Source organism: Emydura macquarii, unplaced genomic scaffold (assembly GCF_026122565.2).
Source record: "Emydura macquarii macquarii isolate MOO-44397 ecotype Brisbane River unplaced genomic scaffold, CSIRO-AGI_Emac_v2 contig_1230, whole genome shotgun sequence".
Taxonomy (NCBI): Eukaryota; Metazoa; Chordata; order Testudines; family Chelidae; genus Emydura; species Emydura macquarii.
Window position 1 is genome coordinate 20,058,733 of NW_027131367.1, and position 142,271 is coordinate 20,201,003.

At 51.5% G+C, this 142,271-nt stretch overlaps 2 protein-coding genes across 16 annotated transcripts in view; one reads left to right on the forward strand and one right to left on the reverse strand.

Annotated features, from left to right (window-relative positions):
- MAP2K4 (mitogen-activated protein kinase kinase 4) overlaps nucleotides 1-31,911 on the forward strand; it is a 133,820-nt gene extending 101,909 nt beyond the window's left edge. For all 9 annotated transcript variants that reach the window (XM_067547727.1, XM_067547729.1, XM_067547725.1 and 6 more), the window contains 4 exons: nucleotides 19,367-19,444; nucleotides 20,334-20,482; nucleotides 27,059-27,104; nucleotides 28,790-31,911. In XM_067547727.1, the coding sequence (XP_067403828.1) occupies nucleotides 19,367-19,444; nucleotides 20,334-20,482; nucleotides 27,059-27,104; nucleotides 28,790-28,903 (387 nt within the window). In that variant the 3' untranslated portion in view covers nucleotides 28,904-31,911. The remainder of the gene's footprint in view (nucleotides 1-19,366; nucleotides 19,445-20,333; nucleotides 20,483-27,058; nucleotides 27,105-28,789) is intronic.
- Nucleotides 31,912-42,519: 10,608 nt separating this feature from the next.
- On the reverse strand, nucleotides 42,520-116,346 carry MYOCD (myocardin). 7 transcript variants are annotated; one of them, XM_067547744.1, is made up of 14 exons: nucleotides 115,400-116,346; nucleotides 90,381-90,446; nucleotides 86,193-86,236; nucleotides 83,978-84,033; nucleotides 75,818-75,893; nucleotides 73,337-73,498; nucleotides 66,137-66,312; nucleotides 63,069-63,194; nucleotides 60,244-60,485; nucleotides 59,547-59,700; nucleotides 57,426-58,379; nucleotides 50,766-50,879; nucleotides 48,729-48,786; nucleotides 42,520-45,231 (listed from the first exon to the last, which is right to left on the reverse strand). In XM_067547744.1, the coding sequence occupies exons 5-14, from the start codon at nucleotides 75,831-75,833 to the stop codon at nucleotides 44,663-44,665; spliced, it is 2,571 nt and encodes an 856-aa protein (XP_067403845.1). In that variant the 5' UTR covers nucleotides 75,834-75,893; nucleotides 83,978-84,033; nucleotides 86,193-86,236; nucleotides 90,381-90,446; nucleotides 115,400-116,346; the 3' UTR covers nucleotides 42,520-44,662. The 7 variants fall into 7 exon arrangements, with proteins under 7 accessions (XP_067403845.1, XP_067403844.1, XP_067403840.1 ...); XM_067547743.1 differs by having other exon boundaries at nucleotides 116,081-116,114; XM_067547739.1 differs by lacking the exon at nucleotides 86,193-86,236 and having other exon boundaries at nucleotides 48,729-48,783; nucleotides 116,081-116,346.
- Between the last annotated feature and the right edge of the window lie 25,925 nt (nucleotides 116,347-142,271).

Below are 142,271 nucleotides of genomic sequence, written 5' to 3' on the forward strand. Positions count from 1 at the left end.
GATGAGTTACTTCATTCCACCATTGTGATTTTGAAAGCAGTCAGTGGGATTTAGGGGCATTCGCCATTCCCTGGACTGCTTTGAAAATCTCAGTCCATATTTTCACCTGAGCTAAGGGCTTGGGGGCTGGTTATGTGCATAGCTGTCGCTCTGCTGAGATCAGTGTAACACAGCCCAAGAAACCCACACAAAACTTTGCCTGCTTGTCTTTAAGCATTTTGAAAAGCTCTTTCTGTAAATCTCTTCTTCTGAGCAAGTCAGAAGGCAAGGATTTACATACCATAGTGATTGAGGAGTGCACTGAAAGGAGATTGTCTCAGCCTATCAGATACAAGGCTGCTGGGCTGTTCCTGATCAAAGTCTGACTATTTATTTACCACCCAACTATTGGTTTCCTAGCTATTTATAAATCTCCTGAATAACACCATTGCTAGTACTGATCCCTGGGGCACTCTCCATCATTAAATCCTGGCCACAGTGACCTTGGTCATCACTGCTACTTTTGATTCCATACCGCATCCCTTAATCAGATTGAATCCTAGTGAGGGTCACACGGCGCTTTCTTGCATCCTTAGCAGTCAGTCTTTGTCTAAATTAATTGTGTCCACTCGTTCATCCTCTTCCACCATTTAACCTATCTCCTGGCTTTCTGCCAGATGCAGTGGTAGCAGGGAGCTGCTTTGTCCCTCTCATTTGAGTAATTTTGAGCTGTTCTATACCTTGTTCCATCATTTTCTTATCTGTTTTTGGTTATGTTGAAGTGAGGCTCGGTGGGCAATAATTTATCATTATAATTATAGTCCCATTTCTTTACTCTTAAAGGTGGGTACAATGTTAGCGTAATCCAGGCCTCCGGTTCGGTCACTCTTTCTAAAGAAATAGCGCATGTCTGTTAGTCTGTCTGCTGCTTCAGTTCCTTCATAACTCATGGATGGATACATGCATGCCGTTCTCCTTCTCTCTCATCGCTGTGTACATTGTAAAGGATTGACATGTACCTCTGTGTTCTCTGTCCACCTCTCTAGTATCAGGTCAGGACTGCGGCTGTCCATTTGTGGACTTTTAAAAGAGGAAGAAATGACTGGCTATAGTTTGCATTGTTAAGAGCTTTCACCTAGTTTGTAATCTGGGGGAGAAGCCAGCATGCTGGCATCCGGTGTGTCATGCTGGCACCTTTCCTTGCATTCACGTGATGCAATGCCGCTTTGCTGTAGGGGGGCATGTAATGGAAACTTGAGGAATTTGGGCTGCGTAGTCAACGTTCTGCATGATGGTCAAGGCGGGTTTTACAGCCATGCTTCCTAGCGTGGGTAGGGTTCAGGGTCTGTGAGTGTTTCTGGGATCAAGCCTGCACTTCAGGGACTTGTACCTGGGAGCAGGTGAGCCAGCTCAAATTTCATTCCTTTTTCCTTTTGGAAGGTGATTTAAGGTAAGAGCAACTGCAAGGCATTAGGCTGGCATCTCTGGGACTGACCCCGATAGCTCTCTACTAAGTAAGTACAACAAGGGCAACAGCAATGTAAGCTTTCCCCAGAGGGGCCCTTTCTAAAGGTGGGAAGATGCTAGTCTCCATGGCCCACTCAGGCCCTGGTTTCCCTGTTGCAGTTTTTGTGTTGTGGGCAGCTGATACCGGGGGCCAGGAGGTACTGACACCATCATACACATTGAGCCAGTGGGCAGGAATAGTGAACGAGTGCTGACGCTGACTGCCTGTGAGCCAGTGCTGTAAAGCGCAAGGCTCCCTCTCCCAGTCTTAACCAAAGGCAGTTGTTTTTTAGATGAAATTAGAAGGTGTAGGCTCTGAGGGCTAGATCCTCCTGTGGTGTCAGCCAGCCTACTAGGTCCCATGAAGTTAGCAGAGAGGTGTTGTTTTACACAGCAGAGGATCTGGGTGTGAGTTTCCAGTGCTGAAAAGGACCCTTGCCTCTGTCTCTTTGGCTTTCCACATGGCCAGTGTATTGAAATGGAAAATACGCTCCTGCCACGAGCGGAAACTTCTGTTTTGTTTGTACTTCAGAAGTAAACCACATAGGAAATGCAAAGCAAAGGAGCAGCGGGCATCCAAATAGAGGCCCCTGAGGTTGCAGAGATGAGACTTCATCTAGCGGGGTTCACTTTGCAGCACGTTCCCATGAGTAGCGTGTTGAGCTAAGAGCCCCACATCATTGCCAAGCCTCTCAGCTTGATTCTGCCTTTAGCCCTCAGGCTTCCCAACGTTGGGTCTCCCTTTCCTCTCCCTCGCTCTCGGTAACACTCCCCTCACACCCTGCCATCAGGGGAGACCGCAGGGGTGTGTCTCCTCAGGTATCTCAAGGGTTCTCGCTGAAGTTGCTATAGGGCTGCGCTCTCTTGGGCACGTTGATTCTCCCCTCGTGGGGCGTTCACTGTCTTTCCCCTTGGAGTAGTAAAATGAACCCTGTTCCCTTGTCAGTCACACCAGAGAGTGTGGTGCCTAGGCCCTTTGACCTTGGATAAAAAGGTCAGGGGGCTACAGTCAATGCTTGGGGAAGATGATCTGTCTGGTTCTGTCCCTTTGTGCCCCTCCGGCACAAGTTCCCTGCTGGGGATTGCCCTGGGGTGGAGAGTCCCCACTGGATGCAGGGCCAGCCAATGCACCAGCTTCCCCATAGGCCCTGACTGCTGGGTCAGATTGGGGAGTCTCTGGAGTACTTTGTATGTGGTCCCTAAGTGATCACTGCCAGATGCTGCAAATCAGAGTAGCACCCAGGCTGCTGCAGTCTATGCCTGGGCTGGGACGGGAGCTGCTTGGCTTTCTGTTGCTCCACTTTTTCCTGCCCTTTCAGGAGCTGTCTGGGCAGCTGTGGGGAAGGGGAGTTCTCCTTTGCCCTAGTGGCTTCCCTAGGCTCAGGAATTGCTAGTGGCGCTGCTGTCCCTGGAATTCCCAGGCTACAGGGAGGTAGGCACTGGAGCGACCAAACGACTCTCCTCCCAGCCGGGCGGTGCAGCAGGCATCAGGAAAGAACAGCAGCTGCTCCGAGTGCTCCTGGCTCACTCTGAGCCTTCTCCTGGGGCTTCAGAGAGAGGCAGCTGGAGATGCAGGACCCCTTGCTGATTTTCCTGTTGATTTGTCCCCTGTGAGGGCTGCAGTTTAGAGTCTTGAGAGCCACAGGTTCTTTGTTCTTAAAGGAAGCAAAAGACATGGCTTCCTTAATTCCAGTGAAACAATCCTATAGCAATCGTACATCGAGCGTGATTTCTGGACAGACTGATCCAGTCATCGCACGTGTGTTGAGAGGGAGGGTTTTGGCACCTGAATTAAGGTGGTGGTCCTTTCTTGTTGCATAGCCAGGGGATGTGCCAGGGGATGTACCAGGGGATAGCTGTACAGCTGGCAGATTTTGCAGCAAGGGGCAGTTGTAGCAATGTGAGAGGGAGTGACCTGGCTGGGGGCTTGGATACAAAGCTGACTCTCTGCAGTTGGATGTTGTATCTATGACTTATCACATGCCCTTTGCTTTTGGCAACTAGTCTACACTTGGGGAGTGAAGACACCCAGCCACTGCAGTGCGAGATGCATCAGAAATACTTCTGAGGGGTAAATTAGACTAAGATTCACTATCTCTGTCGGCAGCAGCTCATTTCTGCCCCAACAAGGAAAATCTTCCTGACCATGTGGAAGCCCTGTGGCTGCATTCAAATAGCTAACACTCTGGGTATGACAGAGTTCAGCACAAGCACTGAAAGGGGGAATTCCTAAGACTAGTAACAATGCAGCCTCTGTACTGTGTTTCACGTGAATCTCCATGTGCATGTGTGTGGGAGAGACTGCACGGGCTCTGAGTTCTGCAATACATTCGTTCGGACAGAGCAGCAGCGTTGTCTGCAGCGAGACTCTCCGTTTGATCTGCTGCAGCTTCTCACTCCTGGTCCAATGACCAGGCTCAGGCATTCACTGAACAGAGCAGTCAGGCTGTTTCTTGAGGATACGTCATACAGTTAAAATCCCCTTAAAGGCTTTTGAATTAGATGGTGGTGATTTCTCTGAAGTTTGGCAGGCAGCAATAGCTTTATGATTCAGTACAAGAGTTTTAGTAGTAACCAGGACACATGTGCAAATAGCCTCAGGAAGAGACATCCCAGTCCCAGTATCATGGCATGGTTCCATGCGTCTAACACAAGCAGCACAGAGAATAACTCGGGAGATTCCTGAGCTCTGAGCAAGCCCTTTCTATCAATGGCACGCTGGTGATGTCACTCGCATTCTTCAGTGGTTGAGGCTGAGAACATACCTCTGCTTACTCATTCATAAGCTCAAAATGTTGATGAGGTTAGCCCAGTGTGGGACCTTTCCTGTCTAAACTTAGCTCATTACATCCCTTGGTGCACAGCCCACGTTGAACGGCTTCCACTGCAGACAGTTAGGTCATGTCTGCACTTTGGTTGCCCCGCTTTCTTTCTGGGGAAGAAATCAGGAGCATTGTTTCCATCCTGTGCATTTAGACACTTGTCTGTGGAGAGAATTTATATGAAACCAGCAAGACCTGTCATCAGTCCCGTGCGTGAGCTGGCCATTCAGCCAGAAGTGCCTTAGCGCTGGGGCAGGGTGTGATCTTTGCAGAGAAGACATTTCTCTGACTCCAGAGTCCAGTCTGGCACGGGGTGTCAGGTGCAGAGTGTTTAAAAATTAGCTCCTAGGGACAGCTACTCAAGTCAATAAACAGAGCCTATATGACGTGAGTAGGAGCAGAGAGCTCTGATGTGATTCACATTCCTTTTATGTGAATTAAGGCTGGGAACAAGCCAGCAGCATCCACCAGACATAGGTCTGTTCGGCATCAGGCACATGGTTCATGCTGGAACAGTGAAGTGCAGCTCCAGCTCCCAGACTGGCCGGGAAAATGAGCCCAGATGATACATTTATGCTTGGAGGCAGGCAGGAGGAGCTTACATCTAAATACTGACAGCGTGGAGCATGCTTTAGTGGGAATATTCACTACTTTGAAAGGACTGGAGAAGGTTCCTGAAGGGGAATAATGCCAGATTCAAAACCACAAACAGTGGGACATAAGGATTAATCCCCCAGAAACAACGGCATTACAAGGGGGCAGGATAAAGGGTACCTGGGCATGACCTTGGTTACTGCGGCTGGCTGCGGCTGGCTAGTGTTGGTTGGTTGGCAGAATGAGGGAGTGGGTCTGAGGGGGTGTGCACGCGAGAGGGGGATGGATGTAGGTACATGCCTTGATGCTCTAGTTCTTGGGTCTGTGGGTTGAGTTTTGCATTGCTGTCCCTCAACCACCAGAACTGGTTTCACAAAGTGACTTTTATCATTGGATTCCCCTGAATGTTTTGGGGTTTTTTCAGTATGTTGAAAACAGAGGAAGGCAGAGAGTCAGGGTCAGGGAGACGTGACCGGGAACCCTGCAAGGAGGCTCCCTCTCCTGTACAAGTAGAGCTTGCCCTGTGCAGGATCGCTGTGCACCTGCTGTGTGTACAAAGTGGGGTGAAGCTGGGCTGGTGCCAAGGAGCTGCACGACTCCAGCAGGTGAATTGCATGAACACAACTGGCGCCCGCGATAGGCACAGAACTGTCTCTTCCAGCTCTGGGTCACCTCAGCATTCCTCTGACATAGGAGGTGTCCTGGGGCAGAAGGAGGAGGCATGGCCGAGGCAGCTTGCAGCCCAGTCAGGCTTTCCAGATCTCAAATCATTCTTGTGGCTCTGTTCTGAATCCTTTCCAATTTTCCAACTTTGTTTTGCAGCATGGCCATTGGTATTGGGCAGAGACCTTTGTAAAGCCACTGTCCTCACCATAGTTTTTCCAGCTGGGGTTAGTTCGAGGGTCATGGGCCTCTGTGATGTCCTCACCTCACATGGAAGCCTGCTTGCTGGGTGTCATCAAGAGACGCAAGGCTCTAGGAAGTCACCACCAGCACAGCCCCAGGGACTAGGCTAACATGACGGCTCCCAGCCCCCTGCAGTCGCTGGCTCCTGGATCCTAGCTAGGGCTGTGTTAAGCTCCATGAAATAATTGGCGCATTACACTTCTGTTCGTTGGGCTAATGTGACAGTGGCCATGGCTGTGACGGTGTCACTGCCGCGCCACGGTCTTGCTGGGCAGCTTGTTAAGGCATTCAGGGCTCTGTGAAGGATCCTAGTTCGGGTGATGTGAAGGTGCACCGCTCTCTTAAACGTACTCTTACTTCTTAAACTTCTCTTTGATAAGCTGAAAAGATTGAGCTCTGTAAGTCTCTCACTTAGGCAGGTTTTCCAGACCTAGAATCATCCTGGTGGCTCTTTTCTGAGCCCTTTACAATTTTTAAACATCTTTTTTAAAACATGCACACTAGAATTAGACACACTATCTAGCAGTGGTCTCACCAGTGCCTTATATAGAGGTGATACTATCTCCCTACTCCAACTAAATATTCCCTTGTTTATACACCCAAGGACCGTGTTAGCTCTCGTAGCCACAGCGTTGCACTGGGAGCTCATGTTCAGTTATTCACCATGACTCTTAAGTCCCTTTCAGAGTCCTGGCTCTCCACAGTACAGTCCCCTATCCTGATCTACATGCTTTTGTGTTCTGGAGGTAGGGTGACCAGATAGCAGGTGTGAAAAATCAGGATGGGGGGAGGGGTAACAAGCCCTAATACCAGGATAATGTCAGGACATCTGGGCACCCTATCTGGAGGTATGCTGAACAGATTTGGTGAAATTAAAATGCATGTTGGTTGTTTGTGCCCAGCATATCAAGTGATCTAGATCGCTCTGTAACTGACTTGTCCCCATCATTATTACCATGCCACCAATTTTTGTGTCATTTGCAGACTTTGCTGGCATTGATTTTATATTTTCTTCCTTATGTTTGATAAAGAGATTGAATTGCTTTGGGTCCGGAGCAGTTCCCTGAGAGATCCCATTAGAAACGCCCCCCGTGCTATTGCATGATGATTTCTCACCAACGGTTCACGTTTTTTAAATGTATCAGCCAGTTTTTAGTCTATTTAATATGTGCTACAGTTATTTTTTTAAGATGTCAAAGCAAATAATGTCAACAGTTGCCTTTATCAACCAGACTTGAAATCTCATAAAAAACGATTGTTTAACAAGAAGCCATGAGGACTGGCCACTGAGATCCAGACCTTTTAATTCAAACTCCATTAGAAAATTGATCTGGTCAGAACAGTATTCCCGTGTGAATGGAAACCAGAGTGAACAACTGGAAAATGCTGTTGGAGGAGTTTTTAAATGAAATATTCTCTCAAAGTAAATATATAAAGGAAAATAGGGGGGGGGGAGGCCATTTTCCAGGAACATTATCCCTGCTGGTAATCTCTAGGCACCAACAAGCTTCATTTCTGAGTTACTGTGGGGGGCAGGAAATCAAGGAACATTGTGGGGTTTGGAAGTAATAGCTGAATTACAAATATGAAGGCAATGGACAATCGCTATGTTGTATGCAAGGCCAGAAGGGTGGGTGCTCATGGAGATAAGAGCCTAAATCCAGGGTGCAGGGAAGTGCCTCACTCTGGTAGTGATTCTCAGCTGTGAGGCCTTTCCTTTCCTCAGGAGAGACTGAGATCAGAATAACCCATAGCCCATGGTTAGAGCACTCACCTGCGAGGTGGCAGAGCCCTTCTCTCCATCAGCTGGAGGCGGCCTAGAACTGGGGGTCTCCCTCCTCCCAAATGAGCACGCTACCCACTGGGCTAAAAGCCATGAGGAAGTTCCTTCCCCCTCCCCGACGGTTTTGTGTGAGGGACCCTGTCCCATAGGCATGCTCACCGATCGGATCAGGCCCCGCATGCGACATAGGCAGCAGCCAGGCACCTGTCTTCCCCTCGTTTGTGAATTGCTCTGGTGCGTAGGCAGGGGATAGGTGCCAACAGAGTCTACGTCCCATTGGTTTCCAGTGAGTCCTAGCTCCTAAGTGCCTAAATCACTTCTAAAAATGGCGCTTGGGTTCCTAAGTCACCTAGTTGCTTTTGACCTCTTGTAGCAGTGGATTCCACAGGTGAATTGTATTTCATATGAAATGTATTTCTGCTTATCAATTTGACATTTGATGCTTTTCCATTTCATTTACTATCCCCTTGCTTTTGTGTTTTGAGATCATAAATCAGAGTGCTCGATTGACTTTCTTTATCCCGCACGTCTCCACTTACCCATCTCCTCTCAAAGCAGTCCCAGTCGTTTCAAGCTCTTTCCCTATGGAAGACTTTCCAGGCTGGTAAATCGTTTTCTTCACCTGTCATTGGACCCCCCTCCCTCTGTTTCTTCCGCAGTCTTTCTGAGATGGGGTGGCTAGAACTGTGCGATGCTGTGTGACGCTTGTCACTCCTGGGGGGATTCTGCGCCACTGCACGATGCAGGATTTGCACAGAAATTAATGTTCTGCACAGAATTTCCTTCCTCCTCCCCCCCCAACCCCCCCAAAATGGGCTGCAGAGCTGCTGGCTGCCACTAGGGGCCGCTGGACCCAGCAAACGCCAGCTGGCAAGTAGAAGACACTGGGGGCGGGCAGGGGGCAGGGGGCTGGAGGGATCCAGCTGTTGCAGTTCTCAGCAGGCCCTGAAGGAAGAAGTGCTGTGCAGGGAACTCCACACAGGCCTGGGACCCAGCATCAGGCCGTTTCTCCCTCTGGGTCTGGGTGCACGTGGGTGGCGGGTACAAGGGCACAGACAGGATGCGGCGCCCCTCCCTTTGGAGGTGTGCTGGCCCACTGCCTTTGGAGCGCTGCCACCGAAAGGGTGCTCAGGCCATGGCCCCGCCCACACCTGTCCTCTTCCCCCGTGGCCCCACCCACACTGCTCCTCTTCCCCTCCCAACTCCGCCTCTTCCCCCGAGGACCCCCCCCCCCCACCCGCCAGAACGATGGGCTAGGACCCCATCACTACACCCTTCCACTTTTCTCCTGCCTTAAGGGCAAGCGATGGGGGGGGGGAGGGAGTGGAGAGGAGGGAGCGGCAGGTGGGGGTCTTGGGGGAGAGGGCAAAGAGGTGCAGGCAGAGGCTGTGGGGGAGGGGGCAGAGAGGCATGAGTGGCTAGCGGGGGGACCTCGGGGGAGGGGGTGGATGTGGGTGGGGCCTTAGAGGGAGGAGGCTGAGCGGGTGGGGGGTGCCCAGCTAGGCTCTGGGGGTAGGTGGTGTGGGTGCCTGGGCTGGGGGGGGTACCCCGTGGCTAGACTCGGGGGAGGGGGTAGAGAAACAGGGACTGGGTTGTTGTAGGGGTTTCTTTAACTCTCTACCATTGGAGGCATTTTTTGTGTGTCTGTATTGTTACAGACATAGCTGTTGACAGATGTTTTGAAATAAATTACCAAAAAATTCAAACGGGCATGATTATAGAGTGTTATTTTGACAAATAAGATATGCAGAATTTTGCAGAATTTTTAATTTTTTGGCACAGAATTCACGCTAGGGGTGTGCTTGTGTATTGTTGGCTACGAAACTAACGTGCCGACCAAAATAATGTTGCACTGTCTGCTTATTTTGCCAACTCACTGCTTCCCCCCTTTTCCAGATCATTAATAAACGATAAACTTGGCTTGGGGGCACCTACTTCCTACTCTGTTTAGTCTCCAGTTCTCTTTGTAAAAGAAATTTTTATATGAGAAGAAGGAACAATGCATGGCTCAGCTTTAAATCCGTCCAGTATAAGGATGTGGCATTTGCATGAAGAGTGTCTGCAAGCATTATGCCTAGAGGTTCTTGCTAAACAACATGGTAATTTCCAAAACTAGTTATTTATGGTCCTAAAAACTGTTTCCTTAGACATTGCATAATCCTGCTGTCTGCATGTTCAAAAATATCCCCTCCCTTTCTGCGGCTTCAGTCTGGAATCTGTTCAGAGAGCTGAGTCATTTGGACAGTGACAAATGCATATCTTCAGCAGTTTCCCTGAAATCCCTCGGATGATGCAGTGATACAAGTGGTAAAGCCATGTTAATGAGTTATCTCCAGGAGGCCCAAAATTATTTTGTCACGACAGTTTCTAAACAGATACACATTTATACAGGATCTGCTGTTAAAATAACAGCATAATGGCGTAGCACATAGGCAGATTGAAGGCTGGTAACCCATCTGTGCTAGAGTATTACAGCAATCTTGGAACCAATCAGATTGGTGTTTACACCCGGAGAATCCATACTATGATTTACAAGCCAGATAAGGTGCAGATAATTGTACACTGAGACATACAGCAAGCGCCATAAACAGCTGTGTCCTGCAGAACTTCAGTTCCTGGTTTGATCTGGTCATCCGTCAGAATCAGGGAAATCCCCATCCTTCAGTCTGAGCTGTCTTCAGCCATGTGCTAACTGTCTCTGACAGGGCAGAGGGGAGGGAGTATTCCAGAGCGGCAGACAGATTGCCTCTCACGCCCATCTGCTCTTGTTTTTACAAGGAAAGAAGGGTTAGAATTCTTAAGCCGTTAGGTTACAGATCTGCTCTTGCGTTTAAATGAGTACAGTTTAGATCTTTATGGTGATTTCCCTGGACGTTTATTTTCTGTTACTTTAAAAAAGCTGATGGGTTAAGGAGAGAGGTGAGTTCATTTCTGTGCCATATAAAAAGATTGTTGAATTTACAAGTGTGTGCAGCGTGATGTTCCCTGACTGCGTAACCAGAAGAACTCAGAAGAAATCAGAAGAACTCATGTTTTGAGGACTGCATTTTCCAATAATAGACCTTAATTGTATAGTTATGTGCAACAAAGCAGCACTTTGCAGAGAGGTGTCTGTGACTTCCCAGCGGGGTTACACATCCAGATGCATGTGTTCAGATAGGCACTTGGTCCTGGGAGGAGGTGGGGGTTGGAGAGGGAGTAACAGCTCCGCTAGTTTTGAGGGCAGAATGCTGGTCCGTCTTCTGCTTAAATGGAGACTGTCACATAGCAACAGGCTCTCATTACAGAAGCTATTCCCATGCTTGGTGTATCCAAACCCTGCTTCTTTCCAGTGCCCAGGCATCCATTGGTTGACCTCTGCCTCAGCCTTTCCATTTCTTCTCCCGCACCTGGCACTGGAAGGGTCTCTAGAAGATCACCAGTGTTGTCTTCAGCTCTTTTTCCAAGTCCCTGGAAAGTGACTGCATTGAATCATACTTCATTGGGAGTCCGTATGGGAATTTCCCCGAATTCTTTATCATCTTTATTGAGACACAATTTCTTTTGGCCCTTTGACAGTAGTTTTCCATCCAGTTTCCCCTGAAACTGTGCCACAGATATCTAGGTCCCAGGCACTAGAGTTACCTGTGATCTCTTTCTTTCCAGGAGGCTCCTTTTTGGTGTAAACCTCTTCCATCCACTGTCCTAGAGGACAAAGAGTGTCTGTGACTTCATAATTATTTCTCTTCTGCTCTTCTTTGATGCCACATTCTTCCATCTTCCTTCATTTTCCGGCTGTTGATTGCAGTTTCAATTTGCCTTGTCTTTCCTATGAATCTCTTAGGCTAATATTCCTGATCAGTTGGAAATATCTTCTTGAGAAAGTTTGGCTTCCTTTATATCTTTTGGAGACGTTTACAGCTGATCAGGCCTCTCCATCTTTTCCTCCAGAGCAGAGAGCAACTTGAGTACATGTATATTCTTTACGCCCTTCCTTTATAAGCAGGAGGCTTGTGTATGTTGTCTATCAGTCTACCTTGCGTGCTCCAGTAACCATTCTTTTTCAGAGTTTTTGCTTCTCACGTGGGAATGTCTTCTCACTTGTTGGAGCACTCATCTCTGTGCAGAGAGAGGCCTGCTCATTTGTTATTGAGGTTTTTGGATGATCTCTGTTAATCAATTCCTTCCTCTCCTGATCAGCATGTTGCAATATGCACCTTACTTCCGCTCAGATCTAAGCGCCTTCTTTGTGTTTTCCCTTGGGCTACCACGCACTCTTCATCTCTCAGCTTCATAATTGGGAGGTATAAAAGGGTTCAGTAAAAGAGCTTACTTTCCTCCTGATACTTTCTGAAAGGAGAGGCTGGTATTACGTTTGTTTTTCTCCCTTTTTTGAAAAAGGAATGAAGAATATTAACAGTTGTTGCCCTGCAGAATAATTTCTATCCTCAATAAAATAATGGAACAAATATTAAGAGACCAAGAGCATTAAACACACAGAGAACAATGGAGCCATGAGCAGTAAGCAGCATGGTTTTATAAAGAATCAATAAACGTGGCTGCCTCTTGACTGAATTACGAAATGAATGGGTGAAGGGCTGGTGGTCGATACACCGGAGTTGGATATTAGTAAAGCATTTCATGTGGTGCCTCGTGGAATTTTAACTGAAAAATTTGTTCAGATCAATGATCAGTGATCGAAACAGTGTCATGTGGATTGAAAATTGTCTGGCAAATCATAACTAAAGATAAAAAATAAATAGCAAAGTATTGAGTTTGGGAGTGTTCACTGAGGCATTGTTGTTAGGTCCAGTCTCATTTAATATAGCCATTATTATCTAGAATTGGAAGTAAAAAAACATATTAATGAAATTTGGCAGGAGATAGTGAATTAGGGAATGCTATAAACACTAGTTAGGACAGAAAAATATACAAAGGCCCTAAGAGAGGTTTCCAATATCAGAAATGCAGCTATCACATCTCAGACACAGAGCTGCTAGATATTGGAGTAAGCTCCAGCAATGCAAATTGCCACTTCCCCTCTCTGTGCTCGGGGTTTGAACCAGTTGCAACTGGATTCTGTGCAAATAGCCTGTGTAGACAAGGCTGCAGCAAATCAAGGTGAGGAAGGAATCTGGAAGTGATAATGGTTGAGACACACCCACACATGACAGTGGGCTGCAAATGAGAAGTGAGTTAGTTATGTGCTAAGGCAGCAAAAAATGGTTTTAAGCTAAACAGGATATCCTGGGCCAGGGTGATGGTGACTCTCCTCTCTCCCATATCAGAGGAACTCACACTGTGGTCCGTGGGACACTTGCCAGGGGCCTGTGGAAGGCTGACTGGTCACATGGCGCTGGCTCCTTCCCTTTCATCATTTCAAAGTGGTTAAGGCAAGAAGGAACCATGATATAATCTCTTCTGATCTCCTGTATATCACAAACCATTAAATGTCGCCAAGGTACCCATATATTAAACCCCAAGACTTTAGTTAAACCAGGATATCTCAGTCCCCAGGAGAGTAAACTGTGTGCCACAGGGACAGTGAGCTGGAGAGACCAAGGTGTCTCTGCCCCTGCAATGGCAGGGAATTGGTATGGTAAAATATGCCCATACGATCCCAGCAGGCAAACACCCCCAACGTCCCAGCCAATCTGACTGGGGGGAAATTCCTTCCTGACCCTAGATCTGCTGTTCAGTGTGATCCTGAACATGGAAACAAGACACACCAGCCAGGCATGTCAGTTGGTCCCTATGTGTATTCCACCCATGGGTACGCATGCTCACCGTACGCCAGCGTCCAGAGATTTCTAGCAAATAGTGTCCTTCGGTCAGCACATGCCTGTTTGTTCTCTTCATTCTCTGAACTGAAGGTGTAAAGGGCAGTGTAGACTGACGCCTCTCCAGTTCCTTCTTACCAATGCACAGCCTTCTGTGTCCATAGCTCCTGCCATGGTTTGTCAACTCAATCTGTAAATAGTTCTCTGTATTGATAGTTTGTAGTGTGAAGCATAATTAGGATAGCTGAGTTAGTTCTTCTCCGTTTTGGGTAGCTTTTTCCCCACAGACAAGGATGGTGCCCAGAATCCCAGGGTTTAAGAACTGCCGCTCCTACCCCCACTCCTTTTCATTGAGTGACAAACACCAGCGCTGCCTTACTGCCTTGGTGAGGCTCACTTCGCCGCGAAGTGCAGCGTCTGTGGCGCCTTCCCTCCCCGCGAGGTTGAGAGCTCTGCTACAAGAACGTCTCCTGGAGAAGGACATGAGACCTGAGTCAGAGCTGGGCCAGGGACAGCGCCCCTTTGAACGCGAGCTCTGGAGCCGAGCCTACAACCTATAAGCCTAACGCATCCCTTCTCAGGGCTTCTCTTGAGAGTGAGGGGCACTCTCACAAGCACCAAGACAGATCCTCTTCAAAAGCTGCTCCTGGAAGAAAGGATCCCGCCCTGACTCTGTCCATGTCAGGCGAGTCCTCACACGCAGGTCCTAAGGACTTAGGCCCACGTAAACCTCCTCAACATGAGGTATAGTGCGAAAAACAGAGAGTGGAGACTAATTCTCCACCTACGCCAACTAAATGTCTTCATTCGAAAATCAAAATTCTGCACGGTCACTTCGGTATCACTAATCTCCTCTGGAGGAAGGCACATGGTTAGTGGCTCTCGATATTCGCCTCCCAAATGAAAAAGAATTCCTTTCTACTGCTTCAGATCAGCCCTCCTCCTATTTTGGAAAGACCTCCTGCATTACTGACTTTCCTCTAATCGCACTGATATGAGTTCTGTGAAAGATTCACCACAGCAAAGCTTGAGTCCTTCTCACCAAGCTCAAGGAGCCCAGACCATTTTTATTTTCAGACCTTCTCGACGTCCAGACAGAAGGAACATAATCAGTAGAAGTAGAGGAATCTAGTTAATTACCAGGGATCTAAACACCTAATGATGTTCTTTCTTGGTTTAATAACTATAATTAATAAGTATAATAACCTTTGACATTCTGTCTGCAGAACCAGTTAGAAAGACACCTAGACTATCTGTCCCTTTAGCAGAGTGATCCAAGGACAAGCATTATCTCCTCAGAGACTCTCTAAGTGAGCTCCAGCTGCATCATTCTTTGTTACCAACTGGCGATATTCCACTTCACTGGAACACAAGTGACTCCTGCAGCACGACTTGGAGTTGCACGTCTCCTGGACATATGTAGGGCAGTACCTGGAACTCCAGTCGTCCTTTGATGAAACTTCACACTGTAGTCCAGACCTCCTGTGCAGCTGCAGCTGTGGGGGCAGCAGTATTACAGAGCTGTGCTGTCTGCATCCTTGCACCCCTCCTGTCTAACTACTGCTTACCAATCTCCCATCTGTAGAATACACTTAAGGACAACACATCTTGTTAGAGGTAAGGAACCTCCATTTCTTCTTCAAGTGCTGGTCCCTATCTGTATTCCACTACCCACCCTCTTGACTCCTCCGCCGTAGACCACGCCTGGATTCACAGTAAGAGGAGGCATTGGAGAGGTGTTGGTCCTGGATTACGAGCAGAACAGCTGTGCGTGTGCAGACCAATGGATACTACTTACTATAAATCTCCAGACTCAGGCATGTGGTCACATGTGTACCCACGTGTGAATACACACTGGGGCCTCACATGTTGACAACCTCCAGTTACAAGTAAGTAACCTCCATTTCTCTCCGCCACCGCACAGCAATGGTTCACCCTTTCGAGCATCCTGTCTCCATTTGTGGCCAATCCCTGATGCTTCTGAGAAAGACAAAAAATAATTCCAACGCCGAATACATCTGGCCAGTTGTGCATCAGGGAAAACATGCCTTACTGAACCCTACAGGCAACTGGCGGCAGTCCTGAAGCATGAGTTTTTATGTAGAACAGTTCCAGAGGGGTAGCCATGTTAGTCTGTATACAGCAAAAACAACGAGAGTTCTGTGGCACTTTAAAAACTAACAAATTTAATTTTTGTAGGCATAAGCTTTCGTGAGACTTAGCTCACTTCGTCAGATGCAGAGGTAGAATGACACCAGATTGTGATTAAAAACGTATTATATGGGCACCCATAAAATGGATTAATAGTTAGCTCAGTGACAGATCTCAGCACGTAGCTAAAGGGGAGATACCAAGGAACGGGGGCAGTTTCTAATGTGCCCTCTCCCCAGGAATACTGACCCTGGAATACCTCATTCTACCTCTGCATCTGACGAAGTGAGCTGTGTCTCACGAAAGCTTATGCCTACAAAAATTAAATTTGTTAGTCTTTAAAGTGCCACAGAACTCTCGTTTTTTAATGAGATTTTATGCTAGTCATCTTAATGCAGAGTTGCAAGTGTTCTGAGCATGTTGAAAGTGATGTAGGCAATGCTGGTCTCTCCACAGTCCACGAAGGAAGGGGATAGACAGAAGGACTCTCATCAATATACAGATTCCAAGTCCAGAAGGGACCACCATGACCACACAGGCCATAGTATTTCTCCTAAAAGCTGGGGTAAAGCATATCATTTTTAATTTCAAGGTTGAATTTGTTTAAATTCCAGCAAGTTGATACAGTTGTGCCTTTGTCAACAAGATTGAAAAGCCCTGGCTCTCAGATCTTTTTTCCATGTGTCAGTACCTATGCACAGTGATCGTCACCTTTCAGTCTTCTCTTTGATAAGCTGAATAAGTAGAACTTTTCTTAAGCCTCACATTGTAAGGATTATTTATTTTCTGCTCCTGAATCCTGCTCTTGTGGCCCTCGTTTGAACTCTCAGTAGTATCCACATGCTTCTTGAAGTGCAAACACCAGAACTAAACACAATATTCTTGGAGCAGTCTTACACAGGGAACATCACTTCCCTGTTTGATATTCCAAGGATCGCATAAGCCCTTTTTGACACAGCATTGCACTTGGAGCTAATGTCGAGGCAATTTTCTGATTTCCGAGTCACTGCTTTCCAAGACAGAGTCAACCATCTTGTCGGTATAGCCTGCATTCTTTGTTTTTGCATTTGGTGGTATTAAAATGTATTTTTCTGGCTTGTAACCATTTAACCAAGTGAATCACATCACTCTGTAACAGCATCCCATTCTGCTACCCCACCAATCTTCATGTCATCTGCAAACTTTACCAGCAGAGGTTTCATATCATAATCTAGATCGCTGATAAAAATATTAATATTGGACCAAGAACTGACCCCTGGGAAGAGGGCACATTAGAAACCGCCCCTGTTCATTGGTATCTCCCCTTTAGCTACTTCCTGAGGTCTGTCACTGAGCTAACTATTAATCCATTTTATGGGTGCCCTGGTAGTTCCATATAATACATGTTTTTAATCACAATCTCATGTGGTACTAAGTCAACCCCCTGGGCGAAATCCAAGCATACTGTATCAATGCAGTTGCCTTTATCAGCTAGACCTGTAATTCTTATTGTCTTTAACCTTCTTATTTCGTTGATTCCTTTGGCTGCCCATGTCCGCTGCCTACATTTTTAACTTGTAACTTATATTCATTGCCATTTACTTCCCCTTCTTTCGGCCTATATGTAGTCATTTTGTTATGATTTATCAGTGCGTCCTCGCTTCCTTTTAACCAGGATAGCTCATTGCCCCAGCATAAGCTTTTTTTTCACGTCTGTGGAATCGTGATTTTTTAGGTATCCAGTAGGGAGCACCTAGCACAATGGGATCGTGGTCCATGATGGGGGCTCCTAGGTCCTATGGTAATACAAATAATAAGTCGTCATCATACTGTCCTTGAAAAATAGGATGTTCTGTATTTATTGCTGCTAAGTTGCATTAAAATACAGCTTAACAAGCACTCAGTGATTGCTTAGCATTACTCCTCCCTGTACAGTTTAAATTAAAAATTTAAAAAAATTAAAAGCCATTTTATTGCTTTAGTTGTCACAGCAATGTTATGCAATTGTGGATAGGCCAGGAGATAATCTCTTTATGAAAATGTGGTCCATGCTATGAAAATGTGCACATCCTGGAGTATGCAGCTGAAGTCTGACTGACCCTGGAATATTGGATTAATTGCAGGGCATCTCATTACCAGAAAGACACTGACAAATAGATGAGAATTTAGAGGAGAGCAGCAAAAACAATGAGAGAACTAGAAGGGCTGGCTTGTGAGAAAAGGTAGAAAGAGCTTAACATTGGTCCTTGACTGTTCAGAGGAATTTGGCTTCTGGGATTGGTTAATCCCCTTGGCAGAGGGAGGAGTAATCATGGGCTCAGGCTATTCTCTCCTAGCCTTTTTCTGTCCTTCAAATGTTCACTGTTCCTGTTCATCTGGGACAGAACTGGGTAAAGAATCCAAACTAAACAGTGATCTGCACTCACTTTCTCCAAACCAGTCACCTTCAATGTGGGTCTAATGTCATCTCTTGCACCTTATTTTCAGTACTTGGAATATAACATCCGTGAGCACTGGGATTGATATGGGTAGGTTTGGTAGTTTTTCACATGTACTGGGAAGTGCATTTTCTCTACAGATCAGTCACCCATTATCTGAATCAGTGTGCGCTAGTGCATCAGGCATGATTTCTCTATTTTGTAATACTTGTCCGAGGGATTTTCTTCCAAAGGAAATTTTAAAAATAACAATGAAAAAAACACTTCCAAACTAACCTTCCACTTTGGTGCTCTGCCTGAGCAATCTGATTGTAGTGGGGATCGATGTGTGACAAGCTGGGCATATTTCACACAATCTTCAACCTTCAAACCTGTGAGGGCTTAATCCCCTAAGCACTGTGAAGCCAATGGAAAGTTTCCCACTGACTGCATGGGCTTTGGAACAGGCTCTTGGTGCTGAGATGTGCCTCTAACTACAATGAGAGCTTTATAGGCCCCCTTCCACCACTGTGCACGGAGCTGTACACATCCCCTTGACTAACAGCTTTGTTATATCCGCTTTTTATTTTGTAAATGATCAATAAGCATTTGATTACAATTTTGATCTCTGTAACTCTTCAAATGGGAATGGCTTCTAGCTTTACCCTTGAAATAAAATCTGTCCGAGAGCCTACTTCTTTGGCATTTTAATAGCTCAATAAAAGAAAATTCAGTCAGAGTTTTCTCACCAGGCTGACCTGAAAAGGGGAAAAAATGGGTTTGTGCCTGATTCCCTTTTCTGTGATGTGTTATTCTACTGGTGTTTTATATATTTGGGTCCTGGCTACCCTGTTTTCCTTGAAAGACTTTTGAGATGTCAGCAGGACATGATCTCACAAGCACCTGAAAGTGTGTCCTGGGCAACTGATAGCAAAGGGTTTGTAGTCAGACAGTGTAAAATCCTTTATTTGGTTTGGCTTTTTATTAACACCCATCTAACTCAACGCCCAGCAGACAACTGGGAGGAAACACTTGTGCTCAATGCGTTTTGGCCCCCCAACCAAGGATGTACAAGTGCTCATTACAGCCCCCTCATTCTCCAAGGAGTCCTCCTGCAAAAACAGGCAACGCCAGACCTGACACCCAGAGAATTTCTGAGGTTACAAAACTTCAGATAGGAAAACAATAATAAAACCACTTGAAGGCCACCTTTCTGCAAGCAAAAGGAGACCGAACCCCATTGTATTTCCTTTGCAGAACACCTTGGAGTCTCATCTTCAGTGCAGCCTGTGGTCAGAGCTATGTTCACTGAACTGTTCCTTCTGTGGGACTGCATGCCTGCCATAGAGAATTCTGCTGGGGGCACACTGGGCTTTGCCTAGGGGTACTGAAATATACTTTCTTTGCAGAAGCGCACTCATTCCTTCCGGTGCTACACAGTGCTTGACTGTGGTCCTTCTTCTGTTTCAGCCTGAAAGGATAGATCCCAGTGCATCCAGACAAGGCTATGACGTCCGCTCAGATGTCTGGAGCTTGGGAATTACGTTGGTATGTGAGTGCTTTAAACTTTATTCAGTGGGACAAGCCTTCCTTTAGGGCAGCATTATGGATTTGCTGCAGAGAATAACAACGGGGCCAGTTTTCTAAAGCAATGCACTATGGTGATATCCAGCCCCTCTGCTGCGAGTGGAGTCAGTGGGGCCTTGCCCTTGTGACACTCCCAGCCCTTTCTGTCTTGTGTCCATGGGGCCCTGCCATTGTGACACTTGCAGCCCCTTCTCTGCTGTGAGCGGGGTCCGTGGGTCGCTGCACTTCGCACTCCGAGATGGAGATAGACACCTTCGAAGTTAAACAGGAATAACAGCGTGCAGCATACAGATCAGAGAGCGCTAGAAAGGGCCTGGATCTTGAATGTTGTTTTCCCTTTTCAATAGCTGAGTGTGGGGTGCTGGAAGGCCGTGGCATCGTGTCTGCCTGAATAACCCACGTAGTAGCCCTGGTGCTACGTGGACCTTTATTACTCAGCAAGTTTCAACCACTTCTTGATCCCACCCATTGGCCCTTCTCAGGCTCTGCCTCGATGACCTTGGAGAGCGCTAGTTCATTCCCCAGGAGGGTTGAGCTGGTGGCATGGAGAGTGAATGTAAGAAGCAACCAGAATTTCCTGACCTGTCTGTAGAATGAGACACTACTAACGCTCTCTTCCCCCCTCAGGCGGAAATGCTCCTTCTCCCAGGGTAAAATGTTGATGCAGCCAACTGATTCTAGGACACGAAGAAGCTGGGGTTCACAAAGGGAGGCTGGAGAATTAGCTCTCACCTGTCCTTTGTGTTCCTTGGACATGTGGGGATGACATGTAGGTTTTCCTGCCACGTTTGAACGAACTCTTCGTGTTACTCATACTAACCCAGCCTGCGCTGTTCCTGTCTCTTTCCAGTATGAGCTGGCCACAGGGCGATTCCCCTATCCCAAATGGAACAGTGTGTTTGATCAGTTGACGCAAGTAGTAAAAGGAGACCCACCACAGCTGAGTAACTCAGAGGAAAGGGAATTCTCCCCAAGTTTCATCAATTTTGTCAACTTGTGGTAAGTGTTTCCTGCTGTAAAGGTTTGGAACAGACTAACCATGTCAATGTGTTGCAGCTGGCTGAAATCAAGCTCCCAGCATTTTTTCAATTTGATTTAATGTATATGGAATATTTTAGGTCTGCAAAATTAGAGTGAAGGCTCCTTGCAGTCCATCTCCTTGGAAAAGCCAGGGGAGACCCAGACCAGTCTCTGTGCAGACGGGGATGGAAGACAGACTCATGGTGATATCTGCCCAGAGAAGCTGTGGGGAGAGATCTGTGTAGTTCCTTTAAGAGGACGATGGGATAAGACACACAGTTAGTCTGTGTGGAAGTGGTTGGGACCCAGGGCAGTCAGGCTGCCTGTCTGTCTGTATGGCAGAGATGGGGACTAGTAACAGTCAATCTGTCTGGTTGACTGGTGTCAGGACCCAGGACAGACTGTCTATATAGCAGAGTATGAGACCCAGGGAAGTCTGTCTGTCTCTGTCTGGGTGGAGTTGGGACCTAGGGCAGTCAGTATCTCTGTATAGTGGGAGATGGGACTTAGGGAAGTCAGTCTTTCGGTATGGCAGTGATCGGAACCCATGGCAGTCTGTCTGTCTATCTGGATAGCTGGAGCTGGGACCCAGGGCAGTCAGTCAATCAGTCTGGGTGGATGAATGGAGTCAGGACCCATGGCAGTTGGTCAGACATTATGGCAGCTGTTGGACCCAGTGTAGTCAGTCTTTATAGTGGGGGTGGGACCCAGGAACCTCAGTCCGTCTGTCTGTATGGTGAGGCTTGGGACCTGTGGCTCTTGGTCTCTTTGGATGGCTGCAGTCGGGCCTCATGGAAATCTGTATGTCTGGATGGCTGTGGTCAGGCCCCATGGCATTCGGTTTCGATGGCTGTGGTTGGGGTCCGTGGCCTTCAGTCTGTCTGGATGGCAACAGTCGGGCCCTGTGGAAGTCAGTCTGTCTGGATGGCTGCAGTTAGGCCTCGTGGCAGTTATTCTGGCTGGGTGGCCGTGGTTAGGCCCCATGGCAGTCAGTGTGTCTGGATGGGGAGGGCCGGGCCCTGTGGCATTTGGTTTGTCTGGATTGTGAGGGCTGGGAATTCTGGCAGTTGGTCTGTCTGGGTGGCTACGGTTGGGAAATCGGGCTGTGTGGGTGGCTGCAGTCGGGTCTAGTGACAGTCAGTCTCTCTGGGGAGGGCTCAGCCCGATGGATGTCTGTCTGTCTGGCAGCGATGGTGGGGTCCTGTGGCAGTCAGCCTGTCTGGATAGGGAGGGCTAGACCCTATGGAAGTAAGTCTGTCTAGATAGAGAGGTCCAGGCCCTGTGGCAGTCAGTCTGTCTGTTTGGCAAGAGCCAGGAATTCTGGCAGTTGGTCTGTCTGTTTGGCTAGGGCTGGGCCTCATGGCATTTGATCTGTCTGGATGGGAAGGGCCAGACACTGTGACCGTCAGTCCGTCTGGATGGTGAAGCTGAGCCCCATGGCGGCAGGTCTGTCTGGATGGTGCGTCCAAGCCCGGTGTCCATCTGTCTGTCTGTATAGCAAGGGCCAGGTTATAGAATCGTAGGGTTAGAAGGGACCGCAAGGGTCATCTAGTCTAACCCACTGGCAGGATGCAGGGTCCCATGGCAGTTGGTCTGTCTCGAGGGGGGGCCAGTCCTTGTGGCAGTTAGTCTGTCTGGGGAGGGCCAGGCCCCACGGAAGTTGGTCTGTCTGGATGGTGAAGGCTGGGCCCTGTGGAAGTCAGTCATTCTAGATGGGGAAAGACAGGTGCCATGTCCATTGGTCTGTCTGGACGACCGCTCTTGGGCCCTATGGCAGTTAGTCTGTCTGTATGGCAAAGTCAAGCCCCATTGCAGTCAGTCTGTCTGGAGGGCAGGGGCTGGGCCCTGTGGTATCTGGTCCTCAGTCTTGTGTTCAGTTCTGTTCCCGTTTCGTTACTTTCCTCTCTGTGAGAACTCTTCACTGCAGGGACCAGGGCACCTGAAATGTTTTCTTTTTAAGGGAAATTTCTCTTGAGTGCAAAGATTGTGTGGTGCGATTGATCAGAGAGACTGACAGCAGCTTGCCCTGCACACAGCCCCTGTAATAGGATTCTTTCTCCATGGCTCTGCTGAGAGCTACGTATGTGAATCCAGAATCTGGGAAATTGGGAGCTGGCAAACCCTCGCTAAAAATTCTCTGTGTTACAGTTTGGCCTCATATGGAGACACAGAAGAACTTGCTTAAGAGTTTTGTTAAACAGCAGTTCAGGCCATGTGTGTGATCCAATAGATGTGGTGTGTGTTGATTATGGAGACATGCAGCTCAGGCTGTGTGGCGGCTGCATTCTAACCCCAGGTTTATCTATGTCCACCTTCTGTCCGAAGCGCTGTAGGTGTCTTACTAATATTTTTGTAAATAACAGAGACTAGTGCTTGGAGCTGTACAATAGCCGGTAAACCCCTTCAGAGTTCCAGCCCAGAAGCCAGGCCAGTCCTGCTGGGGGACCCACAGGGAGCAGTCACCTTAGATTGATTTTTGACTTTTTGTAAATATCCTTAATGTTGATCATTTTCAGATGTTTCTATATTTGAGCCTCAGGGAAAACAGGTCTTACAATGGGAAGTGTTAGGCAGACTTAACTGTAGCGTTGCTGCCAGCTCACCCTGCGATGTGCAGTCAGGACAGGTAGTGTTAGCTTTGGTTTGTTTTTCCTCGGTGGTTTGCCTGTGTCACCCGTCATTGCCGTGGCACAACACACACTCCTGCTCCCTTCCTAGAGCCACACAACTCTGTTCCCTTAGCTATTTCCCAGAGACTTTCTCCTCTTGGACCTGTTTGTGAGGCTCATAAGCCCATTGTCGTTCACCTTTCCAGTGCAGGTCAGACTCCACCTCGTAGCTACAAACACTTGCAGCATGCAGCCCACCTGGGCCATAAGCCCCAGTACCTCCCTGCCAACCACCCTGCAGAGTTTGCCAGGGATCCCTCTGTGCCGGATGGAGGCGGGAAAGGTGCATGTGAGTGTTACCACGTGGGGAAAGCGCACGGCGCTGTGATTTACATGGATTTTAATAGACTTGTAATGAGCCTCTCAGACCGAATCCCAGAGCTGTCAAACCAAATCACTAGGTAATGTTGAGTTAAGAACGAAAGACGAGCCTGCGTGATTATCCCCTCCCGGTGCTGGAGGCGCAGGCAGTTGAACACTAGATGCCCTTCAGTCAGGGGCACCCATGTCCTCTCCATCTACGTAAATCCTGCCACACCGCCGTCCCGTCTTCCCTTGGCTGTGGCTCTCAGCATGGCTACACCAGGCTTCCTGAAGTGAAGCACAGCGCAGATAGGCGAGGGCTAGAGAAGCTCAGTGCAGCCCTAGGAGGCGGTGATTGCAGCCCCTGCCAGAGCCTGCTGGTTGTGCTCCAGCTGTCTCTGGGTCCTGAAAGCAGATGTTTGCCCCGCTCTGAGCTGTGCTGGTCACCTGCTCTGCAGGGCCAGGCTCCGCTCCCTGGCTCGCCCTGCCAGCCCCGTTCTGCAGGCTGGTACAGTACTGCAGGCTCCAGCTCTGCTGGGGCTCCGGGTTTCATAGCAAACCTCAAGCAGCCCCTGCTGACTTTGGCTGCGTGGCACAAGGAAACACTGTCTGTGTTGCTGCATTGACCACCCTAGGACAAAGAACAAATGCACGCAGGAAGTTTCCTTTAAAGCGGGTGATGTGCCTCAGGCTCCTCGGCAATCCATTCACTCAGGCCCAGAAGACTAGTGTAGACAGTCCCCCCCGAGGGTCTTGGCGTGGGATCTCCTCCCCTGTCTCCTCACCAGCTCTCTTCAGCCTCCTGGCCTTGCTGAGTTTCCCTCCCAGACGCTGGTGTGGGAATTGCTTTGCTTTGTTGAGGGTTTTGCTGCCACCTGCTGGTCCCTTGTGTGACTGTGTTTGTTGCAATTGGCTGGGGGAGGCTCCGTGTGGGGACAGGACCGCTGTTCTCCCAGTTCTTCTGCCAGCGAGGTGAACTCGGTGCTCCAGGCATGTACTGGGCATTGTGCATGTACAGACCCAGCGTTTGGTTGCAGCCCCTCCTGGCCAGCCGTGGAGCAGGCTGTCCTGGGCAAGGGGCGGTGGATTTGGCAGCTCTTTTTTCACACGCATCTCTGCAGGCCTCATTTGCCCTCACTGTAGCAGGGTGAGTGTTTAGCTGCTGTTGCTCCGTAGTGTCTCTGCAGGCCGTAGAGGCATTTTTCCAGCCCTCGCTGGCCTTCCCAGTATGCCCCCCGAGGAAATGGCTCCTATGCCCAGCTGCTCTGTGTGGTAGCGCTCACCCGCCTTTATTTCAGCTGAGCGTGCTCTGTCGGGGCTCCGGACATGGCGCTGGGGCTCTGCACATTGCATTCTCACCTCACACAGGTGGGCAGACCCTGCCCTTGCGTCCCTGGCCCTGGAGGGTCTCCTGGTAGTGGAGCCGGCACACAGCCCTTGTGCGGCATTGAGCCCGGCCGTGCAATGTCTCCATGGGGGCCAGCAGGCAGGGGCGAATGGGGATGGGGCACGAACAAGCTAGGGTGCCGCTAGAGGATCTTCTCCTGTGCCCCTTGGCTCCCTCCCCCTCCCGCCAGCCTGGGAGCCAGCCTCAGGAGCCGCTTGAATTTCAGGAGGCAGGATGTCCCTCCCCGCAAACCCCGCAGCTTCTTTCTCAGGCACAGGAGTTTGGGGGTAGGAGGCTGTAGGGGAAGGTTTATGGGGTGAATCAATCAGGGTCGGGTGCAGCTGGGGACCTCGAGGAGCACGGTGGGCACCTCTCCCTGCCCTGTGTTGGAGGGAGGACGCTGGGGGCCAGCCATCGTCTGTCTGACCGGGGTGCCGGGACGGTGGGGAGGGGGATGGGAGATGCAAGCTTATGGAGGATCAGTCCGTCAGGGGCCATTATGGGAAGGGACGCAGCCCCGTGCGCTGGGTGTCCCTGCATCTCTGGCTGACAGAAGCTGGGATTGGACAACAGGAGGGATCACTCGATAATTGCCCCGTTCTGGTCATTCCCTCGGAAGCACCTGGCACTGGCCACTGCGGGAAGGCAGGACGCTGGGCTGGAGGGACCTGATCTGAGCCGCTGTGGCCATCCTTGTGTTCTCATGTCCTTCAGCCTTTGGGCAGGGCAGGGCTGCCTCCTCCGCTGTGGTGCATGCACCTGCTGGGCAATGGGACACGGTAGTCAGCTGCCCTAACACACAGCTGCTCCCAAGGGCTCCCCCATGCCCTGGCCTGTGCCCAGCCTGGGCACACAGGCTGGAGGAATGGATGTGGCTCTCCCTGCCCCTGAGAGCTTTCCCTCCTTTCCTTGACGCCTTCGCCCTTCCTCCCTTCACTTCTGTAGGTTATTGTCTTTAGCCAAGGAAAGCAAATGGTCAAATAGAACGGTGAGAGCCGGCAGGGAATGTGACCGTGCTCCCGAGGGGGCAGAGTGCGCTGTACTCTGCTCTCGGACCCGGGCACAGGCGCACGTGCAAAGCCGAGGACCCGCAGCTGGTTTCTTTTTCTGATCTGGCCTGGTTAATCGCTGCCTACGTTCTCCTTGTGCTTTGGCTACGTTCTCGATAAGGAACCTGACAGCCCTTGCCTCTGCTTATCCACACAGCAGATCCAGCCTGCCCAGGGACACCGGGTGCCGCTCCCTGCCATTATGCCCCACCCCGACCCATGGGGAAGGTGATAGCTCCCTGATCAGTCAGTCCTTCCGTGTGCCGGGGTCGGTGAGATGAACACCTGGGAACTGTGCTGAGTTTCCAGTCGCTTCCACGCACTGGCTCAGTCCCCAGATGGCTGTTGGAGAGCCATCGCTTTGGGTCAGATTGGCGCACCTGGCCAAGAAGTTAAAGGGTCTTTACACCATCGTCCGTCTCTGAAGCTGCCCAGTGCCCTAGTCCGGTGTGTGTGTGGAGGGTGTAGCTGCTCTAAAGTGTAACAAGGCTGTGTTCCCTAGCAAGCACAGTGTTCATTGTCCTCTCACTAGCTGCTGAGGGTCTGATTCTAGGCACATATTGAGCCTCTTCGCCCGCGGGATGCATGGCACTGCTGTATGGGGGCGTCTGCAGCAGGTCCCTGGCCTTGCCCTTGTGTGTCTGGGAAATGCCCCTGCGACAGGAGCCGGCGTATCTCCCTGCAGCGAGAACCGTGGTGGTTGTGGCAGAGCTGCCCTGATTTTCCACATCCCGGAGCGACAGTTGCAGCGACCTAACCCCGGGTGTAGACAGTGCGATGCCAACGGGAGGGCTTCTCCCATCAGCACAGCTACCGCCTCTCAGGGAGGTGGATTAACTCCACCGACAGGCAGCATCTTCACCAAGTACCACAGTGGCGCAGCTGCAGCGCAGTGAGTGAGTGTGGAAACGTGTTTCCCTCACCGTGAAAAGGAAGTGAGTTTCGTGTAACGTTTAAGTGTAGGGACACATTCCAAGAGCCAAATTCTTACACTCCAGACAAGTCTGATGGTGAGTGGGGCTACCAGCGTAGCTTGACAGGTCATGGCCCTGGGTCCGTTTCGTGTCCCATACACAGCTGATGTTTAATCTCTTTGGAACATTTTTACAAATCTGCCTTTTCCTAATCCCTTTTCTGATCTTTTTAGCCTTACAAAGGACGAGTCCAAAAGGCCAAAGTATAAAGAGCTTCTGGTGAGTGTGAAGGTGTTCGCGCGTGGGCTGACGGGAGGGAATGTTTGCGGCTGTTCTGTATTGACGATGTCCAATAATGGACTTCACGTTTGGTTTTGAAAGTGCTCTTTTCTCGGGTGATTAGTACCGTGTGGGCTCTGCACCCTCCGGGAGACAGCTCCTTAAATGCCATTCTCCTTCCTTCCACACGGAACATTATGATGCCTGAGATTAGTACAGCAGCTCTGAGAAGCAGCAGAAATGGACTTAGCGCTCCTCCAGCAGCTACAGGGAGTTCCTCCTCTTGCGTTTGGAACACAAGGTAGCTTCCAGGTGGCATGTCCACCCAGGACTTGTCGTCCTTTGGCAAAAAATCCCCTGCCTCACAGGCCCGGCCAGAATGACAGCTTTGTCTTAAAAGAGCATGGATCCGAAGGCCCTGGCTTTATCCAGTTGTAATTGAAGTCAGTGAGAATCCCCCTTCATCCAGCTAGACTCGTGCTCACATACCTTGGTGAATCAGGGCCTAAATTCTTAATAAATAATACATCATATAATCAATACATAAATAAATCCACTGAAGTGCAAAGTGAAGTCACCTAGAGAATGCTTTGTGCTCCCCCTGGTGGCTCTGCAGCAGAAATTCACTCACCAGCCAGTCCTAGGGGGTTCGCTGCCAGCTGATGCACATAATGGAGCAGGAGATGCTGAAATGAACTTGTGTATGTGTCCACTCCCTTTGAAACCCTGGGCAACAATCAGCATCTGCCACGTAGTGTCTCCACAGGTGGAACTACTAACGGGAGTGTTAAAAGCAAACCAGCAGCACTTTCCGGTTGTGGTGTCAAAGCTCTGCAAATTGTCACACTACAGCAGATCAGCTACCTGGACTCGGGTTAGCCTGAGCTAACGCTGAACTGTGCCCCCCAAACGCCACCCTGGCCTGGATTCTCAGATCTCTGAGCTCGGCAGGCTCATCGCATATCAGATCGCTGCAGTGTGCAGGGCTCTGCAACCCTCAGACCATGCCCCAAGAAGCGTGCAGCACCGTGCAGTCACAAGGCTGCACACTGTGGGAGACCCCAAGGAAAGTGTTGTTAGCTAAGGTCTCGTCTGCTTTATGGTTACATTCATGCTGGGGGCCCAGTTAGAACAAGGAACCCGCTAAAACTCAGGGTTCCCTTAACATGGTCGTACCACGATTTGGTGATGTGTTCACAGGCAAACCAAACCCTGGTGTAGGACACAACTGTGCTGCAAGCGGATTCCTCTCCATGAGGTAATTGGGGAGTAGACAATCCAGCCAGCGTGGCCGACTGGATAGAGTACAGGACTGGGACTCAGGAGATCTGCGTCCTGTTCCCAGCTCTGCTGCTGGCCTGTTGGGTAACCTTGGACAAGTCACTTCCCTGCTCTGTGCTTCAGTTTCCCCATCTGTAAAATGGATTTCTGACTCCTGGCAATATCCTATTGTAAGTTACCCTGGAAACATATTTTAATTAATTATATTGAAGGTTTAAGAAATTGAGTTCTCTTCCTTTAAATGCCATCAGAGCAGGCTGTACTCTGGAGTCCTACGCTGTAAGCCCCCACCCCCACAGTATCTGGGGGCAGGCGAATCCCTGTGCTGTATCAGTTTCTACTGGGGCCTCATTTTTATGTCACGAAAGTGGAACTAACTTTATTGTTCTCTTTTTGGCTTCCAGAAACATCCCTTCATTCTGATGTATGAGGAGCGCACTGTGGATGTGGCATGCTACGTCTGCAAAATCCTGGATCAGATGCCGACAACTCCCAGCTCTCCCATGTACGTCGATTGACAGCGCTGCTTCATCCAACTCTAAAGAAAGGGCTGAGAGAAAACAAGCTGTAAAGAATTTTCATCACATATTGCAGTGTTTTTAATGCTCGCCCCGACACCATGTGCAATAATATTGGTGTTATTTCCATCCTGTCTGTATACTATTGTCACATATAAAGTGCATCCCTGTAATACCTGATCACACAGTGTTAGTGTTGGTCAAAGAGAGACCTCGTCTTGCTCTTCTGTGGACATATTCATGAAATGTGGAAATAAGTACATTTATTTGTTGACTGTGATTGGATAGCACCTAAAATTCATTTCTAGACTCAAAACTTGGAGACTTCTCAGTGGCTACTGGAAAGATTTTTCTCTCAAAATCTTCCAATTATTGTTTCAAGTAATAATAATAATAATAAAAAATTAGGCGTTGTTTGTCTGAACATAACGAGACTTTGCCTGGAGGAAGAAGGACTTGCATAACCAACGAGATGCTTTGCCTTCTGGAGTTGGAACGGCAAAGGAGGATTTTATTCTTCACAAAGTGCAATAGATTTACTGCTATGAAATTCTGTTGCTTTACAGTCGCAGTGTATTTTTTGGGGACTGTGTGCCCAGCTGAACTTCCTGTTAAAGAGAGATCATGTTAAATATAGTGAATATGTCTTTACCAAAAATATGTTGCGTTGAAAGAGGCTAACATTAAAATATTCAGAGATGGGACATAATGTATTCTTCTCTCCTTTACCAAGCCAGCCACTCTTCAGTATAACTAGGTGTCCTGTAAATTGTTACCTGCTAAGATAAAACCTTTGACCTGAAGAATTATTAAACTATTCGATTGAATTTAACCCGCTTGTGACCTGATTTATAACTGCACGATGCTCACTAGCTGGCTTTGCTTTTACCCTCAAAAGTGCAGTGTGTAGAGTCTACAACTGTTTTTGATAAGCCACAGTTTAATCATTCTCATGATTATTCAGTAAATATTTATGATTCCTGTCCTGTCCCAAAACCTTATCTGGCACCTTTTCACAGACCACCAGGCACTGCTTCTGAGCAGTCTAGTATCCAGCACAAGACCAAATCTGTCTTTGCTTCCAGCCACCAGTATCCAGGACTGAGTTTCAGAGGCCTTCTCCTCCAACATGGGTGTAGCAATTCATCGTGTATTCGGTTTAGTTTGTCTGATATTTCATTCATTTTTTCCTTTGTAAGTTCAACCTCTTATGTAAATCTGAGTGGCCCTAATTATCGTATTCAGGTCTGAATTGCACCTGATTTGTTCTGTTACATGCTAGAGGTCCGGGTACCCTGGAAATCAGCATGGTCTTTTAGCGTGGCCTAGCAAAGCCATCAAGATGTGCTGTTCTGGCCAACAGTTAAACTCTTGATCTGGTCAGAATTTTTGAAATTTTGTCTCTTTTTCAAAAATGACAATTTTAATGAAAACATTTTGATTTTTTCAAAATGTTCCATTTTTCAGAAACCTTTGGTAGATTGTAAATGACCAACTGGAGCCTGTGGCTGGTCCTGGAAGAGAGTTCCCAGTTTTCATTTTGTAATTTTCAGTTGGTTGGCTTAGCCACTTAGTGGGGCTTTCTCAAAATCAGAATGTTCCATTTGCAAAACCAGTTTCTGGAAAATTTTGGAAAACAAAACCTGGAGAGTTAGGAACATAATGAGAGAAGCTACCGCAGTGCTGGAATTCTTGTGGAAGGTTTTCCCATTTTTCAACCAGCTCCACCAAACACAGAGGCTATAACAATACAAAGGGCACTGGAAAACAGCCCCCAGCCCCATGTCTTCTCAGCTGAGAAAGACAGAACAAAGTCTGTGAGCAAACAGGAGCACTGGCCTATTGCCCTGGACTCTCAGCACCTCTTCATATTCTTCCGTTGTGTCTTTATGTGTAGGCTGGAGACACTGACTATTCTGAACTTGCCCAGGTTAGCTGACCTGAGCAATTGCTTTCTGATACCTCTGAGCATTCACTGCCAGGTGTGTTGGGCCTGCTTCTCTAAGGCACTGACTGTCCTCAACTCCTTCAAAAGTCTATAGGAAATTACGCCCCCCACTGGCTCAGTGCCATTGTGTGTTGTATTCCTGGCACCCCTGTGCATGTGTGGCCAGAATATCATGGGGGCAAAAGCTTTGCCTATTTATGCTGGCAAGGACAAAACCAAATTCTCTCAACCAATGAATCTGTTCCCTACACCTTCAATTAACCAGATAATTCTAACTTGAAAGTATTATCCATGCAAAATAGCAAGAGAGCAAAATATGCTGTCATCTGATCCTGCCCTGGCATCACTATTAACAAACAGTGAGTCTAATGTTGTAATTACCCCCTGGACCCTCACACTAGGAAATTTTTAACTGTTCACTTGGCAAATCACAGTATCCATAGCCTTCCCTTGCAAGCACCTGTCGCCTTGCTATTCCCCATGCAACTGGTCTGAGATCTGTTCTGCTGCTCTCTCCCTACCCCAGCCCCATCCCATCATCTTTAGCAGGATCAGCAAGTTTCCATTTGGCCGATGGGAAATGGGAGATTAGATGCTTTGAATTCCCAGTGTCAAAGCCAGGTTCAAAACGTGCTGTGGCATGGACGGCTGTACAGAAAGGCAAATCTTGTGTATTAATCATAGGTTATTATAAACTATTAAGGGTGCAGCATTTATTACAGTGTATCTTTATTTTTTAAAAAAAAGGTGTATAGTGTTCAGAAGCTGTGAAAATAGTGTAAGAACTGTACATTGTGAGCGCTGGTTATTTTTCTTCTTGTACCATAGACAAATGTATAAAATGATCACAAAGCGGATGTGCAGGGATGTTGCCTTATTGTCTGTACAATGGAGCTCGGTAACATAAACTGCTTCAAAGAGCTCCAGAATATTTTCTCCTATATTCTGGTTTGACTTCCTCCTCTATTTAAGATATTATACATGGAATCAGAGTGTCTATGTAATAGTTCTATCCTTTTGCCTGCAGGTCAGTTGTAATAAAACTAGGATGCGACTGTGACCTTGTTATTTTTATTTTCTAAGGTCAGACACACAATGGGAAGATCCAATAAATGCTATTGAAATTCACAATCTCCTTCCCCTTCAGACAGCCCGATTCTGGGGACATCAACCCATAGATGACACAGCTTTTGTTTGTAAATCTGTTGTCAAATAAAAATCAAGTTCCCAGAGGTTCCCCTGCTAGCTCTTCCTTCACCTGCTATAGCAGCCGGGACTCAGCTGGTCTGGCAGTTGCTGTACACCGTCAGCTGCCACGCTAAGGTTTTTGGGGAGGAAACTAGACAGTTGTCCCTATTTGCTGTACCACAAACAGGCCCAAACCATTTTGCCATCTTAAGGCACAGCATGCCTCTCCCAGGATGGCAGAGGGTCAGGCCTATGCTGTGGGGTTGACAATAGATCACCGGTAAAGTATTGTCGTCCCTTTGGACCAAGCAATTAGCCAATATTTGGGGCGTTGCCAGGTTCTGTCTGGAGGAGAGGTTGGTAGAGTGAGTCAGATCTTTTCTTTGGTGCAAACCTGTTTATTTACAAAGAATAAATTCCTGTTTCCCTGAATGCCGTGGGAACAAACAATAGCCAATTTCCTCGCTCAGAAATCACTAGCACTTCCATGCCCAAGAAGCTCTGCTTATTTCTCAGTGTCTGCTCGCTTCCTCCTGACTTCCCTCACACACAGTTTGCCCAACATTTCTTTATCCCCTGCATTTGCAACCAGTCCCAGGGAAACCCCGCTTCTTCTCCGCTGATTGATTGTCGCTCAAGCCTTGACATGTGGCCCACTGCCTTGGACGGTGTCTCCTCTTATTTCCAGCTATTGGTATGTAAAAGGAGCTTCATTGCTCCTTCCATTTAGCCAGAATGAAGCGTGCATAGCACAGCCACTGGCATCATCACGTCTGTTTGTCTAATGACCAAAGACCCTAATCTCAGCCATTAACATCTTCCAGCATAACAGTGCCCTCCAGTCCACATTAGGGGCCCAATTCTGATCTCACATGGGGTTTTACACTGGTCTAACTGCACTAGAATTACCACTGCTTCACCTCGGTGTAAATGAGAGGAGAATTAGGTCCGTGTGTGCATGACGGTGATTTTAGCTGTGAACACGATTGTTGGCCTCTGCCCAGCCGAGTTGCCAGGCGTGCTCCACGACTCCAGTTGCAGAAGCAGGCTCGCTTCTTTGCCATTCTCTCCTCCCCTTCACCTGATTGAGGGATTCCTCCCCTGCCACACATGGGTGTGATTTGTGTTTTCACTCACTCACCCTGGCTGTTATTGGCAACTCCTCTGTCCTCCAGCACCCTTGTATAGCACTGCAGGAACCAGCTGGGTCTCTCTGGAGGTTAGTTACACTGGGCTGCAGAAATAGTAGGCTCCATACTGGGAAGTGTTGACTCAGGCAAGGAGCGGGGTGAGTGCCTGTCCGTCCATTCAATGGCACAGCAAAGGCCCAGGTTCAAAGGTGTGTTGCCCTTGTGGGATGCAGGCGGCCATGTCAGGCTCAGAGGGATCTGGGTCCACAGGCTTGTTTTTCCAGCAGTGCTGAGCCTTTTCCTAACTGTTCACAATTGCAGCTGCTCTGGCTTTGCTCCAGAGCTGTTGGGCCGTCCTTTGCTTCATGACTTGCTCTCTTGGTACCGGAGCAAGTCACTGAGAACCATCTGATTGCTCTGCCTCCCTTTGAACTCTAGGCGCCTCCACCCTTCCCTCTTTTCTGGTGAACATTAACCTCATTCTCACCTCAATAGCTCTCATCTTTTGTGGGTGTGTCTGTGACTGTCACCTCTCCTGGCTCTTTCCTGGACCCCAATGGCATGATCCACCCCTCACACACGCACAGCTCTGAGGGCTCTGGTCCCTAAGCACTGTTGTTTCCGCTGTCTTCCTCTGCTGAAACAGCCCAGCAATATTTTGATTTTCTCACCTCTGTTCTATTTTCGATAAAGCCATGTCGATTGGCATTAATTCTATTATCCTCCCCGCTTCAATTCTTAATTCATTGAGTCCCATGTCAGCTAGTCCATTATTCTGCCCAGGATTAATGTCAGGCTGACAGGCCTATTATAACCTGAGTCATCCCAGTTAGCCTTTTTCAGTATTGGCACAACATCCGCTTTCTTCCAGTCCTCTGTGTCTTCCCCAGGATTTCAAGAGTTACTGAAAATCAATATTAATGGTCCAGAGAGCTCCTTGGCCAGCTCTTTTAAAACTTGGGGGGTGGGGGGTGGAATATTTCATTATCATATGACATGATTACATCATTTGGCCTTTTTCCCAAATAGAGACCTAAAATATTTATGGAGCGTGGCTGCCTTTGCTGCATCATTGGCAATTCGAACATTTCCAGCTAGTAATGGAGCAGTACCATTGTTATGATTCTTTTTGTTCCTGATATCATTAAGAACTCCCTCTGACTGTCTTTAACTCTGCTAGCCACAGATTTCTCCTTGAGTCCGTTTGCTTCTAATATCAATTTTCTACCATTCTGAGTTTTTAATTTATATTCGTTGTTATCAACTTCTCCTTTTTTCCATGTGTTATATATACAAAAAATGTATTTTGTTTTACAGCTGCCTGGGTTTTCACCAGTTGTCATGGTTTAGGGGGAGCTGTACCTTTGAGCCCTCACTCAGCTTCTCCGTGGATATCTAGCTAAATGACATGCTCAGTTCCCGCCCTTCTCTCAGCATGGAATCCTGCAATTCATCCAACCGTTAGGCTCGGTTTCTGGGTTACCAACCATGGCTCCTCAGCAAGTCCATTGAATTTGTGCCTGCTAAAGACTTCCTTTTGGGAGCTGTGACCAGTAGGAAAAAAATCAGGGATATTGAACGGGCTCTTTAAAACAAAGTTGTATGCAGTGTAGTTGTAGCCATGCTGGTCCCAGGAAATTAGAAAGACAAGGTGGGTGAGGTGATGTCTTTTATTGGACCAACTGCTGTTGGTGAGAGAGACAAGCTTTCGAGCTCTTCTTTAGGAGTGGATAAACAGAACATTATTTATTTATCCATAGCAACATAGCAACCAGAGAAAAGGTTTCAAATGACAAAAGGCCTACACATATATTACCTACCTATGTTTAGATTTCCCACCAGATGTCGGGAGGCCTGCCTTTCTCCTGGTACCTCAACATCTGAGAGCTGGAGAACAGTGTTTCCACAGGAGTCACGGCTTTCTTTTGACTTCCTTGCAGCTTCGGGGCTGAGGCTTTAAAAACACCCACCTCCCGAACTCTTTGTTTAATTTTTCCCCTATCCTCCCCTGTGGTTACCAGCCAGACTGCTAACCAAAGCATAATGGGGGCAAAGCTCCAAAGGAATTGTTACTTAATAAACACTATTTTACAGCTATCAGTGACTGGGCTATCTCTGGCAATGGACTGAATTCATGCAAACGTTCATGCAAAAGCAATTAACCAAGTTCATGCAAAAGCTTCCTGCTTCCTCTTGCACTGATGAGTGAAAGTACCTTCCTGGCAGTAATAAGTCCTCAGCCAGGAGAGTGGGTGAGCTCAAACCCCGTCTGGCAAATCCGCCTTATACTATCGTTCGCAAAGACAAGGGATCTCTGAGGTTGCATTTCAAGTTTATGCCCAAGGTTCCTCAGGATTTTCACCAACATCAGGCAATCCAGCTCCTTGTATTTTACCCCAGATCTCATGACACTAGAGACAATAGAAACCTCCACTATCTGGATGTTCACAGAACACTGGCCTTTTATCTAGCCAGGACAAAACCCTTTAGAAAGCCCCAGAGGCAATTTGCTTCTTTTGCTGAGTGGATGAAAGGAGAAGCAATTTCCTCCCAAAGGCTCTCAAAGAGGATTTCCAACCGCACCTTCTTGTGCTATCAGCCTGTGGACATTCTGCTCCTTGACCGGTCAAGGCTCATTCTGCTAGCGCTCAAGCTGTCTCGGTGGCTGTGCAAAAAGGGATTCTTTCTCTCGGAGATCTGGGGGCGCGACTTGGAGCTCCATCTGCTCCTTTACCAGCCACTAGGGATCAGCCTTTTTCACTCGGTTTAAAGTCTCACTTTACAAAGGAAGGCTCAAACCAACGGTTACCAAACCCCTGGCTGCTGGGTGTAGACCAGAGGTTCCCAACCTTTTTGAGAGAAAGCCCCACCAGTTAACTCCTGCACCCCCCCATCCCACCCTGCCCGGCCATAAACACATATAACCCCTATACACACACACAATAATAATAATATTAATAACAACACTAAATTACATAAATTATAATAATAAACGACTCTTACCTGAATAAGAAGCTAAACCTTCCCTGGCGCAGCCGCCACCACACGCCCCGCATGGCCCCAACTCTTTCATCCCTCATGGATGGGGGGTGATGGAAGAGGCGGGTGCTGGCAGACTGGCTGGGGCTGCTCCAGGTCCCCATAGGCACGGAACTCGGGACTGCTGCTCCCTCGAGGGGAGCTGCTCCACCCAGCGCAGGGCTCGGGGGGCTAAATGACCTCAACAGTACTGAAGCCTCACGGAGCCCCTGTAATCTTTGGCGCAGCCGTAAGGCGTTCGCGCACCCCAGGTTGGGAACCGTTGGGCTAGACGATACTGCTGCTTAGCCGGCTGTGCGGCCACATCCTGTAGTGTGAGTGGCTCCCTCTGCTGGGCAAGGGCACACATCAGGGATTGCCTTTGATACGGGCAGAGAAGCCGCCAGGTGAGCGCCTGGTGCTGCAAGACGGTGAGTGCCACACAGTGCCTTAGCAAGCCATTGCTCATTCACACTGCAAATCTCGCGCTCACCTGAGCAGAGCAGCAGCAGCCGCAGCAGGGAGATCAGGCATTAACCCTCAAAGCAGCCCCTAGGCACCTCACCAGTGTTCCTGGAGTAATTACATACCAATCTGGGTGGAGGCAGAGTGTGCGTTGGAGGGATGCAATGGGGGTGTATGTGTGGGTGTGTGTTTGGAGGGCTGGGTCTCTGTGCAAAGAGTGCGAGTGGAGGATGTATGTATGGGAGATGTGAGTGTGAGTGAGTGTGTGTGTGTGTGTAGGGGTGTTATTCACACACACACTCACACACACACACATGCTCGGTTCTAGTTCTCCAAGCTGAGAGCACTCGTTGACAAGGACTGAATGAGTGCCAGCGGGCTGTCAGCTGGACAAGGTGTTGGTACCGGTGTATGTGCACCGACACTGTCACCTCCAGGCTGGATCAACAGCATGTCCCCATTGAACTCTGCCAGCCTCAGCTCACCGTAACCCAGCCCTGGCAAAGGGAGCAAGTGAAATGGCTGAAGATGTCGGAGCTTCAACCCTGCAGCTTGATTTTAAAATGGAACTGGTGCACGTCTCAGTGTTTTCACTGCGGGGTGTGGTGGGGGCAGACTCAACCAGCTGCCAGCCTTGGCCTGTGACGGTGCCAGCCCCAACCTCGCCCTTCCTGATAGGAGTGACTGGCTCTTGTCCTGCCCGGAGCAGCCTTGATTTCCCCTGCTTCCCTTCTGTGCCCAAATTTGGTTTGTCTCTGCGGCAAAGGCAGCCCCTTGTCATGCCCCATCCCATGAAGAGTTTTCTGTGCCTGCCAGGGCCCAGTCCTCACACTCAGCAGCCTGTCACGCGTCTCGCAGCTAATCTCTAGCAAAGCACGTTGGGAACACGGTGTTTATACACGCCAAAGCAGGGCCAGTTTCAGGCCAGTGGAACTAGGGTGAGCTCTCACTCATGAGAGCAAAGGCAGAGTCCAGGGCCTGGAGCTGGGTGGGCTCCTTCTGGCAGGATTGAGTTGCTCTCAGTTCTTTGTCCCCACCCTGGTCATTTCTCCGTCTTTGTCATACCTGAGATCTGAGGCATGCTGCTGAAAACAGGCTGAGCAGAGCTGAAAACAGCTCTCAGAGAGACGGCGTCCCACAGCGCTACCGTCTCTTGTCTAGGGCTCCAGAGCCACCTATCAGCACTGTGCTAGCACGGTATCTAGGGCGCTTGCAAGTATAAACATGACGACGTGCCCCAGGTCCACCCATTGGTTTTTCTGATTTCATTTCAGTGTCCAGTGCTTGGAAGGATCCTTTAATTGCCACTTTTTTTAATTGGTTGATTAGAGATGGGCTCAAGCCACGGAATTCAGAGCTTGGTTCCCAACCCAGCCCGGGTGTTGAGAGCTGCAGGACTTTGCCTGTGGCATTAGGAGCCGCTGTGCAGTGTGGATATGGCTCTGGCGTTGAAGCCAGAGTTGGACGTTTGGCTGGGGCCCATTGCTAACATTACCTTCTGCACATGAGCCCTTCTGGGCTTGCCCAGATGCACAGGTGCCAGCTGGATCCATCCAGCTCAGGTGTATAAAGAAAAATACTGCTCAGTAGCTGGCAGCACCCAGGAAAATGAGCAGCCATGAGTGGGCCAGTTCTGGGAAGTGCGGTGTGATGCCAGTGAGCTGCGGAGCTGGGGATGAAGACCATGGCTGATAGCGCTGCTGCTCTGTGCAGGAGACAGAGCATTCTCGGGGCCGTTCCCAGGCTGTGGAATGAACTCCCCCCAAGAACAAAGGATCTCCGCACCTCCCACTGCAAGTGCCCAGCGCAGGTCTCTGAGTGGCCTCCTCCCGCACCCGCACAGGAACGCCTGCAGGGAGTCTGTACGAAGGCAAAGGCGCACTAAGGAACGAATGGGCAAGGTGGACTGGAGTGCCGTCTGCTCCAGACCCAGCACTGGGGACTCCTGGACATCTAGGGTGAGCAGGAGACGACTGGCTCCAGGGCTGGGGACCGGGGCGCGATGCTCCGGGCGCTGGGCACTTTTCAGTTCAGAAAGAACTGGAAAATGTCTTCATCTGCAATGCACCAAGCCCTGAGACGTGCCCCCACGCCGGCTGTGTTCTCAGCGCCCTGGTGCTGCCCGCTCACACTGGCCCAGCGGGGAGCCGAGACGGAGCCAGCGCCGGCCTTGTGTGTGTCCCGGAGCAGAGGTCTCTGCCGCACGGCGCCCGGGCGGGAGCCGAGGGGCTTCGTGAAGCTTCAGTTTCACAACCCTGGGAACTGGAGCCAGTGGGGCCATTTCACGTTCCCTGGGGGGGCTGTTATTGCAGGGACACCGGGGAACAGGCCGCGCGGAGGAGTTAGGCTGGAAGCCCCTCGGCTGCCTGGATAGAGCAGGGCACAGAGCTGAATAACGTGTCCCTTGGTCAGGCCGCCTGCATCCAGCGCCAGGCTGCGAGGAGACAGCTCCCACCATGCCGGGGCTGCCCCCTGGGCCTGGCTGAATTCCTGGCGGTGTCGCCACATGGCATCGCCTCGAATGAAGGGTCCAGCTGTGTGCGGGACGGTGGCACCTCGCGGCCGTGCCGGCATCGCCCAGCACCGAGGGGCAAGGGAGGGGTCGAGGAGGCAGCAGGACTTTGACGGACAGTCCCCAGGGCCAGTGGGGAGAGGCCAACACGCCAAGTCAGCCTGATTGACAGGGTGGGCAGGCCAATGAGGGAGCCAGGAGGGCAGCGGGGTCCCGTCCTCCGTGTGAGCTGAGCTGGGGGGGGGGGGGGAACAAGGGAGACACCCCCAGCCCAGAGGCCGTGTGGCCGGACGGGGAGGGGGTCGTGCCCCCAACGGGGCGGCGCTGGGCGCCGGGCCCTGCCCCTAGCACTGGGGGGGAGGTGTCCGACCCGGGGCCTCCCTGCCACAGCCAGGCCTGGGCAGACACAGCCTGCGAGTGTCCCGCACACCCCACCGATGCTGGGGGGGGGCCGGGGCCGGGGGGGCGGCGCTGGGTGTTTGCCTGGCACCGCCCATGGTTCCTCTGTGTTATGGCTCCTTGGTGTATTTGTAGTGAGAGCCCCTCCCCCGCAGTGACAAGATGGGGGCTCGAGCCCCTCCAGGGATCCTGGGCCCAGCCTGGTCGGGGTTACGAGGACCCCACCACGCAGGAGAGTGGGAGGGGCGTCCTCGGGGTCAGGCGGGCGTGGGAGCGAGGACTGGGATCCTTCCGCTAGCCAAGCCCAGCGGGTCGTGTGTGAGCCAGGACGGTTCCCCACAGAGCGGGACCAGTGCCCGCTTACACTGAATTCCTGGAGACTCCAGGACAATCCTGCTGCGTTGGCCAGCCTAGCCACAGGAGAGAGTCTGCCCGTGCTCTGGAGCCAGGTGCACAGACACTGTGGCCTTCCCACTGGCTGTTTTTCCCCAGCATTCGCCAGTGACCCGCCCGCCATCCCAGAACGATCTGGAGTCAGGCTGGTGGGGCACGGCATGACCACGGCCTACACCAGACTCCCAGCTCATGTTACAGAGCAGAGAGCAGGAGGAAACGCTGGAAAAGCCCTGCATTCCTGGGAAGGGCTGCTCAGAGAGCCTGTCCTTGTACCCGAGCGTGTGTGTGGGGAGCGAGGGACATCTCGCCTCTCCCGGCAAAGCGAGCGCATGGCTAAGACTCACAGATCCCTTGTGTTCTTGTGTTCTTTGTTTGAAATCTGCAGTGGGGCTAGCGTCTCCAAGACGCTTTCCTAGACAGGTTGGACACTCTCAGAGGGTGGGGAGTGGGCATAAGCTCTCAGGCAGTGCCATGATACTCATCGCATGCTGGGAATGGTGCGTGAGGCTCTTTCCCGGCCACATAAAACTCCACCAGCCATTTCATACTACGGCAAGTGAGATGGGCTGGGGCTCTTCACGGGCTAGTAATTGCCTCCAGCACTGTCCGTTCTGCATCAGAAGAAGGAGTCTCCTTGCTCCAATCCTCGCTGGAGCTACTGTCCGGCTGGGTGACTTTCTAGCCGCAGAGACCGTTGCAGTGTTAAGAATGGCACAGTCATGGCACTATGCACCCAGCTCTCCAAAATGACTCCCAGCAGGCACTTTTCCTTCACTGTCAGGAGGTCTGGGGCCCGACAGAGACCCGGTGTGTTTTGGCTGCTGGTGCCCAGTGTGATCACCCTGTGAGACCCAGGGACAGCTCACAGCAGAGCATCCTTGCTGCCTTGTGTTCGGCCCCCGCTGCAGCTCTGCCCCCAGCAGGCATGGTGAGTTGTGGCAGGGGGAGGAGGAAGGAGCGAATGGGTCAGCAGCTGCCCTGCTAGCCTGGAAAAGTCATGGGAGAAGAGGGACTGGATGCAGGGTCTCCTGTGGCATAGGTGAGAGCTCCAACCAGAGCTGGCGCTAGACATAAGCAGACTAAGGGCCCAGAGCAGCTCAAGGGGGCCCCATTTGCTTTTTATGATGTGTTGTGTGCATGTTTGTGAGGGGGAGGCAAATATTCCTGTTTTGGGCCCCCCGATGGGCTAGCACCACCTGCTGTCATCAGGCTACAGAGCCATTCTCATGCTTGAGTTCCCTCTCACTGGCCTGAGTCTTCCTTTAGTTAGCCACAGTGGAGCAGCCTCAACAAGGAAAAATGAGGGTTCCCTGCATCAGAGTAGCCCATGGCTCGGTGGTTAGCGCACACCTCTGAGAGGCACCAAAGCCCTGCTCCCCTCCGGCAAAGGGGAGTGTGAACCACCGCGTCCCACAACCCTGCTCAGTGCTCTAACACTGAGCTACACGTTAGGAGGGAGATGATGCTCCTCCTTCTCCTCCACCCGCCCAGCCGGTTTCTGTGAGCTGTCTGCAGGGCCCAGTCGGGTCGGCGAGCTCTGAGCCTGCAGGTGAGTTGGGGGGACGCCTAGCTTCTCTTTCGTCATGCAGCGCTCTGTGGCTTAGGCAGCTGGGTGCAGGCACAGCCATGGGCACTGAGGGAGCTTCTACTGCAAACAGACACCAAATGAGCGTTTGGCGCCTCGAGGGTTTGGGGCAACTGAATGGGGCTTGTGAGTCCCAGAGCGGCCAGATTCTGGATTTAGGCGCCTAAGTCCCTTTGTTCCTGCAGCCCTACAATAATTCGGCTCGTCTTGGAAGAGCCAGGCACAGGCAGAGGTTTCAGAGCTTGCATCGGCAAGAGAAACCTTCGCTTTTTATTATCCATTAATAATAGTAACAACCCTAATAATGAAAGGATTGACCCTGATTGGCTAATCTACTCACAACTTGTGCAAATGCTCATCCAGTCAGACTGCAGCATTTCCAAACCGCAGAGTGATCAGAGAAATGGCACCAGAACTAACCGACAAGCCGTTCTCTAGCAGGGAAACGCTCCAGCAGGCTTTGCTGGTTTCATTTATAAGGCGTTGCCATTTTCCCTGCTCCTCAGAGTCCAGGCATTTGGTAGAGGGAAGCACGGCTCATTCAGGCAAAGTTGGCAGGGAAGGCTCACCACTGGCACATTGAAGCCAGCCAGGGGCTGACAGAATACATCAGACACTTAACACAGCATGAGTGAGGCTTCCACAGCACACTGGAAAAGCACAAGGTGTTGGTCCAGACTGCAGCGCACCAGCCATTTAATTCTCAAGAGACCGTGTCACCTCACTTTTGAAGCAAAGATCAGATTGTCTAAAACCTCCAGATCTCTTACAAACCGAAGCCCAAGAGAAATGTTCCAGTTAGTTTGTTATGAAACTTCCAGTGAAAATTGTGGATGTTAAATAAATATACATCCCCGAAGGGTTGGAAGGCCTGAGAACCTCACAGTGAAAAGGACTAGAGAGCAGAGTGACAGTGAATTCAATGGCTGGCCTTGTTCCAGCTGAGCAAAATGAATCAGCAATCTGAGCGCAGAGTGACAAGACAATAGGGCATTTAATAATGACGGTGTTGGTAACATAGGTAAGGAAATGTGTCTGTTTACAAGTTTTAAGTTGACAGCATCGCTTTAAATAAGGAAATATATTTGTCAAGAGGAGAAAACTATCTCGAAAGCCCTGTACATTTAGGCAGTGCAGCAGCTAAAACTACTCTGGATTCAAGTGCTATTAAAAGTCTCCATGGAATGGTTTCTAAAATCTCTCACTTATAAAAAAAAAAGTATTTTAACAAATTGCAATGGGTGATCATTCTAGCCTAACAGTGCACTGTGACCGTTTGTACAATAGAAAAGTGGTGCTTTAAATAGTGACTTTAACAAGCTACTAACATGTTCTTTATACAACATGCAACAACGTAATGCCTCACCAGCTGGAGCCAAAGTGGGCTGCAGGGACTCCTCTAGCTCCAACAAACCTTCAGCGAGTCACCCAGTTGGGAGTGGTCCCTTGCAGTCCCTTGGCACTGGACTCTTCCTCAGATGACTGCATGGCCAGTGTGCTGTCCTTCCAATAACACAAATATTAAATACACGCAAGCTGTAAATATTTTAACAATCTTTGACAGCAACAATATTTACTTCCACAAAACAGCTGAAAGGCAATTCCAAAAAAAGGAGCTGTGTCCCCAAACCAGGAGACACCAAATTCTTTGGTGGAAGCCAAATGGCGAAGAGAGGGCCCTTTCTCACCGGGGAGCCCTGGAAAAACATTGCACCGGGATTCACAGGCGAAAGGCAGCAAAGCATCCGTCTCTGATGAACTAAGAACGAGCTCCTCTAGCCTCGTGGATTCACAGCTGTTCTCCGGATGACCCTGCTCTGAGCCGAGCAGCTGGTGGTGCAGCAGAAAACTCCGAAAATGGAAGGAGAGAGGCACGAAGGGGAGAGGAACGGCAGGGAGGATGGAGGGCAGCGGGGGCAGATTACACGAACAGATGTTCACACAATCTCCAGCCACATTTAAGGACTTGTTCGGGGCTATTTATTGCTATTGACTTTCTGTGGCTTCCCCCCCGTCCTGTCCCATCCCGGGGTTCCCTGCAAGTTCAGGGTTGAGGAGAGATTCATCCTCAGGTTTCTCATACTGTAGAGAAAAACACAAGGGATCTGCTCCAGAGCTTTGGTTTGTTTACATCCCGATTCAACATGCTTCTTGTCCCCTGCCGGAGACGTATTTACTGAGTTACGTATACCACACCAGCAGGAAATCCACAGCTCCTTCGCTGCTTCAGGTTCTTTCAGTAGCTCTATGGGAAACCTGAGCAGCTGGAGTCAGGTAGCAGGACATCTGTGGTTTGGGCTTCTTTAAGGGCAGACATTGTGGTCTGGTTAAAGTATAAAATGTAACTGTGCAGCATAGATCACGCCTTGGCTTTCACTCACTAAAGTGACCATGTGTGATGCGCTCACATGACTTCTGGCACATCTCTGCACATGGCACAGCTCACCGCCCGTGACCGGACAGCAGTTGTGTCTGTGCTATGGGGACTTGGCCTCAAAACCATTTTAGATCGGTTACTAATTGGGGTGGAGACAGAAGGAGAGTGAGGTGGACCGGGCTGTACAAATCTGTCTGTGCTGGGCAGAGAGCATGGCACTAGCTGCCCACAGTACGCCTGACCAAACCGGGTCTTTCCACATGGCGAACATGTGCCGTGCAGTATTTCTTAAAGGAGATGAGGAGGCTTTTGGTAGCAATGCCTTGGACCCTGGCCTGTTCTGGATGCTTTCATGCTTCCTCCCAGGTGAATTCTCCTTTCTACACAACATGTCACGAGCTACTCCAGTTCTCATGTGAATGGCTGCTAAAACTGAAATAGCATCAGAACTCAAGAAAAATGTTGGTTTAGAGAAGTCTCATTTTTAAAAGGCATCAGTAGACGTAATTGTAAAAAACAAAGGGTCAGCGACATCGTGCTGACAATTCTCAGTAACTGAAAATGGACAGAAATTATGTCCTGGGAACAAAAGACTCCAGTTTCCCCTGACTGGTTGGCACATTAGCCCTTTGGGCCAGGACTCAGTCCCTTTGGTTCTGTTATTAATGAAAGCACTTGTGGTTGGCTGGTTTTGCTGTACAGTATCCCATAAGGAATCCCTGTCTCTATTGCCACCACCTTTCACCACTGCTGTAAGTGAAGGTCCATGGTGGTGTTTAAACTGAGATCAGTGATGTCTAGGAAATCTATATTGAAGAGGCTGGGCCCGGTGGTGGTGAGAGAGCCGAAGCCAGAGGCTGAGCTGGGCGGGGTGAGATCCAGCCATTCCATAGTTTCCCAGGGCGATTCAGTGAAACTCATTTGTAAACCAGAGCCTTCAGCAGAGCAGGGCGACAGCTGAGTCTCCATGGGTGAGAGGGGACTCTGTAAAATCTCTTGGGATGTCAGAAGTTCATCTGCAGCTTTGCTGGGAAACCCGTCAATCAGCCCTTCAAAGTGAGACTCCTCGCCTCCCATTTTCAGGAGGGAGATCTCGCTGACCCTTCCCAGGGGACTCTGGGAATTGAGTAAGACCTCGAGGTGAGTGTCATTGGTGCCTGTACAGTGATCAAATGAGAGCTGGGCTGAGGAGACATGTTCGAATGGAGCAGAGGCCTTCGGGAGTGAAGTGCTGGTGTTCCCTGAAGACACCGTTATCTGAGGTACTTTCTGGAGGCAGGAACGATCTTCTTTGGCATTGGCTGGCATTTCTGTTTGCGAAAGGAAATGGAGACGTTAGCCGCAAGCTGTGTAAGTGCTGCACAGCTCCTTGCAACAGACACCCACCTGCACTGCCACATCCCTGTGCCTGCCTGCTTCCCCTTACATCCGACCCCACGCTCTCTGCCCTCCCCACTTAGCAACCATCCACTGGCTCCCTTTTCTCCACCTCATCAAACCCACCCAGCCTCTTTTCAGTGGCAAAGCCCTTCCTGGCTTAGCCCAGTGGTTACGTAGCCCAGCGGTTCCCAACCTGTGGCCCAAGGGGCCAGAAATTGCCTGTGGGGTCTTCCAAAATGGCCCATCACTCCTCTCCCGCTGGCTACAGAAGGGAGCCACTGCCTAAGGACCCAGGTGGAGCGTGTTGCCGTGGGGCTACGAGACTGGTGCAGGCTCCCTGCTGCACCCAAGGGGATGGGAGATCAGCACTTCCCTCCCCTGGCTGTAGCAGGGAGCACGGCAAAGAGCTCCATCTGGGTCCCTAGGCGCTGGGGTCCCTGCTAGAGCCAGAAGGAGGGGAGCACTGATCTCCCATCCCCCTGGCTGCGGAAGGGACCTACTGCCTAGGGACCCAGGTGGAGCGCACGGGGCTACAGGACATGCGCGGTTTCCCTGCTGCAGCCAGGGGGACGGGAGATCAGCAAGGAGGCAGCCTCCTCGCTGGACTCCTTCCGTATGGCTGCAGCCAGGAACCACCATGCTTGAGGAGGGGCAGGACTCTCAAAATCAGTGCCTACTGCCTTCCGGTTTGGCCTGCACTTAGCAGGTCACCCACTGTGACTTAGCCGCCAGGCCCTGTGCTTCAGTGAGTAGTGACAGTCACTCACCTACACCGGTGCTTTGTCTGTGAGCGTGTGACAGACTGCGAGTCATTTACAGGTGTAAAATAGTGACTGTAAGAATGAGCACACTAGCATCAAAATGGTCACTTCTGTAGTCCTTAGTGGTGCATACGTCAATGTGTTTCAGGAGTTGATAGCCTGCTGGCCCCTCGGGGTTGTAAAAATGATATTTGTGGCCCTCGAGCCAAAAATGTTGGGAACCACTATCCTCTCATCTGCAATCAGGCTGCCACCACGAATGCCAGCCGCCATTGCCCGTGAGTTGGATTTTCTGATCCACGCCTTTTTGCTGCCCCTGTGCAAGGGAGGAGTTCACCAGCGACAGCTGAAAACCCATTGCACTGTTCTCCTGCAACTGCCTCCTTGCAACAGGCCTCTGCTGAGAGGCCTAGTGAGACTCGGCAGTGCTTGGACAGGGAGCGCGCGAGGACTGCTGCGTATGACACGGAGCAGCATAGTCTCCCTGGTGAAGGGAGAGCCAGTCCGGTGTCTATGGGAGAAAGGCTGGAACAAGTGGCTCTCTCTGAACTGGGGGGGGCCTGACTCAGGGTCAGAAAGTTGCTCTAACTTTCTGTAAGCAGGACACCAGGGTCCCTGGCTTTCTCGTCAAATCACCTAAAAACCCAGTGTGGCCTGGTTTGTCCATTGCATACATGGCCCTGCTAGCCCTCTCCCCGAACAGCTCAGCTTCCAAAGTCATCACGAGCCCTATCCATGGCAAGCAATAACCAGCAATGCCCGAGAACACGGAGCTGAACACCTAAGGAGTGAGGGACATGGGATGCTTTAAAACTTCATTACCTAGTATGGAAGCTAAGCATCCATGATGCTCTCCCTATAGGCAATGGCATCGCCTGGGTACAGACAGTGGCCCCGTAGGCCATCAGCAGAGCTCGTATGCGTGGGCAAGGAGCAGAAGGAGTGTTCCCCAAAGGCACGGGGCATGGCCTAGGCAATGCTTTGCCTAGACGCGGACATGGTAAACGGGGGTGGGGAATGCGCCTGGGGATGCAAAACCTATTAGTGGCTCACTACCCTGTGTCAGCAACGCCTGTCAGGCCTGACAAGCTCACTGCACCAGCACACTGCTGTCACAGGATGCATCTATGTTGTATGATGTGTCAAAGGAAAGCTTATAACCTACAGGTCAGCATACGCAGCCCGAGCTGTGTGTGTGGTGTTATCTATACTAGAAATAGGTTTAACCTCGGTACCCAGGCGGGATGATTACCGACGGTCTCCCAGACAAAGGGATGTTGCTTTACCTGTCTGCGCAGGTCTCAGATGTAAAGCAAGCCATGCAAGCCTAGATCAGTGGGAATTACAATTGCATCTGAGGTAAACGGGACAAACAAGTCCCCAGGAAGCTAAGAAAACAGCGTGGCTCAACTCCCCGGAGAGCAAGCAGTAGAATAGAAGAACTTTATCTGGGGACACACTTCCAAAGGATACATTGCAAAAGTTTACAGGACTATAAGGTGGAAAAAGAACCCTTTGTTGACTAAAAAGGACAGTATTATCTGTATCCTTGAGAGCTGGATCCTGGCCCTGGTGGCTGGTGAGGCTGAGAGATTGCTTTCCGTGAGTTGCTTATCTGAGCCCGGTTAGTCTGGGCACAGCAAAAACAACGAGAGTGCTGTAGCACCTTAAAGACTAACACATTCCTGCAGGCAGAAGCTCTGACGAAGCGGGTTGCAGCCCACGAAAGCTTATGCCCGCAGAAATTAGTCAGGCTTTAAGGTGTTACAGGACTCTCGTTATTTTACCTGAGACAAAGATTTTAGCCTCCTAAAGTTATGTTTAGCCTCTCAGAAGTGTGATCTATATTTGTTTCATTTGTAACCATTTAGGTTTCCGCTATTCTTGTTTATATCACTTAAATCTCTAGCCTGCTTAATAAACGTCTCTTTGTTAGCGCAGGTGTAGCTCTCAGTGCTGTAATACTAAGGGAAGTGAAATTGTAATTAATCAAACCGGCTGGTGTGTGCGCTATCGCTTTGGAGATAGCAAACTTGGTAATTTCTGTGAGTGGCCAATGACAGGAGCTGGGCACTCCAGGGGAACACTCTTCCAGGGGGCTTGGGAAGTGGGGTGCACCGAGCGTTACCTGCAAGGCAAAGTAGGGGCTGGCAGAGTCCTGAGCTGTTTGTCTGGGGTGGCTAGCAAACTGGGGTGACAGGGAGCTGGCAGGCAGCTTAGGACCAACAAATCTCTCCCTGGCTGGGGCAGAGGGTCACACAGCGATGAACAGTTCTGGGCCCCATGAGAAAGTGTCACACACTGTCACTGGTCTCCCAGGGAATGGGGGCAGGTGGTGCTCTCTCTAGGGAACGGGCATGAGTGATAGCCTAGGAAAAGCTCCCCCCAGGAGAGAGGTAACAGTAATGGGCCTGGGGAAGGGTTAAAAGCAAAGCTGTCCCTCCGTGGTGGAGATGTGCAGGGCTCCTTGAGAGCTCGGCTCCACTTTTTTAATGGAAAAGGTTTAAAACCAGCCTCAGCCATTCATGCCTGGGAAAGCGAATGCAGGTCGGCAGCCTCAAACTGGGTCCTCCAGGCGGGCTCTGAAGGGCCCCGGTCATTCCCATGGCGCTGAGCACACGTGTCCAGCAAGGGCCCGCTCTGTAAGGTATCAAATCTCTGCCTACCTCCACTCTCAATCAGCACATCCAGAAGCTCGTCCATTTGCTGACTTCGAGTCATCTGCTGCAGCAAAACAGCACAAGAGGAGAGCAGGGGGTTAGGAAGCTGTTTCTCAGGCCAAGGGCCCGAGCACAAGACGCAGCTTTGATAGTCCTAGAGTGCAGGAAGGCGAGATCCCGTGCCATGCTTAGGAGTATGTCGGAACACCAAACGCGGGCCTGGGATCGGCAGCCAGAGAAGGAGCAGCCAAAGGGGATCCCCGAGGCTCAGAGGACTATCCATGCAGTATGGATGTGCTTGGCTCCTGATTTCCTCGTTTGCTGTGTCTAGTGAGCAGCGAGCCAGTCTCTCTCCCCTCCCTGCACTGAGCTCACAGGCTCCAGGGTTGCTGCACGGCCACTTAGAACCATCTAAATCAGCCTCTGCTTTGGAGCTGGGTTTCGGAAGGCTGAGGACCGAGTCGGGTGCACACAGCCTCCTTGGGACTCGGTGCCCAGCACACCCAGTGCACGCCCCAGCACGATGCCTCCTCCCCCATGCCCGCATCCCCCTGCTGTGCCGGGGAGCCTTGCTGACAAATGGACTTTCCCTGTTGTTTCCTTTTGTTTAAATGAAAAATGCCTCGTCCCCCCCCCCACGCCGTTATGTGCCACTGTTTCGGGCTGCCCCATGGCCTGGGCGGGATGAGGTTGGGTGGTCGCAGTCCAGTTACCAATGGAACAACTGTCCACCATCACAGCTGGCACTAAGGGGCACCTGGCTGCAGTTCTGTGAGATGCAGGGACTACATGGGCTCTGGAGACTGAGCTGCTCCCTCACCGCAGGGAGGTCCCTCAGGCACATGGCAGAGGCACTCCAGCAGGGGCAGAGCAGGCCAACCTTGTATTTTACTGGAGCCAAGACTTTCCAAAGAGAACAGTGATTTGGGTGCCCAAACTGGGACACTCCTGAGGGGCCAGGTTTCCAGCGAGTGTCGAGGGCCCCCCACTGGAGCTTACATCCCTTTGAGGTGTCCCAACTTGGGCACCCCAAAACCAGAGCTCCTGTATCACTAGCCCCTTCTGCTCTGCTTGGCTAGGGCGCGAGTCTGCAGGGCTGTCAGCCGAGCACCTTTCACCAGCACAGTATTCACTTACCACAGACAGTCAGGTCTGATGCTGCCTGTCACACTGAGACACTCGTCAGCAGCTAGCGGCTGGATGCACACCACAGCCTAGGCAACTCAGGCCGTTTCTGGACCACTGTGCTCCACAAACGCCTGCTGCTCCCGCAGGTCACTCAGCGCTGCTCTGCAGGAACAGCTCCCTAGTGCCTGCGCTCCTGCCTCTGGGCATACGCCTCCCTGGGGGCCTTTGGGTGCTGACCTCCCACCTAGGCCCCAGAGCTAAGTGACAAGACCGGCATTTGTGGGGCCCGATCCGGCAGGCATGCTCAGAGGCTGCCTACCTCTAGCGGGTGGGTGAGTTCACACAAAAGACTCCCCTCAGGTGTCACTAGGACTCCAACCTGGGGTCTCCCCAATCCCTGGTGAGTGTCCTAGCCACTGGGATGGGCATCATTGTTCTCCGTGACCCTGGGCTAGCAGCACGGGTACCTCCTCCCGAGAGAGGGTTTGCAGCTGGGAATCCCAAGCAGAGATAGACGCCTGCTTTAGGCACCTACCTTTGAGCCAGGGATGGGGCTTCGCACATCCCCCGCCATGGGTCTCTCCCTTGGCTGGTTGGTGCTAATGTGCTGGCTTTTGTGGGCTGTAGTCTAAGGCGCCGAACTCTCCCCGCTCATTGTATAGGGAGCCCGGGTGCCTAACACAGGTTTTGTGGATCACAGTGACTTTCTAGACACCTAACTCCTTTTGTGCACTTAAGCCTAAAATGTCAATTCCAGCTATTTCTCATCCCCCCTGGAAATGTGCCTGTTTCACTCACAGACGAGGGAATGTGCTGCAGTCGCCACAGCCGCTCGTTGCACAAAACTCAGTCAAAACAGAACAAGACCAAAATGGTAAAACCTATTCCTGTAGAAAATAAAAACCATGCAGTTACCTGCTTCACTGCATCCGCATAGGATGGAGGCTGCTTTACCTCCGAGAGGGCTGGGCTTGACTTACAAAAACTTGGGGATGGAATAGAAAACTTTTGACCTGCCTGCGTAGCCATCTGCGTGGGGGAAATATAGGGAAATGTAATCAATCCACAGGCAAAAGGTTATGCTCCTCTCTGCCATTCTTTCTACCTTAATTTGGGGCCTCCTTTCATCCCAGTGTAAACCAAGAGTAACTCCACTGGAGTCAATGGTATTACACCCATGCCAAACCAGACCGAGAGAGGGAAGAATCAAACCTGTGGGCACAACAGCTGGATATATTAGACTAGTTACGAGTTCCCCTAGCTATGAGGAACCATTCGACTCTAGCTGTGTGCACAGTTCTTGTGCAGTTTAACATGAGATGGCCCTAACCAGTTTGTCTTCGAGCGCCCCCATTCAGCTCAGCTGTGAACGTCCCTCCACCAGAACACGAGGAAAAGCAAAACAGGCAAAATAATATGCTGGTGAAAAATATTGGCCAAACTTTGACAGCAAGGTCCCAAAGATGCCACGTTGATGGTGCGTAACCCCACCTCCCCTGCCCTTATCTCCTCTCTCACAGCAGCCCTGGCTGATCCTGACCAGGTCTCATGCTAATTAGTTCAACGCTTGTTTTTTGACACCCAACCCAAATTCCAGTGTATGACTAGATCGTCTGAATCGCTGGACAATACTCCAGCCAGGAGACGCAGTAACCCCACTCCGCATCTCTACAGCTCCTTGCCAAAGGGTCTCTAGGTGGTGCAGTGGGTCAATTCTCTGGACCTTCTCTGAAAATGTGGTTTACATGGGGTAGGGCATCCTTGCAAAACGGTCATACTTTACCCCTCTCAGCCTGAAATCTCCTGCCCTTCTCCGGAGATGATCATGGAAAACCTGATTCTATTGTAATTGTCACAATAACTCACCCTACGTATGTGGTGAGAAGAATTCTGTGAGGCTGGATTAAGGGAACGAGTTGCACGGGTCTTATCCTGCCGTTTTTCTAATCCCACCCATGTCACCATTTCAGAGAACTCACACGGAGCGTTTACAGAGCCAGGGGAGTTGTCACCCGCTGGCCTAGCAGGAAACCTGCACCAGAGAGATGAGTTTCTTGGCAGAGACTCTGAGGGAAACTGGCTAGAACACGGGCTCCTTTTGTACCAGGTGCTGGCCAGTGCGGTGACGGGGTGGCGCTCTGTGGCCTGCTATACAGAAGGCTGGACTACATCAGAACGGTCCCTTCTGGCTTTCAAACCTGTGAGTCTTTGAGAAGATTAGCTAACACCCCCTCCCAGCAGGTAACAAACTCCTTTCCCCTTCCTTCGACTTCACGCCTCCACCCTGCTGGCCGGCTGTCTCCCCTGCTCCCATGGGGTTAGCGTGGTAGCGTGGCTGTGGCAGGCCGAGTTATTTCTGAGAGTGTCGATTCACTGTGGGCATAATGGACACATCCTTCTTCCCCAGGATCTGTGACCATTACCACCCTGCCTGGGAACCCAGAGGAACGGCTCACACCCATGTTACAGAGAGCGCAGGTCATTCAGGGCGGCTGTGACACACCCTTCCCAGCTGGGGACGCCAGGCACTGGTGTGACGTCCCAGCAGGGGAGCTGAGAGGCAGCCCCAGCTGGGAAGGACTCCGGGGGCAGCAGAGACAAGTTTGGCTCAGAAGCTTCAAACCTGCCTCGCTCCCATCAGGGCAGAGGAGGGCGTTGCTGTGGACCAGGGAGCTGAGAACACAAACAAGTTGCCCTGGTTACACGGTTTATCGGTGGGCCTGGCTTATGGTGGCTAAGGAGATTTAGCCACATGAAGAGAGACCTGGAACGCCGTCACCCTGCTGCTCCCCCTGGTACAACCTGCTCCCTGTGCCGTCACCCTGCCGCTCCCTGCGGTACAACCTGCTCCCTGTGCCGTCACCCTGCCGCTCCCCCTGGTACAACCTGCTCCCTGTGCCGTCACCCTGCCGCTCCCTGCGGTACAACTCCCTGCTCCCTGTGCCGTCACCCTGCCGCTCCCCCTGGTACAACCTGCTCCCTGTGCCGTCACCCTGTGCTCCCTGCGGTACAACCTGCTCCCTGTGCTGTCACCCTGCCGCTCCCTGCGGTACAACCTGCTCCCTGTGCCGTCACCCTGCCGCTCCCCCGGTACAACCTGCTCCCTGTGCCGTCACCCTGTGCTCCCTGCGGTACAACCTGCTCCCTGTGCCGTCACCCTGCCGCTCCCTGCGGTACAACCCTGTGTGATGAATCTGCAAAGCAGAGGACTACAACTCCCAGCCGCTTGCTCCCCACTGCAAATCCCCTTCCCCTGGCCAGGTAAGGGGAACTTGGTGCAGGCCGTGGCCGGGCTCTGTCCGGGAGCGGGAGCTGCATGGCAGCAGGGAGCTGGACAGATGCTCCAGGAGCTGGGGGCACAGCTGTGACTGCTGGACATCAGAGCTGGGTGCAGGGCTCGGTGGGCCCTATGGGGGAGCGACCGCAGCTGGGCAGGGAGCCAGTGCAGAGGGGCCATGAGAGACACTGAGCTGGGCTTGGAAATCGCCAAATGCTGCTTTGCTGGCCTAGAGACTGGCCTGGAGCGGGCACCCCCGGCACAAGGCGTGGAAAGCCGCACATGGGCATGAACTGTACCAGTGTGAGCCTCTGCTCCCGGTCTCTGAACCTTGCCCCTTCCCTGCCAGCCCTAGTAAAACCCTTTCCCTCAGCCGCATGGCCCCGGGCTGGCTACAAGGCCTCGCTGCTGAAGTACCAGTGCTTGCCTCTGAGCTGCAGTGCACCTAGAAGGCTCCTGGCCCCCTGTGGGTTTCGGGTACAGGTGATCCCAATAATTACACTCGCTGCCTGTGCTGTGACTGCTGCTCTCCACAGTACAAGCCTGCTCCCTGTGACATCCCCAGTACTGCCCGATCCCGCTGCCTGTGGCACCTCCTATACTACCCCACGCCCACTGCCTGTCACCCCTCCAGTACCCCGCTCCCACTGCCTGTGTCACCCCTCCAGTACCCCGCTCCCACTGCCTGTGTCACCTCCTAAACTACCCCACGCCCACTGCCTGTGTCACTTCCTAAACTACCCCGCTCCCACTGCCTGTCACCCCTCCAGTACCCCACTCCCACTGCCTGTGTCACCTCCTAAACTACCCCACGCCCACTGCCTGTAACCCCTCCAGTACCCTGCTCCCACTGCCTGTGTCACCTCCTCTGCCCCTCCCCACTTCTTGCAGCTCCGCCTGGGCGGGGGCAGAGGGGGGGTGAGGGGCCCTGGATCCCCCCAGCCCGGAATGGGGAGAGGAGACCCTGCTGCAGTCCCCAGCCCTGGGAGGGGGAAGAGCCCTGGGAGGAGCAGAGAGGGGCTGGGTGTGTGTGCTGAACTCCAGGGTGGGGCTGGGGGGGCAGCATTCACTGCTGGGCAGGGGACGGGCAGTGTGGGGTGAGAGCTCCTGCAGCAGGGGCCCCTGTTCAGTGCAGCTGGGGGTGCTGGCAGCACTGATTGTCACCCCCATGGGGAGGGCAGGGGGTGCGCCCAGCACCCGACAGAACAAACACACAGCGCCAGCGCTTCGAACGCTCAGGGTTGGGGCGATTCAGGCTGTCTGCTGCTGGTGGCTGGCAATGGTGTACTCCCTCCAGTACCCCTGCGCTGGGCGTAAGCAAACTACGCAATTGCTTAGGGCCCTGAGCAACTCAAGGGGGCCCCTATTCGCTCGTAGTGTGTGTAGTGTGTGTTGTGTGTGTGTGTGGGGCGGGAAATATTCCTGTTGAGGGCCCCCACAGGGCTAGCATCACCTGTGCCCCTGCTGCCTGTGTGCGCCTGTTCCTAACTGCCCCGATCGTGAGCAGCTCTGTGAACACAGCCAGTGTCAGCAAGACCCTGGCAATCACGCTGCAGCTGGGCACGGCATTTGCTCAGCATCTGGCCCTTCCAGTTACTCTGCTGGCAGAGAGTCAGGGCGGCTGAGCTGGGAGCTGTGTCTGGGCTCTCTCTGGGCAGCACACCCAGGCTCTGGGGTGATGAGCCCCCCTGGCACTCCGGCTGCTCTCTGCCAGGCTGCCAGCGAAGGCAGTGAGCTGCCTGGCACCTGGGGCTCCTGACCTGTGGCACTGCTTTTCAGCCAACGGGATGAGCCACAGAGGCGCAGCCTACGGCTCAGCCAGGGGAGACGGCGCAGGTGCTGCTCCACTCACCACTGCCCTGCTTTGAACATGCGCCTGGGATGGGAGCCGGGGCCCTACCTGGAGAACGCCCAGCTGCACGTGGCTTTTGGGAGTTCTGCCCTGAGACTCTGGTTTGGGCCAGATCAGTGAGCGTGGGGAGAGCCGAGGTACGTGAGACCAGAGTCAGACCCGCTGGAAGCAAGTGCAACCCCATTCATTCGAGCGGAGCTGGATCTTCTCACACCAGGACTGGGCTGAATTACCCACAGGCAGACGGGCCCCTCCTGCTCTCAGACGTCCCTTTCACTCAGCTGCCACCTACCCTGCAGGTGCCTAAATTCCCCAGCTGTCTACACACCCTCTGATAAAGTTCCCATGGCACCTGTATTGCTGCTGTGGGCATGCCCAGAGCCCCCTACGTTTTGACAGCTGGCCCCCTAGCTCATGCCTAAGCCCAGCAGGATCCCTGCCCCCCCCATTTCCCCAGCCTGCAGAGCCTGATGCGGAAGGTCTGTGCCAAGGCTGATGGCCTCACCCAGAACACAGCTGTGGAGGAAGAGCTGTGCCTTCCTGATAGTCCTGCGCCCAGTGGCTGGGCAACTCTGCCTGGACGTGGGAGACGCAGGCTCTAATCCCCCCTCTGCCTGATGCAGGGTAGCGCTGCCCACTAGGCTGTAGGACCGGCTCTCTCAAGCTCCTCTGGGGAAGCTTCTCCACTTTGTCTAAGCAATGAGTGGAGCCGGGAGCAGGGGCAGTTTCTCTCTTTTGAGGGCCCAGGGAACATTTGATTATTCATGTAAAGTGGAACAGCTTCAACAGGAGAGAGACGCAAAAAACTCCACCCTAAACTACCCTACAGCCCAGTGATGGGGGCGCTCCCCTGCAACGGGGGCACCCCAGTTCAAGGCCCTACTCCAATGGAGGCAAAGGTGGATTTGAACCCAGGTCTCCCGCAGCTGCTACCAGGTTTAGGCACTACCTCCATGACAGGGTGTAGTTGCTGAGTCCCAAATGGAGACAGGTGCCTCCCTCCGGCCCAGACCCAGGCCACAAATCCCTCTCTGCACTGGGGCTTGCGAATCGCTCCTTGGCATCTCCTGGTGGCTTGCCAGCTTTTGTGGCTCCCAATATCGGTGCCTGTCTCCCCCCAGGCAGTGTACAGGGACCCTGGGCACCGAACCCAGGCTGTGCATCCCACTGAATGGCAGGGACCTAAACACTGGAGGTTGCAACGTTGAACCTAAGCCCTCTGTGTGGCTCTAGCCCCCAGCCAGTCCCCTGCTATGGGGCCGCAGACCGCCCCGCGCGTGTTGTGTCTGCAGTGTGCCGGCCATGCCACAAGAGCAGTGCGTTTTGTATATCGCAGGTGCATCATTTGTGTTGTATGCCTGCTGTGAGAGCAGTGTGTGTGTCCTGTGTGCCCATTGCATGTGTGATGTGTGGCCCATTGCCAGTGTGGTGCACACTAAGCACAGTGCTGTGAAAAGCGGAGGGTCGGGCAGGCGGGGTAGCCCCCGGTCATGGGTGAATCCTTGGCACCGCCCCGTGGTGTGATGTGATCCTCTGGGCTCCCGGAGGAGACAGCTCCGGGCTCTGCGGCTGGGAGCAGCCTCTCCCCAGAGCTCAGGGAGCCTGTCCTGGTGCTGGCTGGAAACAGGACGCCTGGGGGCCGGAGCAGGCAGGGTCCAGGCTCTGCAAGGGCTCTGGGGTCGGATTGGCCGAGTTCTAAGCTGGCTGTGACCCAGGTTACCTCTCCCTGCCTGTGCTTCCAGGCCCCGCCCCCCTCCCCCGGGCCAGTGGCAGTGTTGAGCTCCAGGCCTGGGAGCAGAGGGGGCGACAGTGAGGACATCACCACTGCAAGACTCCCCATTGCTGCCTCTGCCTCTCTCCTGTGATGGGGGGCACCCGGGGTGGCATTTCCTACAGTGCACAGCACGGGCCTACCTCTGCTCCACTGGAGAGAAAAGGCAAAACTCCCTCTGACCCCACTGGGAGCAGTGTTAGTTCAGTGCTGAGTGCGCTGGAAAACCCCCATAATGTGATGCCTGGGCTCCCCGGGGGGCAGAGCTGGTCGTGCCCAGGCTCCCAGGGGGGCAGAAATGGCCGTGCCCAGGCCCCCCGGGGGGCAGAACTGGTCGTGCCCAGGCTCCCAGGGGGCAGAGCTGGCCGTGCCCAGGCTCCCCGGGGGGCAGAGCTGGTCATGCCCAGGCTCCCAGGGGGCAGAGCTGGCCGTGCCCAGGCTCCCCGGGGGGCAGAGCTGGCCGTGCCCAGGCTCCCGGGGGGCAGGGGCGGCCGTGGTGCAGGACAGGCTGTCCCTCTAATGGTCCAGAACCAGGGCAGACGGGAGAGCTCCTGGGATGGCCTGTGCCCAACCTCATTCCCAGGCCAGAGAGCTCTGGATAAGCAGCCCCAACACCGGGGCGATCTCCGTCGAGATAGGACAGAACGGCATCAGCCTCGCGCGCCCCCCACTTACCGGTGCTGGGCAAAGTCGACTGCTGGCCTGCGGGGAAACACTGCGCCCTTCTCCCTGAGCGCCGGGGGACACCGAGAGGAGGTAGTGGCTGTTAGGGGACGGTGGCAGGCTGATGGGCTGCGGGCTCTTTGCAGGCCCCAGTGGAGAATGCTGTGGCGAGCATTGCGGACTGAGGAAGGTGGAGGAGGTGATGGCGCTCTGGCCCGCTGACTCCAGGCAATGGCTGCTCACAATGCGAGGCAGCTGCGGCGTCCCACAGTTACTTAGTCTATCCAAGCTGCTGGCCTGGGCTTTCAAGGCAGTTTGTTTGGCTGCGAACGGGCAACTGGCCACGGCGTTTTCTTGCTTGATGGGAACCCCGAAGAAAGGCTGGGCGGGCGGCGCCGTCTCCTCCAGGCCATTGCTCCTTTTCCGCTTCTGGAGTTGCATCCGCAGCTCTTCCACCTGCCTCTGCTCCTGCTGCAGCTTCCACGTCAGTTCGTTGATGACCTTCTGCTTCTCCACCAGCATCTTGTCTTTCTCTGTGTCGATCCCTTCCAGCTCCAGCTGGATGCTCCCTCCGTTCATGCTGCCCAGGAGGCTTTCTTCCGCGCTGCCCTGCCCGGGGGACGGTTGGAGACCGAACTGGGGAGAAGTCATTGGGCCATCGTTGAAGGTGTCTGGCAAAGAGCCGCTGACGGAGAGGTCGGAGGAAGCTGGGGAGATGGGGGGGGTGGAGCTCGTGCTGCCGAAGGGATAGAAGCTGCTGGCTAGCATGCTGGCCGAGGGCTGCGGCTGGCAGCTGGACAGAGTGTTTGTTGGGGTGACTGGAAAGGTGACCGTTGTTATTTCGTTGAAGTTTGGCACCACGTTGCCACTGCAGTCCTGGAAGGGCCGCAGACGCTCCGTCAGTGCCGTTTTCGTACCGGAGACGGGGAGGCCTCTGATTCGGAGCTGCTGCCTCAGTTCTGACACCTAGAAGCGGAGCCAGCCGTTCAGTGACATTCGCTTCCAGCGCCTCGCCTCACCATCAGACCCCTCACCCGCTTGTGGGGAAATACCTGGCTGCGGGTATTTCCGGCAGTGAGCGTTCGCCTGGCCTCCTGCCTTCTGGGACTGAGCCCCCCCCACACGGCTACTCACAGTCACTAGATGCACCATGCACAGCCGAGCTATCTGCACTGCCTCACTGTGTGCTAGCAGAGGAAATACGTTCCTCCTCCCCGCAGCCACAGCTGCTATATGCGGTGAGACCGAGCTGTGAACAGGTAACGCGGAGAGCAGTGTTCCTGGAGCGGCACTTCTCATGGAACACAGGCTGACCATGGGACCCGCTGTCCTGCCTCGCAGCTGGCCCACCTGGAGCGGTTTCTGGGTCTGCTAATGGCCGTGAGCTAACGGGCCTGCTGCTTTAGCACAACGAGTAGGGGCTCAGGCCTTTAGATCCAATAGCCCAGATTCAGGCTTCCCAGCTGATTTAGCCAGGACACCCCCACACATACTTCACTTGCTAATCCTTATTCCGCTCCCTGTACAATACGGATTATTTTATACCTCCCTGCTTCCACAGGAGACTGCTCTGGACTTTAATCAGGTCTGAGTGTAAGTAACAAAGCCTGAAAGAATTGTGTGTGTAGGTGACTCACATTAACCCAGTGTGCATCTTTACTCCCCCCTGCCTTCAGTGGCGGCTCTGCATAAGAGGTTAGTGACTCAGCTACAGCTTCTAGATACAGGACTAGTCCCTGAGTTCAGACAGCAGGAACTCCTGCTTCTCAACCCCAATGTGGTGGAGTTGTTCCCACAGACAGCTCCTCAAAGAGGTGTCACTTCGGGTCCTGCAAACATTCTGCATGGCTCTGCCCACCTGCCTCAGTTTGATGGCAATCAAGGGATTCTTTGCACAGCGGCACTAGCACGTTCGCTATTACCACTGCATCCTTTGCCTCATCACAAATCAGAGCATTTGTGAACACTGAGGCACTGAGCTGTTCTCCGTGCCCTGTATATTTTGGTGCAAGTTCAGGTTCCAGCCAGCTCATCTCTGTTCCCGTGGGATAGCTGATAGACGTCAAAGCATTTTCATTGTAAGCACTGTGTGAGGAGCTGTTAACAAATGATTAACGGGAGGTTTGCACTCACTTTTAGATCATCCAGGTTGGAAGGCAGTGGGCCCGGTTTGATAGAAGAGACACAGGTCTGTCCTGAAAAGGTGGTTTTCACTGGAGAAAGGGGCATGTTGGTGACCGGTGCTGATGAAGAGTTTGAACTTTTGACCATTTGCTCGCTTGGCTGCCTGAAATGACAAAGGAGAGGTTCTCGGTAACAGTGGCCAGCTTTTACCACATTTACAATAGAAAACGGGGCTAACTTACGGAAGAGGGGCCAGAGAACAGCTCCTCCCCATCTCCAGTGGGGTGTAACGTCCACATCCTAGCTGCTCTCTTCTTTACTTTAGGGGGGGTCCCAGATCCCAGGACCCAATGCTCCATCTCGTGGTGATTGCAAAGAGCAGGGAAGACACTAGAGCAAGCCAGGGGCAGCCTCAGGAAGGACATCAGCATGAGCCTGCCGAGTTCTCTCCCCTGGGTGCCCATGTGCGGGGGCTCCAGAGAGAGGACTGAGGATGCTCATCTTTCCCTGTCCATTTTCAGGGGCAATCAAAGGAGGCCTTATGGGGCTGCCACCCTCTATCTGACCAGTCGGAACATGGCTTTGGGTGTGGCCAGGGCTACATAGGCACAGAGAAGGGACCTGCAGGGGAGCTTAGAAAGCCAGCCAAGAAAGCTAAGCCTCAGCTGATGGAGCAGACAGTGTTAATTACAGGCCGCTGACTCACTTGTGCTGGGCTTGGTGGATTCCCGGGTAGCTGAAGTGCTGCTGCTGCTGGCTGAGGATTTGTAACTGTAGGAAAAGCTGCTGCTGCTGGAGGAGCCGAGCGTAGGCTGAGTCCATGGGAGGAGGAGACTTCTCTGCTTTCTGGTCGGGCGGAATGTACTGGTGATATTTCAGCTTCTTCACCTTTGGCTTGGTGTCCTTGGGCTTTTTGTGGCGGTTCTTGCTATCGCTGGACGATTTCGACTGCGTGTCGTACAGAGGAAAGAACAGGGGTTAGCTGAGAAATCAGGTCCTGAACTGGGGCTGGCTAAGTGATGACTCGTTCACATTTGTGAATTTGGAGATCTACAACCAGAGGATGGGCATGTCCCGAGCCCACCACAGTCAGCGATGGGAGGTAACTCACCTGTTCTTAATGGTGAGCCCCGAGTGGTCCTTCCCCTCTAGGGCTCCACATCTGGAGACCACTCCTGTCTCTGAGTGAGAACCACCCCAGCGACGCACCTGTCCCACTCACATCAGTTTCCAAGGAGCTGCCCTTTTTATCTTGAATTTTGCATTCCTAGTTTGTGGTCCTTTCCCTCTCCTGTAGCGGGTGGGGCTGTCTAATACTCAGAATCTCGAGAATTGCCCACATTGAGACTATGCCAGAATTCAATATCCAGGAACTCTAGCCGGGCACAATTCTACGCCTTGACCCCCATGGCAGCTCTTAAATGGGATCCACTGGAGAGTTCCCTGCATGCAGAGAGAGCAGCACACCGGCCCGGGGGTCTCCTGTGCGGAGCAGGATAATGACTGGGTTTTTTTGCTCTTTTAATTTTAATGCTTCCGTTAAAATATCCCTGTGTGCAATTACCTAGATTATGAAAATCAATGGAAAATGAGGCGCCTCGCAGCAAACTAAGCAGAGATAAGCCCCATTATCTTTCCTGAGGGAGCAGACAGGCTTTATACTTGGCCTTGCAGTCGCTTGGGCATTGGAGATGACAGACTGACAGACAGACAGACAAAATTAGTGCATATAATTGTACTGGAGATAACACATGCCCCAAGGATCTGGTTAACTTTGATTATGTTGCATTGCTCTTGTTAAAGTTTTGCTCTCAGGTCAGCATGGCAGATTGTGACTCTGATACTCTGCTTCCTTTCCATTCATGGCCTGCCCGGTGGGTGTCCACTAATCATGTTGCATTGGGAGATCTGCCCATGCGAGACAGTAGAATAGATCTGAGAGTGTCAGAGGAGGTAATATGACTTAATGGCGTCCTCTCTTCTCACAGCTGTTTGTCCACGAGGACTAAATCCTGCTCCGAGAGACAAGATGGGTGAGGCAATATCTTTTATTGGACCAACTTCTGTTGGTGGAAGAGACAAGCTTTTGGGCTACACAGAGCTCGTCTTCAGATCTGATCTGATATCTCGGGACTGACATGGCTGCAACTACATTGCACGAATCCCGCTCAGTGAGTCACCAAAAGCTGTTCTCGCTAAAGCAACTAAAATCCTCATCTGAGGCCAGTCCTTTTACTCATCTCACTCATTCACATGGAGTAGCCCAGGTCAGTGCACGGCGGGTGCTGAGAACTAACGCACTCACTACGCACTGTGCAAGGCATCCCCTGCACTGAACTCCTCGGTGTAATCCTGTCGCTTGGCTGCTGCTGACTGTGATAACTGCTAGGAAACACCGAGTCCACAAGTCCGATCCCACTGACCTGGGCTTCGGGTACCGTGTAGGCATACGCCCGGGGCCCTACCCAGAGGACTGCAACTATAATGGGAACCGGAGCTTTCTGACCCCATTTCCCAGCATGCATCAAGCTGGCGTGGGGACAGAAGGAATCCTGCTGGAGTCAAGACTTCTGCATGGGGCAATCTGGACAAGCAGCTGGCTGGACCAGTGCCAAATGGGGGCTGCACAGCCCCCCGCAGGGCACAGCCTGACTCAGAGAAACAGCTGACGTTCGGTTTTGGTTTGGAAGCTGGGGAGAGACGGCTGAGCTCGGGGTGTCCTTGATGAGCTGCCCCTCCCCCCACAGGGCGTTCTGGCTCTGCTGTGAGATCTGGCTGCTCCAGCCCTGCCGTGACAACATCCAGCAGAGAGATCTGGCCTGGCTTCTGAAAGCCAGCTGAGACCCCAGGAGGATCCCAAGGAAAGGAGCCAGCGAGCCTGGTAGAAGTAGGCAGGGGTGAAGAATAAAGTCAGGGGACGTTTATTTAAGCCAGCCAGTGCCACAGCGCTGCAGCGCTCCGCCTCGAGACTCAGCTTCAGCAAAGCATCTGCCTGAGACGGTGCCGGGAGGGAGCCGGCGGGGAGCACGGGGGAGGAGCTGGGAGTTTGTTATCCTGTTATTTTGGGAATGTCATTCCTTTGCACGGCCCAATGAGGAGTCACCTTGGGTGGAGACACCAGGTGCCAGAAAAGAACCCAGGACCCAGCCCACGTGACGAGAGGGGAGAAGCCGCTCCTAATTATAGCGATAGCAAGCACCAGAGAGTGAGAAGAGGGGAGGCGTAAGCGATAACTTTGGCGGAGAGGCTAGATAGCTATCTGTCTGTCTGTCTATCTGTCAGTCTGTCTATCTGTCTGTCTGTCTGCCATGACTGTGATATTCCACTATTGTGTGAAATGTGCATCAGTATCAAAATCCCCTCTTCCCGTGGCCAGCGTCACTTTCTGAAGACCCACGTATGTGCTACGCCGCCTTGGGGTAGGGTTTTGTTCCTGTGGATCGACACTGGCGGCTATAGTGCACTGAGAAAACGTAGCTAAACTTTAATCAGCAAAGCACAGCTGGCGGCCAGGCGACAGTCGGACGTTACCTTCACCACCGCGGGCACCGGGAGGGCTGGGCTTTGCTGGCCGTTCACCTGCTTTGGGCTTTCGCACTGGCTGCTTTGCACGGCTGTCAGGTCAGCCATGTTGTTTTCAGAGCGGTGGGAATGATCCTGAAATGAAGAGTCAGTCACCATCAGCACCTAATGCCCAGGGATACAGGAAGCAGCGTTCAGACGCCTTGTCACGTGCGGGCAACGTTTCCCTCTCTGGTCATGGAGCCAGCACCTGAAGTGGGCATGAGCTGATTGGCACGGTGTTGATGTGGATCCTCCTGAACATGCCCTGGCTGGTGAGGGCAGAGCATGTGAGGGCTGCGGCGATGGCTCCTCAGCCATTGGAGCCGGCAGAAGCAGGCGTGGAGAGCTGCACGTCTAAGGGCACCTCTGCCCGCCAAGCTGGCGACATAATTTCAGGTAGACATACTCACACTAGCTGGCTAGAGACAGAAGGGTAGGCACGACGGGAGGGGCTAGCTGCCCTGCGTAGGTACCAAGCATTTCCAACGGGTCCTACTCGGGGTGGCTGGCCCCTTCCTCTACACGGGCCACCGCAGCTACACCGCTGTCACTGGTCCCCTAGCTTTCGCTCCTCACATCGGGAGTGAGGTCTGAGGGCCGTGTCTCCTCAGGCACTCCCGTTCTCTGCCCTTGCTCCACCCTTTCTATCCTGGGCTCTTGTGAGTAAGGGGGAGCATGGATGAGGCCTGAGACGTCCCCTGCTTGGTGTCTAACCCCATTCACCACCCACACGCAGCCTCCGCTCACACTTGTGGTGGCCTGCTCTGCCCGCGCCAGGGCTTGTCTGTACATGGGCAGCAGCTGGCGTCATGCCACCGACAGTGAAACGCTCCAGCGCCCTGAGAACCGACGGATTCTGCTCCTCTGGGCTATTTACACCACCCAAGCCACCAAAACCCAGTTTGCAAAGATTCCTCTGTCAAACAGAGGAAACAAGCTAAGACCCAGGATAAAATCTTGCTCCCACGGGGAGCCCTGCATTCATCGCCCTGGTGGAGTATCGCACACGGGCAGCTCGCATGTCCGATTAGATCAATCTTCTCCGAGAAGCTTGTTTGGCATACAGTGATTTCTCGGGGCAAGTCAGAGCAAACCTTCCCGTTGCCCTGCCTTGGTTTATGTGTGTCTGACACCCATAGCATTTTATCAGGCCGATACAATTAGACAAACCAAACGGACAATCGCTTGGCTACCTGCCATAAGTGCTTGGAAAATTGAGGTATCTGATGCCAAGTACGCTGTGTAACAAAGACTTCGGAATGGAGAGGCGTTGCCTCGCCAAGAATCCGTCACTGGCACGTTAACAATTGCTCAGGATCTTTTGCAGAACACCCCAGTGCTCGCTGGGACTACCAGAGGCTGATATCCCCCTGCGCTGCCCGCCTGCAGCCTGTGTGCCCACAGCGGGTCCTGCCCAGGGCTTTTGAACAAGCCCATGCGTCACAAGTGGATTTAAAGAGAAAGCACAGGTTTGTTTTTTCAGGATCCATGATGTCCCCATCACAGCATGTTCCTGGGGACGCTGGGCAAGGCTCATGGATCTGGGGAACGGCTTCCCTTTCCCCATGGAGGCTGGGCCGGCAGCTTCATCCCCACAGCCGCACCCTCACAGTGCTGGCTCACCCGCCTTCCCAGGCAGCAGCGCTCCCTGTGGCTCCCGGAGTGGCCTGCAGCCCCCAGTTTCCAGGTAGTTTATTACATTCAAAGGTCTAATGGACTGTGAAATGCCAGGGTTGATGCTGGGGAAGGAAAGGTCTCCCCCAAAGCCGCGTGCACAGCCACTATCTCTGCCTGTAGCTACTGAGAGGCACCAAGACCCGGGGGACGTCCCGCTGGGGAGCGGCTGACTGACAGCCTGCTAGTTCCAGCAGTGGCCTCCCACACTGATGCCACTTTAATTAATGACAAAGCCTAGCTCTCCAGCTGAGCTGTCTGGAGAAGAGCCCTACAGCCCCGCTCCGCTGCCTGCTCGTACCCACTCCCCATGCCCCCTACTCCTCCTAGGGTCTGGAAAGTCTCACCCTGATGTGCCGTCTCAGGGCCTTTCAGCCTCCATCTCTCTCCTGTCCATGGGGTCCAAGGGGAAAAGCTGCCAACGTGCTTAAAGCTACCGAACCCAGGAGGGAATCTAGGCACTCCGGTGATACAGACAGTAACTCCGAACAGGAAGAAAGACAGGCGCTGCCGGATACAGAAAAGCCGGCAGGGCTTCACTCTTAGGACTGCGATCACACCCTGCACAAGCGTCTGGCCTCTGTTCTTCCCTCCGGGCCCACATGGCCGCTCTGCCCATCAGCCCCCTGTTCTCGCTCGGACCAGGGCGGGCTGGAAGTGAGCGAGCCTTTTCACAGCATGTGGCATCCAGCTAGCTGCTCCTTCCGTCCCTTCCAGCCCGGACGTAATGCAAAGAAACAGTTAGGTCCATGGAGACGCCAGGGGAGCCGGCTGCACAGCCAGGCTGAGTCGGGCGTGCCTCACCTCTGCTTTCTTTTAAGCAGCCTGTGCCAGTCTGAGAGCTCTGCCCCTTCCACTCAAGAGCGGAGGGTATAATGCTAGCTGCCCAAGGCCAGGTTCTGCTTCCCTTGCTCCCCGCTGGTGTCTGGGGGACTGGCGGAGCAGTGATGCTCTCCTGCGGGGAGTTGAGGCAGGATCAGCCCACTCCCTCGCTATCACACGCCTCCCCAGGGCCACGCGGACGGGCGGGAGGAGCTGGCACTGTGCGTGCTGAGACCCCGTGTTTAAAATCCTCAGGTTAAGGTTGCTCTAGGGCGCGTGCGTGGGAGAGAGAAGAGGAAGCATTCATCCCGGCGAGCAGCTCTGGGGAGGCTCCGCAGCGCAGGTCCTACAGTGATCCCGAAGGAAGTTCCCGAGTGCTGGGCATCGCCTGCCCAAGGGGACGAGTGCCCTCCATGGGGCGCACTGTATCCCTGGCGTCAGAGTTAGGTGGGCGACCTAATGCCCCCACTGGGCAGAGGGGACAGGCTGCCCCACGCTGGCTCCCCAGGTCTGGCCACAGAACACTTGCTTTTTTTTACCTGAGTTGTCCCTGATGGGGCAGAGGAAATCGCCTCTGAGTTTTTGGTGCTTGCTGGTGATTGTGTGGAGCCCTGGGAGTCCTCCCTCCTGGCCTGCTCCGGGGACAGGCCATCATTGCTGCTGTCTTCTTCAAAGGCAAAAGCATCAGAGGATTTAGAGAAGTTCCCCTGGGCACCTGAACAAGCGAAAACAAAGGTAATGGGTCAGTGATGCGCAAGCAGCAGCTTTCAGACAAATGTTCTCCTGATCGGCTTTTCAGAAGGGGAGAACATGGTTTTCAAACCAGGGCATCTCATTGGGTGCCCAAGACCAACTGCCGGAAAATCATATCATATCAGGGGCTCACAGAGCCGCGGCTGAGATCTGAGCTCCAGGCAAGCTGCTCAGATAACAGGAGCTCCAGAGGAGACTGCTCCTGCAGCAGGAGTGGTGAGTTCATGTATGAAGAGGGACAGGGTCACAGAGGGCTGTAGAGAGAGATTGTGAAAAACCTGCCCCACTGAAATCCGTGGTTATGATTTTGGCTTATTGAGGGTATCATCCTTTGAACGGATTTTGTTTCGTATTTGTGTGTCTGTTTCCCATTTGTATCCCATGTGCTCCAGAGCGGGCTGTGGGGCTCAGGACCCGGAAACTCAGGGCATTGCAAACCTTGAACCCTAAGATTTGTCCTCCCAACATGGATGTGCAACAATAAGGCGACCCAGGCTCCTGCCCGCTACTTGGCTTGACTGGGGCTGTCATGGAGGCAGCACACCAGTGAGTGGCTCTCTGGTGGAGAAAGGAAGCACAGTGACTCTCTGCTCCGCTCAGTGAGTGGGATGCTGGTGTGATTCAGGGTCTTTGACTGAGGAAGTGGCAGGGGAACGTGGCAGATCCTAGGAGCTTAGCTAGGCAATTGGAGAAGGCATTCTCCCAGCCTGGGAACTAGTGTAAGGAAGGGCCCCCTACTGCACCCAGTGTAGTACATGGGAGCTGCGGGGGGCTCAGCTGCTCTGCAAATCAGGCCCTGTGGTTCTGTGCCTGAATACGGATTAAGGTGCTTCACTGCAGACTATGCGTGTGTTGTTCATCTCCGAAGAACACCGGGGCTGGCTGACTCGGGCAGTAGCTCTAGAAGGGGGAGCGTTTCTCGGCTAAGTGATTGGCTTGAATCCAGTCCAGTGGTGTGTGAAATTGTTCCCATTAGAGGGGCTGGCGGCCTGTGTGAAATGAGTTTGGGGGGTCTCTGTCCTCCTCCCACTGGACAAATGTCCATATCACAAAACCCATGGACACACTGAGCCTGCCTGGAGCCTCCACAGAGACGGCAAGGACTGAATCCCCCTGAGCGATGGTTCCTGCAGGGGTTGAGGCACATTGGTGGGGCTAGGTGAGAATCCGACCGTCCATCCTGGACCTAGCTGTGGATAAACAAAGGTCTTCAGTCTCCAGGCCTGTCACCCCCCCGCCCCCCTCCAAAACACAAAGGGTTGGAATAAATGCTCCAAATTACTAAGTGCGCTTCCTGAATCCCAGCAAAGCCTGGTGCAGCCCCTGCTCTTCATTCTCAGGGCAGTGCCCCGCAGTCAGCTGGACAAGAGCTCTTGACCCCTGGGTTGTGCTGATAAGCAGAGTGCTGAAAAAGGAAGCCTATGGCGCAGCCCCTGGGAAGGCTGTAGGCAGGAGGGTGGGTAACAGAAGGACCAGGACTGCTGCAGAGATAGGCTGTCCAATCTTATCGTGCAGCGTTGCACTCAGATAACAAGGTGACAGCCGGGGAAGAGCTTCCACCTGTCTGTGCTCCCCGCACAGCAACGTGCAGCTTCTCACCGACACGCCCTGGCGTGCTCTGACCTCTGCCTCCTGTCTGACCAGACAGGCCTTATCGCCCACTCTCTGCACCGGTGCATGTTCTCCACAGGGAGAAAGCAGCCGAGAGACCCCACCACGGGTGCGGGACAGCTGGCGAAGTCACAGCCCTGCTGTCCCCGGCGGGGCACAGGGGAGCTCGTGGCGTCTGTGTTCATCTGCCCTGGGCACCTAGTGGGAGCGCTGCTGGTTACAGGCCCCCATGCAGAGCGTGGCGCAGTGCTATGGACGTGCGCCCACCTAGGGCTCTGGGAGCGGCTCTCTGTGCCGGGAGCTGCAGTGCTCCGAGCACAGGGCTCGATGGACTGCAGTCCCACTAATACTCATGTATCGGGAGAGACACACGCGTGGTTCGGACGGGCTGCCAGGGACTACAGGGTGCACAAGAACTCCAGCCGTTGGAACAAACCCCAGCTCCTACCTCAGCCCCGGGGCAGCCCCGGTGAGGGATATGAGGGTAGCCTTGTCTTGATGGGCTACTCCCTCCATCCCATCCTCTTGCCTGCAGGCCACTGCCCTGGCTCCACCTACTGCAGCTGCTGCTGTTCCCCCCCAGCAATGGGCGTGCTCCCCTCCCAAGGCTGCCATCAGGCTGTGCTCGCGCTCTTCAAAAGGGCAGAGTGCTGTCTGCCCACCCTTCTGCCAGGATCTACCATCCTGCATTGCTCCGGGCAGCCTGTCTGCACACACCTGGCTTTTGGGCGTCTGCTCTGTCAGTGCAGGCCATTGGTTCAAGGATTTCTCCAGCACAATAAAACCTTAAGAACTGATGGGCCTGGGAAGCTGCTGGAGTCAGTAACAGCCAGACACCGAAATCAGGAGCCACGCAGCACAAAACGGTTGTTCCAGGCCTGATGAAACAAGCTGCCGGTTCTGGGAAGGCCAGGAAAAGGGAGCTTTCTTGGCGGGACCCTGTGGAAGCTGACGGCACCTTTTGTTCTTAAAATAGCATGGGAGGTGTAGGGAGGGTGTGCCGGCCAGGGCACAGAGAAGCGTTGCACCAAAATATGCCAAACCGTTGCCTCAGGAGCTACAAATACTGGGTGCTTCCTATGAAGCCGAGAGATGCTGGGACAATTGCTGTCTTTGTGACGGAGCATGGCAGATGGCAAATTATCCAGCTTCCGTCTTGCTGCTGTCTTGAACTTTCAAGGAACCCTATCAAATTACCACACCCTCGCCGAGTTCCTTAGCCACAGAGCACAGCCGGGCTGGCATTCAGGAGGCATTTAAATCCCCTTCAAGAGGAAACACGCACCAAACAAGTGGGCCGAAGGGACCTTAGTCAGGGACACGGTGGCACTCCAGAGCATGACTGGAATGTGCTGCCTCTTGCTTCACTTCTTGATACCGAGGGGTTGTATGGAGCGGGGAGAGGGGAATGTGGGGCTTATCTCCTGCGCTCACAGCAATCTGCAGCTATCCATGTTGTTTCCTGATCCCATGTCTCTGCTGTAATCTCAGGCAAGGCTGGTGTTTGCCTGGGGCTGTTTCAGTGCACTGGGTATTGTCCTCGCGGGTGTATTGGATAGAGTGATGACAAGGACCTGGTAAAAAAAGGCTCTTAGCTCACCCCTCAGCTATGTGGGCACAAGCAGCCTCCTGTTGCCGGGACATTAGGGATCTAGCCCGGCTTCAGCACGTTTCTCTCTCCCTATTGGAGGTGATTAGATGAATATGTCAACTGTACTTTCCACTGCATAAACATTTAAAATTCCAAGGTTACAGTAAGATGATTTTAAACCCCGTCATTTTTCTGGTATTGCAAAAACAAAAGACTCGAAGTTTCAAAATAGCACGCTCCTCTCTGCCGCGTCCTAGCCCGGGGGTGCAGGCCCCAAGGGGAATCATGGACCTGGCAAACACACTGTGCTGCTCCTTTGACTTAAGGCATTTTGCGATATACATCTAAATGCAAACCCTGACTGTGGGTGACACTCCGGCTGCACAGTTCAGAGCTCAGCGTGCAAGAACCCCAGAGGGTTTGTTTAAGGATGTGCCCTTGTCTCTGCCCCCTGGTGTATGAACAGCCACCGAAGGGTAGATTCACCCACTGGTCGCTGTGCCCAAGTGGGATTCACACCTAGGGCAAGCAAACCTTCTGGTTTTTCTGCCGGGGGAGGACACTTCAAACTTGTGGTGGGGGCTCCCCTGCCTGTTGGGTGAAGCTGCATAGGAGAGATGCTGAAGCAGTGCATTCCGGGGCACCTTGGCTACCTTTCCCAGGGCAGTGCCATCCACTGTCCAAGCTGCACCAGCTAGCTCCAAGCCTCCTTGGAGTAGGGATTGCGGGCACCTTCCACCCCTCTGCGCCTGCTGCAGTAAGACATGCTGCATCAGGCGGGCCCTCAGCCTGCATTTCTGCTGGCGGGAGCTGAGGCTGGCTAGAGGCCACAGTCTTGAATTATGTGGCCATGGATGATTTCTCAAATACAAGGTATTAATTTCCAGACACAATGTGTGATCAGCTGGAGTTAAGGCTGAGCGAACATATTACTAATTTAGGGCAAAAACCGCATTACCAGGACGTTGTAATTAGCCTAAAACAAAGTGTTATAAACCCAGGAAATACACCATCCAGGTAATTCTTACTAGAAATTCAAAGATGCTGAGATGTGGCAAAGCACAGGAATGGCAGCCAACCAACCTACCTCTGTACTGTAGTGATGTCATGCAATAACCACAGGATCGTAACTCAAGCATTTCGGTGTTTGTGGGCCCGGACTAGGTTAAACTGATTTTTAAGGACACATTGTACTTGTTCATGTTTTTACTCTCATAATTGCAGGGCCTCACAAGAGAATGACTGCCAAGCTGTTAAACGGGCAGACATTTTTAGTCAGGTAGTTTAAAACGTTTGGTTGTTAAGCCCTATTTAATTCAAACCCCTAACAAGTACTGAGGAGAAAGGCTCTCTTTGTTAAAGATTCCGACACACCTGCCCAGTTTATTGTGAGCTCAGAGAGAACCCACGCCAGGTGTCTGATTCTGACCTCACCTCAGCTGAGCACTCCGCTAACGCCACTTACTCCTGCTGTACGCTGCAGCTACTGAGAAGAGTCAGGCCCTCATTCTCCTATCTGCGATAGAAAACGCCTTGACATCCCAGACATTCCACAAGCAGAACATGCTGGGGAAGAAAAAAACCTTCCAGGCCGTCCTGGTGCATCACAGCCAAGGGCACAAAGCCGTTGTCGGTCACCTTGACGGCCGGAGGTCATTCTACACTAGTGCTGATTAGTGGGGGAGGGAGGAATTGGGAGCCAAGCAGTGTCCGAAAGCCGCCTCTCCACCAGGTTTTCAAAAGTGTCCTTTCCCACACCGCCTGCCATCCATGTTGCCTGCATCCTCAAGGGCTGGATTCTGTCACCCTCCCCCATGGTGCCGGGTTACCCAGGAGTCCGTGCTCCCCAGGATGGGTTAGCATGCACCTCCCAATACACTGGCCATGAGCAGGCTGTCTTTGGCAGGTGCGCCTAGCACTCCTTGGGCACTCTGCCCCCAGCCACCTTCCAGCCACCAAACCTCGGCGCTTTCTGGCAGAGCTGTGTTTGAAGCCATGGCTCTGGAGATTTTTATAAAGCAGGGAAGGTCTCTTTTTTTTTCACTCGTCCAGCATTTAAAAATGGCTGAAGAGATTTTGCTTAAACTCCCCTTAAAAAAATCCCCCTTTCCGGCAGGCACCAGGCCTGGCGCATTTCAGCTTTGAAGGCTGCTGTTTGAAAAGCAACAAGTATGAAAAATCAGGGTGTGACACTGGAGCCCGGGAATAGCTCAGGGTCTGCATGGTGGGTTCTGAGGTGACCCACGAGGCAAAGTGTTTCCTGCTGCTCACCCCACTTCTGTATCCTTCGAAAGGCCCTGAGCTCCTGGTGAGCAGAGCCCCTGCCACCGCCGCCAGCTCACCCGAGCCCGAACCGGGCACTGAACGCAGCCCGTGCGAATAATCCCATGACACTTAGGGACGGGAGGGCAACTGAGCAAGGAATTCGGGCTACACGGGCCACATTCAAGTCAATGAAAGACGGCTAATGCCTAGTACAGCTGGCTCAGACCCTCCACGAATGGGCCTGGCTTGTGTACACACGAGCCTTGGCCTCTTACCGCTGGGATCTGCTGGGTCTCTCGTTTCTCTCTTTTGGCTACTTCCTGTATTGGGCGTGGTTCTGGCAGGATTAATGTGCCTCTTCATTTGGGTGTCTGGGATAACATCAGCCCCACTGCAGAAAGACTAACAAAGAGCATGGCTGGGCCAGGCTCCTTCCCTCCCTCCCGCAGCTGCCAGGCTGCAGGGTAGAAGCGGTGCTGACCCTGTAGCTACTTGAGCACTGCATCCTGCGTTTCCTGTCCCGCAGCAATCCGGTGTCTGTACCCCCACCCCCACTGGCAGCACCGGGCCCCCGCGGCTGTTCCGCAGCCCCACATACCTACTGCCAGACTGGGTGCATTGCTGCAGCGCCAGTGCTCTGAGGCGGGGAGAACTCTGGGGGACAAGGGAAGCTGGCTGTCCGAAGCAGCCCCCTGCATTTCACCCAGAAAGGGCTGGGCCTCTGGGTGGGCTTGATCAGCCTGGCCAATCAGCATGGCGGCTTAGCCGGCGGGAGTGAGCCGTCCATTCCCTACCTCCGCACACCAGGGCCAGGCCAGGGGCACCAGGGCCTCGCACTACAGCACCACAGCCCCGTCACCAGGCATGGTCATTCTCCCGGCCCTCCTGACCCTCTGCCTGGCACTTCCGGCAGAGGCACAAAACCAACCAGGCCTCTCGCTAGCTGTGCACTACTGCACCGGGGGGGAGGGAGGGAGGTGTGCGCCCTGCTCCCGGACTGAGTCCTTACCCTGGCTGTCCCCTGGCTGCGCAAAGAAGGGAACTGCACTCTGCTTGGGGCAAGTGAGATGAAGGGGTGGTAGGAAGAGCTTGGGCACGCTGAAGCTTTCCAGCCCAGGCTGGTGGAAGCTGTGCCTTCTTGGCCCTTAGCCACAGGGCAGGGCTTGGGCTGCGCTGCGTAACTTATGTGGAGAGGATGCTGACTGCATGGAGGGGTGACTGGAAATGTTAGCCTGTTACCAAGACAACATAACGTGAGACGTTGCTGGGAGGAAATGACAGCTTCCTTTCTCATCTTAGACCTGCTGAGGAGAATGCAGGAGCTGCTGCCTGGGGCTGCTCGCAGTGAAAATAACATGGGCTATCTAAGGTACTGCTATGGCTCTTTTATATTTACATCGGTAACTTCCGGCAGGACTCCTGTCTAAGCACTGCACCATATGTATCGATAGCCTCATCAAGCTGTGCTGGTAACACACGCGCGCAATACAAGACACGTGCGTCTCACATGAACTACTACCTTTTATCGCCTCTTTCACAGCTGAGTCAACAGGAATAATATTCTTCTCCACCAGCTCCAAAGGGCCTGGCCTGAGAGCAATTTTTTCATTGAGATCATCTGCAAGCCGGGCTCTTTTCAGCTTCATCTGAGTAGCCTGAACGGACCCCTCTGCGGGTGAGTCTAAAAAGCCAAAATTGAAAGCATCAGTTCCAGGTCCTGATTAATCTGTGCTCTAGATACAGACTGGTCAGTGATAATGAGATTCCCCTTCATGGTAACCTTCCGGGATCAAAGGCAAAACCAAACACATTTCAGTTTAGAGCACTAAATGGAGAGAGATCACTTCCCGTTCGCTGAGCCCAGACAGCTGGTGTTTAGACTAATTCCTAGACACTAGGACTGTGTGTGGGACGGATTGTGGGTCTCCTCATCGTTTCTCAATGCTTCCCAGGGCAGCATTTCTCAATAGAAGATTTTTTGTCCCTAGATTCCTGCTCTGATCCATAGTCTGCAACGAAACTTGGTTAACGATTGCATGGGTCATGCAGCAGCAGAACGGACTCCAGCTCCTGTCCCCAAGCTGGGCTGGTTCTGCCAGCTAATGGGAGCAGACTCCAGCTCCTTGGATGTGGAAAAATTCGAGCGCATGTAGAAAGAACCATAACAACGATTCAAGGCTGGAGAGAATCGTACTGTGCAGGGAGAGATCTACAGAGCTCACAAAAGAAGAACGAAAGTCACTTGATTACAGTGGAGAAGTCCCTTTGGGGGGGGAAACACTGGGTACTAAAGGGCCCTGATTCTAGAGGAGAGAGGTGAAACAGCCACAAATGGCGGAAGTTCTACCCAGACAAATTCAGACTAGAAACATGGCCCAAATGTTACCAGGGAAGGTGAGTAACCACAGGAACCAACTCCCAAGGGATTCTCCATCTCTTGCAGTCTTCAAAGCCAGACTGCAGGCCGTTCTGGATGGCACAAATTATGCGTTAGTCAAACCAAGTTGCTGGGCTCAATGGAGGAGTATCTGGGAGAAGTGGAAGGACCTGTGCTATTCAGGAGGTCAGACTGGATGATCCCATGGTCCCTTCTGGCCTGAAACGCTATTAAACAACGACTCTCTGAGTCCTCTCCCAGAGCTGAAGAGGCTCTGGAAGGCTAACGGAAAAAAGGCAGAATTTACTGGTTATACTTTATACCAAGGCTCCGGTTATAAATGGTTTATAAAGGGCTGGTAAATGATTACTGGTGGTTTTAATAAATGGCTAATCCACTGTTCCTATAGATTGTTACCGAGTCCATAGATTGCTTATCACCACGACGCTAATACCTTCAAATCATCCCTAAACACAGACTGCTAATGCCTGCAGCATGCTCATAGCTATGAAACCTTTACAAACCATTTAGAAATGGACCCTTGATATAAAGTGTGACCAACCTGTCGTGGTCAGTAAGGTCAGGAGACATCTCTGGACCTGAAGGACCCATCGCACATCCTCATGGTTGCGAATAGAACTACTCTTGGAAGAAATTCGGCTGTGGAAAGCACAAGCCGCGGAGTCTCAGGAGCGGGCTGTTACAGACCTGACGGGACAGCTCGCAGCGCTGGCCGAACTGGCCCAGCCTTGGTCCTAGACCCTAGCTGCCCTGACTGCTCCGTGTGTGTGTGTGTGACATGCTAGGGCTCTGTGGGAGATCTCCAGCACTCCCTGCTTTGCCGGGAGAGTCAGGAGTGCTGTTTCCAACCAGAGCAGCGAGGGCTCCCCTCCAACCTTTCAGGGTCAGTTGGAGGCTCATTGAAGATTCAAGTCCGGATCGATTGTCTGCAGAGCAGTCTTGCCTGCCCTGGTGGGACACTAGCTGTGGTGAAACAGGAAGCAGTTTAAGAAATCGGCCCAGCCCCCAAGACTTGGGGAATGTGCTCGGAGGACACCAGAGACTAATTGCAAAACTGATCAAAGGAAATACTTGTTCCACACAAAATGAATTTGTCTGTGGAACTCGCCATCAGAGGATTGATCAAGGCCAAGAAATTAGGAAATTGGACATTGACATGGATAACTGGAAAATCCAGAGTCATCAGAGTTAAAGCTAAAAGGGTTTAGGAAGGAATGTTAAATGTCCTATGTCAGAGCTTAAATCAATCTCTGACTACTGGGGTCTGGGAGCCAGATCATCCCACATCTACCTCTGGGTTCTTACAGGTTCTGCTGAATCTGGGGCCAGCCACTGTCAGACACAGGGAGCAGAGCTAGATGGCTGATCCAGTCTGTCAATGCCTGTTTCCTATCCATGGATGACGAGGGCTGGATTGGGCACAGCATGAAATATCGTGTGCTACAAGCACATCGTCTGACTGCCATCAACGTCTGGGGCAAAGTAACCCTAAAAGTGCATCCTGCAGAGAAACAGGAAAGCAACAGAGGATTTGGGGCCGCCAAAGAGATGAAGGGTTGGAGAAATCTACAAATATGTGAGGAACAGCTCATGCAGCCTTACCTTGTAAAATGTGCATATTGACCAGGTCTGATTGCTCAGGCCTGCTTCTGATCTTGTGCTTTAGGTAATCTTCGGTCTGCAGAACAGAAAGACAGAGAATATTAGATCACCAGCTCCAGCCAGTAAATTATGCAGTGCTGGCTCTTTCTGCTCAGCTCTTGGAACGTTTCGTGTTTTCTTAGGAAGGAGGAATAACTGCTTTTCTCCACTGAGTGAGCTGTTCAGTGGTCCCTACTCACCCACGTACTAGCCAACACTTGGACAGGAGATGCCTAGTGAGACGCAGGGATGCTCTTGGAATCAGTGTTGACAATTCAGCAGATGGTCCTTGTAAGGTGTGTCCTTTTAAGCCTTCAGAGAGCTATACCTCAAGATCCCCAGCACTGCTGCCGCCCAAGCTGTTCGGACACTATGTGACACCATCTGCTGGAGCCCTGCTCACTGGATGTGAGGGCTGCTCACCAGCGCGTGCCTGGATCTACTCCCCCAAGACAGTACAGCATGTTTCCTTTGGAGCTGGTGCTGAATGAACACCCCAATGTGGTGCTAGAGGGCGGTATGCTGCTGGAAATGCCAGCTTCAGGATGAGATGTAAAACTAGGAGCCTGACCCCTCCGTACAGCTCCTCTAATGCTGTTTGCAAGAGTGCGGTATACTGGCCAGTCAAGTGCTGGGAATGACACTCGGCCTTTCTAAACCCCCCCGCAGTTTCCAAAGTATTCTGCACTTCCTGATCTAAGCCGTCATGGACTGTTGTGATGCACTTTAAACAGCTGCTGAATTCTACTTTGCAAGTGGCCGTCATTAACTGGTGGTGAGAGAGATGTTCTCACCTGAGATACCAAGGTGATCAATGACTTAGAAATAGGTAGGTAAGGTCATATCTTTTACTGGACCAACTCCTGCTTTGCCTATCTTCTCTCTCTTGCACAACATGGCTATAACAACATTTAGAAGTAGATATACAGATAGATATGGATCTGCAGTGAGACCTTCACTCAGGACAGCCCTTAGTAGACAAACATCTTGGCTCCAGAGACAAGTTATTACTGGAAAGCCCAGAAAATGCCAGATTCATTCCAAACAGAAAAGAAACAACTCCTGCCCAATGAGCTATCGATATAAAGGCAAATAGAAGGGGGACAGCAAACACACGGGTATGTTAAATACACACTTACTTACACACGTGTTAATACAGTAGGAACTATAAACGATACTCAAGTTACCGCCTTCCGATGTAGCCAGTAGAGTTCTAGCTGACAATTAGTTAAAGGCCATGTCACGACTCAGCAGAGTTTACCAAACTACAGATGTCTGGATATCAGTGTACGAAACTCACAAGCAAAAGCAGATCAGCGAGAACGCCCAGCATTGCAAGAGGACTATGATATAAGTGGTCTTTCCGGAACATGGTGGAAAGACAATAACCAATGGGCTATTGTAAGACCTGGTTATCAACTGCACAGGTAGGATTAGGTCAGAGAGCTGGGGGAATCACGCCATCTGAAAGACTCCCTGGACAGAGCCTGGCGCGGATACATAGATCTGCGATCACAAGCATGGTCTGTGGTCGGAGAGCCGCAGATTTGCAGGGCTCTATCCATGGAACCTAATGAGATACCAGTTCTGTGTGGACAGGACCACAGTCGGATCTGTAGAGATTAAAGCCACAGATGATAGGGATACAAATGTACAAGTAAGATGATACTCCCGGTCTCCAGATGAAGCAAATGCTTTGAATGCCCAGTGCTGAGGGAGACCAGCGTACAAACTACATCTACAAAAGGAGTGAGAATGGATCTGTCTGACTAGCTGCATAGAAGATGGTGAAATGTCACGTCAGGCCAGATTTTCAAAGATATTTAGGTACCTGAAGTGCAGATAGATGCTAGGTGGGACTGTCAACAGCAGCTGAGCAGGTTAGGGGCCCAGCTCCCCTTGACATCAATGGCAGTTAGACACCTCTGCTCTTTTGAAATTCTTACTGGGGCTTACGGGCATCTTTAGACAGCTCAACACCTTTGAAAATCTGGCACTAAGAAGGGTTAGCCATAGAGCACACAAAAGGAGAGGCTACGCTAAGCTGACTCTGAAGGAACATGCAGGTAGGGTCCAGAAGTAGCTATAGTTGAGTTGCCGAGTGAAAGTGACCATAATATACTTAAATTCACCACCATTGGGGGAGGATTAGAAACAGGCTAAAAGGCAAAAATCAATCCACAGGAAGAAAGAGTCAATTTGCAATATGGCAAAAGGTAAACAGTGAGATGCCACAACGTTCTGCGCTAGGATGGTGTTATTTCAGGTACTTATTAGTACCCGGAAAAAGGGGGGAGCAGTGAGGTAGAAAAATCTTCAGATGGCACAATGTTATTTAGGTCAATTAAGATTAGAGCAGACAGTGAAGAACTTCAGAGGGACTTAAGCACGCTGGGTGACTGGGTAGCAAGAATGCAGATGAAATTCAGTGTTGACAAAGGCAGTTTAATGCACATTGGAAAGAAGCATTTACACTGATCCAACGCCTCACTGGGTTCTAAATTAACTGTAAGCACACAGGGAAAACATCTGGATGTCACTGTGGGCAGCTCAATTATATCTTTTCAGTGTGCAGAGACAGTCAAAAAAAACCCAAACATAATATCAAGAAGCGTAAGGAATGGGATGGAGCATAACACTAACTACAATTGTGCCATTCTATAAATACATGGTAGGTCCTCTCCTGAAATTGTGTATTACGTTTTGGTCACTCCATCTAACAACATATCTAGCAGAAAGAGAGAGGGTCAGAGCCAGGCAGTGAGAAGGAGAGGTATGAAAAGACTTTCTTATCAGGTGAGAGTGAAAAGAACAGGACTGTTTAGTTTAGAGGGGAGATAAAAAGAGATCATATGAGCGAGTGAGTGGTATAATGAATGGTGTCTCATAATACAAAAACAAGGGGAGACCAGTGAAACTGAAAGGTAAATTCAAAACTAATAAAAGGAAATATGTTTTTACATAATGCATCATTAACCTGGGGAACTCCCTGCAACAAGATATTGTGACAGATACGGCAATTTCCTGCATTGTCCTTGAAAAATGTTACTGAATTAAGTTTAAGTAGCTTTGAAGTCCATTATATTAAAAATGCAAAGTTTGTGTATTATTGTGGAATTGGATGTAAAGACTCTAGCGGGGGGACATGGCCAATATGAAGAGGTTCAAAGGACTATTTGAAACAATATGCCAGACAAGAATGACCTTTTTGGACAAGCCAAATTAAGTGGGTTTCCCAGAAAATCTCTAGGGGGAAATGAACGCAACAGTATCACACCTCAGTTATGCAAAAACCCAGCCTTTTGAAGTGATGCCCTGCAGAAAGAATCCTCATCTGCTGATTATCTGTTCCCAGAATCCAAGTTCAAAGGCACAAGCTGTATAAAGGAGAGTTGCACAGGTTTCTGGGTGTGCTTGTTCTGGGCTAACAGCTGTTTCGAACTAATAACCACAGAAAACTCCCTTGTTGGTGTTTGAAGGGCTGCCTCCAGCACTCTTGCTGGAGTGGGGGTGATCTCTGGTAAGCTTACTAGAATGTGTGGCGGTTCTTTTATTGTTTGTAATATGTTTTCCCGCTAATACTTTCACCTTTGGAAGAAGTGTGCTTGCTTAGAAAGGGCTAAGTGGTGACTTATAACGGAGGCAATTATACTTTTTATAGCCTCTGAAAAAGGAAGGCAAAGCTGGCCTACCTCGGCCATCTGACTTGCTGGGAAACTTACAGTGAAGGCAGGGAACTGTGCAGCCTGGAAAACCGTAGGTCAGGAGGGAGAGAGCCATGGGTCTCTGCCCAGGAGAAGGGATGGCTGAGGAACCAGGAGCCCAAAGGTGGGTGCCATTGGTGGGCCACAAGGGGTAATGCAGGTGCAGTTGCCTTGAACTGCAACAGATATTGCTGACTGCAAGAGTTTGGTCGGATTCCAAACCAGATGAGGCGTTATATGAGTAATGAGAACGCCCAGTTACCTAACGTCGGAGAAATGTAACTGTGGTACCCACAGAATGACATAACATTTCAAAGCTGTGACCAACCAAATTACCTCCCCATGATTTCTCCCATACTACTTGTGATACATGGAGAAATCCCCTAGTCAAAATGTATAAAACCACCACCAAGTCCCTTGTCAAAACTCACCTCTTCCATAATGCACGCTGCAACCTGATCACAACGAGACAGGTGGTGAATTGCGCTTACTGTTCCTGACTGGCTAAGAATCAGGCACCTTCTATTAGATTTGCTATTCTGTCTCCCCACGTCCCCGCTCTGTGATTTGTGCCACCCTCCTGTTATGATGTCATGTTTCAGAGCACAAACTATCTGGGGGTAGGAAGAAATTTCCCCTCTGTAAGTTATTCCATAATCGTCCTTCCTCTGAAGCATCTAAAACTGGCCACTGGCGGAGATAACATGTCAGACTGGATGGACGGCGGAGCCGATCCGGTACAGCATTCCTAGGAATCCATGTTTCCCTGGGTGCCTTGTGGTGTCTAAGTGGCGTAACGGTGTCACTATACACTGTGTGTATAATTTTGTGGCGTCTTGTTCTCTGAAAGACCTTAGGAATAATGTATCTGGAGGTGATGGATTCTCATCATTAATTAATTTAACATAATAGGCTACCAAATAGATAGATTTGCCATCTGCCATCAGATAGATTCCTGATGCGAGCGAGAATTGAATCACTAACCAAGAGGTCTGTCAACAATCCCTTGGATCATCTAGTCCACTGTGCATTAACTTTAACACTTACTGTAGTTCTGGTCCCTCTCAGCCCTTCCTGGCCCTACGCAGTAGGAGAAGTGGCTCAGAGGCACAAAGGCAGGAAATGCTGTTATCGTGGGGTTTCTAACATGAGCAGAAGCAGAAAATATTGGGACACACAAAAGAACCTATCATCAGATTTCTAGACCAAGCTTGTAGAGTATGGAATTGGGAGAAGATTCAGCTAAGCAACCAAAATGTCATTGGCTACTTAACTGAAAGCACCCAACAATCCTCCTGACATTCACTCGTTACTGCCCTAAACAAAGGTCATCCTTATAAACAGGCGTATATTTTTGTCATGCACGGTGCTCTTTCGCATGCTTTGAGAACAAAGACATTTTTGGGCATCCCACTCATAAGCCTTCCCTCTTCCCCCAGGCAAGCAGCCAATGGAAGCCTTTGAAGGGGTGTGAGAGAAACATTAATGTATACTTGAACAGTAAAATATATGACACTTCAAGGATACGTTAAATTGCTGGAAATTTCCTAAACACACTAATTTTTCATCGGGGTGTTTTGTTTCTTACGTTAGTAATTTATTACTGCAGGAGACGAGGGGCAAGTGACCTCGAATATGTAAGTTCACAAAAACACTCCCAAATGTTTCAAGTTAACTCCTTCCCATGAAGTGCCTGTACACCTAGATCGCTCAGAGAGTAACTCAATGAATTACCATGTTCCATTACAAATCAGCCTGAGCCAACATGGAAAACAAGACATTTCCCTCCTGATGTAGCCATGCTACTCCTATTGCTCTGTATGCAGCATGACCAAACTCTTAATAAATCTGATATGGGGAAAGAAATGAGGCTGAAGAAAAACACACTAGACGACCAAACGAGAAAATTGGGATTAGCTCATCTTGGATTGATGCGGTGCAATCAGTCCGATGCACTTGCCATACCAGAGGTTTGTTCTCTGCTGTCAGCGTTGCCGGGTATCTTATTCCTGGCTGTAGGTATTTTTCTAACCGGTTGTCTTGGACTGTGTGCTTTCTGAACCAGGTCCCCAGGCAAACAGGAGCGCCATGTGAACCTGGGGACCCTCTTTGCGTATGTTTACACTTTGAGCTGGGGTGTGATTCCCAGCTAGAGGAGACACACTCACACTGTCTCTGATTGCGTTAGCACGCTAAAAATAGAGTGTAGCCACAGCGGTAAGCGTGGTGGGCGAAGCTACCCACTCCAAGCTCATGCCTGTGGTCTCAGGGCCGTGGATAGCCCCTCCCGCTTCTCACGCCGCCATGGCTGCATTCTGTTTTTAGTGCACTCCCTTGTTCGGAGCAAGTGCAAGTATGTCTTCTTGAGCTGCGAGTCACGCCCAGCTCCAAATGTAGGCTTAGCTGGGGCTGGCCAACATGTAGTGTAGCGAGCTAGGAAAGCTGACATAGTTCCCCAAAAAGAGATCGAGTCACATGCAGGTCCAGACTTTTCTGGAAATGGCCACTTATCTTATCTCTGCCATTAGCAGTAGTTAGAGGTGCCTGAGTTCAGCTAGACATCTGGTGCCAATGTGAGCGGAGCACATCCAGGGGAGGTACTTAGCCGCCTGAGACACTCTGCAAGACCCCAAGGGATCCCGGGGCATGCTGCAAAGCCAAAGTCCGGGTTTTGCTATGCGATGACAAGTATGACTTCCTGGGGGACTACTTGCTGCTGATGACAAACAGCATTTCACTTCCTCTCTGGACAATTGTTAAATATTTAGGGCTCCATCCTATGAGCTCAGTGGCTGAATCAGAAGCCAGAAAGGTTGTTCATCTGCTGGCCCTTGGAGATCACTGTCAGCCCTGGTACGGACACAGGATTCTGATCCTCTTCCTCAGGGGTCAAAGTCTTCCTGCTCTGCCCCATGGATCTTTCTCCACCCCTCGGATCTCTCTGAGTTACCCTGTGGACCTCTGTGATTTACCGCACAGGTCTCTATAATCCACCCACAGAGCTCTCCTCTGCCCTGGGGATCGCCGTGATCCAACACACAGCGCTTTCCTCTCTCCCTTCATGTTTCACTATAGTCTGCTGGCCCCCACATTTATTTGCCAGATATATTTCCCTTCTTGACTCCTCAGTCTTGTACCCATCACATACTCCCTTTCTACCCCCCACATCCTCTTCACTGCCTCAGCCTGCCTCCTGCCCCTCACTTTCTCATGAATTCTCATGAAAAATGTTTCCTCTTTCCAGCCAGCTCTCCTCCCAAAGGTCTAGGGACAGGGCAGCCTGTGGCCACAGTCCCACTGACAGCTGTGGGAAACGATGGCCCTTTTGGATAAGGGCAAATCTTCATGAGATTGAAAGCAGAAATGAGAAATTCCTGTAACCTCCTAAAAAATGCCAAGTATTGTGAGACGGCAGTAAAATCACAAGAGCTGGCAGTTAGGGGTTGGGTGTCTGTAGGGGGCATTGGGTCAATTCACTGTGGGGGTCTGTGTGTCTGTATATGGGAGGTAGAATTAGGACTTACAGTACTTGACAATGATGTGGGGCTCTGAGACATGAATTGGGATCCTGACTCATGAAGCACTGGAATGGGTTGTCTAGGAAGGGGGTAGAATCTCCATCCTTCAAGGTTTTTAAGCTGCGGCTTGACAAAGCCCTGGCTGGGATGATTTAGTTGGGGTTGGTCCAGCTTTGAGCAGGGGATTGGGCTAGATACCTCCTGAGGTCCCTTCCAGGCCTCATCTTCTATGACTCTATGATCCCTATAGCATGGGGAATACATGGCAGTTCCTCTCCCACTGGGCTGATGGCCCCTCCCGCAATGGAAAGCTGGGCTTGTTGAGATCGGGCATTGCCCTGATTGCAGCCATCAGGGTAGCTGTGCTCATTCGGGAGGCAGGCAAAATCACTGCTTGCACTGGTGAAGTGTGTTAAAGTGAGGTAAATGCCAGTGGTGCAAACAGCAATTTTGTCTGTCTACACTATTTGTTGCACTGGTGTAAGTACATCAATGGCAGTAATGGTCCAGGCAAGGCCTGATTCAATTTATGCAAATGTATGCAAATGAAAGGTAGACTGCTGGGTGTTTTGGCTGAAGATCCAGGGATCTCTCTCTTCCCCCCTGGAAGATCTCTATGAGCCACATCTTGGATCTCTCCACTGCATTGATGTCTTCTGCATTCAGCATAGTCTGCAGTCATTTCGCACGGACGATATGCAGCTGAGGGCCACAGTGCAGATAGGAAAGAAGACACTTGTGGTAAACGAAGCTTTGTTAATTTCAGTGCAAGCAGGATATTAGGCCCCACAATTCTAATGTTGCTTTTATGCAAACGCCCTGTCTAAGAATCCAGCAGCCTGCACAGACGTGGAGGATAAGACACAAATCCATTCATTCACAAGCGTGCGGAAAGTTACCTTGGCTCTCTGCAGGTTCTTCCTTTGTTCATGGAATGCAGGTGGGCTTTTCAGTGCTGCAATAAGAAACACAGAGGCACAATCAGCACAACGGAGGGAGCCGCAGCTACCAGAATACTCAGCAATAGCATTTTAATGAGTGCTATAAAAATAGCAACACAAACCAGCCGATCTCTTTATTGAGCTAACTAAAAACTCAGGAAAGCTATGGGAAATCCCAGTCTCTCAGCCAGGCCGTGGCAGGAGAGCAGAGGGGACGGAGATCAAAGGGAGAGCAGAAGCCACGCGGGCAGGGAGATGGTGCAGGCTGTGCAACGCAGCACTAAATGGGACACTTCCTCGTCTCTGGAGAGCTCCTGCACCAGGAGACCTCAGAACAAACGGAGTGGGGAGGAGAAAGCAAAGGGTCAGTACCCAGAAGACAGGGACTCTGCCAGCAGGTGGGCAGGCAAGTGGCTCAGCCTGTGAGACCAAGTCCAGGGACCGTGAAAAAACAAAGGGATCCCGTTATTCTGCACTCGGGCTGCAGGAGTGTGTTGAACACAGGACTCGGGGCAGGTCTACGCTGCTGCTTAAGTCGATCTAACTTATGTCATTCTGGGGTATGAAAAAGATACCCCCGCAGAGTGATGCAAGTGACAGCGACCTAAGCGCTGCCCACATCGGGGCTATGCTGCCGCCTCTCACGGAGGTGGAATAACTATGCCACCAGCAGAGCACTCTGGCATAGAGCGTCTTCACCGGATGCACTACCACGGCGCAGCTGCACCGACGCGCTCCTAATGTAGACCTGCCCGCAGAAGCTTTCGTTCTCTGCTCTGCTCCCCAGTCCCTCCACTCACTGCACACCAATCGCCTCTGTTCGTTTACACAATCCTCTTCTCTACAGCTCCTGCCCCCAAGCGGCTTTCCTGGGTCTCTGCCCCTCTTCTCCATCCCCCTGTGAAAGGTGCTGGGCGACTGAACTGTGGGTTTGGGTAGCATTATGCGGGCACACGACCCAGCCTAGGAACCAAAGTCAGCAGGCTGCCCTGGCCACCACTTTCAAACATGCTTCCTACAGACGTTTGGTTTGCCCCAGAGAGGGTTTCCAAGAGAAAGGGGTCTGTACAATCCTTCCACACACTAGGGCCCACAGCTAGGGATTATGTACAGCTTGTGGGGTTGAAAATCTGGGTCGTTTCTGAGTTCTATGCTTTATAATTCCTGGGTCCTTTATAATATCATTCAACAATAAGTTCTTTAGGATCATCTTAGTATCAGCTTCCTAGAGACTGAGTATAAGGAGTCTGTTTCCAATGCTGTTCAAAGCCTCTAATGTCAATATCAGGAACTTTATGTGAAAGCTCAGCTATAACTTATTTATCTTTCTGGCTGAAAATCGTGGTTTCCAAAGTGCAGAAATAAAGGTGGTGGACAAAAGTCAGGCCTCAGTTTGCTCCATGTCACATTATTCCCCATTTGCAGGGTGTAAATGAGAGCAGGGTTTGGTGCCGTGTTTGAAATCTGTAGGAAAGACTCAGTCTTTCGGAGTCTCCAGGGAATTTCTTCTATGGCAAGAAAAGAAAAAAGAATCAAATGTCTCCTTAGGTTCCCTCATTGAAGGGAGGGGACGTTCTAAGGTCGGGGGGGGGGGGAGGTGTCTGTTTTGTTTGGCACCATTTATTTAGCTAACTTATTGCTTGACCCCTACTATGAGAGGAATAAAAAAAGGGAATAGAAATTCATTTTGCACAGGGCTAAAAAACTAGGGGTCAGTTTAAACCCAGAAATGTGGGAGTAAACAGGGAGCTGGAGCAGAACAAATAAACACAGAGGGGATGGCGAAGGAGGCCAAGGAGAATTTGGGTGGCACATGGTTTGGCTGGTGGAAGGGAGTGGCTCCAGTAAAAAAGTGGGATGGATCACAGCTAAGTACAAAGGGTCAGGGAACCATTTCTTGCTTCTACCATTTCAAGAGCAGACAGACAGACAGACATGCTCGTATTACTGTGCCATGCTTTGGTGAGCAGCCATGACGATGGTGACATTTTGTTTTAGTCAAAAGCAAAATAAAATGAGTGCGCAAGAAAAAAAATGACGTGTAAGAGACATTACTTTTTATAGCCCGGTTCACTATGAAGTCCTAACGTTATGAGGTTTCTGTGGGCAGGAATTGACCAGACTTCATTTCATGCTATTCATAATGAAAGTGTTGCAGGATTTAGTCATTTACCAAGATTTTGGAGGAATTATGTGGATACTGCAGCTTGTATTAGTCTGCAAAACAAATAAAGGCATTGCTAGCACCGGTTCTTCAGACAACACGTCAGGGTAGTTCTGTGGTGAGGTTCACCGATTTGGAAGTGCAGGTGGCTTTGGAGGAGATGGATGGAGCTGCTGCACTTGAAACACCAATTTTAGGACTAGATTTTGCCTTTAAGGCACAGCCCTGCATTTGGGAGGGTGCGGAGGAGCCTCAATGTAGCAGGAGTGCAGCATGAATCCGGCCAGAATTCCTACCGGGGATCCTGGGAATGAATCTCTGCAGCAGCAGCTGGTCCACCACCAGGTGCAGTTCATGGCTAGTTCCACACCACTCCTTCCTTTTGGGTCAGCTAGCAGAGCCTGACTTGGGGATTGTGGCTGGTCCCTGGGCAGGGTTGCTAGAGGAAGACTCCTTGCACACCCTTCCCCATTTGTGCACATACCCACACCATCTGCCCCATTGTGGATCATCAAATGCATGCAGTTTGCGATACTCCTGACTTTATGACACGTTCTCCCAGCTGTTCCACAGGGTGAATTTGCCCAATAAACCAGGCCTGAAACATTTTCATCAAGCCAATAAAATTGCATCTGGGCGAGTCGTTCAATAACGTCTCATTGTTTTGTCCTCCCATTCACCCGCGGGGTTCGGTTCATTTACATTGGTGTGAATCTGGAATTCCTCCACGGACTTCACTGAGCCCGATTCTCTGTGCACTTTCACCTGTTCTACCCTGTGTGACTCCATTAGCTGAGCGAGGTTGAGATTGGCACTTGTGCCTTTCTCACCCGAGGCTCACCCATCTTTCCATGGGCAGGGGGGTATGTCTGCAAAGCCTTCCTCTCTCTTCAGCCACAGTCTGCCCCTGAGGCTGTGCAACGCTGGTCCTTGCCTTGTCTCCCTGTCTGCTTTAACCGTTCCATTTGGAATTGATTGCAGACTGAACCTTTCCCTGCATCAGGCTGTTCCCACGCGTGGGGCGAAGTCAAGTGCTATATGGGACACTTCTGCCGCACACTGTCTAAGACACTTCATTGGTGCATTCTGTATTATTTGTTTGAGGCCTTCACTTTAATGACCTTTCAATAAATGGTTACAGAACAGCATCGTGTTCGAGAATATTCATAACTCACAGGTATCCAGAAGGGATTGCTCCACCCTTTTGCCCACTGATATTCTATATTGGGAACATTAATCTGTCTCGCTGCCCTCTGCATGTGCAAATCTGAAAATGGATCAGTTGTAAAAAGGGGGCCAAATTCTCTGCAATAAAATTATGCCAGCAGAAAATCTGGCCCAGGGATTTAAAATTACCCTGGTCCAAGACCCAGGCCTGACAATGTCCACTCTTGGACCAATTTCATGATTAAGGTCGGATATCTCATGACTCCTTAAGACTACTGTGTCTCATAGAGGCGCTTTCTAATATACCATATAAAGCAATCGTATCCGGGCCTGGTGACTTGTGGGATCTCAGACCTTAAAATGGTAACGCCCAGGTGTACAGAACAGCTCTTTGTGCTCTGTTGTAGACTGCACACGTTGTGCATTACAGCAGCCCCAGCTCATTCCATACTCACCTCCATGTATGGAGTGAGGTTCCAGTCCACGTGCACCTCCAGGAACTCAACTTACATGTGCCTGCTAAGTGCCAGCAGGACATGGGGACACCATTATGAACAGACCCTTGTTGATAATACACACTGACTGTGCAGGCACAAAGCATGCTTTTAAACCCTCTGTGAGCTGGACTATTGCAGGGCACCTGTGTGATGCAGCGACAAGCTCTCTGTCAAATGTCTTGCCTTGCGATGTGATTGTGCTGTTAAGAAATGTGCACATTTGTATAGTGGCAGAAGTGTGTTTTTGTTGTCTTCATTCTCAAAAGTGACTGAACCCTTTGTGCTCAGTCTCTCCTGGTTGACCTCCTCGGCCACAGGCCTGCCAAATTCCAGCTCAAAAGGTGAATGTGTGACAAAGCTAGAAGCAACAGGAAAAGGCTTTTGAGGTTTCTGCCAGTGCCTATGCTCTGCCGTTCTGTACCATGTGCAATGCAAGGGTTCTTTAGAAAGCATTTGCTCCTCATGCCTAAAAGTGTGCATGCCCCATGTACGCACACCATTGTGGGATTTCTGGTGCACAGACCTTTATGTTCACAGAACTGCAGTTTATGCATGTGCAATGGGACATTTTGCGCACACAGCTTTAAAACGTGGGCCTGTCATCTAACAGGAGATGTTAGAGGCGGCACAAAACACTGACGCAGTCGCCAACTCTTGCAATTCGATCACTAGTCTGACAATATTTGGTGCTTTCCTTAAAGCCCCAGGCTCTGGGATTTCCATAAGAATCTCGGTTTCCATTAAAAATAAAAAAGTAAACGTCTAGACTTCCTGTTTGCAGAGAAGCTTGAAAGTATGAACGCAACAGGCCCAAGCCCCAGAATTCAAATCAAAGACCCCAACATTTATTAGATTTTAAAATCTCGTGATTTTGATGCCAATCTCATGAACTGGGGCCTGCCATGATTTCTGCATGTTTGAGGGCGGCAGTACTACACTGATTAGCCTGCTGCTGCCAGCAACACGGACTACAAACTGAGGAAAGCAAGAGAACGAGAAAGAGCTGGTGGGAGAGATAGTCAAGGTGTTGAATGGACCACTACCGACATACTGCTACTGAACTGTCTTGTTACTTGCTGCTCTCCTCTGCTTGGGTTTAAAAGCTGTTTGAACAGCACAGTCCTTAAGGGTGTCCACATTAAAACACACAATAGCCAAAACCAGAGCGGGAGGCGCGTGTGAGACGTGTACTAGCTTTGCAAAGTTGCAGTCCTTAGCAGTGATTCTAAAGGAGGCAGTGAAGAGGCAATTAGGTATGGGTAAGTCCTCGGCTGGGGTTACTGCTAACATCATCGCTCGTCCGTGCAGGGTGTGTCTAGACTAGGATCCAATGCGCTAGTTAACAGGGCAGAAGGGAGGTTTCAGATCTAGCTGACTGGGCTGCATTGCTGCCGCTCGCAGCCGGGGCAATGCCGGTGCAACATGCAGGCCAGTTCCATTCTTGCCCTTCCCGGCTCTCACAGGCCAGCACAGTGCAGTTGGCTTTGGCTTGGGCTTTCTGAAACACTGGGCTATAGCCAGTGCTGGCCAGGGCTGCAGCCCACCAACTGAACTAGCGGCTGCAGAGCCGTGGTGAGGGAAATCTGCTTAGGAGCTAGGGGGATCAGAGCAGGGCAAAGCACCATGGCTGGCCCAGTGAGGGATGCAGAGGGGATGCGGCCCCCAGGAGATGCACGGACTCAGCATGGCTCTCAGGTGGCCTGTGCCTATGCACCTGTAGGGGAGTTCTGGCTGCACCAGAGAGAAGGGCTGTGTGTGAATCACCAGGTACCACAGCTGTACTCTGTGCCAGGGCTCAGCGAATCTAGCTCACTGGTTTTATTGACTCTTTAAATAAAACAGCTAGCGGTTCAGCCTTGACCGCACGGCACTGCCCTGTTACAGGGAGACTCTGGCCACCACCAGCCACAGGCCACTTGAGATGTGGCAAAAAACCATGAACCCTTTCACCCCCTCTCCCCTTTCCAGGGGGATTCATTCCAGCAGCAAATCCCAGACAGCTTCTGGCAGTTAGCTCTTGGCTTGCCAGCCTGTCTCAGTACCGCACTCCCTGCCTTTGGGCCTGAACCTGCCAGGTGATGAAGGGCACGTCGCAGGTTCACGTGTTATCAGACTCCTGCTCTGACCATGCAGCGAACTGTTTGGCTCAGACAGGCTTGTGCTAACCTACGACGGAGACTTGGAACAGAACCGGAGTGTGACCTGCAGTACACCACAAGAGAGTGGGACTCAAACGCTACCAAAGATGATGGCTAGCAGGCCAGTTCCTCAGCCAGTGTCAATTGGGGCAGCTCCACTGACATTCTTATGGGCCTCTGCATTATTACCCATTGGACAGACCGTGCTCAGATGCCAGCGAGAGCAGCGTGGAGGTAGCGAGGTCCTACCCAGAGACCAGCCGGCCAACCAGCAGTGAGAGTGGAACACCAGCCCAGTGGGGCGTGCCAGCCAGCCAGTTTCCTATCAGCTAGTGCAGCAATGTATCTAGCTGTGCGATGCATGTGACACAGAGGGTGGTAAGTGAGGTACTCACGTGGCATGATGCCCTGGTCCGCCAGCTGCTCACGGGTTCTTCTCTGCTGAAGCCGTAACTGTAAAACTGTCAGAGAAAGAGTGTCAGGAAGAGATGCAGACTACTTCTCCTGAAGCAAGTAACTTCCTGCGAACAGCCCCTGGAAAGTGCTTTCCGCAGCATGCCCAGAGCCCTTCGTTCTGTCACTGAGACGGAAAGACAGGCTTTCCCCTAACACCACGAGGAGACAGGAACGGTTGGGGGAGGGGTGATCCTGAAAAATAGCAAAGCAGGTGCCGAGCCATGGCTGTGATCCTGTTTTATTCAATATCTGGGTCTGTAGGGCAGCGTTCCCAAAGGGTGAGCCTGGAGGACTAGCAGGAGGGAGTGGACACAGACAGGGCCTCTTAGCTGTTCTCCAGAGTCTCAGATTTCATTTAAAAAGAACACTTGTCTAGCCGGCACCTTCAAATGGGCAGCAAATGTAAAAGAGGCAGAGACGCTGCTCCAGACCACAGAGAACCTGGAACAGAGCCCTGAGCTGTGAACTGCCCCATTCAGTAAAATGGGGGGCGGCTCATGAGACTTCGTAATGTGCCCGTTGCTGCCCATCACAGCGTGTCTGAAAGGAAAGGAAGGGTCTAGCCTAGGATTACCAGCTGGCTGGTATTTTTATCCATTTGCCAGCTGCCATGGTTTTTGGAATCATACGCTGTCATTATTCTGGAGGCAAAGAAAGATGGATTCTCTGCCTCCATTGTAATCTATGGGGAAGAGTGGCTGGCCCCTCTGCTGCTGTTTGGGCCTATTCATACATTGGAAGGAACAAAAACAAGGCAGAAAACGAAGTCAAAGTGCCAAAGAAAAGCGTGTCAGCACTGCCGCTTGCTGGATGGCAGGCCAGCATGCATACGCCGGAGCCCTAATACTGGCGCAGGTGCAGCAAGACCTCAGCTCTCTCTGTGGAGAGCCACATATCCATGTCGAGTCCCACCTCACTGGGGCTGGTAATGCTGGGAGTGAAAAGCAAATGCTAAATATTTGAGAGGGGCAGAAACTATGAAACCGAGAGGGAAGAAAACCAACTGCCATTATTACTGGCTGAGGCAAGAGCACATGATCCGGTGAGCTAAGACGTTACAATTATAAAGCCTGCAGAAATTGCAGTTTTTTAAATGACAGAGCAAACTACGGCCCCAAGGGCTCTGCAACTTCCCTGGGCAATGACGACGCTCTCAGTCCCTTTGTCAACTCTTGGGTCACTAACAGACCCTCTCAGGGCATAGGCCTCCTGCAGGACACAGTTTGCTGTATCAGCATGGGGCAGTATCGTGAAGTCTTTGCAGCTGAACGTCTCGCTCAGTGGCTTCTCCTCTCCTCAAAGGGCTCGGAGTGCAGGCCTCTTTTACTTTGTTCTTTAGCCATGGTGGCATTTTATTGGTCCTCTGGCAATTTTTTTATTTGAGGCATACATTTACTGTGAGCCTCTATTGTGGTGTTTTTAAAAAGTTTCCATGCAGCTTGCAGGCATTTCATTCTTGTGACTGTACCTTTTAACTTCCATTTAATTACCTTCCTTACTTCTGTGCAATTCCCCATTTTGAAGTTAAATGCTACTGTAGTGGGCTTCTTTGGTATTTCCCCCCACCATATCCTCACAGGATTTTAAATTTAATTACATTATGGTTAATATGGTTTCATTACATTATTACCAAGTGGTTCAGCTGTATTCATCTCTTGGACCAGATCCTGTGTTCCATTTAGGACTAAATCAAAATTGCCTCGCTCCTTGTGGGATGCAGGACTAGCTGCTCCGAGAAGCAGTCATTAATGGTATCTAGAAATGTTATCTCTGCATCCCATCCAAAGGTGACAAGTACCCAGTCAATGGGGGGTAGTTGAAATCCCACATTATTACTGAGTTTTCTATTTTTGTAGCCTCTCTGTATTCCCGATCCCCAGGCATTTCACAATCACCGTCATCACTGGTCAGGGGGTTAGTACCGCTATAGCCTTATTATTCAATCATGGAATTTTTATCCATAGACATTCTATGGGACACTTTGAGTCATTTAAGATTTTTCTGAGTCATTTTTGAGTCATTTAAGTCATTTTTGAGTCATTTAAGATTTGACTCTGCTTTCTTTCACACACCCCCTCACCAGCACAACTTACTCTGTCATTCCTATATTTTTTATACCCTGCTATTACTCTGTCCTATTGATTACCATAGTTCTATCAAGGTTCTGTGATGACTATTATATCAAGTTCACCATCTTAGTATTTAGCCTTCTAGTATTTGTATAGAAGCACTTATAAAATTTGTCAACATTTTGTTGTCTGCCTTCATGTGATGTAACTGAATGCGACTCTTTCGCATTTGACTGTTTTGCTTCAGCTTCTACCAGTACTTATCAACACTTTCACTAATGAGCTGGATAAGGGCATGGAGAGTCTGCTTATAAAATTTGCAGATGACACCAGATTGAGGGGGAGGGTTAAAAATCAAAATGACCTTGACGAATTGGTCTGAATTCAGCAAGATGAAATTCAGTAAAGAGAAGTGCAAAGTACTTCACTAGGAAGGAAAAATGGAATGCACAGCTACAAAATGGGGGAAAACTGGCTAGGCAGTAGCAGTGCCGAAAAGGATCTGGGGGTTAGATGGTTCACAAATTGAATATGCGTCCACCATGGGATGCAGTTGCCAAAAAGGCTAATATAAAGTAGGGGTATATTAACAAGAGTGTTGTATGTAAGACATGGGAGGCAATTGTCTCACTCTACTTGGTACTGGTGAGACTCAGCTGGAGTACCGTGTCGAATTCTGGGTGCTGCACGTTAGGAAAGATGTGGACAAATTAGAGAAAGTCCAGAGGAGAGCAACAGGCATGATACAAAGTTTCATTTCGAGAAAAGAAGCCTGTGGGGGGACCAGATAACATTCTTCAGAGATGCTAACGGCTGTTACAAAAAGGAAGGTGATCAATTGTTCTTCATGTCCACTGAAGTTGGGATAAGAAGTAATGGGCTTGGTCTGCAGCTAGGGAAATTTAGGTTCGATATCAGGAAAAACTTTCTAACTGTGAGGGCAGTTAAGCATTGGAATTGGCTTCCAAGGGAAGTTGTGGAATCCCCATGTGATGAAATGGGAGCCTGTGTTTGCCTCAGTTTCCCCAATCATGTGCCTGGTTACCCAGTGGGGGGGGGGGGTGAAGGCTAAGAGACAGGACAGGCTAAGAGACATGGGTGTCAATGTCACCTGGCTGTCTGAGCACGAGTGGGTCATTAAAAATAACTGGCTGAGGCCAACCCCATATCAACGGAGAATCTGAAAAGACAATAGCAAAGCCAGTCCCCAGGACATTGACACCTAGCAACCAACGACCCAGAGGAAGATGGATTTTGCCAAGTCTCAGTAGAGAATTGAGGCAAAATCCCCCAACTCAGGAACAAAGGACTGTTATGTATGACGTGGGGGGATAAGAGCTGACTGCTGGAAGGAGTCGGGGCTCTCAGCTGGGAGGTGACCAAGGAGGTCGGACAGAGAGACAGAGCCTGAACATGGGGTTCACGACAGCTTGGCTCTGCTCTGGGCTTACCAGAATAGATGATGCTTTAACCGTCAGTCCTCTGTGCTTACCTAAGCACTTCCTAGGCTCTGTCCCAGTTGACTAAGAAACCCAACTGTTTTGAGCGTCACTGAAAAGGCTTGGCGAGGTGCATTAGTCCCTGAAGCATGGACAAGTCTCTGCCAGGAGTCTACCTCAGATGGACTTGCTGACCAGAGCTCACGCTGTGAAGCAGGAGAGCTGGAGCTCCGTGGTTTGGTCTAGGAGGCGGTGAGGCTGGGTGGCTGACCCTGACGGAAGAGTGAGACCCCTTGGGGGGTCTGGCACACTGAAGAGGATCCTCCAAGAGACTGGTCCAAAGCTGGAGGCACAGCACCAATCCTGAGGCTGCGTAACACCCAGTCACTGGAGGTTGATGAGAACAGGTTGGACAAACACCTGTCAGGGATGGTCTAGATTTACTTGGCCCTGCCCCAGCGCAGGGGGCAGAAGTTTCTGACTTCTCAAGGTCCCATCCAGCCCTACATCGCTGTGATTCTATGACTTTGGGGAGTCCAGACCCCCTCAGCTCTCCTCACCTTCGGCTTCTGCCAGCAATTTGTAGTGCCCAGAATGAAACTTCCCTGAAGTCTGAAATGGAGCCAAACAATAACAGCACTTCCAAAGAAGCCTCCTTAGCATGATGCTACTTGAAATGTCACTGCTTTGTGCTTTCCCTGAATACAAACAGTGTCTTACATTCAGGAGTAAGTATTTAGTGAAAACCCCCCCATGGGATGACATTTTCCTGCCAAATCCCAGCACTTCTTAGGAAAACAACGCTTGTAATCACTCATGAACTTTCATCTCCCATCCCCTGGAGATGCGGAGAAGTGCTACCCCCTTTTGACAGGAGAGGGACAGGATAGAGTAAGTTGTTTGTCCAAGAACACAGAGCAGCTCGGCAGTTGACCCAGAATTTGAAGGTCCCATCTACGGCCTTCGCCCCAGACCAGCCTTCCTAATTAATGCTATGTTCAGTCCACTCTTGCACACACACAACTTCAGCCAGGAGCAGGCGTGTGATAGCAGCAGCCACCCAACTGCCTGCTCCTCTGTGCGAAACACGTCCAACTCCGTTTTTCCATGAGCTCCCTGGAGGCTGTGTGCAGAACTGTCTGGCCAAAGGTATCCAGAGACGAGCCCTGGGGTGGCTAGCAAACCAGGGCAGCAAGCAGGGGGGTTTTGCAAGGGAATTCTCCAAGTGAAGGAGGAGAAATTACATGACCCCAGGAGTGAGTTTGTTGTCTGTTGTTTGTTTGTTGTTGCGTGCTTGCTGCTTGCCATGTGCTGCTTGATTGAAGTTTATGGTGTGGTCTGCTTGTGGGCTTGTGTGCGGAGCCTGGCGGCCTGCTAGGCTAGGCTGAAAAGCTTGCAAATGAGGCTCCAGCCTGCCATCCTGTGATCCCTAATCCCTTTAGGATCCCTGGGTGTGGGGGGAAGTGTTAAAAAGCCAGCTCCCAAGTGACCAGAGGAGCTTGGAACAGGGGAGTTTTGCAAGGGAGTTTAGAGAGGAAGCATGAAAACCAATACACCCACCATTCTCTACATTTAGGTCGATAACCCTCCTCCTCCCCCGGCAAAAAACCCAAACCCAACCAAAACCTACAAGAGTAAAAACAATGCAGGCAGAAATCCAGCTGCAGAGGCTCCAGTCTGGGGGCTGTCCAGTTTATTGCACTGAATGCAGCATGCCTTGGCAGGTGGTGTATGTGTGCTTTCAGTGCAAGCAGCTCCTGGCCCTCAGAGGCCAAGTACTGGCTCCGGAGGAGCTAAGGGAGACAGAGAGGCAGAGCCCAATTCAACTTTTGTGGGCCTGGTGCCAAACATATTTGTGGGCCCCCATGGAGGCAATGGGGCATGGCGCAGGGGGATGAGGATGGTTGGTCCCCAGAGTGAGGGGCCAGCCAGGGGCAATGGGGCATGACATGGCGGGGGCAGCCTTGCCCCGACCAGCGTGAGGGCACTGTTTACAAACCGGCAGCCACCAGCCGCACACTGGCCTGCCCGGCCCTGCGCTGCCAGAGCACCGCTTCCTCTCGGGGGGGGTCCAGGCCGCACCACCCTGCCCTCCCAGCACCCTGCCCTGCTGAGACCCTCATAGAACCCTATGCCTCCTCCCTGAGACCCTCCACAGACCCCCCTATGTCCAGCACCCCCTGCCCAGAGACACCCCCTCAAGACCTCACACCACTTCACAGCACCTGGCACATCACCACCCATGCCCAGAACCCTCCATCCACAAACCCCTATGTCCAGCACCCCCCACAAATCCCCCACTGCCCACTACATACAGATCTCCCACATCCCCCTTTGCACCCGTCCTAGATGGTGTGGCTCCAGGGGCGCTATTTCAGATGGGGGGGAGCAACTTTAACCATGATTCCAGGGGCTACTTAGGCACCTGAAAACGCTAGTTTTTGTTGCAGATAATAACTTAGAAATTAGCTGACAGGAGCGCTGTGTCTAATTCCCATACAAAGAAATAAAATCAAATAAATATTAGACCTCCTCATCTCTAATACTAACATGTTATGACATCTTGTGTCAACTCACTTAAGGGAAATTGGTTAGGTTTAAAATTTTAATGTCTATTCTTACTTTGTTACAAACTCTTGAATACAACAATTGAAACAATTGCAGAAAAATCTAGATTTCTTTCTATCTACTTACTTTTCGCAGTTCACCAAGCTTGGAATAGATCATTTAACTTTTGGAAACATCCTAACAGGGCAAGGCCCTGTGAGTTTATACTGCACCTGCCTGGTGTTATAGGGGTGTTACTGTACTACAAATAATAGACTAAAAACTGACTTCAAATGGTCACCTTCAAGACACTTTCAAGTTACTTTCACAGTATTGCCAACCCCAAATGTTCAAATATCATGAGTCAGGCTCACCAAAAATCATAAGATTGGTTAAAAATCATGAGATTCTGTAAAAATAATAGATTTGGTGTTTTTATTTCTGAGCCCTTCGGGGGCACGGGGGGAGGAGGGGGAGGACACATTTTGAAGCTTTCTCCACAGCCACAAGGGCTAGAAACTTACTTTTCCTTTACGAATGAAGGTTGAAATTATCACATATCCACTTGACTCCAGGAGCTGGGGCTTTAAGGAAAATAATAATTATCATGAGACTCATGACAAAATCGTGACAGTTGGCAACACTGCTTTCACTTCTGTTTAACGGCGAGTTATGTGCCAGAAGGCTCTTAAAGACAACACTGCAGTGATTGAATCAGTTGCTGTGCTCACAGGAGAATATTTAAAACCAAACACCAAGAAAATTCAACATTTTAAAGTTGAGAAAAATATTGAGTCTTCTCAGGTATATCAGGGCCACTGCAGGCAAGAAAGGAAAATAAACAGGCCCAGAAGCTCTGAGCAACTCTTCCTCTTAAAAAAAAGTTGGAGGGTCAAATCTTCCAGTCCTTAATCAGGTAAAACTTCTATTGCCATCAGCGCCTCCACTTATAGATATTAACATGTGCTCAATAATTACACACTTCATACTTAAATATCTGAGTCATCTTACCCAGAGCTACGCATTTTATATGCATTCGCGCAGGGACTATATTTTCTGACATATTCTGAACAGTGCTGAGCACACAGATGGGGCCCAGTGAATAATACAAATCATGACAATAATCCCATTGACTTTATGGACTCCGTTGTTGTAATTTCTGTTCTTTGTTATGGAATTGGCCAGAATACAGTTGAAACCCTAAGAATTTGAGGCATAAACACATCTGACACTCATACGACACTTTCTCATTCCTTCCTTTTCACAAACTCAGAACAAAAACATGACAAAACAAAATGGTTTTCCGCTAAAATGTAAAATTTCACAGCAGCCATTATTCTACAGCCCAGCAGGGGACAGAACCTGCCACCCCGGGGGGTTAAGTGACCTCCTCTCATCTGAATCTCATTCTCTCTCTTTTTTTTTTTCATCCTTCCTGACTAGTGCTGCTTTTCATGCTGTCAACCACGACATTCTCCCCAATCTCCTGGGCCCATTTGCTGGAGTCTCAGAGAACTGGCCGTCTGGGTTTTGTTCCCATCTATCAGACTTTATCTGCAGTTTGCAGGTGAGAGATAGGCTGGTCCAGTGGATGGGGAGTTAGCCCTCAGAGACCTGGGTTCTACTTCCCCCAGGGACAGGCTAGTGCCTTAGGGACAGAGTTTCAAAGCCTTTTAGGCATCCAAAGATGCAGCTAGCGTCTAGCACGGTTTAAAAGCACCCAACCTTCTAAACACTTTTGAAAATTCCACTAGGTGCTTAAATGCCTTTGAAAACCTGGCCCTTGGTCTCTGTGCCTCAGTGCCCCATCTGTACAATGGGGCTAACAGCACTGCTCGGCCTCACAGAGGTGCGGTGAGGAGAAATAGGTTAGACATTGTGAGGTGCTCAGAGCCGATGGTGATGGGGCCACATCAGTACCATAGGAAGCGTGGGCACTCATACCGCTGCGATCCCGCCCCTTGGCTTTGGCCCCTTCTTTTCACCTCCCTCCCTCTCATCTCCCTCTTTTCTGAACATACCCTTGGCTCAGAGAGCTTCGCTGTATTTCTTCTGAGTCCTCTGCGTTCTCTTTTCAACAGCCCTCGCCCCCCCGCAGAGGGATTCCTGTTTTACAGGCTTATCTAAGACTTCCAAGGCCTTCATTTAATCACCAGCCCTTCCAGTTCTTAACCACCCTGCCTCCCTGCCCCGGGCACACGCTGGGAGCAGCCGCTCTCCTCTGCAGAACTCATATTCCACACGCAGGCTCTGCCTGGGGCTAGGATGTGTGCGGAGATCAGATATCCTGCACAAAATTCGGGGGGGGGGAGAGGGCAGGAGCCCCTCCCGCCCCCCAAACGGCAACCCTGTGGCTTGGCCCTGGAGAGGGGGAAGGGGCCAGGGGGCAGAGAGGAGCAAGTGGCTGGCAGGTGGGTGGGTGGAGGGAGGGGGCAGAAGAGTGGGGAGGGGAGGGGCTAGGGGGCAGAGAGGAGTGAGTGGGGGGAGGAGAGGAGCTAGCAGCCTGCAGGGCCTTGGGGGCAGGGGCCGAGCGGGGGCGAGGCCTTGGGGTAGAGCGCAGGTGGAGTGAGCTGGGGCCACAGTCCGGGTGCCAGGGCCCCTTCTGAGTGCGAGCCATGGCACCTGTGCACCATTGCAACCCCGGTGCGGCAGAGAGGGACGTAGAGGTGACTTTCCGGCACACAGTGGAGCAGACCCACCCGTGGTCCGACATCCTCTGTGCTCTTGAGGAGGATGGAAGTTTCAGGGAAGGAGAGCATCAAACCAGAGCAGAGGGAAACGATCCGATAGTTGGGACCCTCCTTCCAGAGGAAGTCATGGTATCTGCTCACACTGAAGATAACTCGCCAGGGGAGGGGACACAGTTACTAGGAAGAGACAGTAATAGGCATGGGGAATCTGATCATTAGAAATACAGAGAGCTCAGTTTGTGATGATCGGGAGAACCACATGGTGAATTGTCTGCTAAGTGCGAAGGTTACGGATCTCTCAAGACATCTAGAGAGACTTCTGTGCAGTGCTGGGGAGGAGCTGATGTTTGTGGTACTGTAGATACCAGTCACGTAGGGAAGGATAGCAGAGAGGTCCTGGAGACAAAATGTATGCTGTTATGTAAGAGATTAAAGACCAGGACCTCCATGGTAATGTTCTCTGAAATGTTTCCAGTTCCATACGCAGGGTCAGAACTACAAGGTCTCAATGTCTGGATGAGATGATGCTGTGGGAGGAAGGTTTTAGGTTTATTAAGAACTGGGGACCTTTTGGGAAAGGAGGAGCCTATGCAGGAAGGATGGGCTTCATCTAAACCGAAACGGAACCAGATCGCTGGCATGTAAAGTTATAAAGATTGTAGAGGAGTTTTTAAATTAAGGGCTGGGGGAAAGCCAACAGGTGCAGAGGAGCACACAGTTCAGACAGAGCTATCCCATGGGGGGGGCTTATTAATGGGAATTCTCTAAATTCTAGTAAAGAGAAGAGGCTAGAAGTTGATAAAGCACAGGTAAGAGCGGAAGAGAAACAATCAAATGAAAAAGAGGCCCGTTGAGTTACATCCCATGAAGGCAGACAACTAAATATTGACACATTTTATAAGTGCTTGTGTACAAATGCTAGAAGTCTAAATACTAAGATGGATGAACTTGAGTGCCTTGTATTAAAAGGATATTGATATAATAGGCATCACAGAAACTTGGTGGAATGAAGATAACCAATGGGACACAGTAATACTAGGGTACAAAATACATAGGAATGACAGAGTAGGTCGTGCTGGTGGGGGAGTGTGAAAGACAGCATGGGGTCAGTTATAGTAAAAATCTTAAATGACTCAAGCTGTACCACAGCATCTCTATGAATGGAAATTCAGTGATTGAATAATAAGAGAATAGCAGTAGCAACATACTACCGACCACCTGACTAAGATGGTGACAGTGATTGTGAAATGCTTGGGGATACTAGTGTGGCTACAAAAATGGAAAGCTCAATAATAACAGTGGATTTCAACTACCCCCATATCGACTGTGTACTTGTCACCTCAGGACGAGATGCAGAGATGAAACTTCTGGATATCATTATCGACTGCTTCTTGGAGCAGCTAGCCCTGAAACCCATAAGGGGAGAGACAATTCTTGATTTAGTCCTAAGTGGGACACAGGCTCTGGTCCAAGAGGTGAATACAGCTGAATTGCTCCGTTATAGCAACCGTAATGTAATAGAATATAACATCTTTCAGGGGGATGGGGGGAAATACCAAAGAAGCTGACCACAGTAGTATTTAACTTCAAAAAGAGAACTATACAAAAATGAAGAGTCTAGTTAAATGGAAATTAAAAGGAAGAGTCACAAGAGTGAAATTCCTGCAAGCTGCATGGAAACTTTTAAAAAACACCATAATAGAGGCTGAAAATTAAATGTAAACCCCAAATAAAAAACCCCAAAACAATAAGAGGACCAAAAAATGCTACCATAGCTAAACAACAGAGTAAAAGAGGCAGTTATAGGCAAAAAAGGCCTTAAAAATTGGAAGCAAATCCTACTGAGGAAAATATAAAGGAGCATAACGTCTGGCAAATATAACTAGGCAGATCAAAAAAGAATTTGAAGAGCAACTAGCAAAAGACACAAAAACTAACACCAAAAATATTTGTGAGTCCATCGAAGCAGGAAGCCTGCCAAACGCTGCCATTGACGATCAAGGTGCTAAAGGAGCACTCAAGAAAGACAAGGCCATTGCCGAGGAGCTAAATGAATTATTTGCATCAGACTTCACTTTAGAGGATTTGAAGGCGATTCCTACACCTGAGCTTTTATTTTTAGGTGACAGATCTGAGAATCTGTCCCACACTGAAGTGTCAGTAGAGGAGGTTTTGCAACAAATTGATAATTTCAACAGTAATAAGTCACCAGGAGCAGATGCTATTCAGCCAAGAGTTCTGAAGGAAATCATATATATGAAATTAAAGAACTACTGACTGTGGTATGTAACCTATCACTTAAATCAACGTCTGCCTCAGATGACTAGAGGATAACTAATGTAATCCTGGCAATTACAGGCCAGTAAGCGTAACTTCAGTACCAGGCAAATGGATTGAAACTACAGTAAAGAATAGAATTATCAGACATATAGGTGAATGCAATTTGTTGGGGAAGAGTCAGAATGGCTTTTGCAAAAGGAAATCACGCCTCACCAATCTATTAGAATTCTTTGATGGGTAAAAAAACATGTGGAGAAGGGTGATCCAGTGGATAGAGTGTATGTAGACTTTCTGAAAGCCTTTGACAAGGTCCCTCAACAAAGGCTCTTAAGCAAAGTAAGTAAGCAGTTATGGGATAAGAGGGACGGTCCTCTCATTGATTAGTAACTGGCTAAAAGACTGGAAACAAAGGGTAGGAATAAATGGCCAGTTTTCAGAATGGAGAAAGGTAAATGGTGGTGTCCCCCAGGGGTCTGCACTGGGACCAGTACTGTTCAACAGATTCATAAATGATCTGGAAAAAGGGGTAAACAGTGAGGTGGCAAACTTTGCAGATGATACTAAATTACTCAAGGTAATTAAGTCCAAAGCAGATTGCAAAGAGTTACAAAGGGATCTCAGAAAACTGAGGAATCGGGCAAGAAAATGGCAGATGAAATTCAATGTTGATAAATGCAAAGTAATGCAGATTGGAAAACATAATCCCAACCACACATACAAAATGACGGGGTGTAAATTAGCTGTTACCAATCAAGAAAGAGATCTTGGAGTCACTTTGGGCAGTTCTCTGAAAACATCCACTCAATGTGCAATGGTGGTCAAAAAAGCTAAAAGAATTTTAGGGACCATTAGGAAAGGAATAGATATTGAGACAGTAAACATCATTATGCCACTATATAAATCCATGGTACGCCCACACCTTAAACACTGGATACAATTCTGGTTGCCCCCATCTCAAAAAGATATATTAAAACTGAAAAAACTACAGAGAACAAAAATGATGAGGGGTACACACAAGAACCAGGTAACAGGTACACACAAGAACCAGGTAACACAGGCGCCCTCCCACACACATAATGGGGGTTGCAGCCTGGGCCAGACCCCCAGTGCCTTCGGGCCCCGGTAAAGTGTACCCTCCCCACCCCATGTGCGGGCCCTGCTCCCAACTGTGTGTGCAGTTGTGTTAGTCGTGGCAGAGAATGCGCCTTTGATACTTTGGTGAGGAGGAAAGTCCAAGAGTGATCACTTGCTAATAAGTGTGGTGACAAAAACTGAGCTTACCTACTGAGTCTAGTGTATCCTGAATATATTGCTGGGCTGCCACCCATGTTTCTGAACTCACAGCCCATGGCAGGAACTTAGCCCGGCGTGAGGTACCCAGATTAGACCTAGTCCAGCACAAAATCAGAGACCTCGTAGGCAAGGTCCCATGGGAAGAAAAGGAGTCGAAGGGGGCTGGCAGTTCCGAAAAGATGCAGTACAGGCGCTCAGCATCAAGCAGAGGAAAGCTAAGAAGGGCCACAGGAGGCCAATGTGCCTGTACAAGGAGCTTTGTAGCTATCTACAAACCAAAAGGGACACATACAGGGAATGGAAGGAGGGGCATGCCACCAAGGAAGTATAAATGAGAATTATTTACCACTATTTGCCATTATTAAATTACTGCCACTGGCAATAATATTTACAAACTCATGGATGACAGGAACGGTCCCAGAAGACTGGAGAAGGGCTAAGATGGTGACAATCTTTAAAAAGGGGGAAAGGAGGAGCTGGGGAACTATAGACCAATCAATCTGACTTCGATATCTGGGAAGCTGCTAGAGCAATGTATAAAACATTCCATTTGTGAATACATGGAGGATGAAAGGGTGATACTAGCAGCCAGCATGGATTTAGTCAGAACAAATTATGCCAAACCCAGCTTATTTCCTTGACTGACCGGGTAACTGGTTTGGTGGCTGGGGGAATGCGGTGGACATGATATAACTGGACTTCAGCAAGGCTTTTGACCCAGTCCCACATGACATTCTGATAAGTAAGCTGGAGAAATGCAGGCTCAACAGAACTACCGTTAAGTGGATACATAATTGGTTAAACAACAGCAAACAAAGAGTAACTATGAACGGAACGATGTCGGATTGGAGGGAGGTTTCAGGTGGGGTTCCACAGGGATCTGTTCTGGGTCCAGTGCTGTTTAACATCTTTATCAATGACCTGGATATAGGAATAGAGAGTATACTGATCACACTTGCAGATGACACAGAACTACAGGCGGTTGCTAAAATTCAAAGGGATCTTAATAAACTGGGAACTGGGCTATAGACAACAAAATGAATTCAACAAAGACAAATGTGAGGTGCTACACTTGGGAAGAAAAACCAAATGCACAAATACAGACTGGGGTTAGAAGTGACTTGGCAGCAGCAGTGCTGAGAAGGATCTGGGAGCTGTGGTGGATCACAGCCTCAACATGAGTCAGCAATGCGATGCGGTTGCAAGAAAAGCAAATGCAATTTTGAGTTGCATTAACAGAGGCATAGCATGCAAGCCATGGGAGGGGATAGTGCCACTCTACTCGGTGCTAGTTAGGCCTCAGCTGGAGTACTGTGTCCAATTCTGGTCACCAATGAATAGAAAGGATGTGGAGAAACTGGAAAGACTCCAGCAGTGAGTGACAAAGATGATCCAAGGGATGACATGGAAGCCATCTGAGTAAAGGCTGAAGGAATTGGTATGACTACTTTGGAAAAGAGGAGATTAAGAAGGGACATGATAATGGTCTTCAAATACTTGAAAGGCTGCCATAAAAAAGATGGAGAAAAGTTGTTCTCTCTTGCCACGGCATAGCAGATTTAGATTAGAGGATGTGGAAGCTCCTGCACTGGAGGTTTTCAAAAGGAGGCTGGATACCATCTGTCTGGGATGGCTTAGACGCAACACATCCTGCATCTTGGCAAGGGTTAGACTAAATGACTCTTACCCTCCCTTCTAGCCCTATGGTTCTATACTCTTAGCCCCAAATGTCACACTGGGGCTTAGACGCAACAGGGGGAGGGGGTTAACTTGGGATCTGAGAGGCCCATTTATTGGTAGATAATTGTATTTTTGCCAGTATGGTAAAACTGTCTCATGAGATCAGAGAAACACAAAAAGGGAAGTTAGAGATGGAAAATGCTCATAAGGTTACCTAGAACACCCGCAGAGGACACAGCCAGACCGGTCCCTTCCACACTCTCTCCAGTTTTGTTATAAACATCCAGATGAAATGGTTTCATCACTTCCTACCACAGATCTCACACGTGCCGAATTCTGGGGATTGCTCCACTCTTCCAGCCTTGCTATTGTGCCAAAGCGGCCGACGTGCCCCGAACAAGTGAGCAGGGGATGAGCGCAAGGAGAGCAGTCAGCTGGCAGTGAATTCATATCTCACCTCTTCTACTCACGGCTGGTATATTTCTGTGTATTTTACAGCCTTCATAATTAAGCAAAACCTCATATGCCCCCTCAGAAGATAGTCAAGTATCAGCCGCACAATTTTTCAAATGAATTAAGTGAGAGATTGCCGAAAGCTACTTGGGACAAAGCTAGGAAGACAACTCACGTCTCCAATACCCCTCCAGGCTAGCGAGGTGTCTAATGCCACTGGGATTTGCAGTTGTGCCTCTCCTAGAGCTACGCACCTCAGCTAGGACAGATCAGTCCTTTCCTACAGAGAAAGAGAGACTCACCCCCTCAGAGCCAATTGGTCAGGCCACGCACCCAGGATGTGGGAAGCCTGTTTTCCAGTCCTTGGCCTGCCAATTTAGAGCAGGAGACTTGAATCCAGCTCTCCCATATCCCAGGAGAGTGCCCTAACACAAGGCTGAGATACATGTCTCTCAAGCTGTCCTGTGAAAAAATGGCCCATGGCATATAAATCCTTAAATATTAATTGAAGAACACAGGTTTCCCACCTCGGGGGAGAGTGCCCTCACCACACGGTCTAGAGTCACACTCTCTTGCTCCCTTTTGTATGGGTTAGGCATTCCCTGAGAATACCTACCAGATTGGGCCCCCTTAACGAAGTGGGAATTTCCTGGAATATTTTTATGAAGCCTATGTGTGCCTCAGTTTCCCCTGTATTTGCCTTGGTTTCCCAGTAGGGGAAAAAGGACTAAATTTGCTCTCAGGGCAAGCTAAGAGACAAAGGTGTGTGTGTGTTTCCCTTAGCCGTCTGAGCCTGAACAGGTCGTCAAACACAAATGGGCAATCAATGGAAAATCTGGGAAGACCATGGCAGACCCAATCTCCAGGACACTGGAACCTAGCAACCAGCGACCCAGAGGGACATGGATTTCCCCACCTCTCAGACCCCCGCTCGAGGCCAAAGGCCTGGAAGGTGGGTGGTAAAGGGTTGGCTTCTGGAAGGAGTCTGGACTCCCTCACCTGGGAACTATACAGGCCCGACTGAGAGAGAGAGAGAGACAGAACTTGAGCACGGGGCTCACTGCAGTTTGGCTGGGACTCTGTGCTCACCAGAATGGACTATGGTGTGACTTCTGCCTCTCTGTGCTAGCCTCAGGACGAGAAGATTCCACAGGCAGGTGACTAATAAATGGTGACCTTCGGAAGAAGCTGCCTGTGTCGCTGTAGTACTCACGGGGGGTGCTGCGCCCTGAAGGGGACAGTACAAGCCTCCGTCAGGAGTCTGGCTGGGCTGGGTTTGCTGCAGGGAGCCACAGAGTCAGAGATTGCTGGTGCCAATGGCCCAGTCCTGGAGTCCATGGGCCTTCTCTTGTGGACAGTGAGGGTCCTTGGGGCCTAGCCCACTAAAGGGGTCACTCCCAGGAAACTGTTTACAGACGGGGCATTGCCCAGCCCCTGTGACTCTGTGACAGCCCCTCAGCCAAGACAGGCAGTGGGGTGCTTAGTCTGTAGGCGCCTCAGGAATTTGAGTACCTATTTGATGAGGTGGCAGCTCAGACGTGGGCTTTGAGGCTCTCGTGGTGCATAAAAGTTGGACTTTGCCACTGCCATGGCAGTTAGGTACGTCAGTTGATTTGTGGATCTGTTGGTTGTGGTCTGGGTCTACTCTCAGCTTGTTCAACTGCCCAGCGGTCCTGGCGACGGATGCCATGAGAAGGGCTGTTATGAAGGCAGAATTATTTACATGAGTCAGTAACAAAGTGAGATTGGATCGCCTGGTTTAATTACATGATCACATAGTATTGTCTCACGGTTTGTCAGATCTCCCAAGGCTCCATCCAACACCCAGTGAAAGAGGCACTACAGCCAGCAACACAGAGTCAAGCCCTCAGGACTTTCATCTCCCAGAGATCCTGTTCAGGAAGCGCAGACCGCACAGACTCAACGGGACAGCACCTGTCCATACGCTATTAGAATACATGGGAGCTTCCACCACAACCAGTGTCACCAGGTGACTTGCCAGACCCCTGAGCGGAGACTGAACACGTGTGTAGAGGACATTCCACCCATTAACCTGTGTCAGCCAGAACATCCTGCAGAGTGTTGGGGAGCAAAGCAGCCTCCCAAACAGCTGTGACAAATGGGTGAGAATCCTAGCCCTGGTTGTTTGGCAGGCTGCTGTTTTTTGAAAGCAGGATAACTCTTACACAGGCTGCAGGTCAGCATCTGCACCATCCTGTGTAGGAATAGTTCCATGTTCATAAGCTGTGATGTTGAGTAATGGTGAATCACCTTTCCCTCCGGTGCGGCATCTTACAGAGGCCACGAGGGGGCCTTTGATGAGCCAGCCCAGCTCCTTCCTCACCACTTAGCTTACAGGTGCTTGGAAACTGGGTGAACCTAGAGGCTGTTTATTTTGCTGCGGGCTCAGGGGTGACAGCTGAGATGCTCCTGGAACCAGGCCTGTCTTATCAGAATAGGACTGGAAGAGACCTCGAGAGATCTTCTAGTCCAATCCCCTGCGATTATGGCAGGACTAAGTATTATCTAAATCTTCCCTGACAGCTGTTTGTCTAACCTGCTCTTAAAAATCTCCAATGATGGAGATTCCACAACCTCCCTAGGCAATTTATTCCAGTGCTTAACTACTCTGACAGTTGGGAAGATTTTTCTAATATCCAAACTAAATCTCCCTTGCTTCTTCTATTCTCAGAGGTTAACAAGAACAATTTTTCTCCCTCCTCCTTGTAACAACCTTTTATGTACTTGAAAATTGTTATCATGTCCCCCCTCAGTCTTCTCTACGCCTCACTAAACAAACCCAATTTTTTCAATCTTCCCTCATAGGTCATGTTTTCTAGACCTTTAATCATTTTAGTTCCTCTTCTCTGGACTTTCTCCAATTTGTCCACATCTTTCCTGAAATGTGGCACCCAGAACTGGACACAATACTCCAGCTGAGGCCTAATCAGCGCGGAGTACAGCGGAAGAATTATGTCTTGTGCCTTGCTTACAACACTCCTGCTAATACATCCCAGAATGATGTTTACTTTTTTGGCAACAGTATGACCCGGTTGACTCATATTTAGCTTGTGATCCACTATGACCCCCAGATCCCTTTCCACAGAACTGCTTTCTAGGCAATCATTTCCCATTTTGTATGTGTGCAACCGATTGTTCCTCCCGAAGTGGAGTGACATCTGACTGACAACGGGGCAGAATAAACCTGTTTGAAATCGCAAACCTGCACTTCTATTTCCCTCCCTGCAAAAGCAAACCCTGGTGTTTTCGGTCTGGATTATCAGCTGCCAAGTTTGATTCAAGCCTTAAGGCTAGATCTGAGAGAAGGGCACAGATAGCAACCTCGAGGGGGAGACGGTCTCTGTGTTAGAGCATGGACACACACCTCATCTCCCGTCACAGTGCATGAGCTGCTCACAGGGATGGAAAAGCCCTTGATAAAATGGAGCAGAAGATAGTGCAGAACTGCCATCAGGAAAGCGAGACCAATTCTTTCCACGGTACTGCTCGCTCCTGGATTTCCTTGAGCACCAGTGGCCAGGAGAGACGAGGTCTGTGACATGAGACATCCCTGCCAGTTTGGGGCCCAGCTGACAGACACAGAGTGGCATCAGGCAGTGCACAAGCAGCTGCAGAGTTTAACTCGCTGCCCAATGCATGGGGTGCTGAGGAGTGTCTCTGCTTGAGATGCTCTTTCTTTTCTATCAGAAACAGATCCCCAAGGAATCAAACAAAACGCCCATGGACATGCACGGCTAGTAGCAATGAGCTCTGCAGATGGTGGGTTTCCTCAGGCCCCCCTCGCCTCGCAGACAAGCTCTCGAAGCCGGTGTCCAACTGCAGAGGATTAAAGGGTTAACATGGGAGCTTGTAGGTTGCATTCAGCAATCACACAGATTTCTATGTCCTACGTGCAGCCCTGGAAAGGAATCTGCATTCTAATGGTACACACTTCACCATGGCACTTCACGAGGGGGGAGACAGCTGCCGAAGACAGAAAGTGCTGCCTGTTTTCTGTGGTGTCAGCGATTAGACCCAGAGACTGAGGCCACCTAAAGCTACTGCAGGGAGGCCAGGGCCTTCTGTCCCACATTGCGCAGAGTTTCTGCATGCGTCTGTTTAAAGGGACTCCTGCTAACTTGCACTTGTTTTGAAACTGGCTGATCTGAGAACATCCCCCTCTTTGAGACAGCCCCTGTAGGCAGCAGGGCCCATGACTGCTTTTAAAAGAGCGCTTTAAACGCCTGAGTGTTATACCTGTGCTGACACGTCTAAAGGGCATTTCAGCAAGCAAGGAGCTGCAGCGCTAAGTGACATGCACAGGGGCACAGTGAGCCTGGCTCCGTGCAGAGTGCCGATGGATGTGCAAAGGGACCAAACTGGGCAGCAGGGGGAGATCATCTTGGCTCTGTATCCTTCCAGGTCCAGGGATCTCAAGTGTTGCCTGTAGCTGCAACAAGTACAGCGTTTCAGACTGAAATGTGACCTTCCAGGTGACAGTGCCTCTTTAAAGAGACAGGGATCTTTCCCCTGGTGTAGGGAGAAGCTGGCACCACACACCTGAACTGTGCATTTTGCAGATGCTCCGGATCTCTGTAATGGGCTGCACCAAATGCCTGGATCCGAACACGTCCAGCTTTTGGGAGTTGTTCAAAACCTGGATCCACATTCTGCAGCTCGAGCCTGCCTGTTCTCAGGGCGCCAGTCACCCCACCCCTGCTGAGCCCCTCCTGGGCTCTGGCCCTTCTTGAGGGTTAGCCTGTTAACCCTTCCCATGCTGTTTGGCTGCTTTGCTGCCACCAGAGGCAGGGCGAGTCCTCTCTGCCGCGGCAGCCAGGTGTCACACGGATGGCGCCAGCTCTGAGCACCCCACTTGGTTCAAGTCCTTCTTAGGCAACAAGAGAAGAAATTCAGCCCCCGTCACAGCCCCAGTGCAGAGCCTGTCTGACCAGCCGGCCCCACAGCAAAAACCACTGGCTGAAAGCGGCATTCACTCCTTTCCCCCCGCAGGACGTTGTCACGGGGATTCACCTGGAGACCCGCGCCCCACTCAGCTGTTTCCCTGCCCATGAAGCTTATCACATATGGCTGATGTTTGTTTTATCTTGTCAAAACCAGGAATACAGATGGGCTGCAGACACACAGTCCACATCTGATCCTCCTTGGAGCTTCTTCCACACTCGGGGTGCAGAGAGCCAGAGGCTGCTCAGGCCCCCCCTTCACAGAAATGCTTTGGGCTCTGTTTCACATCACTCATGAGGCCTGTTGTAACTCAGCAGTAGGGACTGCTTCCAGCCTGAGGCCCATGAGGCAAAGTACAGCCTGGCACGGAGCAGAGGCTGGGAACAAACACGTGTCACCATCGTCAGCGTCAGCTAGCATTAGAAGAGGTTCCTAACAAGCTACTGCCAGCGGGCAGAACCTGCTGCTCCAGGGACAGGGGTGTGAGTCAGCCCTGTGCGCACACACCTCGCTGGGACGCAGGCAGGCAGGTGACTCCATGCTCACCCCAGTGCCACGTGGCTCCTGCCACCTCAGCCTGGCTTAGACCAGCTCAAGATCTGCTCCCACTGACGTCAGTGGGTATTTTGGGAACAGCCAGAATCCCAGCCTCCATCGGCCCAGCAGAGCCCAGACCAGCTGAGATGGGGAAGCTCCCAGCTCAGCACAGCTCCTAGCGACTGGGCCAGAAGACGTCCATCTGGGAGTAGTGCTTGCACCCAAGAAGTCTGCCCGGTGGCTCATCTGGGACAGTTGTTTCCAATAGGTCATGAACCTCCTGGTTTGCGTCTGGCCTAGGGCAGTTCAGACTAGCAGGCCAGGCCATTTGCACCCGGTGAATTGCAGAGGATCCAGCTGGGCTGGGACTATAAACCCTAATGTACTCAGACTGAACGTTTGTACAGAGTAGAAGGGCCAGCATCAATGCCCTCACATGTTAGCCCGTTACATTCTGTTGAGACAGGTAAGTGACATTGTTCCCGTTCTCAGATGGGGAGACCAAGGCGCAGGGACCACGGGAAAGGCTTGCACACTTCCATGCCCGAGATTGGGCACCCTTGTTTGAAAATTTTGGCACGAACACCATTCCCCAATTGACAACAGCTGTCAGCGTCCCTGTGTTGGTGGCTCACTCTGCAATCGCCCCCTCCAGAGGGCCCACACATGTGAATGGATCTGCAGGGTGAGGAGCCATCGCTTTCGCTCACTGGACCAGGGCTAATCAGGGAAACCTTATTGCTATGCTTAACAAGAGCATTTAGACAACTGCTTTTCTGTGGGGGAAATCTGTCCCAGCTCCATGATCCAGCCCAAGATCATCCTTAAGACTGTTTGAGAATTGACTTTACCAAGGCCTGTAGGGGGCGAGAGGACGAGTGTTTCCGTCAGCTTCACGCCTGCCTCCTGTCAGAGTGCAGAGGAACCATCCCTCCTGCCCAGGTCCCAATGAGCTTCCCCAGCCCTCTGCCATGACCACCTGCCTGCCTGGATCACCTCTTGGGGCTCAGCTGCCGCTCTCGGACCATCTGGCAGGGTCACTGCTGCTGGGCGTAACCCCATGGGCAGGCACAGGGAGGATGTTCCTGTCCACAAGGATCGTTCCTGACTCTTTTGCTGTGATTTGACTTTCTAAGCAGCTTTCCCAGACTCCCCAGGGAGAACGGCAGACATCCCCTTCCTTTCCCTGCAGAGGTGATCCCAGAGCTGACAAGAGCTGGCCCTGCAAGCTGCTGAGGTGGAGGGAATGGGTGTGTGGGTCCCGTGGAATCCCCTGGACTCACTGAGAACCAATGCTGCCCTTGGGGCGACATCTGGAGACTCATCTCTAAGGAGTGCCCAGCCCAGGACGTCTCTCCCAGGGCTCAGCAGAGCAAAGAGTGTCACCTGCAGTTGTGAATTCTTTATGTTCCTCGTCCCCACCTGCCCAGAGGTGTAACCCTTTCAGCACTGGAGCATAGGCAATATTTCCGCCTCCTCCCCGAACTCATATCTCTCCTCCCAGTCACAACTCAATACATTGACCCTTGTCAGTGCCACGACGCACACCCCTTCTCCCTTGCCTGCAGTTCACCACTGCTGGAGAGGTTCAATTAGCTCCATCAGCTAAAACAGCCAGGTTCAAGATGCTTATTAAGATCAAACCAAGACCCAGACCAACATACCTGGAGTTTTCACAAGTTTGTTTTTCAGTACTTTATAAAAAGGCAGAAGGAACTCTCAGTCAACAATGTAGTTAATTAAGATAGGGTTATGCCTGTAAACACATACACTGATTTAAAGCACATTCGTTGTAGTTATTTGAAATTAAACAAAACCAGACGTTGTTTGAATACCTGGCAATTTCGAGTCAAGATTCCACTAACAGCCTGAAGTTGGACCTTGTCCCCGTAACTGTCTTCAAACTATCCACCAGAAATTCCCTTGCTCTCAGTTACCATGCTTCAGCTACTTTTTCTCCCCACCTAATATCAGCCATTAGCCCTTGACACATTCACTCAGATATTCAGGGGGAATCATCTCTGCTCCATGTAAGTCCAGAGAAAACACCTTTCCCATCTCCTATTTCACTGCAAGCCAGAGGACTCAACCTACGTCTTCACCCTTTACACACAGACTGGAACCCCAGCTGCAGCTCCTTCATCCAGCCAACCAAGGCTCATTGGCACCTTAGGACACATCACACAAGCTGCCCACTGTTAGACTAGGGCACCAAATCATGCTGAGATGTGTCTAGAACGTTATACCTTCATTCCTAATGCTGCGGTACTAACGGCGTAGGACCTTTTAAATCTGTTTCCTCATTGGTTGGCCAGGGAAGGTGGAAACAAGATGACAGCTCCGGGTGTTTCCCTGTATGTTCTAGCTATCAGAGTTTGCGCACGGTGTGTGACTATGGCATTCCAATAAGGTCTGAGTGAAACTGAGTTGCTTTGGTGCATGGGCTCTATCCATAGGAATGGTTTGTTCTGGGAAGAGTTAAATACATTCAGGGAGAAAGGTTCCTGGAACAGCCCTTTCTATGTCCCAGTTGATTTAATGCGATCCCATTGATACTTGGAGCCTGCAGGACAGCGTGGCAGCCAGGCAAGCAAGAAGAATCATTGTTCCTGCAAAATTTGTCAGGATGACCTCAGGTTTGTGTATTTATCTTTTACAAAATAGACAAAATAAACACACACATGAATCCTTGTCTCTTACTCCTAGGAAATGGGAGGAGAGAAAACCTTGGTGCCTGCAACACATTGGGATTGCTGACGTGTAGATTATTCTGCATTTCAAACCAGAGTTAGGTTTCCCAAATTCCACTCGGAGCAGCTATTCATTATACTATACGGTGATTGCTGCCGTCTCTGCACATGATACAGCTGTGCCGAGCACCTTCCCCTCCACTGCGGGCAGCTGGGCGGAGAGAAACTTGCCATGTCTGTTCTGGGCGCAGGACTCAAGGGAGGGTTACCAGGGACCTCCTAGAGAACCTGGCCTGATAGAGACCATTTCCATCTGTTTATTCCTGCCTGCAGAAACTCATTTCCTTCCTGATTCCCACTGAAACTACCAAAATGGAACCAAGTGACTAGAAGAGATGGGCTACCAATAGGTCAAAATGATTCAAACAACTCTAAGGGCAACAGCTATACGTCTGTATCATCAGGTTGCCACCCCCGCTAAGTGATGTGGAGATGAAAGAGGATTCTAGTGTTAGCCATGACATGCCAGTCAGACAAGTACCGTGTTTCCAATGCCCGCTAGCACTCTGATAGCCCTCTCTGCAGGTCAGTCAACTCAACCATATAGCGACGGCAAGAATCCACTCCGACTGCTGCCTTAGCAACATCGACATGTAACTGTTCAAAAACCACGGGTGATCATGAGTCACGGAGAACAGTTCATCCCGTCTAGCATCTGAGGCAATGATCAGAGCCTAACGCTTGATCTCTGCCTGCTTAGCACCATTTCCAAGGCAATAGAGAATCCTATTAGGGCCCGACACCCCTTGCCTTGCCCCCGTGGGTCATTTACACCAGGGCAAAGTGGGTCTGAGGTCCAACCAAATCCGAGTACACCACTCCCTGACATCAGCGCTAGCGATTTACAGCCCGTGGGTGCAGGTTTTGTGCAATGTCAACCTCAGCCCAGGGGAGCATCAGGCCTAGAAACAACTTATCGCTCCAAACAGAGATGGATCATTTCAGACATTCACACAGTTTGTCTCCTTTATTGCATGTTAGGTGGCAATTTAACTCCGACTCAAGACAGCAGTCCTGTCTATAGTATTCCTTGGCTTCTGCCGACACTCAGCGTTTCCTCCCTCCCCCCGCATCCCCAGTTTTAGCGATGTGTCACCAGCTAGGATTGGGATGAATAGCAATTGTGCTGCTGTCAGTGCTGGCACTGGGTGCTCATGCACTCACCTGCACCACGGCTAGAAGCGAACCGCCACAAATCTGGGCTGGGGGGAAGGTTTGCACTAAAATAATAAATAGGCAAAATATTGTCAACTTGGCATCGTCTTTCAGCAGCCATCTAGCAAGCGGTGGCAGCTGCGGGAACAAAAGGCACATCGTGAAGAATGACCCATAAGTCGACTGCATTAAAATTGCTGAAAAGCATAAGAATTTATGCATGTAAAGACCCTAAAGTTTACTTTTAGTAAGGACTCATTTGACAAATACGTTTTGAAAGGCCGCTGTCAGCTCCATAATAAAACCCGCTTACAAATACCCCAGAAATGAGTCTTAAAAACAAGACTGGTTCATTTGAAAAGAATGTGGTGACACAGAACACAGCCCCATCCCCCTCTCATCAGAAAGGTGGCAGTATTGCTTTGGAGTTGCTGCGTGAATTGTTAGGAACGGAGACTTCCTTCAAATGAACGGCACTGTACCATAATACACCAACAAAATCTAAGGAATGACTTAATCTAATGAAATGTAAGATCCTAGCGATATGGAAACCACACCAAAGCCCTGGACCCAAGCTGTGTACAACTCAGCCAGACTAGGACCCTTGTGTTTCCCCACACACACTTGGGTTTTTAACCAACTGCCAACTTTGTATTTACTAAGAAAACAAAGTTTAAATTGACCACCCAGCTATCTAAGAGATCCTGATAACACCACACATGTCTAGCATTGGTATCAGAAGCCTCTGATCTTCTTATTACCCGCAGCATACAAAAAGGCAAAATACAGCACGGGAGATGGTCTGGAATGGGCTATACAGCATTATATATGGGACGTGCGGACATAAGTTTGTCTATGCGTCCCCATGTGTAGTAGAACTATAGAGACCATCATCACACTGAAGCTAAGAGCAGACTGACAAATACTTTTTTCTAGCATTATGATCAATTAATTACCATTAATTAATGTCAGTTAAAAGAATGAGCAACACACACACATACACACACCGTATTTATTAGAAATATAGAACACGAATAAAGTCACTCATGCCCAGCAGAGGGGCTGAGTCAGAAGTGACTGTCCCATAGTTCACCTTCACTCACCTTCACTTGTGCAGACTGTCCTCTGGGAAGCCCTTCACTAGGACTTCCACTAACTCACAAGGCTGGGTCATGTTTTTAGTTGCAAACCCTCCGAGAGTGGCACTCAGCTGGCTGGCTCGGGTTTTATTTCTCTGATGATGTCACTTTAAATATTTTGCATGTTCCATTTGTTATTTTTACTCCTAAAACTGACGCATTTCTGCAAATTCATTTTTGTCCAATTAGTCACAACTTAATGGAACAAAGTCAACGGCCTGGATGTCAGAGTAAATGTCAGACCCATCTTCTCTCTGACTAGCATGTATATACGGGGTCGCACCTGGAATATATGGAGGGGATTAAGCATGTTGTTTTTCACAGCTGCTCTTTTGGATTTCTGACCCAGTTCCTTTTGAATGGGGCCCAGGCCAAGAGAACTGGGAACTGCAGCTTTACCAACATACACCACAGACATAAATCGAAAGCAACGGAAAAGCAGTTAAAAAGTAATAGAGAAGAAGGAAAATGCATTTCTTCATTTGCAGAACAGCCTCTGTGAGAGCAAAGCCATGACAGCTTTACGACTCCCTTATTATTTTACTTGCATGCGGCTTCCAAACATTTAATGAAAACCAGCGTACGTACGGCTGAGGCTTGCAGGAGAGGAAAGCTTTAGAAGAAATTCTTGACGCTTAGCCCTACCTGATCTGAACTTGCTCCGAATCAGCAAGGAATGCTCCGAACCCAGCAGTGTCATGGTGACTCGCTGGGAACAGGTCCAGAAGCCCCCTCACTTAAACCATGAACTGGCGCCAAGGAGACAAGCTGACCACTGCGAGGGCACCAGGAGTCATCCAACCCTCCTGGGAGGCTCTGGATGTTTTGAGAGCTGGGCTTGTAGAAAGCAGCAAGTGACTTTAAAAGATTTGGTCCCATCCAGCACTGACCCTCCACAGAAACCAACTGCTCTCCCCTGTGCTGGGTTGAACTAATTCACTTTTAGCTCGCAGGACCCTCCTCCTGCTCAGAGTTTACTATCAGCAGCATCACTGGGTGTCCTGGCTGATGTCATAGTCTAGCAGGGAGCAGTGACTATCACTAAAGGGTCTTAGGAAAGACAGAATTTGATATCTGATGCTTATTACTACCAACAGGAACTTGGCCAATCAGGAGGCTCTTGTCTCAGACAGCCGGCTTCAGAGCAGCTCTGAAATATCAACAGACCCAGGGCTTAACTCTTTCCAGCACGGTGAGACGTAGCCACCGGGAATTCCAGGCGATAGGGCTTAACTGCACAGAACCTGGAGCGGGGGCTTAATAGCTGCAACTTGAACATAAGTGGGGCACCTCGTTCTCTGATGGTAACCAAATACTTCTCTTTGTAGGACTTCAGGGACATTAGGTGTCGCTCCCTCTGTTTCTGCATGAAGGGGATATTAGCTTATTGTGCTCTTATGGTCTCTGAGGTACAGAAGTTGCGACTTCATCCCTCTAAGGAGTCAAAATGTCCCTGTGAGGCATGCAGCATTGCCAGCCTACTGCCATGTCCTCCACATCTGGTTCTGCTGAGGTTCCTCGCGATATGCTGATGGACTGTGCTGTGTAGTCGGTTTATGCACGGACTCGCAGAGCGTTATCGCATTCTGATACAGATAACCCGCAGATAAGTAGAAGTAGCCCAAAATAGAGTTTATGTAGGGAACACAGTCTCCTAGTAACTGCATGGCCACCTTCCCAGCCAGGCCCAAAATGTTTGATAAAATCAATCATTCTATAGCTGACTTATCTGTTGTGGCTGAGTATGTAAGATTCTGAGGTTACTGCAGTTTAAAATCACTCTTTTGTTCAGTACAGACCAAGGATGCTTCCCCAGTTCCCATCTAGCTCATCTCAGAGCTGGCCGTGCCTTTGCAAACACACAGTCAGTAGGATACAAATCCGTGCATAGCCTGGTCCATGGAAAGGACGACAGGCAGAGACCCCCTACCAGGGTCCAGGAGGGAGGGTTTTCCTTTTTGTATCTGACCAGAATGAGACTTTGGGAGTGAAAAATTTGCCAAGAATGTCACAGAATCCGATGCTAGAGACGGGAGCCCCAGGCGCCGTGAGGGTGAACCTTGCTATAAATTCTCTGCTGCTTTGTCCCACGGTGTTTTCAATGTCAAAGGCACCGGACCACTGCCATCTCTTCCCTGAGAGGCCATTCCCCAGCCTAATAATACAGCCCGCTTCCTGGTACGCTCCCTAAACTTCCCCCTCGTCCCTACTCGCCCCCGAAGAATTCCTCTGCACCTGTGGGGCTCGTTTACGTGCTTCGCACACGGTTCTCACGTGCTCTGCTAGTGTCGAGTCTCCTGGCTAAACTCCTCGCTTGGCCAAACACAAGCTGCTGGGCTCAGTACAGAGGAAGCTGAATGAAATGTGCTGACCAGTGATATACAGGCAGGCTGACTAGACGATCTAATGGTCCCTTCTGGCCTTAAACTTTCTGAAGCTATGTTTCGCTCTTTTAATGTTTCCTCCACACCAGCCCCTTAGGCCTTAACCTCTTAGTTGCTCTGTAATATTGCTGTGAATGGCATTGTTTGGATGGGGCCGCACCAGAGCCTGCTGAGTGGAGTTCGAATCCTCCTCCTCCAGGATGAGATTTTTCAACATCTGTAGCCCAATATTGCATGGTCCTTCCCCCCTCATAGTTACTTTACTGCCCGTTGGCCCCGGCCTTCCTCAGCCAGACGCCTGTGCTGGGCTTTCCATGTTCCAGATTATTTCTCCCTAAATGTTTCACCTTTGTTTTCCCAAGGTGTCTCCCGTGCTGCCATACAACTCTCCCCGCTGTGTCCCTTGGATGACTCCTCCCTCTTCTCTTCAGCATTGACTGCAAGTTTCACTGATGTGCTGGTTCCCTGCCCTTCCAGATCATCAACGTGGGTCTGTGTGACAGTGCGTTATGGCCTGCGGGCCGGGGGAGGGGTCTATGACAGAGTGTTATGGCCTGCGGGCCGGGGGAGGGGTCTCTATGACAGTGCGTTATGGCCTGCGGGCCGGGGGAGGGGTCTCTATGACAGCGCGTTATGGCCTGCGGGCCGGGGGAGGGGTCTATGACAGAGTGTTATGGCCTGCGGGCCGGGGGAGGGGTCTCTGTGACAGCGTGTTATGGCCTGCGGGCCGGGGGAGGGGTCTCTGTGACAGCGTGTTATGGCCTGCGGGCCGTGGGAGGGGTCTCTATGACAGCGTGTTATGGCCTGCGGGCCGGGGGAGGGGTCTCTGTGACAGCGTGTTATGGCCTGCGGGCCGGGGGAGGGGTCTCTGTGACAGCGTGTTATGGCCTGCGGGCCGGGGGAGGGGTCTCTATGACAGCGCGTTATGGCCTAAGGGCCATGTGTGTACTAGCAGGTCACTGCTGCTCTCACCAGTGGGCGGCTCTGGGGGAGCAATGGTGGAACAAGGCTAGTGTAGATGAGGCCCAGTGGGATAGTCCCGATTTGCCTGGCAGAGCGAGGGTGCACAGCGAAGTCAGGGCCGGCTGGTGTGAGCTGCAGCGAAGTCCCTTGGTAGAACTCAGCGAGCGCAGGAAGCCAGGGAGAGACGCAAAGGGCCTGAAGGCAGGAGGGCCGGTCATTAAGCAGCAAGGGGAAATGCCCCAAACCAGGTCAGGAGCAGGATGGAGAATGAAGGGGAGCAGAGGAGGCCAGGGTCTGGTGCCCCCGTTCTGCAGGGGCGTCACCGTCAGCACGGGCGAGAGGTCTCAGGGGCTCGTGGGGACAATCTCCATGCTTGCAGCGCACGGAGCTGTGAAACAGAAGGGGGCCCCGGCTCCCGCCAGGTGTCCAGCCCCCGGCAGCCCATTCCCAGAGGCAGCGTGCCTGTGGGGTGAGTATCTACGCAATGAGCACATTGGGTAAGCGCTGTTCTGCAGCCAGGTGGACTCAACGTTTTAATGGCCCCAATAAACCTGCTGCCACTCCTCCTCCTTGGCCTGCCGGGCTGGAGGCTTGCTGACGCTCGCTGGGTCACACTGCTGGGCTTGGCTCGGTCTAGCTCATAAATCACTGGAGACAGGGAAGGTTTCCTTGGGTCAGTTACAAAAGGTTCTGTTCAGAATTAAAATCCCCTCGACTGTGGCGATCGGGGGAGTCAGTGGGAAATAGAGAGCCTGTGGGACCCATGGCCCGAGGCACGAGGAGAAGTCAGCATCATAAACCTGGAGAAATAGTCCCCTCGCTGCTGAGTTTCTATGTCTAGGGCTTCTCTTCTGTGATCAATGACTTCAGAGGGTCCCCAGGAGCGGGGGACCTCGCTGAAGCCTCCTGGCCGGTAGGCAGGATCCCTGCTGCACCAGACAGCCCCTGCTCGAAGAGCATCAGCTCCTGGGAACTCCTCTCCCAGTGCTCACCAGCTCCTGCACCCCCCAGTGCCGGGGCGTGACGGTTTCCGTTAGTAAAGCCAGACTGTGGGACAGCTCAGCCTGTGAGAGGAGGCCTGGGGAGGGGGGTGGGGGGGGTAGGGCTCAGATCCAGGAGGCAATGGCCTTCCAAAGCTGCACAGCCTGGTCACCGCCACGCCCTGGACGACCCAATGGAGCTCTGGCCTTCAGCCTTGGTGAGTCTCCCTCACCCCTCCCTGCCCCTCTGTGAATCACCGACTCCGGTTGCGCTCCCTGGCTCCCAGTGCGGGCCGAGAGCAGCTGCCGCCGTTGGTACATCTTCCGCACTGATGTCCTTTCCCTGTCCCCCACCCACGCCGGGCCAGGAGTGCTGCAGAGATGGGCGTTTCCACTGCTTCACTAATGGGAAACCAGCACACACCTGCCCCGCTGAGGCCCAGCTGTGGGGGCGGGGCGGAGGTCAGAGGCCCAACAGGAGAGTCACAAAGCGCTGGAGCTTTTGGAGGTTCTGGGATCCTGAGTCAGGCACCGCCTCTCCCCCCAGGTTCAGACACTGTCCCTTTAAACAAGCCACTGTCAGCAGCAGGACCGGGACATGGGCAGTCTGACCTAGGGGTTAGAGCAGGGGGCAGGAGCCAGGCCAGGTCAGATACCAGGAGGTCAGTCAGGCAGTAGGAACAGGTAACATGACAGAAGTCATCTCAAGCAAGGGAGACCCACTCACATGGACAACTTCCTCGTCCTGTGCTGGGTTTAAATACAAGCAGGGAACCAATCAGGGCCTCCAGAGTTCCACCAATCAGCTCCCAGGACTGGCGTCCTCTGTCAGCGCTCACCCAGCTCTCAGCAGGTCACTGGGTGGCAGGTTGGACGTACTGGCACCTAAGCGCCCTATGGTCCAGGCTTTGAGACCCGTGGTCCTGGGGTGTCAGGCGCTCGCTCCCCCCCTCACTGCAGGGCAGGCGTCTGCACTGCGGCCTAGAAGCATTTGCACTAAGAAGAGTGCGGTGGAGGGGAGGAAGATTTGGGGACTAAAGCGAGTGATGTCCTCCAGCCTCAAGGGCTGGATCAGACAGACAGACACCTCACTGGGGCAGGGGGATTCACCGTGACGCTGTGGAAGTGCCAGGAACGTCACCCACACACAGGAATGGAGGCAGGGTTCCCTCCTCCTTGCTACCACCCTGGCTTTTCGTCCTTGCATTGATCTGTCTGATGGCAGGGTGGGGCTGGCATAGAAGATGGTGGCAAGGAAGGTCAGTGGCTAGCATACGGGTGGCTGGCTGGGCTGGGCAGGGGCTGGCTGGGCTTGTTGGTGGAGCAGGGGCTGGCACAGGGGTTGCTGGCAGGGCAGGGCAGAGGCTGGCCCAGGGGTTGCTGGCTGGGCAGGGCGAGGGCTGCCATAGAATTCCTGGTGCATGAACTAACTCCAGGTTCAATGGAGCCAAGGTGACGTCAGCAGCAATTCTGCCTGTTACAGGCTCCCCAGCACATACAGTCTATTTAGCTTCTCCAAGAGACGTCTAAGTGGTGGTGATCACAGTCTGTAACCACCGACACGGGGCAAAGATTTCTGCAGTGAAGAGCTCTTTAATGTAGCAGAAAAAGCCAGGCATGACCCAGTGGCTGGATGCTGACAAATTCAAACAAGAAAGAAGGTGACATTTTTTAACAGTGAGGGTAATTAGCCTCAGGACCAACTCACCTAGCGCCATGATGGATTCTCCATCACTTAGGGGTCTTTAACTCAAGACTGGGTGTCCCTTTCTAAAAGAGCTGCTTAGCGTAACCAAACGTTACTGGGCTGGGTGGGTGAGGTTCTCTGACCGGTGTTAGGCAGGAGGTCAGACGGGGTGAGCACAGTGGTGCCTTCGGGCCATAAATCAGTGGCTGAATGAATGTACAAACTGCTTCCCAAACACTTCCCGCCCTGACTTTTTCATGCAGTCAGTTTTGCCCTTTCCCCCACAATCAATCCTTTTAAAAAATGATGTATCTATCAACTCCGGTACAGCTAGCACAATCCAATTAAGAGGGAAGTGTTACAGTTTAATGATAAATGGGGCTCTGAGGACACCCAGTACTGTTTTATAGGGAGCTGTAAGTGCAAAAAATTAGTTCCAGTCATAGCCACCTTCACTAGGAAAGGGAAGATAAAATCAGAGCTGGCTATCAATGCCCCAGGCTGTCAGCTGTGGAGCATGCAGCACAACTTCGGGCGGAGGATACGCATAGGTGAATGTAAGCCACATTTGTGCTCCCACAGTCCTGGGCTGTGTCAGTCCCTTGTGCGAGCCGGAGTCATTTGAGCAATGTGCTAATTTACACTTGCATCTAATAGGGCATTCTACTGGGGGCTCTCCCAGTTTCTCCTGTGGATGCTATTTCACTTTGTATACATAATTAACTAGTAACTGGAGCAGGGATTTGAATCTCCCGCATCCATGGGGTGGGCCCCAGCCAGCAGGCTAGAGTCACTCTCTCTTTCTCTAGCACAATAACTATTCCACTGTGTCATCTACAGAAGAACGCCTTCACCAGGCGTGAGTGAAGAAGCCCTGCCCCGGAATATCCCATGGCTAGTGGGCAGCACTCCCTCCAGGGGGAAGGATGACCAGCCCCTCCCACTTCAAGCAGAGGGGGATTGAACCTGGGTCTCCCACAACCTAGCTGACTGCCGCCCTAAACACTCAAAGGCTCCTCCTCTGGCCATTCTATGAATCTAGCCCTTTACAAATGCCCCAAAACCAAATGTTTCAGGCACAAGCAATTGTTTTGTTCCACACAAAATTGTTTTGTTGATTTGCTGTTTTCAGCATGTTTCGGTTTCGGTTTTACCTGAACCGATTTTCGTTCAATTGTTCAGACCTGCCAGCAAACTGAAAACCCCTGTAGACGCCCGCCCCGATCTTGATGTTCCCCCCAGTATTAACTAGGAACTGAGATGTTTTTTACCAACTTGGGTATACTTTTACAGTCCTGGGCAGCATGCAGTGCTGAGACGGGTTCATGCCGGGCCCAGCTAAGGGCACTTAATTAATGAGGGGGAAAGCCAATTAAACGGAAAGGAAATAACAGGGCATTCTGCTTCCTGTTAACCGTGTCTGAGCCTGGAGAATGGTTGCGCCTGCACAGCTGAGGCAGGGCAGTGCTGGGGGGGCAGGGTTTGTCGGGGCGGGGGGTGTTAGTCACGCAGCAGAGCAGGTAAGAGGCTGTGTGTTATTTCTTGGCCCCGTTTCCAGACAAGGCTGAGGATTACAGAAGTGTAGTGCCCCGGCCCCACGGCTCTGATCCCAGCGCGACAGCAAACCCAGCCACTGCAGACAACCATCAAGTGAGAGGGCTAGCCTGCCTCGCGCTGAACCTCGGTCCCACGGCCATGGCTTGGGCTCAGCTCACCCCCTTCTGCTGCCAAGAAAATAGCCTAGAGCCTCCTTCCTTCATGTTTCCGTTAGCAGGTTTGATTAACATGCATGTCACCTCTTCCTGTGCGCTGGAGACGGGCTCTGAAGATGAGTTCACACAGCCCAGCCTACTGCCTAGTTGGGCAGGAGAGCTGTGAACACATCTGCTCCAGCAGGGCTCAGCAAAGCAGTCGGGTGATCTGCTGCAGTGGGGCGCGTGAGGCTGGCACGTGCCCCATCTCCGAGTTTTCCAGGCTGCCGCTGCAGCACTCGGCACCAGCTGATCAGAGCAGCCTGGACAGGGGCTCTCTGCTTTCCATGGAGCACAGAGGAGTAGGCGTTTACAGTAGGAAATGCCGGCAGGCCTGTCTGTCTAGCACTGACAGCAGACAGGCCTCACTCGACTTCGAGTCGTGAACTATTTATCACAGCGCTGCAAGCATCTGAGTGAGTTCCCTTAATTTATGACAGTCCCCGCGATGTGATGCAATTGACAACACTAACAGAAAATACTTCTGCACTTTACTAAAGCTACTATTAAGCTGCCTGATGTTTTCATCATAATATTTACTTCTTTGTAAATAGGCTAAATTCTCCAATCCTGATTCAAAACTGAAAGATCAGAGAATGAAAATGAAGAGATGACATGGCTGTTTAAAGATGATGTAAAATGTTTTCTACTAGCATAAATATTTGATTGTCAAGTTTTCGGTCTGTTGTGTTTGCGGCGGAGGGCTGCACTGTCTGTGCAGGGTGCTGGGTGGGGGCCATGCATTATTTGGGGGCATTCACCGTGCTCGCCTGCGTTATTCTGAGCCGCCCACCACGGCCCAGGCCTGACCAGCAACAGGAACAGCGTCACTTTCACGCTGGCTTGGGCGCCTTCTAAAGAAAAGGTGGGAACCCCCAAATCCGGAACGTGCACCCCCCAGAGGGCAAGGACTTGCCACGAGCGGCTCAGGCTTGAGCACATCTTTAAGGACAGACAGGCTAAGCTGGAAGATGTTCAATGAGCTGCCACAGGAGCACCCTTGCCCTGGCTTCCTCCCTCAGTTCTTCCTTCTCCGGGCTAGCGGGGCATGCGTGCTGCAGGGGCCACGCACTGAGCGCCGGGGGGAAGGAGAGCCCGCGCAGAGACGAGGCAGGGCTGATCTGCTGGTGCCCACGTCCAGGCATTGCTGCGCTGCGGTGATGCTGCCAGGCAGTGCCCGCTGCCATGCCCGTGAGGGAGGGGCCAGGCCACCTACCCCCACTGGATTAAAAGCAGCACACAAAGCAGTTGCCAGCTGCCCACTCCCCAGGATGGGTGGAAGACCTCTGGGTTCCCACTGGCCGAAGGCTGAAATGATGAGTAGGGGCCTGGCCCGGAGGGGAGGGGCCCAGGATGCTCGGGGCAAGCTCTCTTGTGTGCAGATGGCAACTTAATTAACCTAGCCAACATCTGCCAGGCCAGCCCTGGATGTGTTTGTGCGTCTGTGTGTGCTGGGCAGGCAGCTTTCCAGGACTTGAATTCTTCGGAACTGCCATTTTGGGGAGCGGTTCCCAGTGGTGGCTGGGCTGGGCCGGGCTGGGCTGGACTGGCGGAGTTGAAGCCCTGCTCCCGCCGTGCTCTGCGTGCACTGGCAGACCGGGCTGGAGCCGTGAACACAGCAGCACCTTGGGGACGAGCCACATCCCAGAGCAGCGCTGTACCTCCCACCGTGCCGTCCCTCAGATACCACAGCTGCTAGCGATTGGAACGGGGCTTACAGCTGGGAAATACATGCTCTGCCCTGGGTGTGAGTGCAGCATCGCAGACACTGCAGTCACAGACCTGGTGGGAACGGCGTTGAACAAGCACTTTGGCTGCCTGACCTGCACTTTGCTACCTAACCCATCCACCTGGAGTCGAAGCCGGGAGCGAGTCATGCAAGTTAGCCCCTGCTAACACCGAGGCAGCCCTCCGGGCCACCCCACATGGTCAGACATACCGAATAAGCTACACAAACCTTTCTCTACCAAAAAACAGTCACATATGCTGCACTTGCCAGACAGGTAACACAAACCCCTCGGGACCATGCCAACGTACAGGCTTTGGATTGGCAGAATTCCATTTTTTATATATCATTTTCACGGGTCATATCGGTTTCTTTTAAAAATGTTTCACATTTTAAAATGTTTTTTAATTTGAATTTTCACAGTTGCAGGAAATTATGGGGGGACCAGACAATAGGAAAGGCAGACAATAATTATTTAATCATCACAGACGTTGCGATTCAAAAAGTGAAAGCTTTATAACAGTTAAAACACAAACAGTCTCAGACTCATAGAGGATTAGGTTGGAAGCACCCCAGGAGGTATCTAGTCCAACCCCCTGCTCAAAGCATCCCAGGCAGGGCTTTGTCAAGCCGCAGCTTAAAAACCTCTAAGGATGGAGATTCCACCACCTCCCTAGGTAACCCATTCCAGTGCTTCACCACCCTCCTAGGGAAAAAGTTTTTCCTAATATCCAACCTAGACCCCCCCCACTGCAACTTGAGGCCGTTGCTCCTTGTTCTGTCATCTGCCACCACCAAGAACAGCCTAGCTCCATCCTCCCTGGAAACCCCGTTCAGGTAGTTAAAGGCAGCTATCAAATCCCCCCTCACTCTTCTCTTCTGCAGACTAAATAAGCCCAGTTCCCTCAGCCTCTCCTCATAAGTCTTGTGCTCCAGCCCCCTGTAATCATTTTTGCTGCCCTTCGCTGGACTCTCTCCAATTTGTCCACATCCTTCCTGTAGTGGGGGGCCCAAAACTGGACACAGTGCTCCAAATGCTATTTGTGAATATTTGATACATTGTTTAAATAAAACAATAAATATAAATACAAATACAAATAAAAGTTCTCAAGCAGCATTTTTCTTACTTTGCCTAGTTGTTGCTCAACTACTGTCAATGGAAATATTTCTTCGTTGATTTGTGTGTGTACAATGAAATTGACATTTATTGACATTTACTGATAAAAATCGAATCCTTCCCAGTCTCCGGGTGCAGTGCATGGCACATAACCCCCTCTCTACCACATCACACATGCCATACACGCCGCACAAGTTACACGACATTTATTTTTAAAATTGGTTGGTTTTAAAAAAGTCCTGGTTGCATCTCATCGCCTTCCCGCTGTAACTCCAAGTGCTTAGTGCTATATATGGGACGCTGAGAAACAGGAAATCTAATACGTCTCTCAAGATGACCCAGGGTGCTGGCACGAAGGTCAGAGCTTTAATGTGTTCCCGTCTTTCGTGAGCTGCCATAGAAGCAAGCACTATGGAACTCAATGGGCTGCTGGGACGCTCCTATTTCCAGTGATATAATGTTCTTTATTGTTCTGTCGGGTGCTTAAACCTCTCCCTGGTCCCGGGGTGAATATCGCCCATCCTGAGCTTCAGGCCATTGGTGGGAAATCAGATTTGGGGGGAAAGCAAGAGATGTTTCTGTGGTTAGGTGTGTGGGTATCGTAAATGGGGCTGTTCTGCAGCTGCTCAGCTGTTTGGCGTTAGCCCTCATCCTGCTGGAGCTGGATTAGTGGGCAGAGTGCAGGTGAGAAGGTGTGAGGGGCGTCAGAAATGACATTCATCCCCCGCTATCTCCTCCCTTGGTGCAATGCAGATCAGATTGGACACACTGCCATGGATTTAGTGCCAGCGTTAATGAGGGGGCTGTTGCAAGCCCTGGATTTAATAGCAAATATTTCCCAGAGAGGAAAGTGGGTTTGTGGCGAAGGCGCTGGGCTGGGACTCAGGAGAGCTGGGCGCAGTGCCTGGCTTTGCCTGCTCTTGGGTGTGACTGGCTGATTTCTAGAGATGCTCTCCACCAACTTCAAATGGCGCTGTGGGTGCGCAGTGCCTCTTCGAAGCAGTGCCTCAGGCCTGTGTGAAGTGTGGGTGGCCGCACGCCCCCAGCGCAGCGTGCGGACAGGACGCCAGAGTCAGTGGCAGCTGAGACGGGCTCGGCTATGGTGGTGCTAGGAGCCAGAGACCAGCTTACAAACACACCGATTCTGGGCTCGTCTCCTCCCTTCTGTGGCTGCAGAATACACCCCTGCTGGCACTGGGCCAAGAGTCCCATGAAGTGCCACCATGAAGAATCACTGACCTCAGCGGGTGACTACCGGAGAACGCATGTCCTCACCTCCTCCCTGCCAGGGACCTTGGTGCCTTCCGCCCATGGGCGCTCCCACCGCTCTTCATTTTGCCCAGTTGCCTCTTGAGTCACAGCTCCTCATGCCTTCCCGTTCCTTCCCGGCCCCACCTGCCTAGCGCGCTCTGATGGGCAGGGCCCCCAGGGAACAGCCCCCCACCGACTGTGTTGGAACGACGCAGTGGGGCTGGGAGAGGGGGCAGAAGATCTCCTGGTGCCTGGGAAGGGATGAGCAGCAGAAGCCCCGTAGCAGAGGGGTGGCTTGGGTGTGTGAGAGCAGGCGGTGCCGGGTGCCGGGGCAGAAGGGGGCAGTGAGTGGGGAGAGGAGCTGGGGCTGGGGTGGCACTGACACGTCTGGTCAGTGGGGCACCCAAAGGCTGGGCCAAGGGTGGCCCTGCCCACATCTCCGGCAGGCACGGCACGGCCAGCGTCAGGCTCCAGTGCTGGGTAGCCGTGGAGGGGCAGATACCATCTCCAGGCCGTGCGCGGAGCCGGGCTGACGGGGGTGGATTGAGTGGAGGGGGTGACCGAGGGGGAGAGGAGAAGACAGGGTGTGATGGGCAGAGAGCGTCTGGGGAAGGGAGACCCGGGGGCCAGCTTGTTGAGGGAGAGCAGAGCGGGCATGAAAGCGGGGGGCTGCCTGGGTGCCTGCACGTGGGCGTGGGCGGGACTGAACCGAGGGGGGTGGGAGAGAAGGACAGAGATGAATTGGGGGCAGGAACACCTCTGCTGAACATATCACAAAGCGCAGAGGAGGGGTCATGGCCACGTGCCATGCACCCTGACCGTCACCCCCGTGAGCATTCCCCTCGGGGACTCGCACCAGCCGATGCCCAGGAAGGAACAAGCTGTGCAGCAAACAGGCCGTGTCCCTTGGCTGCCGCAGGGACGCCCCGTCACAGGCCTCCATTGCTGCAGGGGGGTGACTCAGCACGGCCCTCGTGGGAACCCCTGCCCCAGGCCTGCAGGTGTGTTCTGCACAAATGCAGAGGAGAAGAATAGCCCAGAATAGCGGAGGGTCTCAGCGGCAGGCACGTGTTGGCTTGCCGGGGATTTTCTGGCAGAGATACCCAGCATCGTAGCTGCATCACCCTGCCTTCTCCCCACCCCCCCTCGCCTTTGTGTCTGTGGGTCGCAAGCCCCTTGAGGCTGGGAATTGGCTCTCTATATTTGTGCAGCGCGTGGCGCAAGGGGCCCCTGATCCTGACCCTGGCCGTCGGGCTCTTCAGCCTCGGCAATGATGATGCTGATGGTGCTGAGGCTGCTGGGGTCCCGTCTCTCCCAGGGTTTCTGTCAGCCCTGCTAGGAACGTGAGGGGCTAGCTCTGCATGGCTGGCCAGTGCCTGGGGTCTGCAGTCAGGGTCAGCGTGAGCTCGTGTCATGGGCAGGCCTGTCCCTCCTGGCTGCGCCGGGCCGCTGAGCGGGGCTGGCTGTGCGACTGAGTGGTCAGTGCAGGGAGGAAAGGTGCCTGCACTGTCCGGCAGTGCTGTGCTGGCAGTGGGCGGGGTGATGAGCAGATGTGGGCGGGCCCACTACTGGCCACGCCTTTGGATGCCCAAGTGACTGGCATGGTGAGGGATTGTGTCAGGGTCACCCATGGCCCAGCGCCTCTCCCCACGCAGCACTGCCTGCTCTCACATGTGCATGCCTCCGCTGGTGCCGGCTGCTGCCGGCCTCGGGAGGTGCCTCCCCATGGCTGCTCTGCCTCATTGCTGGTCTCCCTCACTGGTGCCTCAGTTTCCTTCCCCTTCTGCTTTCTCTGGTTATTGAATGGTGAAGCTGTTTGGGGCCATACAGGGCACATGAAAGGCGCTGTCAAACCCACGTGAGAATGGCTCAGGGGCAGGGGACAGCCAAAGCCTCCAATAAATATGCCAGCACGTCACTGTCCCCATCTCTGCCCCTAATAACACGGCACTGGGGAGCCAATCCCCCTACACAGAGCACAACAGCTCCCAGCTCTTCCCCCGAGAGCAGCAGCTGGGCAACGGAGTGAACGCTGTCCTCCGCGTGTGTTCCTCACACACACAAAACCATCCTGCCACCGTCACGCATTCTGAGGCTGGGCCCTCAATGGGGAACTCCTGGCTGGGGATCGATGTGACAGGCGCTAGCAGGTGATGCAAAGCGAAGCCCGGCCTGGGTGAGTGGTGAATGGTGCGAAAGCCCCCTGCTCTAGACTGGGTGGGTTGGGAGCATCACGTCTTTCTGGAATCCCTTCTGGTCTTTATTAAAAATGAGACCACGGCCAATCCAAGCGAGTTCATCGCCCAGGCGCCGGGCCAAGGCGAAGTTACTTCTACAAATATTTATTTAACCATATCAATGACAAACTCTTTTGTATAAATGTTTTTATTTTATCATAATTTACCAATTATTTTAAATCAATTGTTTGCCTGGTTTCTAAACACTAATCAAGAGGCTTGCATTAGAGTGACTCAGAGGATTAGATGCAATATCTCACTGCAGCGCGTGTCACTGCCTGGCGGCGTTGGCCAGGGGTGCGTGTGTGGATCCGCCCGCCTGGCTGGGGCTGGGGGCGTTCGTGACCAGTGCTCAGCCAGCCACGACCTTTCCCGCTGCTCAGACCTTCGCCCACCACAAAGGGCTCAGAAAGACCGATCCCGCCTTCCAGCCCTGCTCTGCCCCTCTGCCCAGCTGACAGCCCTTGGCTCCCTCCAGCACACACCAGCAGTTGCCTCGCCTGTCTCAGCCGCTTGATCTCCAGCAGCTCTGCTGTTAAATATCCACAGCACCCTGGAGGCAGTGTCAGCTTGGTGTCTCAGGCTCCCTGTAGCTCAGAAGAGCTGCTCATAAGTCGCATTCCACAGAGAGCCCAATTCCTGGCAGGGTGGGAGCCGCAGACACAGAATGGTCCCTTTCACCTCCACGCCTCTCTCCAAACACCCGAAACCCTCTCGCCCGGACCCCTGGTCCCTCTAAATCACCAGGAGGCCTCCTGACCGACTTCATTTGTCCCCAGCACCCCCAGACTTGTGGCTTCCCTTCTATAGGGATCTCTGCCACCCTCCCCCTCCTGCTCCGGGCTCCCTCTCTCGTTCTCAGTGGGTTTGCATCCCTGGAAGCTGCCTGTCAAGGGCTCCATTCTTCTGGGCAGGTGTGACGCTGGCTGCACACCTGTTCATTCAGAGCCTGCTTCTATTCCACACCCTCCATCTCCTGGGCTACCACCAATGCTGCCCGGAGCCCTGCCCACGCACAGCATCCGCCTGCCTGGTGAGCTGCAGCCCCTTGCACACACTGGTTGCATAACAGACTAAAAGCAAGTCCGAAATCTGCTCATTACAACCTGCCTGCACTGTTTGTTTATAAAATCTCCGCCTGCTACTGCTCCTGCACCTTGGCTCCCTGCTCCAGCGGAGTCTGTTAAAAGCAGCGCTGTGTCTTCCAGGGAGTTATACTCGTGGTTGTATCTGTTTATCATCTGCCGTGGGTGTTTACAGTTGGTGAGCGATAAGTTTCCTGAGAATCCTGGTTGCCCATGAGAGCATGGCCTGGCAGCTGGCCCTCTCTCTCGAGAAGTCTTGGTTGATCTGTCATCATTTCACCAGGGACGGGGGCAGAGCTGCTTGGGTTTGGTGAAGCTGATAAAGCCAGCAGGGCTGATGCTTAGCCCCGGACGCAACACTCCAGTTATCAAACTGTCCTGGGCATGTCTTCTGATAGGGACCAATCTGGGCTGCGCGACTGGGAGATAAACTGGAGTCATTCCAAGGGCTCCCAGCGGGGGAGAAGCAAAAAGGTGCTTATCGCAGGGGTATGGGGACCTGGCCTGGGATAAGGACTCTGCCCTGAGCCCACCTGACGGGCGCGAGTTAGGGAACAAGGTCTCGGGGGGAGAGGCCCTGCAGCTGGTGCCAGGGCAAATGAACACGGCAGGTGATCGCTCCTCCTTGTGTAGTGGAATGGGACCGTCCCGGGGGGTTGGTCACACAGGGAGCAAAAGCTCCTGGCATCTCTCTCCTCAGGGGGCTGGCATGGCCATTTCACTGCTTCCCAGAGGCAGGCCGAGCCCCGCCCAGCTGGCTCCCACCACACAAGGGTCTTTCCTGCCTCACGCCACCAACCGTTGGCCTCCCCGGTGATGCCCGTCCCAGCTCGGCCTGCAGGAAAAATGAAGCGACTTCTTCTCCTGCCCCTAAAACTTGCCCCCCTGCTGCTGCCGCCCCCCCCTGTCTAATGCCCCAGGACAAATCCATTCCCTTTCTCGCTCTCCAGGCCTTGGCGGTGTTGGCCTGGTGTGCCATACGTGAAGAGAGCCGGAGGAAATATTACACAACCCGGGAAGGCTAGACAGAGAGGGAAATAGGCCGAGCAAGCTCATGAGATTTATTTCAGAGGGAAGGGCGGCTCCAGGAGAAGGAAGGGGCAAGGGCAGAGCAAAGGGAAGGGCGACAAAGGGAAGCGAACTGATCTGCTCACCAGGGTGTGTGGATGCAAAATGGAATGAAACAGCAGGGGCACACAGCCGAGTTTGACAATGGCCTGGGCACGGGTCTGCTGAGCCGCGGGGATAGGAACCCGCTCAGCCAGCCCTGCCTCTTGCCTTGTCCCAACATTCCCCCTTCTGGTTCTCCCCCCCCCAATTTTCTTTTCAGTGATTATGTCTACACACAGAACTGGGACACAGACCAATGGGTCTGCCTGCTGCTGCAAGCGTCTCTGTCCCGAGACATTGGGGTGGGAGGCTGCTCGGGCAGTGGGGAATCGGCAGCGAGTAAGAGATCCCTGTCCGTGCCCTTCCCCTCAGCCATGCCCGGGCCAGTGTCTGGGGGGCAGCATTGATCCGAGCATGAGCCGGCATAGCCTCTCTGTGGGCCCAGTTTGCAGGTTCCCCGAGGTGAGCATGGCAGGCGTATCAGCAGTCAAAGGCTGGGCTGGGCTGGAAGCAGCTGTTTGCTCCCTTGTTTCGGGCTGTGCGGAGTGGACACATTTCCTGTGATCAGGTTTGTCTGGACTGTGTTCCCGCGCCTCCTGTGCACGCTGGCTGTGGCTAGCAGGCTGGTTGGTGAGTGGGAATAACTGGCAGGACATTTATAGAAACAACTCATTTGAGGGGCCTGATCCCCTGCCCACGCAGGTCACTAGGGCTCACGCTCGGGCCGCAAGCGCTGAGTGAAGAGCACGCTTGGACAGAATATTTTATATTTGTTTTGCGAACGTTCAGACCAGAAAGTCATTTCTAAGCGTGACATTCATCCAGTCGGGGAACGCAATCACAGCACGTGACTCAAGTGATCATTCCTAGCTCTGATTTTAAATTTCAAACACTTGGAACAAACACTTGGAACAAACTAGCTACAGCCCAGCAACTGTAACTCCAAGGAACAGATCAGCTGGAGAAGATGGCAGTGTGCTTACAGAGCAATGCCAAGTGTTGGAGCAATTGTTTCTGATGAACTCCTTTATGCTTAGGTGTTCAGGCAACTGGGAGGGGGGCAGTTTAAAACCCAGAAATTAAAACTAAAATAAACAAAATCAACCATTTTTTGATCAGTGAGTAAACTGATTTTTTTTTTTTAAAGAGAGAGATTTGTGAAAGCAATTTAGCAACTTTCCTTCAGAGCTGGCACAGGTCATTTCATTAGCCTGCACAGCAGAGTGATTGAAATACCTCTCTGCTCGTCCCTTTTAATAAAACCATCTCTGAAAACATGCTTAGTTTCTTCAGACAGACGCTATGGAGGGAGACGCTGAGAAGCCATGGCTTAGGATGAGAGTTGCTTTACTTCTGGGATGTGGCAGCGGGGGTGAGGTTGTACTGGTGGGGGAGACTGGGGACATAGCCAAGAGATGTACAGCAGACTGGCTTCTGAAGGACTCTCATGAACCGCTCAGCTGAGCAGGGAAATGGTGGCAAATCAGAGGCGTGACAGGCGCTGCTTCTGGCCCAGATTTCCCAGTGCAGTGAGAACTAAAGGGTGGGCTCCAAACTCAAACTCTTGAGCTCCTGTACCTGACCTCTCTGGTAATGAAAGGCTGTATTCCTTTAATATGCCCTAAATATGCTGAAAATGAAAGGGCGCAGGTTAGTTTAATTTCATTTACTCTGAGATTTTATTTTTAATGTAGGTTTGACAACTAAATGAAAAACAAATGTGGGTATTAAATGGCACTGGCCCAGCCCAGTGCAGGGAATGGGACCAGGGCAGGAACATTTTTCTAATGATCCCTTTTGGAATGTTATTTTGAACTCTTCGAACAGCAAAGGTTTTTAGACAGTGTATGTTTTTTTAAGTGTCCCCTGGGAAAGTCAAGTTTAAACTTAGTAAAACTGTTTCACTTTTTTAAACCCTTCCTTAAAATAGTTGATGTAAAATGTGGTGGGAATTCTGATGAGAGCCTAAACTGGCTGAAATCGACGATGTAATGGAAATGACATTTTGCAGGGGGCGGGGGGAGGGGAAGTAAAAAACTTGGTTTTCTTGCTGGCTTAGAATGACATAATCAGGTCATAGCAGGGTTGCCGGCCCCAGAGTGCCACCTTGACCCCACAGCACTGGATGTCTCCTTAGAAGAAGAAAAAGATGGAGGCATCGGGGAGAAATAACAGAGGAGGATCATTGCCCTGGCAGCGCGGTGCCATTCCCATCTCCTTGGTATTGAGGCCTTTTCTGTAGCATTCAACCTGCTAAAGGTCAGGAAGCTGGAGATTGCCCCTATGCCAGCTGGGGGGGGGGGGGGGGGGGGACACGACGACCTCTCAGTGCTGTGGTGTGAGGCAGAGCTGCTGATCTCGGAAGATGTGTTTGTTAGGTTTTTAGTGGATAGTAAAGGTGAGATGGAGGAATGCTCTCTGCCTGTTAACTATGGCAGAATGCAGAAAGGTCTCCTCAGAAAAGGCCAGTGTGAGGATGGCGGGTATTGGGTCCTGAGGAATTCTGTCTAGACTGGACATTGCTGATGGGGAAGCCTGAAGGCTCTGCTGTTTGCAGGTTCTGGCTGGAAATGGGGAGAGGCTTCTCCAGATCTCACTGAACTCTTGAGACACGTAACCCCATGGGACCGATGTCCTGATGAGAGCACTGCCTCACGACTCATGGGCATGGCTTCCCCACCACCTCACGATCCATGAACCCAGATGAAAATGCCATCTAATGGTCCCATGGTACAGGATTCCCAGTGAGTACCCTGCTTCACAATCCATGAGACTGGCTTCCCAGTGAGAACGCTCCCTCACGATCCAGGGGATCTGTTGAGAATGCTCCCCCACGATCCATGGGACCGGCTTCCCGGTGAAAGCACTTGCCTTGCCCCGCTCCAGGTTTCCATGCGGTATTCCAGGCCTCAGCCGGAGGTGCAAGAGTCAGGAGGAAACAGAGTCATGGCCCCACCTCCTCCCCAGTCCCTTTTGGGTGATTTGGTCCCCACGCTCCCCCACGCATGTGTACTGAGACCGACCCTGGTCCGTTTGCAGAAGGAGCAGGGGAGCAGTCTCTTGTGCTCTGTCCCTATAACATCCACACAATGGCCAGGAACAGTCTAGACTAGTATCTCTTGCACGCTATGACTGGGGCATGTGAGGGAGGGCCCGGCTCACTCGAGCAGGCATGAGGGTGGGCCTGGTGTGTGTGCACGGTGCCATTGTTACTCCCTTCCAGCTCTCTCTGTTCAGCACTGAGCTGCGTCACTGCCAAGTGCCTGGCCTTCCATCCCCCAGAAATGTGTCTGGGACCCTCCTTGCCCCAGTAGCTTATTTACTCAGGGCTTTTTGTCACTTGCTGAGATAAATCTGCCTTCACACACCTCGGGTTCCTCTTGGGGCAGCTGGGAGATAAGGGATAAGGGACGCTGGCTTCTATTTGCTATGAACCTCTCAGGTTTTCCCGGAGAGGCCTGTTTGGGAACCTACTTCTACTATCTTTTTGACAGGTGTCAGCTGTGCTTTTAGCTGCCAGCGACGGTAACATGGAGACTAGTCAAACACGGCTCCTGCCCAGGGCACACGGGCTTTGCAGGCACTCTTGAAATGCAGACTGGGAAAGGATTTATTCAGAAATGCTCTGACCTCCGGCCCTCGCTATCACCAGCTCCGGCGGCCATCAAAGCTGTAGCCTTTCTCAGAGAGAGGGTCTCTGTGATAAGAGGAGGGGGTGGCCAGTCTTCACTCTGCATCCGCCAAACCCAGCTGCAGGCACTCAAGGGCCATCCCTCCCCTCTGCATTCTGCATTTGGTGCCCAAGGGGTGTCGGAGACACAGCTCCCAGGAAGGAGTCAGTTAGAAAAACCCCCAACCCTTTGCTCCGGAATTGATGGGCCCCGAGAACGGCACCCAAGTCTCTGACCTTGGCCCCATATAACCCCTAGATGTTAGGGGGCATATTTAATAATGGAACAGAAAAGGCTACATTCGGTGTAGCCCGTAGGTGGTGGTGCATGGGTGTGTCCTTTGGGTCCTTTGCTCTGAGCATCCTGACTTCTGTCTTGCCCTGCCTCGGGGCTGCAGCACCGCCAAGCTGTGAGTTTGCGCAGGGAGGGAGCAGGGCCTTTCCCCTGCCGAGGGCTGGTCCCGGCCTACTGACGGTACTGCCCTGCTGTTGGGTCCACTCTGGCACTGCCTTTACTGTGGCTGCCACTAGTATTGTGACCAGACTGGCCATTCCCCTGCGCTGGCTTTGCCCATCCCTTTAGAAGGGGCCCGAGTCTTGCCCCCAGGGCTGTTTGCTCTCTAGGTACTCTCAGCACAAGCACCTGCTCCTGGGTATGGAACTAGCTGTTGGGATCCAAGACTTTAGACTATGGCAATTATGGCTGCCTGTGATGAACAGAGCATTTTTGGTAATATTTTTATGGAGCCTATTTGTGCCTCAGTTTCCCCAATATTTTGCATGGCTCCCTTACGGGGGGGGGGGGGGAAAGGACTCAGTTTGCTCTCAGCACAAGAGGTGTGTGTGTCACTTGCTGTCTAAGCCTGAACGGGCCATTAAAAAGAACTGGGCAAGCCCAACCTCATCTCACTGGAAAATCCGAGAAGACCATGGCAGACCTGATTCCCAGGACACGGACACCTAGCAACCAACGACCAGAGAGAGATGAACTTCCCTGCCTCCCAACAGGGAAGCTGAGCAGGGACCACAACTCAAGAACAAAGGACAGGGGCTCATGACAACTTGGCTGGGCTCCGGGCTGGCAGAAGGGACTCTGCTGTAACCTAGGGACTTTCAGATTCTGTGTGCTGGGTGAGTAATGAAGGTGACCTTGTTTTGACATGACGGCCTGTGTCACTGTAAATACTCACGGAGAGCACTGTGTCCTGGAGGGGACAGCACAAGCCTCCCGCGGGAGTCTGGCTTGCTTGGACAGAGACAGGGATTGGTGCTAAATTCCCAGTCTTAGTGGCCACAAGCCTTCTGTGGACTGTGTGGGTCCCTGGGGTCTGACCCAATAAAGGGGTCACTCCAGGAGACTGGTTACAGGCTGGGGCATAGACCAGACCCTGGGGCTCTGACACCACCCAGGAAGTCCTGCCCAGTGGACTCCCTGATGCGGTGACTCCTGGGGTCGGAGATGCAGAGGGGGAGGGTGTACCAGCTGCTACTGCAGCTGGGAAGCAAGGCTGGCCCTGCCTCCTCTCTGATGCCACTGGGGTAGCACAACGTGGGCCCCTGTAACTCAGCGGCGCTGTTGGCATTTCCCTGTTGCACTGTCCTGCTAGGACACAGACCTTCCATCCTCGCCCTGCTCTGGGAGCAGCATGGCCCAGGGCGGCTCACGCTTGGCTTTCCTGCAGATCTAGTGAGTGCCGACTCACAGGCATGTGTCCTCCAGGCCACAGGACGACACGATGCCATCGCTGGGCTTTAGGAGCAGGGAGATGTGCAGGCCCACCGGCCAGTGGTGAGCTCCCACTTCAGAACAGCAGCAGCACCGGGAAAGCTGGCCCTGTCCTGAAACGGTGGCAGGGGTGAAGGGAGGGTGGAACATGAGCAAACAGGTGTTGGGCAGAGATGGCAGGAAATGTCACACTAACCTCCTGGGCCAAGGTCCCCTGGGAAGGAGAAGGGCCATACTCGGCGGGCGGACAGCAGGGGATAGTGTGTGCGGTGGCTGCTAGAAAGAGCAGGGAGCTGGATGGCCTGTGGTTGAGGGACTGATCCAGGGAACAGACTCAGTGGACAGCTGCCACCCAGCAGAGACATCTGGGCCACACCAGCAGATGCCAAACATAGCAGAGACTCAGCCTGGGTGCTGTGAGCAGGCACGGTAGAGACTGAAGCTGGGGTGGTCTGTCAGTGAGGACGCTGAGTGTCTGTACTGAGAAGGGCACTAGAGTGATGCCTCACCAGCCTCCTCACCAGCTGTACCATTGCAGCACATGCATCATGCTCTGGGCTGTAATTAAATGGATGAGCAGAGTCCAGATGTTCTGGTGCAGTTTGTGCCAAGGAGGCTGCGTCGAGGAACACACCAGGTCTCCCTCAGGCTGGGGACAAGGATGCACCTGGAACTGATGGACCTGTTGATACACACTAGGTGTCTGCTCGGTTCCAAAGCTACACGTTAGAAGGATAATGTCTGAGATGCAGAGTAACCACTTCCTTTTCCATCTGAGGCGGCGGTGCGGGGGAGGATGATATTTTTAACACCAGCATTAGCAGGCTTGAGCCCCACCCCGAGAACGAGACTGTACCAGGAAAGGGTGAGAAACTGCCCAAAGCTCATAAAACCACAGGCCAAAAGCAAATTCAACCTGTCCGACGTGCGATTAACATCTTGAGTCAACGCACTGCACAAACGGCTCTTTGCAGCAGAGGAGATGGACAGCCTGATTCTCTCCTCACTTACACAGGGCGGACCACGGTGGGGTTACATGCGCTGCTGTTTTACACAATGCTGAGATCAGAATCAGGCCCCGAGATTCCATGCTCAGTCCCACCTAACAGCTCTTTTCAGAATATCTCCACCCTGCCCGTTTGCAGACCACCGAGGCTTGGCTGAATTCATAAGCTTCATTGTCATTAGTCTGCACCTCACAGCTGTGTGGACCTGGGTCAATTCAGCAGCAACAGGGAAGGCATAAGGCATTGACTATTTAGCTTTTACATAGTGTTTTACAGTCACATCCTCATCAGCCTCCGAGATTCCCATTTTACCGCTGGGAGTCTAACGCTGTGTGGCTTGGCTAAGGCGTTTCTGAACGTTAAGGTCAGATCTGGGCCAAAAACCCAGGTTTCCTGATGCCTAATCCCATGGTTTAGGTGCCAGACTACACTGCCGTTTCGTAGCCGCTTGGGGGATGAAATGCTGGGCTACCTCGGAAGCACCCAGGCGGTTGTTGGTCCCCAGCACTGCCCGCAGTCAGCCTGATAACGTAGTTCAAGCGGAACTTTGTCTGCAGGACGCTAGTGCCACAGCCACATGTGCTTCTCAGACCGGCCAGCCCCAGCCTGGAATGCAGGAGTGTGAATGGAGACCAAACGGCTCGAATCATCCCTCCCCATCCCTGCGTGTTTTTGTGCGGCTGTGCAGAGGGCCAGGTGCGTTATCTGGCACAAGTCAGGTTTGTGCTCCGGGCAGGATGTTACGCATCCACAACGGGGCTCGTTCTGGTAACATTTAAAACTGGCATTCCTCATGGCACCCCCGTTTCCACGCCAAGCTACATTTTCCTGTCCTTTCCTGAGCTATTTATAGATGGGAATCTTGACAAGAATGAGTTCCTGGTTTGGAGGAATAGTTGTACTTATTACTAGTTCTGTTTTTAGTTTCTGTGCTAAAGGTGCAAGTAATTGACAAAACTGTAACAAGCTATCTAAAGAATGTGACAAACGAGTCCCTGAGGAGAGAGCAGGAGAAAGGAGAGAATCCTTGGGTTGGCTGCTGAAACATTGCCCACAAGCAAACACATTCTTCCCCATCCCCGCCAGCGTGCAGCGCCAACCCAAAGGCATGGGCACGGCCAACGACAGTGGCAGCCAGTCACAGGCTTGCTTCGCATTGTTTTGTGGTCTGAGCAAAGAAAAAGGCGATTTTCACAAGTGAAAGTTTTCACTGTTCAAACTGCTCAGAGCTCGCGGGGGGAGCACGCTTCTTTGTAGTGTTTTCCAGAGAAGAAATGCACCAGGGTTTTTTTTTTTGCTGTGGAAGGCTGCTGACTGAAGGGAGTTAAATAAATATGCCCCGAACCAGACTTGCCCATGCTTCTGAAAAGGCATGAATATCTCAGCTCCAATGGGACAAGGTCATGCAGGAAGCGATGGCTTTGGGATACAATGATCCTGACGTGCAAGAACACAGTTACTCAACAAGATCCGTACAGGGCTATCCCCATTGCTGGTGCCCCACCACCACCCAGGGCATAGCCAGCTGACAGCCATGGAAATCCTTGTGCACACTATGACACTGTATCTCAAAATAGCACCCTAAACGGCCCACATTCCCCACTGTGGTATGATTCTGAGACGTTTTGTACAAAGTAGGCCTCGTGAGGTATCATTTAAGAAGCAACTATCACCGGCCAGACACGTGTTGATGGTCCATCAGGAAGAATCCATTCTCCCAGAGACTTCTCAGAGAAGCAGGGACACGGTGGGGGCTGCCTGACTCCCACCTCACAGAAAGAATCTTTCTAGCAGCTGGAAGAAAGTATAAAAGAGGGACAGTGACATCATCACTTGGCTTTTCTCCTCCCTCTTCCCAACATCTGCAGGTCCCAGGGCAGGAAATGGGAACACTGGCTGTGCTTTCGGAGTGATGAGCAGGGATGTGACTACCGAACAGCTGGTGGATAGTTAGTTGTCTCTGAGCTCTCCTGGCTTTAGGAATGGTATAAATGCATAAGACGAGGAGGGTGGTGAAGCAGTGGAATGGGTTACCTGGGGAGGTGGGGGAAGCTCCATCTTTAGAGGTTTTTAAGCTGCAGCTTGACAAAGCCCTGGCTGGGATGATTTAGTTGGGATTGGTCCTGCTTTGAGCAGGGGGTTGGAGGTCCCTCCAACCCTAATCTTCTATGAAATCCTATCAGGTACTGAGCTGAACTGAGCAGCGGGGCCATCTCAGGCTGCAAACACAGGGGAATGATCAATGGCAAGGTCTCAGTCCCAACCCTACGACCAACTCCACTCTCTGCTCCAACCAGTAGGCCTGACTCCTGGGAACCAGTGCCCAACAATTTGCACACTCCACCATAGTGAACCCCGGGCCGAGATGGAGCACTTGGGTGCTGTGGCCCTGGAGACAGCATCCCTATTCCAGAGGCTTCAGAACCAAATTGCCAGCTGCAGTTAGAGAACTCCTCCCTCCGAGTGCAGGTCCAGACACCTGCAGGACCCTGGCCTGTCCCTGGTCCCCGATTCCAGCACAGCCCTCAGTCCAATCCTGACCCTACGTCCGGCTTTGACCTCTGCTCCAACCACTAGGCCTGTCTATCAGGAGACAGCATCTGACACTGCTTACCTCCTGTAGCAGGTCTGATTGGCTGTTCTCCCCCAGGAGGCGGGGCAGTGGGGTAGACAGCAAATCAGAGGGGTTTTTCCCCAGGCATGGCTGAAATGTGCCCCCTCAGTCCCCTGGCTTCAATCTTAGGAATTATATGTCTGGGGTCTGTGACCTGTTGCAACCAGGCCCTGGGTTCCCCCACCCGCCACTGCTGGTGTCCCTGAGTCCCAACTTGCAGCCCCTATGTTCTTCCATTCCTGGGTCCCCACACCTCTGCCAATGCCCCTCAATCCTAACCCACAGTCCCATGGTCCATCTCTGGGCTCTTGCCCCACCTCCTAGCTCTGCTGATACCCGGGGTCTGCAGCCCCCTGCTTGTCTGAGCTCCCCTCCCCACACACAGCTCTGCTGATGCCCCTCCATCCTGACCAGCTGCCCTTTGCTGTGCTGAAGCTCAAGTGACAATCGAGCCCTAAGTGAGTAACCAAAATTACCCACCAGTCCTCCCCAAACATACCCAGAGCCACTGGTTCCCACCGAGCACTAGTGCTTGAATGACCAGTTTCTGAGCTGTGCATTAACAACAGACTCCCTGTTCTCCTCCCAAATGCTCCCCACTTCCGAGGGTAGGACTGTGCCCTCCGGCAGAGGCAAAGCTTCTTCGGGCTGGAGAACAGGCCAGAGACATCTCCAGGGGAGGCAGCTTCACTGTGGTGGTGGGGGATCTGGGAGGGGCGGGGCAGGCAGGGAATTCCAATCTGGGTTCACAGCAGGATGCTCTGGGTTGATACGCACAACCACAGAGCCTCCTGCGGACCCTGGCCAGCAGGCATATTCATGGCAAGAGCAGGACGGAGGATTCCCTCCCGCTTCTGTGGTTGGGAGTTTGCAGTCGCCATTCACAGCTGGCTTGGGAAGTGGGGAATAGATGTTTAGGCTTCATGGAAGGAAACGGTCGCTATTTGTTCGGGGCTATGAAGTCACAAAAGTGGTTTGAGACCTGGGGAAAAGCACTGTGTACATGGGAGATGTTGTGTGTTATTAGCCCCAGACACCAGCCCTGACCTGAGATACACAGCAGCAGCAGAACGAGCCTTCCAGGAGGGAGGTGGGCTGGCAGCTGGGACCTGCCTTCCACAGCTCAGAGAATCACATGGCGGCCACCAGTGCCTGCCGTGGGACCAGGGGTCGGCCAGAAAGGGTCCTGGCAAACCGTCTGACAGCAATGCTTGCCAGCTGGATTTACCTGGGGGTGGGGCTTAGGCTGCCTAGACCCTTTCCGTCGGGACAACCGGCTCACAGGAAGGCTCAGGGAGCAGGGACCGCCCTGCTGTGGCTTGGCGCCTGTTTACATGGAGGCTGGCTTTGCCCCATTCTGTCTTTGCTTATGTTAATTTTTTCTCCTCGCAGACAATAAACGCTCAGATATCAGCATGCTTAGGGAGAAAATGCAGCATCTGGCATGGCAGGTTCAGGCCTTGATGCTGCCCTCACTGAGGTGAATGAGCTTTTTATCTGGGACTTCACTGAAAGTCAGTTCAGGCTC

Excerpts from the sequence above, each read along its gene's own strand:
- MYOCD (XM_067547737.1), bottom strand. The coding sequence starts at position 116,135 with ATGACACTGCTGGGTTCGGAGCATTCCTTGCTGATTCGGAGCAAGTTC. Across the intron at positions 63,195-66,136 it reads CCCCATCAGGGACAACTCAG|GATCATTCCCACCGCTCTGA; the intron begins GTAAAAAAAAGC and ends TCTTCATTTCAG. Across the intron at positions 60,486-63,068 it reads CGGTGCCCGCGGTGGTGAAG|TCGAAATCGTCCAGCGATAG; the intron begins GTAACGTCCGAC and ends TACGACACGCAG.